Source organism: Ictalurus furcatus, chromosome 3, assembly GCF_023375685.1.
Source record: "Ictalurus furcatus strain D&B chromosome 3, Billie_1.0, whole genome shotgun sequence".
NCBI lineage: Eukaryota > Metazoa > Chordata > Actinopteri > Siluriformes > Ictaluridae > Ictalurus > Ictalurus furcatus.
This window is the reverse complement of record NC_071257.1, coordinates 13,608,941-13,753,119: the sequence shown is the minus strand read 5'-3', so window position 1 is coordinate 13,753,119 and position 144,179 is coordinate 13,608,941. Positions and strand designations below refer to the sequence as shown.

General features: G+C 41.4%; 5 protein-coding genes and 2 long non-coding RNA genes across 25 annotated transcripts in view; 2 read left to right on the top strand and 5 right to left on the bottom strand.

Annotated features, from left to right (window-relative positions):
- Window positions 1-15,134: 15,134 nt before the first annotated feature.
- LOC128605055 (uncharacterized) lies at window positions 15,135-19,790 on the bottom strand. Its single transcript, XM_053620165.1, has 5 exons — window positions 19,780-19,790; window positions 17,594-19,684; window positions 16,752-16,864; window positions 15,543-15,638; window positions 15,135-15,181 (listed from the first exon to the last, which is right to left on the bottom strand). The coding sequence occupies exons 2-5, from the start codon at window positions 18,787-18,789 to the stop codon at window positions 15,135-15,137; spliced, it is 1,452 nt and encodes a 483-aa protein (XP_053476140.1). The 5' UTR covers window positions 18,790-19,684; window positions 19,780-19,790.
- Window positions 19,791-51,284: 31,494 nt separating this feature from the next.
- On the bottom strand, window positions 51,285-55,851 carry LOC128605433 (uncharacterized). Its single transcript, XR_008385554.1, has 5 exons — window positions 55,367-55,851; window positions 53,951-54,086; window positions 53,775-53,857; window positions 53,185-53,385; window positions 51,285-52,174 (listed from the first exon to the last, which is right to left on the bottom strand). It is a non-coding gene; the product is annotated as an uncharacterized LOC128605433 (long non-coding RNA).
- A 132-nt stretch (window positions 55,852-55,983) lies between these two features.
- cep170aa (centrosomal protein 170Aa) lies at window positions 55,984-114,427 on the top strand. Of its 11 annotated transcripts, none has more exons than XM_053620841.1 (19): window positions 55,984-56,109; window positions 71,029-71,171; window positions 73,581-73,670; window positions 74,732-74,813; window positions 74,990-75,045; window positions 75,241-75,412; window positions 81,861-81,998; window positions 90,113-90,577; window positions 94,590-95,080; window positions 96,980-97,069; window positions 98,870-99,005; window positions 101,130-102,596; window positions 106,802-107,042; window positions 109,051-109,231; window positions 109,515-109,691; window positions 110,804-110,892; window positions 110,994-111,087; window positions 111,232-111,283; window positions 113,173-114,427. In XM_053620841.1, exons 2-19 carry the CDS (start codon window positions 71,067-71,069, stop codon window positions 113,373-113,375), a joined length of 4,329 nt encoding a protein of 1,442 aa, XP_053476816.1. In that variant the 5' UTR covers window positions 55,984-56,109; window positions 71,029-71,066; the 3' UTR covers window positions 113,376-114,427. The 11 variants fall into 11 exon arrangements, with proteins under 11 accessions (XP_053476816.1, XP_053476823.1, XP_053476822.1 ...); XM_053620848.1 differs by having other exon boundaries at window positions 101,127-102,596; window positions 109,072-109,180; window positions 109,515-109,682; XM_053620847.1 differs by having other exon boundaries at window positions 101,127-102,596; window positions 109,072-109,180.
- Window positions 110,433-112,103, bottom strand: LOC128605434 (uncharacterized). Its single transcript, XR_008385555.1, has 3 exons — window positions 111,869-112,103; window positions 111,632-111,692; window positions 110,433-110,864 (listed from the first exon to the last, which is right to left on the bottom strand). It is a non-coding gene; the product is annotated as an uncharacterized LOC128605434 (long non-coding RNA).
- Window positions 114,428-114,522: 95 nt separating the features above from the next.
- On the bottom strand, window positions 114,523-124,032 carry dync2li1 (dynein, cytoplasmic 2, light intermediate chain 1). Of its 9 annotated transcripts, XR_008385551.1 has the most exons (15): window positions 123,896-124,032; window positions 122,549-122,696; window positions 120,591-120,625; window positions 120,445-120,514; window positions 120,264-120,352; window positions 119,816-120,008; window positions 119,667-119,735; window positions 119,420-119,497; window positions 118,810-118,889; window positions 118,593-118,663; window positions 118,319-118,407; window positions 118,127-118,218; window positions 117,130-117,299; window positions 116,936-117,035; window positions 114,523-114,685 (listed from the first exon to the last, which is right to left on the bottom strand). XR_008385551.1 is itself a non-coding variant. In XM_053620855.1 (14 exons), the coding sequence occupies exons 1-13, from the start codon at window positions 123,907-123,909 to the stop codon at window positions 116,973-116,975; spliced, it is 1,092 nt and encodes a 363-aa protein (XP_053476830.1). In that variant the 5' UTR covers window positions 123,910-124,032; the 3' UTR covers window positions 114,523-114,685; window positions 116,936-116,972. The 9 variants fall into 9 exon arrangements, 6 of the variants coding, with proteins under 6 accessions (XP_053476830.1, XP_053476828.1, XP_053476827.1 ...); XM_053620855.1 differs by lacking the exon at window positions 117,130-117,299 and having other exon boundaries at window positions 118,126-118,218; XR_008385553.1 differs by lacking the exon at window positions 114,523-114,685 and having other exon boundaries at window positions 115,753-117,035; window positions 117,125-117,264; window positions 118,126-118,218.
- Window positions 124,033-125,779: 1,747 nt separating this feature from the next.
- Window positions 125,780-142,279, bottom strand: abcg5 (ATP-binding cassette, sub-family G (WHITE), member 5). The gene is made up of 13 exons (XM_053620839.1): window positions 141,830-142,279; window positions 140,811-140,932; window positions 138,532-138,668; window positions 135,459-135,557; window positions 135,228-135,360; window positions 134,579-134,718; window positions 134,237-134,366; window positions 128,710-128,923; window positions 128,406-128,611; window positions 127,726-127,864; window positions 126,684-126,869; window positions 126,432-126,544; window positions 125,780-126,257 (listed from the first exon to the last, which is right to left on the bottom strand). The coding sequence occupies exons 1-13, from the start codon at window positions 141,991-141,993 to the stop codon at window positions 126,073-126,075; spliced, it is 1,968 nt and encodes a 655-aa protein (XP_053476814.1). The 5' UTR covers window positions 141,994-142,279; the 3' UTR covers window positions 125,780-126,072.
- abcg8 (ATP-binding cassette, sub-family G (WHITE), member 8) overlaps window positions 142,184-144,179 on the top strand; it is a 10,518-nt gene continuing 8,522 nt past the window's right edge. The window contains exons 1-3 of the mRNA XM_053620837.1: window positions 142,184-142,380; window positions 142,910-143,014; window positions 143,122-143,269. Coding sequence (XP_053476812.1) covers window positions 142,312-142,380; window positions 142,910-143,014; window positions 143,122-143,269 — 322 coding nt within the window. The 5' untranslated portion in view covers window positions 142,184-142,311. The remainder of the gene's footprint in view (window positions 142,381-142,909; window positions 143,015-143,121; window positions 143,270-144,179) is intronic.

Here is a 144,179-nt window from a genome sequence, read left to right as displayed (position 1 = left end):
CAGACAGTTATATTGTTTCTGAGTTTAATAATAAGATTAATGTTTAGACTTTTTTTTTTTGATGCTGAAGAAGCAAAAATCTAAGTAACCCTTAACCTTCAGACTGATGATTTGCAATGTCTGAACACGATGCTTGAAAAGAAAAATGTATAACGAACTTGAAAAGGTGGAAAGGGGTTCTATGAATTAGTAAATGGGTATCTCTCTCTCTTTATATCGCCATTACAGCAGTGTTTAAACAGATACATAGCAGACAAATATACATATAGACAGTTTTATTTTGTACACGCATACCAACTTAATCTTCACCTATCATCGTTCCCTGTTAATGAAATCTGTCAATACCTAATAAAACAGTTTAAGTCACTAACCAAAGTAAGTATACAAACTGAAACTATGATAAAAGAACAAAAACAATGAACCTTTCTCAAAGAAATTCCTAAATCCTCTGACCAAGTATATGGCTGTACCATCTGTCTATTAAATAAATGCCAGTCCTTCATGCTGAAAAAGAAGGATCCAAATATAATACCAGTAGTTTGGCACTGTGACTCAAAAAGTTGTTTTATATCTGACATCTGAAACTGCTGTACAATACTGATAATGCTCTTACAGTTAAGAGGGCTGAATGGCAGACCTTGTTAAATAATATTTTATGTTTCTTCCTCATAATGTGTTATATTTTATAAATATATTCTTATATATCTTATATTACTTTTTGCCTTTTCTTATACGTTGAAATGGGAGAAGAGGGATCGATGCTGGTGCGAAGGTGATCCTGCACAAGGACATGTCTTTGTAACCGTAAGTGACGAGTCAACTTAATCCTTCACATGGTATTCATAAGGTGCCATAAGTTTCTGCTTCTCTATGGGTCATGCTGAAGTTTGAACAAAATGGTTTGACTTAATACCCGCAGCAGTAGTGTACAAGTCATTTCTTCCTAATTTGTTTATTAACTTTTATTGTATGCCTAAATGCAATAAAAGTTATTTGCCAGATTCAGATACTCCTAAACAAATTATTATAAAGTATGAGTTGGTAACTGATCAACAAAGACTGTACTGTCATTTCTAATATAATGCATTAAATATGGACCACTATTTTCACTGAAATATTTCAGAGATTTTTTTTTTTTTTTTTTTACACTAGTTTACACTAAATGTCTAGTAGAACCTTTTAAAATAACTCGACTGCTTCTATAACTTTGGCTTGTAGTGTATATGACTGCTCCCGGTCATAAATCCCTACAAGGAAATAAACGTTAATTATTTTGACTGCAGATCAGGAGTGGGTAAAGACAGACTGGTGATCTGATCTATATTATATATATATATATATATATATATATATATATATATATATATATATATATACGTGTACCTTAGATAATACCTCTCTGAACGCCATGGTGGCACGTTCCCGAGTTGACGTACTGTACAAGTCCTAAGCATTAGATCACCCCAATTACTCTTGTATACTCTTTTCATACCATCGTGATCTTTGCCTGACGAAACCATACACAAAACATATTTGACATTTGGGGCCTCATTCTAAAATCACCAGACACCAAATGCACAACCGTTTTGTCTTACTGCCATCACAAAATTAAAATGTTTAAACCTTAAGTAACGTAGTCACGGAGGGTGTATATATTTTTCACACTACATGAAGTTTGGGGATCCTTATAGACTGTGGAACAGAAATGTACTCAGTGTGTCTCTGCCGTTTTATTTTATATTGGAGTACAACCATTTTTCTTTTTTACCATTAAGGATGAAACACTTGTTTCTTTTAAAACATCATCTTTAAATGTTTTTCTACCTCCTAACTAATCCCTCGGACTTAAGACACGATCTTTGGAGTTGTTGACGCCCTGCTCAGGGTTAAACAACAACGTCTTTACATTACCTTCATTAATAAATTGTCAAACTAACCTCTTGGTTTTTTTATTTTTTTTTGGAGCAAAAGTCAGGTCCTCTCTCATTTCAACAGGTCCTCTTGTTGGTGAATACACAGCAATCATCTAAGGGTATTAGGATTTCTCGGAGCAGACATTGTAACAGATAGTTGCAGAGTTTCTTCTGTGTTTTAACTACGACATCTTAACCATTATTTTAACACTGAGACACACGACTCCCTTTAATTCGTTAACAAACACATTTGTAAGAATTCTGGTCAGCAAAACCCCCAAAAGAACACCTGTGTCTCTCTCTCTCACACACACACACACCCCCGCACACCCACATGGTCATCAGAGGTCATAAATGTACTGCTGGGACATGGGATGTCAAAGCATAGACAAAAGCTTATGTATTTAGCGATAGTTCTGTGTAAGTATCCTCATTGGCGAACCATTTTCTGAAATCTTGTTTATAGTTTAAACAAAATGCACGACTCTTTTAAAACACCGTCTTTAAAAAGGTTTTTTCACCCTTAAAATAACCTGGTTAGAAGGTAGGATATGTAATACATATTTTCATTTTCTTCAGACATATTGTCACTTCAGTCTCCACAACGAATAACACCGATGGTTTTGACCTTTCTTTCAGTAAAAGAGAACAACGACATCATACAGCCTTGAAGGACTGTAGAAATGTTTTACACATCACAATGTTTTTCTCAACAACGTAGCCAATAAATAGTTCAATTATTTCACAGACCTCAGTCTGTTCATTTCTTGACAGAAGGATTACACATAGATCATACACATAGGGAGCTACACATGCATAACATGTCCAAAATTCTAATACATCTACCACATTCAGTCACCAGGTCTAGTATTTTCTGATAGATTAGTTACACAAACTGATAATTACCACAGAAGTAATTTCAGAAACAAAGATTCACTTAAACCACAAATGTACACATTGGTAGGGATCGTAAAACCCTGAAACACACGACTCGTCCCTTAATTCATTAACATAAACACACTGTAAGCATTCTGGTCAGCAAACCCCCAAGAAACACATGACTCTCTCTCTCTCTCTCTCCCTCTCTCTAACACACCCACACACACGCACGCACACCCACACACCCACATACACACACACTTCAGACACTGTCACCAGAGCTCATAAATGTAAAATTTACACTATCTACAGAACTGTCACCCCGGGAAAACACATGTAGGACAGTGTGTATACGCCTACAAGACATCGCCCGGAAAATGTGTCTTCTAGTTTAAACAAAACTCTCGATTCTTTTAAGCAGCACTTTAAACATTTTACATCCTAAAGGGTTAGGTTTAGAAGGCACGTAATACGCGCGTTTCTTATAAAACACCGTCTTTAAAACTTTTACCTCCTATTTAGAAGGTATGTAAAAACTTTTTTTTTTTTTTACATTTCTTCAGGTATATCAATGTTTTAGAGTATTTATTTCAGTAAATTTTTATTCAAAGTCATGCCATTTTCTCAAAAGTGCAATCAATAAAGTTTAATTTATTTCACAAGCTTACATTCTGCTCATTTATGTTCACATTCAACCATCATGTATTTTCTAACAGCGGAGCTATACAAAACAAACCCCCACAATCTAAATTTAATGTGTGGTTGCAAGATAAAAATTCTAATTTATTGAATTAATTAAATATTTAAAGTTGTACACATTATTTTGATGAGTTGTGTTGACATAATAATGTTGATAATTACATCAACTTAATATTGTGTGTAATTTCTGCATTAATTGATTCAAAACAAAATTTACGTTGTAGTACATTTACATTTATTCATTTAACAGAGTGTTAGAGATCCTGTAGACTGAACAAATACTAAGGACATTACAATGTGAGTATCATTTCACTTACAATTAAATTCTACTAAAGCAATGAATTTGGGGCATGTTCTCAATAGTGATATGACCAATAGTGGACTCGTGTATTGGCTACACCTGCTAATACATTTGATGGACTATTTTGCACTACTACACGTAGCTAATGCTAGTCATATTTAGCAGTGTAATTAGAATATCTACTCTTTAGTTTACCATAGCAGTGGATAAGAAGGAAAAAGTTTCATTTGACAAATCTGCTCATCTAGAGAGGGCTTTTCATTTGTGCTATAGGAAAGATAAGCATGATTACATTTCTGCTTATTCATGTAAACCTCAACTACATTGTGTAATCTAATTTCATGTATTGATACATTTTTTATTTTATTTTTTAAAATCTTTTGTCATTCGCACACGTAGCCTTCTAGCTCCACAGCCTTTGGACTGTGGATAGTTCTATGAGAGAGATAAAAGTAGTAGACACAGAGTGTTTCTTTTTTGTCTATATTGCTCATTTCATTCAGTGCTTTAACGTCTATAAATCCTGCAGAGATGTTACGTATGAGATTTGTAATGTAAATCACACTGGATTTTACTTACTATTGTTATAAAACTTAAAGGCAGTCATTTTTCCTGGTTTAAAAGACTGCATTCTACTGCAGACAATCTAAATGGAGAAACGTAATTTTAAAAATGATTGTCAACTTAACAACTTGTGTTCATAATTATGGTAATTTAGTACATAACACTTAAATTCCTTTTAAATAATGTGAAAATAAAGTGCGTTTGTGTGTGTCATATTTTTGTTTGGATGTGGGATACACATGGCCGTACCAGGTATGGTCACGATTTGGATGTGAACCAGATTTAACAAAACTATATATATTCTTATGACCTACCACAGAGAGCTTCATATTCTATGTGAAGAGGAAAATCATGAGTATGCAATTTGTGTCTGTGTGGGGTGGGGTGCAGTGGGGTGGGGTGGGGTGGGGGGAACAAATGGTCGTACCAGGTATGGTCACGATTTGGATGTGAACCAGATTTAACAAAACTATATATATTCTTATGACCTACCACAGAGAGCTTCATATTCTATGTGAAGAGGAAAAACATGAGTATGCAACTTGTGTCTGTGTGGGGTGGGGTGGGGGGGGGGGAACCCATGGTCGATGACCTACCACAGAGAGCTTCATATTCTATGTGAAGAGGAAAAACATGAGTATGCAACTTGTGTCTGTGTGTGGGGGGGGGGGGGGGGGGGGGAACAAATGGTCGTACCAGATATGGTCACGATTTGGATGTGAACCAGATTTAACAAAACTATATATATTTTTATGTCCTACCACAGAGAGTTTCATATTCTATGTGAAAAGATGTACCAGGTGTGCGCAACGTGTGGGGCGGAAAAACACACATGGCAGCACCATATATGGTCACGAATGGATGTGATCCAGATTTAACATAACTATTCATATTTTTATGATCATGACCTTTGATCTAGATATAGAGAGTTAGAATGTGTATCTTTTTGACCTTTGACCTATACCTGTCAAAACTACGGTTACAATATATACAAACTATCTCTCTCTTCCATGTAATGCCACTATGTAAATTAATGTGTTCTGAAGCCAAACGTTATGTAAGAAATTGACCAATATTTAAAACTTTACTATAATCTGGACACACATTTCCACATCGCTCCTCATTTACAATCAGAACGCATGGTACTGAAAAACGATACAATTCACCGTCAATGTTTCTAATGAATCCTGTGACGTCCCATGCTTCCTCAACAAATGATCTGTTATTATGCATTGATTTGATGCATTATATGAGCAAAGCTTGCATGGCCATTTCATTGAAACTGCCACAATCCAATACAGGAGGAGAGACGCAAGACAATTTCTTTTAGGAGCACTTGTGCTCCTAATTACAAAACTTAGGACCACAGTTGAAGTTTATGTTTGTTAGTTTTTTTTTTTAAATTAGTTTTTTTAGAGATGGTAACGTTAATGTGCCACAATAGTAGTTATATCATACACTTTCTGTCAAACTGTCAATCAAAGTGTTGTGTGTGATAATTTATGACCCTCTGTGCTTCCCTGACTGGCAGGTCTGTAGGGGTGGTGAGGGGGGTAACCCTATGGAGTTTATCAGCTGGTCAATCTGGCTCCTTTGTGTCTGGGGGTGTTGTGGAGAGGTGTGTGTTGGGGGGAATAGCCCCCCTCCCAACAAAAGGTGTTTATGTTAATGAGTTTGGTTTTGGTGGGGTGAAATACGTCTGAAAAAAAATAATGTTTTTAATATGGGGCTGTGTTTGTGTTACTTTGTGGCGTTATTTCGTTTGTGTAAACACATTGTTAGAAAAGCATGATGTTTGAATGTGTACATATATGAGTAGAATATTTGTTTTGTGAAATAAATGAAAACAATTGTTGATTATGTTTTTTAGGGATTCCCGGTTTACCTTTGAATAAAAAGTTTAGGAGTTAAAGCGTCTTTTTAAAAAAAGAATCTGTTTAAAAAAGAATCTGTTTAAAATAATCGTTTGTATTACATACATTCTAAACACAAACCTTTAGGATGTAAAAAATGATCAAAAGAGCTGTTTAAAAAGAATCCGTATTACTAGGTTCCAAAAAAAAAAAACACATAAAAACTTTAGGAGGTAAAAATGGTTAAAAGAGCTGTTTAAAAACAATAGCACCTATTACACGGCTTCTAAACAAAGATCCTTACGAGGTAAAAATGTTAAAGTGCTGGCTAAAAGAATCTCCGTAATGTTTAAACTAGGAGAGAAGTATTTTCCAGAGATGTCTTCCAGTCGCTGTGTTAAGCAGTAATGAAGTTAAACGGAGACGCCTCACTCTCGCTAAACCCCGCCCACACATACGCGTTTTCAGACACGCCTCTCTCTCTCTCTAAACACACCCATTCACATGTTTTCATCGTAGCCAGTACGTTCTGTCAAAATGTCAATCACGGCGGTAGAACTAGAGGGCTAATTTATGGCCTCGTCCTTGACAGGCCTGCGTTTCTCTAGGAGTGCTTAATTTATGGCTCTTTGTTTCTTCCTGACCAAAGAGTTTTTTATGACTAGGGGGGTCGTGGTGTGATCCTACAGATTGTTTATGATAATGAGTGTCTGCGGGGGTGTTAATGGGTTTTAAATAGCTTGTTAAGACATTATGGTTAAACACAGAAGACAGTCTGTAACTAACTGCTACAATGGCTACACCGAGAACTCCTAATATCTCTAGAAGACGGTTCTGCATCACGCCTATAAGAGACTCTGAGGAAAAGACTGAGGAGCTAACTTTCGCTCCGAGAAAAAAACAACAATGTATTAGTTTGTCAAAAAATCTTCGTGTGGGCGATGAGGTTGTAAAGGAGCTGTCGTTTAACCCCGAGCAGGGCGTTACCAACTCCGGAGATCCTCTCTTAAGACCGCCCTCATGCTGTGATGATTAAAACGGGGTGGCATGTGTCACAGTTAAACACATATTACGAAGATGTCTCAAGATTCTACATACGCCTGCTACAGCAACACCCCGGAGACAGCGCCGGCTCTGCCCGACGACAACGCGACAACGCTAGAATCCACTCCGCAAACATACGACAACAAGTGGTTGGATAATTTCTGCAAGGAATTAGGATATCACAACCTAAGTTTCCTCACAACTCCGTACGGAATCAGCGGCTCTTTAACTGGCGCCTCGGCCTACATCGGTGTTGATGACACAGACGGCTGTATTCGATCTGACGCGTTCAAGATTATAAAAGCGACAGTCGTGGTCCTTCTGGAGCATGTTATCAATAAAAACTGAAAGATCTCTGTTTGGGGTGCGAAGTGGATCATCCGAGTCAGCTTAGACACTCTTGTCTCTTCGAACCTGACGCGTATTTCTTTGACAAATACTTTGAGGAACTATCGCGTGATCTGCTCAAACCTGGGCTTAAACATTTCATCGCTCAAGCCTTGGGTCGGTTTGGTTTGAGGGTTAAGCCTCAGAGAATTCAAGGATCGGTGGATGCCGTTCTACACGAGCTGTGGGACGAAGTGTACATCGTGCAAAGGCTTAACGAGGTCAGAGAGAAACTTGTGGATGTCAGCAGCGAGCAGATCGTCTACGACGCCGTGGACAGCTGGAAGGGAGTCACACCAACCGTTTGAGATGGGGAATGTGTGCAGCGCTACAGGATTAGCAAAGAGTCTGCTTAAACGCCGTATTAGGTGCGAGATGTCCGGTCTGTTGTACAAATGCCTTACGGACCGTGTTGGTGTATCCGTAGTTGTAAACGGATGCGATGTTGACCCGAGACGTCTAACAAATCTCGTGAATCAGATGTGTCTTGTGCGAGGTACGGTGTGTGATTGGACTGCTTTGGTACATATGTGTATTAACGCATGCGAACCGATTTTGGTTTCTATCACAAAAATACTAGATATTGTGACTGAATGTGGCAGACGTATTAGAATTGCAGACATTTATGTATGTGTACGTATGTCTATGATGTGTGTGAAATTCTGCTGTCGAGAAATGACCAGACAGATGTCTGTGAAATAATAGACGCATTTATAGCGTATGTGGTTGACAAAAACATTGTGATGTGTATAAAATTCCTACACTCCCTCAATGATGTTGTATGATAACGTTTATGATCTTTTACTGAAATAAATACCAAGACGTTTAAGACCATCTGTGTTATTCTTTTGTACTTGTTAAAGTGTCGACATGTCAGGAGACATGACAGCAGACCTGAAAAAGTCTATTACACACCTTCAAATGCGGGGTCTTTTGGTGGTAAAAAACGTTTAAAAGACGGTGTTTTAAAGGAAACAGGGGTTCGTTTAACAGATAAACAAGTTTCGGATTGGCTCGCCGGCGAGGATGCTTACACGTTACACAGAACTGCACCGCTAAAATACAAAAGAAATCGTGTTTTTGTTTATGGTATTGATATGCAGTTTCAGGCAGATCTGGTCGATATGTCTGCATACGCCAAGGAAAACGACAACGTTCATTTTCTGTTGACGTGCATATACATGTTTAGTAAATATGCGTGGACTCGGGTTTTAAAAAACAAATCCGGTGTCGAGGTGTCTAAAGCTTTCCAATCTATACTGGATGAGGGCAGGGTGCCCCGTAAACTACAGACAGATAATGGGAAAGAATTTTTTAATAAACATTTTCCAAAGCATGACAAAAAAGTACAACATACAACATTTTGCAACAGCCACCGATTTAAAAAGCGTGCATCGTCGAGCGGTTTAATAGAACCTTAAAAGGGCGGATGTGGAGATATTTAACTGCTACAAACTCCAAACGCTATATCGATATTCTACAAGACATCACGGACGGATACAAGACAGCTATCACAGGAGCATTAAGATGAGACCTATTGGATGTGTCCAAAGAAAATGAATCTGCCGTGTATAAAAACCTATATGGATCTAAAGACGGCCCCGGCGTAACCCTAAATTTAAATATAAAGTTGGCGACATTGTTAGAATTTCTAAAGTAAGAGGGCCGTTCACAAAAGGTTATAAAGAAAACTACACGCACGAGTTTCTTCACTATAACAGAATGCATATCACGCGAACGTTCCCCGTCTATAGGTTGTGTGATTATGACGGCGATGTCATCGATGGTGTTTTTTATGAAGAGGAATTACAAAAAATATTTGTGAACAAAAACAAAACATTTAAAGTGGAAAAAATTTTAGACAAGAAGAAACAAGGTCGAAAAACAATGGTTTTGGTTAGATGGCTCGGATGGCCCTCAAAATTCGCATCGTGGATCGACCAGAAAGAATTGGTCGATGTACAGAACCCATAAAAACAGACGAAACCTCGTAGATGGCACACATTCATGTAAAAACCAACCATGACTGCTGGTGGTTTTTATGTAACGCTTCCCTGTAATGCCTCAAGGACCGTTATTCCGGAAAATAGTATCTCGTGTTATACAACTCGATTATCAAAAACTATCATCTAAAAGGAGAATGGCAAGTCGGGTTAATCGAATTTGAATATCCGCTGTCGTGGTACACATTTAATGAGGAAGATGCTACGTTCATTTTCAACTATGGTGAAAACAACGAAGACTGAGAATCGGGTCACCGAATATAATATTGAAGGCAATATAATCAAACGCAATCTTAACAGGTTAAAGACTGGATATTATGACTGACGTCGTTTTTTTTGATCAGGGAGATCAACGCGACTCTCACACAACGTGCGAGTCTCGGCTATGACCATGTTAAAAATAAAATTTTTCTCAAAGGCCCCCGAAGACATCGCTGACATTTATGGAAAGGTGGCCAACATTTAGGATTAAAACCGCGGAGTTGCTATTGAAACTACGGACCATCGCTGTTGAAAGATCTGGCATGACATATGCACCTTTCAGGCTGATATTAACTGCGGGGTTTTACAGTATGTATATTTATACCGATATCATAGAATACCAGAACGTGGGGGATTTCTATCGTGCCGCTACTGAGATGTGTACATATAGAGGGGAGAACCACAAGAATGGTTAGTGTTAGATACGACACCCCCACTACGTATCGGTTAATAAATCGTCCGTCAGTGAGATAACCATACAGGTGAAAGACGATCAAAATCGAGACGTGCGCTTCAGTTTACGGGAAGGTGTGTTGCCAAGCTGCATTTTAGGCCTGTGAAACAATTTGTTAAAAAATAATCATAATGGCATATTTCAACAATCACCAACACAGACCCTTTGCGTTATGTCCAATATTACCAGAATCAAGCGGGGAATGGGCTCCCCGGTTATGCAGGGGGCGGAGTTATGTACGGAGCCGGGTTAGGGGGTGTGTTTAGAGGTCTCTTTAGAATGGCCATTCCTTTGCTAAAACGCGGTTTTAGCATAGCCAAACCACATCTTAAATCAGCAGCAAAAAACATACTAAGCGATGTTGTTAGCAATACATTATCGCATACGTTTAATAATAATAACAACAACAATAATAACACTCAAGATGGATCCGGACTAATGGTGATGGCTCGCAGTAGAACATCTAAACCGCCAGGGACTCGGAGGAGTGGCCAAACGACGAAGAAAAGAAAACATAACACCAAGAAATCGTCAGTTGTAAAACGCAAGCACAAGAAGACGCCAACCAGCTCTGCAGCAAAAAGACCAAAGACCTGGGTTAAAACAATATTTTAGACCATGTCTTTACTACACAATATGTCAGAAGAATGTTTAAAAACCGAGCTGGACCTATTCACAGTACCATTAACACAGACCGTTATTGAAAAAAATACATATATAGAAGTACCACCGTTGTCAGCAATATCAGAAACATCGCCTCTGGAGTTTTTTATAGCGGGGACTGGAGAGGATTATGTGGACCTAAACAACACCCTGGTTTTTTTGCGTCTCAAAATCACTAACGCAGACGGCACAGACATAGCAGACGGAGCCCCCGTGGGGCTTATTAACTATGCCGGATCTACGATATTTTCACAAGTGGACGTGTCGCTTGGAGACCGTCTCATATCACAAAGTTCCAACACATATCCTTATCGATGCATAATAGAGTGTCTCACCAATTATGGAAAAGACGCTCTTGAAACGCTGTTCTCAGCGGGGCTCTTTTACAAAGACACGGCCGGTCACATGGACGTAACGGACCCCGCTGGTGGTAATAGAGGTTTGACCAAACGAGCTGCATTTACCAACGCCAGCAACGTTGTTGAACTACTGGCCCCCATTCACAGTGACATATTCTTTCAAGAAAAACTAATGCTTAACGGCGTGGACATTAAAATTCGCATGACGAGGGCGAAAGATGAATTCTGTTTGATGAGGAACGACGCTGTGGCCTATAAACTAAACATCGTGTCAGCTTCACTGTTTGTGAAAAAAGTGTCGGTATCACCAGGTGTGAGATTGGGGCACGCGCAAGCATTGCTCTCGACGCCAGCCAAATACCCCATCGACAGGGTGTGTGTGAAAAACTTCTCAATCCCTGTAGGCTCACGTGTTTGTAATCAAGAAAACTTGTTCTTAGGAACTCTACCAAAATCCGTTGTTCTGGCTATGGTTGATAATGATGCGTTTACAGGCTCGTATGATAAAAATCCGTTCGCCTTTAAAAACTATGACCTAGAATTTTTGGCAGTTTATCTGGACGGCCAACAGCACCCCGCTAAACCTCTGCAGCCTGAATATGGAAGTGGCTCTGCGGTACGCGAATTTTACCAGTTAGCGCTGGCTTCTGGAAAGCATCTTAAAAATCAACCTCTAGCTATTGATAGGGAGGATTTTCTGCATGGGTATACCCTTTATGCGTTTAATCTCACGCCGGACGAAGACTGCAGTCAACACGTGTCGCTTATCAAGTCTGGGAACATTAGGCTAGAAGCACGTTTTAGACAACCTCTACCCCGAACGATCAACTTAATCGTTTATGCCATATTTGACAGCATCATCGAGGTGTCAAATCGCAGACAGATCCTGGTTGATTACTATTAATAGGCAGAATGGACACCATCCAGCTTACGGCAATAATGGATAAGATCTCGTGTAACACCCATTTTCTCGGCGTACTACCGTGTGACCACCTACCAAAAGCCCCCTTGAGAAAATTACCATCCATGGTGATAATCAACACGCATCCTTCAGGACTCCCGGGTGAACACTGGCTAGCCATCTACATAAACGAGGTCGGCGTGGGTTGTTTTTTCGACAGCTTTGGTAATAAACCAGATGACAATCGTTTTCCACAGAATATCAAAAACTTTTTAAACCGAAATTCTAGAGTGATTCAACATTCAGCAGTACAAGTCCAAGATTTTTCATCAGAGACCTGCGGGCAGCATTGTGTGTTTTTTCTCTATCACATGGTGAAGGGACATGATTATGACCGAGTGCTGAAGATGTATACCGGCGATTTTATTAAAAACGACAAGATGGTGTCAGCATTTATGAAAAAACTAAAACTAAAAAAAGGTCTTTGTAATGAAAATGTTTTCAAATGTGTTTGTTGTGTTCAGACAGGTGAAATGTTTATGTCTAACACTAGATATTTTCAATAAAAACAAAGAAAAGAGATTTCTTCTTCTTTTTTGACTCTTTATTATTATTATTATTAACATCATTATTATTGTTATACAAACACCACATACAGCAATACAGATAATAACAAGATCATAAACAAAAGAAAACTCATGGTTTAAAAACGTAGCCACTGACTCGTGTCAAGAGTGGGTGATTTGAATACAGGGCCATCTGAATAATTTGATTTTGCTGATGGTGTGCTCGGAAGTATTTTCTGCTTTTTACGCCTCTTAGACGAATTGGTTATAGGCGAAGTCGATTTGGTTTTGAAAGATTTAATTGCGTGTCTGACATAATGGTTTGGCACCGTTGAGTATGGTATGTTTAAAGTAGCAAAAGCCTCCAGAAATTCGAGCCAGCCGACAAGTCTTCGGGCATCGGAAATCTTTTGCGGAGCCGTGATGCCTTTAACTAAATCGAGCATATGTGAGCCGGGAATAGTTCTACCCTTAAACACAAACTCCCCCGAATCGTCCCAAGATGTGACATCTTTCATTTTAGACATCTTATCTAAAATGTAGCGAGCGTTTTTTACACTCCTCTGTGGAATATTCTTCAAAATATCCGCCGCTACGTTATCTAAACCGTCCTGGTGGTTTACGCCGGGTGGCGCAGACGGCTTTTCTTGTTCAGGATGCTCAGTCTGCATAGTCGTCAATGTTAATGTGCTGATTTCACGGTCGCCTTGTCTAGCGACTGTTAAAAAGCGCTGTAAAACGTTTGTGTACAGCTTCGCTTTTTCATAACTGTCCAAGTCAGAGCGGTGCAAGATATTTCTTATAGCAATGTCCAAATGATTCTCCACGATTTGTTGAATAGATTCGCGTGCTGTCCCGGTCTTTAGTTTGTCCAACTGGTGCTGCGGGACTAAAAACATTTTCTCTGCGTGCTCCATTCCCTCTGTTATCTAGATGCAATCAGGCTGGAGATGAAAGGGATAGCCACGCTTAAGAGCGGTAGAAGAAAGCCCCCCTGTTGATTTATTACACGTCTCTTTCTTTTAACACCAACAGTCTTATCCGCTACAAATTTGATCACGCTTTTCCTTTTTCTGAGCTTCTGGTATTGTTGAGATGTGAGAGGTATATTGCCGTAGAGAACGTTAAGAGCTACTTCACACAATGTCGCAATGAGCTCGTCTGTGGCAGTTTGTAAAATAATCCGTCTTTGTTTGGGTGATGCTTTTAATAATATTTTTAAAAGCGGCAGGTTTCTACAAAGTCTGGCAGACATATCGCTATCTTCTTTTCTGGAGATATACCACAGGGTGTGGCGCAAGTAAATCTGTTCTGAGCCGATAGTGTTCGGGAGTTTTTGTTTATAATCAATCAGCAGATACCCGAAAGGCTTGCTGGTTGCGTCTCGATAACATTCCATAAAAAATTTTGTGTTGCCGGGATACATTTGTCTTCCTAGAACACTGACTTGATTAGCATCTCGGGGATTTTTAAACAACATTAGATAATTTGTGTTTAAACTGATGGTCCTACTGGATTTCCCTTGGCAAAATAAATTCTGCACAATATAAATAGCGCTAAGATTTCTATGATGTACATATTGGGTAAAGACCTTCTCCACTTCGTTGCTCCCGCTGGCCTCTTTCATCAGATCATCGAGGATTAACAAATTAACCGCGTTGGCCGGAAACAGTGCATCATCATTCAGAGTCTGTGGTAATCCTTCAACAAATTTTATTTTGTACATTTTCAACAATTCATCATACAACGGTTGCCAACAATCATAAATATACACAATATTTTCAATTTTTTCAGAAATCAAATGTACAGCATTTTGCAACAACATTTTTACAAAATATGACTTCCCCGAGTTTGAAGGACCGCTTATCACACACGAGAAAGGGTGATGTAATCGGAAATCAAACCCCTCTGTGTCTCGCACACCCCTATGTCCAAAGAGATTGTCAGAAGCCATATGGGATCGTTGTGAAATCTGGGAGCAGTACGCGTTTGTTGTACCCAACCTTAAACTTTTTAACAACTGACCTGTTGTGTAGTGTGAATTGTTTTTTATTACGTACAATGGTATCTGTGTATGCCAGTATATGACGACTATTATCCTCCCCCACGACGTAGTGATCGACAAGTCCAATCAGGGTGTCTAATCTAATGGCTTTTGAATTTACTGCGTTGAGCGTGACACCTTTGGCTTTCATGCAAACCTTACCCTTCGCAGTGCGGTAGCCGTATGTTTTCGGGCCGCCTGAACAAAATTCTACAATATGATCACCAGCTCCAACCTCGTCAGTTAAATTACCGAGATAGGGGCCCAACGGAGGTTCCCAGTCGCCCTCTCTAGATGTAAAGATCACACTGTCTGTGTCACTGTACAACAGCCTGTCACCCAATTTGTCCATTAATTTGTAAAGTTCTAGACGGGCATGAGCTGTTGTGAAAGCCCCAAGAAAGATGTTGATGTCGCTAGTCTGCCCCCCTTTCCCATCCGCATAACACCACTGAATTAGAGCCACGCTGTCTGAAACGAAGGAAAAGTGTTTAACATCAAACCCGTCACCGAATATGTGCTGTGTAAATTGTTCCGGATCCGAAATTAACTCTGTACACGGCAAGTTTTCACGCATGGAGAAACGACCCCAAAGTGAGTTCAGCAGAAGTTTGTTAATAGAACGCCGTGCTGGATTGCGACTTATCTTACCGGCGTCCATCTTAATCCCCTCTTTCTCAAAGTAGTCTGAGATGTAGGATTCCTTGTCTGCGTCTGTCATAACGTGTGCTGGGAAACCGCTGGCCTCTTGTTTATATTGTAAAAATGTTTTAACATAATCACAAAACAAAGTTTCTGACCGTTGTGGAAAATGCCACACCTCGTCCACGTTCGTTACAATATAACCCTTTTCCACACCTTTCAACAGCTCTATGCTGACCCAACACCCTGAAATAGCTCTTTCCTCATCAGTATGACCACACGGGTCTGTCTGATTCTGATGTTCGGCGCATGTACGACAAAGTGGAAACATAAGCTTACCACCGGTCCTATAGGGAAGGACGGGGTGAAGCAGTTTTCGCGGTGGCAGTACTGTAGCCTTGACAAACCCATAATAATTTTCAAGAGGTTCAAAATCCTTGAAAATTATTTGTGGATGTCCTATGGGGTAACATTTTTTGGCCTGGCAAAAGGGGTACAAACTTGTAAAGTCGACATATCGTATTTTTTCACTATTGTGGGCTTTGTGATACAATTTGTACGCGTTAGTACGACCACCGAATAGCGCGTTGCGTGGTTTCAATCGTTCAGGATGTATGTAAGTGGACATAAACGCCATTACAGCGACATCGTTCTGTTTAGCGTTATTCCAATCACATTCCCACATCACCTCAACATCGAGACCATACGCCTTTTCCAAAATTTCGACCTTATCATCAAACTGTCTTCTGAGCAAACCGTAGGGCACTTTTGATAACGGATGTAAATGGTTTGGGTTATAACGACATTCATGCCCGTGAAACATGCATCCGTTGAATTCTAAACCATATCTGACACCATCCTTTTCATAATAACCATCGAGATGATATTTTCCAATCACCATCTCTCCATGATTTAAAGCGTGCTGAATGTTCACGCCTCGTGTTGTTTTGACATATTCAAGCCATTCAATGGAAACGGCTGAATATGTCTTGTTCTGATTTGTGTATGCATTGTTATGGGTCAGAGCTAGTGTGTCTTTTGGTAGGTAGTGGGTTTTATACACGGCCATGCAGCACGCTGCTAAAGTGGTGTATCTGAATGGGTCGAGTTTGGTACATTGTATGAATTCGTCACGGTACTTCATGCATGCCTCACGGAGCAAAACGACATCGTTCTTGCCGTACATGGCGAGCTCTTTTTTTAAATCAAAAACCTTACCCGACACCGTAACATACCACTCATCAAACAGAGCCCTCTCTTTGTCAGACATTGTCTCATAGCCGTAGAAATGCTTATCAGGGTATGGGCCTACGTAGTCTTCATTTTCGGTTCTATTGAACAGATGTGGAAAATGACCTTTCTCAGCACAGGTTAGATTTAACGCGGCGGATGTCATGGACAGACGCATAGGGATGAAAGAGTAGCTATCGATGAAACGTTGCTTGAATGTCTTATCATACATTAAGATGATCCGACAGCCTTGCATAGTAATTTGGAGTGTTAGCCCTGCTTTTGCAAAATATTCCAATAGTATAAAATTGTCAAACCCTGAAGCGTTGTGTGCAACCCATGTGTAATTCTGATAATGAGGCTGTCTAAACTTTTTAACAAGTTGATCTATACAGTCTATACCAGCGGCTGTGAACTCTTCCCCTTTAAATGTAATGGCGCATACGAAATTTGCCACGTGTTTACCGTCCGTGTGTTGTGTCTCAAAATCATAATAAATGTATTTGTCGCTAGGTGGTTCCATTTTTATCGGCTGTATGAAACATTGGTGTACTCCGTCATTAACCAACTCAGCTTTACAATGGATACAGTGTTCTGCAGGGCACACATGTTTTTTTGGTACTGCTCCGTTGACGTGATATCGCCTATTACATTTCTGACAGTATTTAGTGACATCACACTGAGCGTACTGTTGTCCTGTTTGCGTTTGTTTATGCGCGTTGTAACAGTAGGTTGATCTGCAGTACCGCAAACAATCGTGACATTGCCTCGTTTTGCCAGCGTATTTATGACAATCAGGTGCATTACATACATCGCAAACGTATTTACACCTGTGGTCTCTGCGGCTAGTAAAACCACGATAGCAGTGTTCGCACACGTATGGTGTACCGATGAATGCTTTTAGGTTCTTAATCAAGAAATAATGTTCGTTGTGTAAATACAAGAACACGGTCTTATTATGAGGCTCGTCATTGTTCGTAAAGTGTTCCAACAGACCAGAACATGTCCTATGGAACACCACTATTTTAACATGTAACAACCGTTCAAATCGTGTGATGTCATTAAACCCTATCTTTTGTTGTACCGAATACCCTGCAGTTTTCTGTAGAGACGCGGCTAACGACTCGAGTTCACCACATGACGCATGCGGTTGTAGAAAATGGGACAGACAGATCGCAAAACACAGATTGTTAGATATGTTGTTGGGACAGAACAGATTCATTCTGTTTCTGGCAATCACCTCGTTATGAGCTAAATCACGTATCTTTCGATAAGCGCCACCGTGTTTACCGCGAGCTATAGACACGTACAGATCTAGACATTCATCAGCCCGTACGTCAGAATTACTCTGCATAATGTTCTCTAGTTGTTGTGTGAATATGTGCAAATCGTAATCGTTATCAGGTGACAAGACAGCGTTAACGTCAGAGGGTAGACTAGGGCCTCTCAAGGTAATGTTGATTAAGCCCCCATCGCCGGCCAGCAGTCTGGAAAACGACACTATTTCAGACATGATATCATGCAGAAATATAGCGTACGCTGCCAGGTCTGGAGCGGTTATCACACGCATGTTTATACGACGCCGTATCTCCAAACCATTAAATCTGCGTCTCGGTACCACCGTATAATCACCAACAGACCCACCCTCTCTTACGATAGACTCAATAGCGGCTTCGGATAACCCAAAATTTGGTTCCGAAGGATTAAACGATTGACCGTCCGACCCGCACCCCACCTGCTGTGAATTTGAATCGCTGTCTAACAACGAATTTGAACCGATGTCTAACAACGAATTAGGCAGCGGCTCTGTTTGAACCTCAGCCATTGATCTAACAATGTTTAATAAGTCCAACAAAGTATCGGTGGTAGACTGCTGTCTATTCAGATCCTCCATTGTCCGAATTAAACCCTGTAACGTCTCTGTATTGCAACGCTGTTCAAAAGTACACAGACCATCGTCGTCGCATCTTCTAAATTTAATTGCAGTTCCCAGATTACACGAGTTTTCACCACACCGCTTTGACATTTTTATTATTGAAACAAAAACTAGTAAAAATCACACACAGTAAACCAGATACACACCAGCAAATAAACGCACCACACACACACACACACACACACACACACACACACACACAGGGGTATAAAATACTTATTGTACAACTCACCCGAGTTTCTTGTTTTTAACTAACTGTACAAACTGTTTTAACAATTCCGCCTTCAGGTGTTGATTGTGATCAACGCGACGAATCTCCCCAAAAAGACGCCTCTGGTTTGCTATGATTTCTTTATGTGTGATGGTATGTTTTTGTAAAGTTTCCACAAGACTTTGATTATAAAGACGCTGATTCTTCTCTATAATGTCCAGACGCTCGGTGACGCAGGCAAAAGTCTTTTCAAAACCAGCAATACGGTCCTCGATGGCCTTGAACCCGGTTCGTATCACCTCCGCCGAGTCTCTGTTATTGTCTATAACATCAGTAGCATCGCGACCAAATGCTTCTTGGTTTGAAGGCAGATCGTCTCCGGGAACCGGGGTAAATACACATGGGTCCCACGAATCTAACAGCTCCTGATTCCAGTTCAAACAAGAGTCTATAGTGCTCGGTTCATTCACAGCTGACTCTGTTTGGGGAAAAAAACACAAAACATTGCTTAGGATACCGGCACTAATTAGGATGATGAAACACTCTTTAAAAAAATAAAATAAAAAAATAAAAATACATGCTACACACCGTCTGTTGATCGTGGGGGAGATCTTGATCGTTTACGTTTAGACGTAGCGACACCCGCGCTGTGGACCTGCGCGACTGTTTTACGCTTGGCTTTTCCAGAGCTCGTTGGTATACCGCGTTCAGTGGAAACCGCAGCACTATTTTTGAACTCGGGTGCAGCGATCTTGTCTACAAGATTTGACAAGTCTTGAACAGTAAACAAACGAACACAATACGTAAGAAAACATCTTAAACCACTTTTTAAACATATCAGATAAATATCTCGTTATTACAGATCTTACCCAGCACGGGGTTTTCAAACCTGACTCGCGGGACTTCTGTGTTCGACCCTTTGTGAAAAAAAGAAGTAAAAGCATTAAACACATACACATCATACATAGGATCGAACAATTATAAAGAATAACAACGCACGTACCGCTTGCCTTGTTCAGAAACCTGATTTCGTCTACGATGTCCGGGATAGACACAATATCATAATCACCTGTAGCGTTAGATACCTGTTTTATTCACCACAATAAACCCATAAATTCGTTTATAAATAAAAACATTCTTAACTATGTGTAATAATAACAATAATAATAATAATAATAATAATAATAATAATAATAATAATAAAAACAAAACACTTACTGTTACGACAGACAGCCATCTCCTCTTTGAAGTATTCTCAAAAATAAAATATAAAGCTTTAAAGGTGAGTTAAAACGAGAATCGACGATTCGCCTAAAATTACACAGCGCTCTGATACACAGCCGCGATCTTAGAGACTTCTGCGTAACTGACCCTACTTTTAAACATAAAGCATACCTATTGTAGGGTGTGTCATAAAGCAATTAACACCCCCGCAGACACTCATTATCATAAACAATCTGTAGGATCACACCACGACCCCCCTAGTCATAAAAAACTCTTTGGTCAGGAAGAAACAAAGAGCCATAAATTAAGCACTCCTAGAGAAACGCAGGCCTGTCAAGGACGAGGCCATAAATTAGCCCTCTAGTTCTACCGCCGTGATTGACATTTTGACAGAACGTACTGGCTACGATGAAAACATGTGAATGGGTGTGTTTAGAGAGAGAGAGAGGCGTGTCTGAAAACGCGTATGTGTGGGCGGGGTTTAGCGAGAGTGAGGCGTCTCCGTTTAACTTCATTACTGCTTAACACAGCGACTGGAAGACATCTCTGGAAAATACTTCTCTCCTAGTTTAAACATTACGGAGATTCTTTTAGCCAGCACTTTAACATTTTTACCTCGTAAGGATCTGTGTTTAGAAGCCGTGTAATAGGTGCTATTCTTTTTAAACAGCTCTTTTAACCATTTTTACCTCCTAAAGTTTTTATGTGTTTTTTTTTTTGGAAACCTAGTAATACGGATTCTTTTTAAACAGCTCTTTTGATCATTTTTTACATCCTAAAGGTTTGTGTTTAGAATGTATGTAATACAAACGATTATTTTAAACAGATTCTTTTTTAAACAGATTCTTTTTTTAAAAAAGACGCTTTAACTCCTAAACTTTTTATTCAAAGGTAAACCGGGAATCCCTAAAAAAACATAATCAACAATTGTTTTCATTTATTTCACAAAACAAATATTCTACTCATATATGTACACATTCAAACATCATGCTTTTCTAACAATGTGTTTACACAAACGAAATAACGCCACAAAGTAACACAAACACAGCCCCATATTAAAAACATTATTTCTTTTCAGACGTATTTCACCCCAGCAAAAACCAAACTCATTAACATAAACACCTTTTGTTGGGAGGGGGGCTATTCCCCCCAACACACACCTCTCCACAACACCCCCAGACACAAAGGAGCCAGATTGACCAGCTGATAAACTCCATAGGGTTACCCCCCTCACCACCCCTACAGACCTGCCAGTCAGGGAAGCACAGAGGGTCATAAATTATCACACACAACACTTTGATTGACAGTTTGACAGAAAGTGTATGATATAACTACTCACAATATAAGTAAATATAAGTAGGCATGAGAAAACTTGAGCTGGACAATTATGACAGAATTTAGGAACATAGTGTAAGCCATGACAAATTAATTTACCTTCTGATAAACTAAATTTAATATTTTCAGTTAATTTTACAGACTGTATGCAAAAAACAACCGTTAACCTGTTCCACCTTGTAAACAAATACAATAAACATCAATGTTCAGTGTTGGAAGTCTGCTCCTCTTAAATATATTTAAAGCTACACTATTAGACATTTTCCACCGTCATGGTTCTGGGCTGGAGTCAGTTCTCGAACCGCTCTGTGTATATTGTGTATATATCTGAATAATCTCATATAGGATGTGATTGGGCGAGTTCATTTACCTGCCAGATGCAAAGCGCTTTAATTTAATGGTGTTCATTAGTGATGCTCCGATCAGGATTTTTACAGCCGATACAATCCAGATACCAATTTTTTTGTTGTTTAAACTTTAATCAGGAATCTGTCATAAACAGTTAAATGTAAGCTCTCTGCTCATGGTCACTGTTAATTGAATTAAAATAATAGCAATGAGAAATACTGTTGGTTAATTGATAAATAAACAAGCATATAATATTTATTTTTAAATATCTAAAACAATAAAGAGTCCTAATTAAAAGCAAACTAACACAAGCATGATCCATATTAGGAAAAAGGCTAATAGCTTCCTAAGGAAATAGCAAACTAAGATTAATGTCAAATTGATATTAAATGCAACCCATAGTAATTAAACATTATTTAATTTTATTTATATTTTATGAAGTTATTATAATACCTATTTTTTAAATATAAAATTATTTATTTATAACTAAGCACATTTTCTGTCTTTACATTTTAGTAGTTTTATTTTTGTTTGTTTATCAGTTTTAGATTTGTTCTCCCAGTACCGTGTCCATGTCTGCTGATAATATTGTGTTTTGGGGGGATTAAATCAAAACATGGAAACTGGAGCCACTTTTCTAGTGATATCTGGCAACCGTGAGTTTAAATGGAGTGAATTAGAGTTAGTGAATGAGAGCGGCAGTGTACTGTATTTTTACAAACGGAACAGTTGCTATCTTGATTATGATTGGTGATTAATTATTTAATAAAGAAGTTTGAATTAAACCCACCTTGTAGCGTTATTATTAATTTACTCCGCGCCAAGCCGCTGTGTCTACACGAGCAGGTGAAAGTTCAGGTCATTTTGCGGGATCAATAAAAGATGGCGGTTGTGAGCTCAGCAGTTGATGTACAGAGTTACTCTCTTCATCATAATAGCTTCTCTGCAGTATTTCCACACTTGTTCGGTTGACTGAGGAGATGAAAAGCAGTGTGAAAGTAACTGTAGATGCATTTTGGACTTCCTGTAGTTTTTATTCCGATTGTATTATACAACTCCGAACAGGTCACTCGCACCGGTGCAAATAAATATTTATTCACAGTCGCACAAAATACTTTTCAGTCATAAATGCGAGTGAAATGGTGGCACAGTAGAGCCCTGAGTTTATCTGCAAAGTTTTTTCCTGTTCGGCGTGATGACGTTTAATGTCCCCGACAACCTCTGTAGTGCCATTTAGCAACATGTTAGTGTCATAATTTCCGAAGCGAAGCTAGCAGCTTGATCGCTAAAATGTTAATCCGTTTCCGGATTTTGGCACTACAAAATGACGTCATCCCTGCGCCGCTCTATGCTGATTGGCTGTAGTGTAGGAAGCGCTTGATTTGATCTGCAGCCGAGTATTCTATGAGCGGAGGACGAACTTTAAACGTCAATATCGCAGTTGATCATGTTCGTGTAATAGTGGGCAGTCAAAATCGTAATCGATATTCGATTAAATGTGCAGCCCTAGTGCTGGGTCATATTTTCCTGCCGGTTCTGAAGGGGAGTTATCTCGGTTTTGTAAAATTTAGTCGATTCTTCTAGTGATCACATGACGTTCCCGTGCAGGGAACATGAGTCCTGTTATATTGAACACCTATGGGCCTATAACCTGTGTTTAGGTAATGTATCTGTTAAAATGATAACAGATTTTAACGACACACTTAGCCTTTATGCTTATAGAATAGAAGGCCAGTTGCTGTTGAGGCCAAAGCGATTTCTACCATTACATTAAGGTACAATTTTCTCTGCTTTCTCACAGACATTTCGGAACTGCCGAAGGCTCTTTTGAAGGTACACAGATCTGAGAGTGATAACAGCTCAGCTGCAACTTCAGACACAGAAATACTCCCTCATGCCCTGGCTGACATGTTCCCAGTTCCTCTATATTCTTACAATGTTGAGTACAGTCTTGAAGCTGGAAATGCAGTTTATGCAAATAATGGACAATCCCTAAAAATAAGTAAATACCAAAAACATGACATTCTTGAAAATATGGCTAAAAAGATGCACAGTTTTAAGTCTTACCCTACTGACAAAGAGGTCCCCAAAGCAGCTGAGGCACTTATCACTAAACAGAACCAGGAAATCGGTGTGGATGCTATGGCCGGAAGATGCGCTTAAAGTTCAAAATGGGTAACTATTGCACTGAACTTAGTCGATCTGGAGAGTCTTCCCGCTCTGACGTCACAAGAGCCCCCTGAGCTGAGGTGAACTTCCTACCAAACTTTCCAAAAGGAGAGGATGCTATGGAAGTGTCTAAAACAGAAAGAAAACTTGTGCTGATAGAGAGGCTCATGCAAACTACCTTTGCATTGTGTCGCAAGCAGATCATTTCTGGAGTCTCAGGTAATTTTCACAGTTTCCATCTCTTAAATTGCATTTGTTTAGTTTTTTTTATGTCTTTCACATTCATTCACTTATTTAACATTTCTTATGTTAGTGGTTTATTTGCTTGCTTGCAAACTTGTGCAGAATTCCACAAGATTACAAATATCAACCTCAAGAACAGGTTCTGTGCAAAGCTGGACAAACGTACTCCTCAACTGTTGGTCATCTACAGGCAGAAGGCTGCTCGCACTGGGAGGACAGCGGAACCTATGATCTTCTGGTAAAGTTGATTTAATCATAATTCCATCAAGTGTTAATTAATTCATGTGCACAAGGATCACTACATAGAGAGAGATTGCTATCTATTAAGTATTTAAACCTGACTTTGTATTCTTTCTAGTACAGTCAATCGCAATTAATTGCACCCAACATTAACATTTGCAGTCATAAATACTGTATTTACACACTGAATCTCCACATGAATGTAGAATCAAGATAAAGACAGTAGATTTAAAAAATTGTTTCTTTTTAATAAGTACTAAGAAGACCACTTTCGTCAATATCCGAACTGATCCTGATACCTGCTGAAATGTTTTACATGATATAGGCATGTATGCATAGAGACCGATAAGGGTGCATGCAGACCATCCTCAGTCAGTGTTCTTTCTCGCTTTATATATTGTGAAGAATTAGCCCGGGGAAGGGCGGCGTACAGACCCACAGGAGGCAGAAGAACGTTCACAAACGGTGGTTTATTGGTGCAAGGGTGAAGTGAGTGGGTTGTGAGGGGATGAGTGCGGGGCTTGTGGAGGCGTGACTGCCAGAGTAGCCTACTCGTGGCGGAGGCGGGATTCCCGAGACGGGGGCGAGGGTTTTCCCGGGCCGGCGTCCTCCGTAGGTGGGACTCTCACCACCCGGCGATCTCGTCCGCGCTTGCACCTTTTGTGGGGAGAGAGAGAGAGAGAGAGAGAGAGATTAGCGTGGGGCGTGAGGTTACCGTCGTGCTCGGTGATTGCGAGTCGCTATGTCGCTGGAAAACACGCACGGAGTCCGTCTTGTCGCTACGGTATTCTCTCCTCTCGTACGGCCGGAAGCGCGCCCTTTTATCCTCCTCCGCCGTCGCCTGAGTGGTGGAATTTCTCCGTTGGGTCCGCCAATCGCTGGCCGGTGTCGCGTCAGTCCCATCCCGCCGCGGCGGTCCTTCCGGCTGGCGGAATGTTCGGCACGAAGCTGCCCACGTCGTGCCGGTGCGGCAGTTGGAGACGGAGCGATTTCCTTCTTGTGTGCGCCGGCTCTCTGCCCGTCGTGACAGTACCCCCCCCTCAGCTCCGAGCCTACTGCCGCTCGGTGGTGGGCCCAGAGGGTGTCTCGTCGTGAGAGCCCATCCGCGTTACCATGCTGGGCCCCCGCCCAGTGCTTAACCTGAAAGGAGAAGTCTTGTAAGGCGAGGAACCAGCGGGTTACCCGGGCGTTGGTGTCCTTCGCCTTGGCCATCCACTGCAGGGGGGCGTGGTCCGTTATGAGGACGAAGTGCCTGCCTGCCAGGTAGTATCTCAGCTCCTCGATGGCCCATTTTATCGCCAGTGCCTCCCGCTCAACCGCCGCATACTTCCTCTCGGCCGGGGACAGCTTCCGGCTGATGTAGAGGACCGGGTGTTCTTCCCCGTCGAAGGTCTGGGAGAGGACGGCGCCCAGCCCGGTCTCGGATGCATCAGTATGTACGGTGAACGGGAGGTCAAAGTCCGGGTTGCGGAGTACCGGCGCGCTGGTGAGGGCCCCTTTTAGGGCCTGGAAGGCCCTTTCTGCGTCGGCTGTCCACCTGACCTGGTCTGGCTGGCCCTTCTTTGTAAGGTCTGAGAGGGGAGAGGCTACAGCAGAAAAATTAGGCACGAACCTGCGGTAGTAGCCCGCCAATCCCAAGAAGGCACGTACCTGCTTTTTCGATGTCGGACGCGGGTAGCCCTTCACAGCCTCGATCTTCTTTAGTTGGGGCTTCAGCATTCCCCGTCCGATGCGGTATCCCAGGTACTGGGCTTCCGTCAGCCCTAGGTGGCACTTCTTTGGGTTGGCGGTCAGGCCGGCCCCCCGGAGTGCTTTCAGGACCTCCCTGAGGTGGAACAAGTGGTCGGCCCAGGTGGAGGAGTGGATGACCACGTCATCCAGGTAGGCCGCTGCAAACTGCCGGTGGGGCCGCAGGAGGATGTCCATTAGCCGCTGGAACGTGGCGGGCGCCCCGTGCAGCCCAAAGGGGAGAACCCGATACTGCCAGTGGCCGGTGGCCGTGCTAAAGGCCGTCTTGGGCCTTGCCTCCGGTGCGAGCGCCACTTGCCATTAGCCTTTGGTGAGGTCCAGGGTCGATATGAATCGGGCTCTCCCCAGCCTCTCGACCAGGTCGTCCACTCTGGGGAGGGGGTAGCTGTTGAACACTGACACCTGGTTCAGCCTCCGGAAGTCGTTGCATAGCCTCATGCTCCCATCCGGCTTCGGCACGACGACGATGGGGCTGGACCAGGGGCTGCTGGACTCCTCGATGACGTGGTCCTGCAGCATGCGACTGACTTCCTCCTCGATGGCCTGGCGCCGAGCCTTGGGGACACGGTAGGGCCTTTGTCTCACCACTATACCGGGAGGAGTCTTGATTTCATGCTGGACCAGCTGGGTCATCCCCGGGGTAGCCGAAAACACATCTGCGAACTGGTCGATCAGCTCGGTAAGCTCCTGTCTTTGGGCGGGGGTGTGGTCCTCCCCTAAGCCGACCAAGGTACCCTTGCCCCGGTTCGAGTCCTGAGCTGTGAACGCCGACACCACCGGGGCTGGTTCCACCCACTTTTTCAGCAGGTTTACATGGTATAGCTTCTCGTCCGTCCGCTTACCGGGCTGCTGCAGGCGGTAGTTGACTGGGCCCCGGCACTTTAGGACGGTATATGGACCTTGCCACCGGGCGAGGAACTTGCAGGCGCTGCTGGGCACTAACAGGAGGACCCGGTCCCCCGGCTGGAATTCCCGGGGCTGTGCGGGGCGGTTGTATACCTTCTTCTGCTCCTCCTGCGCCGCGTGCATGTGCTCCCGGACGATGGGGCCCACCCTGTCATTCCTTGCTTGCATGTCCTGCACGTACTCGACGACGGAGCGGAAGGGGGATGGTTGCTCCTCCCAGGCTTTGCGGGCCACGTCCAACAATCCCCGCAGGCGCCGCCCGAACAGGAGCTCGAAGGGCGTGAAGCCCGTGGACGCCTGGGGGCACTCCCGAACGGCGAAAAGTACGTAGGGGAGGAGGAGGTCCCAGTTCCTCCCCTCCTCGTCCACCACCCGGTGCAGCATCTGCTTGAGGGTCTGATTGAACCTCTCGACCAGCCCGTTGGTTTGGGGGTGGTAGACCGACGTCCGGAGGTGCTTCACCTGCAACAGACGACACAAATCCGCCATTAGCTTTGAGACAAAAGGCGTACCTTGGTCGGTCAGAACGTCCTTGGGGATACCCACTGGACTGAAGAGGAGTACCAGCTCCCTGGTGATGTTTTGCGAGGTGGCCTTGCGGAGCGGCACCGCCTCGGGGTACCGCGTGGCGTAGTCGACGAGGACCAGGATGTATTCGTGGACCCGGGCAGACTTGGGTAGGGGCCCCACGAGATCCATGCCCACTCGCTCAAACGGGACGCCGATAATGGGCAGGGGGATCAGGGGCGCCGGCTGGGGCCTCCGCGGGGCCGTGCGCTGGCACTGCGGGCACTGTTGGCAAAAGGCCCGGACCTCCGCGTCCATCCCGGGCCACACGAAGCGGTCCCGCAGCTTCTCCAGGGTATTTCGGGCCCCCAGGTGGCCGCCGAGTGGATAGGTGTGGGCTAGGTGCAATAAGATGGCCGTCTTGGGTCGGGGCACCACCAGTAAGTCCACCTGCTCCCCGCGGCGGCAGGCCCGTTGGTAGAGGAGCCCCCCTCGGACAAGGAAGTACGATGTGGGGAGCCTCAGGTCTGGACTCTGGTCGACCCCCTCTATCACCCGTACCTGAGCCCAGCAGTGCTTCAGCCGGTCATCCTCCTTCTGCTCCCGGCCGAACTTCCCCTCTCGGTTCACCTGGGGAAAGACAGATGACAGAGGGTTAGTAGCTTGGGGGGTCTTACCTTCTGTGGTGGCCTCTCCGTCGTCCTGGGCCAGGTAGGCCGGCCGGGCCGGGGTCCCCTTCGTACGTAGCCGCAATCTCCGGGGCTCGGCTCTCGGTACCACCAGGAATCCTGGCCAGTCTCGTCCCAGGAGGAGGGGCACGGGGAGTTCGGGGATGATTCCGACCTGGAGGGGCCAGGTGCCGGCTTCGCCCCGGATCTGGACCTCGGCTGAGGGGACTTCCCGGGTGTCCCCATGGACGCAGGTCACGGTGAGCGTCCCCCTTGGGCGGCGCTCCTCAGGCAGGATGGAGGGCCGGGCGAAGGTCACCGTGCTCCCGGTGTCCAGCAGGGCGGTTACCGGTCTCCCTTCGACCCACACCGTCAAGGAGGGCACCTCTGGCGGTTGCTGTTGATGGAGGGCGCAGCCTGCCAGCCATGGTTTTGTAAGCAGCCGGGCGGCTTCCCTCTCCGGCTCTGTAGGCATGGGCTCGTCTCGGGGGTGTTCACAAGTGGGCGCCCTCTGGGGGTTCCTCCACGTGCGGGGCCGGGTCTGGCGGTCGGACCGGGGGCCCAGGGCACCGGGGGGCCGATCGAGGTGCTGCAGCTCCCCGGGGTCGAGCTCCAGGGTGGCCAAGGTTCGCTCCAGGACAGTTAGGAGTTCCTGGGGTGTAGTTGGGGCGTGTGCCCCCACGGCCTGTCTTTCTGCCCGGGGTAGCGCCCTCAGGAAACGGTCGACCGCCACTTTCTCCGAACACCAGGGCGTTCATCTGGCAACGTGGTCGGGCCCCTGGTCGATAAACCCAGCGATGGAATTCAGTAGCAGCCTGGCCAGGGGTTCGGCCACACCATGCCAGGACTCCCTCCTTCATCGCCAGGTAGTCCACGGCCTCCTCCGGCTCGAGGGCATAGTAGGCTGTTCGGGCCTCTCCCGTGAGCAGTGGACCAAGGGCGCGTGGCCAGTCGTCACGGTCCCACCCCTCCCGGCGGGCGATACTCTCGAAGGCTTCAAAGTACACCTCGAGGTCCTCTTCGGGGCCGAGGGGGGGTAGTAGGCGGCGGGTCTCGCTACTTGCATCGGGGAGAGGCACGGAGGCGGCGGGGGTCTCAGTCCTCATGGCGATCAGTGTCTGTGTGGCGACCTGAAGGCTTTCGGCGAGCTGCTGCGTCACAGCGTGCTGCTGGAGGCTTGTCTCCAGCAGGTGTCGCAGGGTGTGGTCCATTTTGTGGGGGGGTTTTTTTTTTTTTTTTTTTTTTTTCCTCTCTCTCTCGTTTTTTTTTTTTTTTTTTGTGGTAGGCGAGTCTGTACTATGCCTGCATCCTCCACCAGTGTGAGGAATTAGCCCGGGGAAGGGCGGCGTACAGACCCACAGGAGGCAGAAGAACGTTCACAAACGGTGGTTTATTGGTGCAAGGGTGAAGTGAGTGGGTTGTGAGGGGATGAGTGCGGGGCTTGTGGAGGCGTGACTGCCGATGTAGCCTACTCGTGGCGGAGGCGGGATTCCCGAGACGGGGGCGAGGGATTTCCCGGGCCGGCGTCCTCCGTAGGTGGGACTCTCACCACCCGGCGATCTCGTCCGCGCTTGCACCTTTTGTGGGGAGAGAGAGAGAGAGAGAGAGAGAGATTAGCGTGGGGCGTGAGGTTACCGTCGTGCTCGGTGATTGCGAGTCGCTATGTCGCTGGAAAACATGCACGGAGTCCGTCTTGTCGCTACGGTATTCTCTCCTCTCGTACGGCCGGAAGCGCACCCTTTTATCCTCCTCCGCCGTCGCCTGAGTGGTGGAATTTCTCCGTTGGGTCCGCCAATCGCTGGCCGGTGTCGCGTCAGTCCCGCCCAGGCGGGAAGACATTTTCACTTAGGGGTGTACTCACTTTTCTTGCCAGCGGTTTAGACATTAATGGCTGTGTGTTGAGTTATTTTGAGGGGACAGCAAATTTACACTGTTACACAAGCTGTACACTCACTACTTTACATTGTAGCAAAGTGTCATTTCTTCAGTATTGTCACATGAAAAGATAATCAAATATTTACAAAAATGTGAGGGGTGTACTCACTTTTGTGAGATACTGTATGTTGTATACACTTACATACAGTATATTTTAGAAACTATAAACTGTAAATCCATCCATCCATCTATCTTCAACCGCTTACTCCTTTCTCAGGGTCGCGGGGAACCTGGAGCCTATCCCAGGGAGCATCGGGCACAAGGTGGGGTACACCCTGGACAGGGTGCCAGTCCATCGCAGAGCACAATCACATACACACTCACACACCAATTCATTTAATTCCGGACAAATGATTATTGTTGTTATACTTAGTACCGTATTTAAACTGTTGCGTTTATAATGTGATTTGCACTGTAAATACGTTCCACTTTTATGTGCTGCATATATAAATACTCTTGTAAGAAATTTACATCGACATAAGACAGACATCGAGTCAACGAAAATGTCAAATCTCAAAGTATAGAATTCCGCCACCACCTCCAATGGGCGACATACAGTGCTATGCCTGGAATCTGGGATTTGCACAAGCCAGAAAAAAAGATAAAACTAAAAGAAAATAAAGTAGTAAAACCATGTAAAAGGTGGAGATAATCTAATAAGGAAAACACTAGACCAATGTCCTTTTTGTAAGCAAGAAGATTGAAGAATTTGGAACTGGATTTGGAGCATGTAATCTTGATTATTTACTTAGGTTACCTGATAGAATTTGTCATTTGGCTCATAGCTTGATATTTTAATGTATATATAGCGTTACGATCCAGTCTAGGTTAGGCTGCACAGAGTAAACCAGCTCCGGATGCAAAGGAAATGAGATCTTTATAAGGGAAGCCGGGAACGACGCCAAGGATTCCAACAAAGGTGGTGGTATATTGTAAAAGTAGGCAAGTGCATACACAATTGTACATGGAAATAAAAAAGAACGAAGCATGACTTCAGAGTGGGCCAATTCCAAAATAATAAACAAAAGAATATAAACAAAAGAATTCTTCTTTTTGGAGCTTCCTTACCTGAATGAATACAATTCACTTCCCTAACTCATTAACGCAAAAACAGAGACCAAAATGAACAAGCTCCCAAAAGATATCATAGCCACACCCCTACTCCTGGTGAAGTGATACAATATATAAAGTAATATAAAAATAAATCATATGATATTAGAATTCATGTTAAGTACATTTTAAAGACAAATAAACCATACACTGTAGAAAATTGTGTGCTGTAGGCTATATCTGACCACTACTCACTCTCTCTCTCATCAGAGCTAAAAATGCTGAAAGAACAGTACTCGACTGAACAAGGCGACACGGCGCTCGTGTTGCTTTTAATGTTAGTGACAACAGCACCGCTTGCTCCATACTTTTAACCAGCTGGTCCCAAAGTCGTTTATAGTGGGTGTCTGTAGTCAATTACCTTCAACTGTTACTTGCTCTTGCTCCATACTCACTAGTGTGAACGTAGGGTTGATCCATAGTTAATATGATGACCTACACCATGTGATTACTCTCATAGATGCACCTGTATGAAATTGAAGGTAATTGACTACATACACCCACTGTAAATTACGTTGGGACCAGCTGGTTAAAAGTAATTGCAAAAATGGCTAAGAAGATGGAGGAAAAGAAAAGGTCTTCGCTCGTTTTCAGAAAAGGTCTAGCATCGTCTGTCTTGACAAAGAAGGCTATTACGTTTACCGGATCACCAAAAGACTAATTCTTTCTTCCCCTACAGTTTTTGGGAGGAATAAACCTCAAAACATACTTGTGAGTGGAAACAGACAACATGCAGGGTAAATCCATGAAAACTGCAGCCAAACTGTGACACGAGGGTAAAATTCCAGAAGAAGGATATGGGTCAAATGCATGGAACAAGGACACAAAAATAACAATGAATTTATCAAAAAAAAAAAGTATTCCAAAAAATAGGACAATGTGATAAGTCGGTAAATAACATTAACAGACATTTAAAAATAAACAACAATTTGGAACGATCTCGAGATCTGTTAATTTGAGTATTTCAATAACGCTTTAGTCTATTTCTGATCCTATCAAAAAGAAGGATTCAGAAGTCGAGATTTTCTTGGAAACAGAATTGTAAGAAATTACAGACTGCCTCTCAGTAGATTCCACCCCGAAGTGTGTTAGGATAAACTTGTTCCCCAAAAAGGCAGAATTATGAAAGGGACAATTTATCTGGGTCTCAGCAATATGTGTATAATATCAACTAAAGTGACATTCACATAGTTATAGCATGGGAGCGGCAGTGGGACATCAAGAAGCATCCCTGAACAAAGGGCTACGTGACAGTATTTAGCATTCAGAAAGACATTTGTCTCGATAATCCCATCACCTCACCATTTGGGGTCACACCTGTAACATCCGTACTGTGAGAACTGAAAGTGATTGCATCAAATACTATCCTTAATTTACATTTAGAATGAAACGTCATTTACATTACATACAGAAAACCTGGTTTGAAACAGTATAAAAAGTCTGTGTTGATATTATTCGGGGTTCACTTTGACTCCGACAAACCCACCGCAGATAGCAAAATTTGTCTGGCCCACTTGTGGGCCACATACTTGTATTTAGTTCTGGCTCAGTATACGCCTGGGTCCCCGGCCCAAAACTGGCCCACACACTGGAAACCGACACATACAATTTCCTCCGGTCCAGACTTGGCCCAGACACTGTAAAGTGAGTTATATTGTTTTATGTGGTCCAGACACTGTAAAGTGACGTTTTATGTGGCCTGGGTATGACCCAGACAGTGTAAAGTGACTTATAATTTTTTTATGTGGTCCAGACACTGTAAAGTGACATATTGTGTTATGAGGCCCGGGTATGACCCAGACACTGTAAAGTGAGTTATATTGTTTTATGTGGTCCAGACACTTTAAAGTGACTTATATTGTTTTATGTGGCCCGGGTCTGGCCCAGACACTGTAAAACAGATCTGGCTGAGAGTTGACTTGGTTCCTGGGCCAGATGTGGCCCAGAATGTCACGAATCGTGACGGAGCAGAGATAGGACGGATGCAGGTGCCGGATGAACAGTTCTTTATTAGAAAGAGAGACAGGCAGACAAATCCAAAACGTGATCCAAAACGTAATCCACAAACATGCAAGAGGTCAGGCGATTGGCAAACAGGCATACACGGGGCAAGGCAGGAATCTAGGTCGATAAACAAAACAAGAAATGAACTATGACGAGGGACTGGAAGCGGATAATCCAGCGCGAACTAACTCTAAACATGGACCGTGACTATGACTATGATCCAAACTAAACTAACTCCAAACATGGACCGTGACTATGAATACGCTACGAACTTAACTAACTCTAAAGTATTAATCTTCTGCCCTGTGTGCTGGGAGGCGTGCGGTATATATGCGGACATAATCAGCGTCTAAACTGCTAGCAGCTGAGAGCAATACAGACCCACGTGAAATCCCAGCCAATGACAGAACAGGGAGGAGACATGACAGAAACATAAACAAAACACACGTGTCCAGATGTCATTACGGTCAACAACGGAAAAGCAGGTGCTCGCACATTCGCGCTTAGAGCACGCTGCTTAAAGGGGGAATCGTGACAGAACCCCCCCCAAAGGCACTCCTCCCGGAGTGCCATGAGTCATCCCATTTAATTGGCGGACCCGGCCCCCTGGACTGAATGTCCCAGGCAGAGCCAGGAAACTGCACGGTGTTCTTGGCAGCGCAGGGAAGCGGAGCGACGTCCTCGGCATAGCAGGGAAGCAGAGCGACGTCCACAGCCGGGCAGGCAGGCTGAGCGAAGTCCTCGGTGGAGCATGAAGGCAGAGCGACGACCACAGCAGGGCAGGCAGACTGAGCGAAGTCCTCGGCGGAGCATGAAGGCAGAGCGACATCCACAGCCGGGCAGGCAGGCTGAGCGAAGTCCTTGGCGGAGCATGAAAGCGGAGCAACGACCCCAGCTGAACTGGAAGGCAGAGCGAAGTCCCCTGTAAGGCCAGGGAGAGGAGCGTGGGTCTCCATGCGGCCAGGGAGAGGAGCGTGGGTCTCCTCGAAGCAGTAGGGGGGAACGACGTTTGCCATGGAGCCGGAAGGCTGAGCGACGACCTCAGCTGAACAGGGGGGCTGAGCGACGACCACAGCTGAACAGGGAGGCTGAGCGACGACCTCAGCTGAACAGGCGGGGTCAGCGACGACCTCAGCTGAACAGGCGGGCTGAGCGACGACCTCAGCTGAACAGGCGGGCTGATCGACGACCTCAGCAGAACAGGCGGGCTGAGCGACGACCTCAGCAGAACAGGGAGGCTGAGCGACGTCCACAGCTGAACAGGGAGGCTGAGCGACGTCCACAGCTGAACAGGGAGGCTGAGCGACGTCCACAGCTGAACAGGGAGGCTGAGCGACATCCACAGCTGAACAGGGAGGCTGAGCGACGTCCACAGCTGAACAGGGAGGCTGAGGCTCTGAGGTCACCAGGTGAACCTTGGGCATGGGCGGAGCTTGGCTGGCTGTGTCAGCAGACTCGGGCGCAGGCGGAGCTTGGCTGGCCGTGTCAGCAGACTCGGGCGCGGGCGGAGCTTGGCTGGCCGTGTCAGCAGACTCGGGCGCGGGCGGAGCTTGGCTGTGTGTGTCAGCAGACTGGGGCGCGAGCAGAACTTGGCTGTGCGTGTCAGCAGACTGGGGCGCGAGCAGAACTTGGCTGTGCGTGTCAGCAGACTGGGGCGCGAGCAGAACTTGGCTGTGCGTGTCAGCAGACTGGGGCACGAGCAGAACTTGGCTGTGCGTGTCAGTAGTCTTGGGCGGGGGCTGAACTTGGGCGACCGGGTCGGTAGACTTGGGCATGAGCAGCATTTGGTCATTAGGCTGAGATATTAGCAGAGCTTGGTCAACTGGATCAGCAGGCTTGAACGTGAGCTCAGGGACGTGAGACTTGACTTGGACCTCAGGGACGTGAGACTTGACTTGGACCTCAGGGACGTGAGACTTGACTTGGACCTCAGGGACGTGAGGCTTGACTTGGACCTCAGGGACGTGAGGCTTGACCTGGATCTCAGGGACTGGAGGCTTGACTTGGATCTCAGGGACTGGAGGCTTGACTTGGATCTCAGGGACTGGAAGCTTGACTTGGATCTCAGGGACTGGAGGCTTGACTTGGATCTCAGGGACTGGAGGCTTGACTTGGATCTCAGGGACTTGAGACTTGACTTGGATTTCAGAGTTGAGCTCTGCATGAAGTTGCCTGTAGTAGTAGGTAAACGGCAGGGCAGGTTCGCCTGCCAGACTTACCCCCCTGAGAAGTTGTTCTAGCTCGTCCTTCGCCTCCGGACTCCCGAATCGCACCATGAATTCCCCCACAAACTGTTCTACACCGTCCAGGTTCCTACAGTGCTTATCCAGTTTGAGCTGCACCCATTGACAGGCCGGTCCAAAGAACCGGGACCACATGAATCGGAGCCATTGCTTCTCCTCTGGCTTAGGGTCTAACAGGCTGGCGAAATAGTATTGACAGTCTACCAGAAAATATTCAGGGGCACCGAAAAATCCGTCAAATGGATCAGGAAGCTCCATAAATGTCCATTGTGGGAAGTGGACAGAGTCCATAGCGGGGACGGTTGGCGTCGACTTCCGGGTTCTGCGTCTCCTCCGTTCTCCTGCTGCATCCATGTTTTGGCGGAAGATTCTGTCACGAATCGTGACGGAGCAGAGATAGGACGGATGCAAGTGCCGGATGAACAGTTCTTTATTAGAAAGAGAGACAGGCAGACAAATCCAAAACGTGATCCAAAACGTAATCCACAAACATGCAAGAGGTCAGGCGATTGGCAAACAGGCATACACGGGGCAAGGCAGGAATCTAGGTCGATAAACAAAACAAGAAACGAACTATGACGAGGGATTGGAAGCAGATAATCCAGCGCGAACTAACTCTAAACATGGACCGTGACTATGACTATGATCCAAACTAAACTAACTCTAAACATGGACCGTGACTATGAATACGCTACGAACTTAACTAACTCTAAAGTATTAATCTTCTGCCCTGTGTGCTGGGAGGCGTGCGGTATATATGCGGACATAATCAGCATCTAAACTGCTAGCAGCTGAGAGCAATACAGACCCACGTGAAATCCCAGCCAATGACAGAACAGGGAGGAGACATGACAGAAACATAAACAAAACACACGTGTCCAGATGTCATTACGGTCAACAACGGAAAAGCAGGTGCTCGCGCATTCGCGCTTAGAGCACGCTGCTTAAAGGGGGAATCGTGACACAGAAACAGCTAAACGTACTTCATTTTAGCAGAGAAACACAAATTCAACCATTTAATAAGATTAAGGGCTTTTATTAAACATTAACAAATACAATATGAACAATATGAACATTTATTAACAACACACTTTTAAAAACAACAAAATAACAAGTAAATATATTTGCAGTATAATTAAAGACAAAAAATTCTCTCTTACACACACACCCAGACCGAGCTACTAACACACACACATAATTTCAACCACTTAAAAACATCAAGGACTTTTATAAACAATTAAAAAATATAATATGAACAATATGACTATAATATGAATATTTATTAACAAAGACCAAAATAAGTGAAACAAACATATTTACATTTTGTAAAGAAAATACATACAGAGAACATACAGTTGCAGTCAGAAGTTTGCATACCCCTTGCAGAATCTGCAAAATCTTAATACTTTTAACAAAATAAGATTGATCATAAAAATCCCATGTTGTTTATTTAGTTCTGTCATGAATGAGCTATTTCACATAAAAGCTGTTAACATATGGTCCACAAGACAATATAATAGCTGAATTTATTTTAAAAAATTACCCCGATCAAGAGTTTACTGTGCCTACCCTTTATTCTTAATACTGTGTGTCATTACCTGGATGATCCCCGACTGTGTTTATGTTTTAAGATAAGACTCATTCATACCCTGCATGAAATGGACAGATTACATTATCCAATAGTTGCAAAAGAACACAATAGGCCAAATCATTTTAAATACTTTTTGGGTTTAAAAATATATATATTTTAAACCAGTTGCTTAACACCAGCATATTTGCTATTTCAATGGAGTGTGTGACAATAGTCAGGAGGTCAACAACATTTAACAGCGTCTACTGGGAAGGTATATCATAGATGGTCGTAACCCAGCTAGTCTTTCTATTTGGCAGCGGAACATTGGATGGCAAACATGAAACACTAGTCCTTTTAATAAACACGGAACACTTCTAAATGATAACGTTTCAAAAACTTAAATTTATCCTATATGTCCTTCTTCCAAAATCAAATTTCAAGGCACCAAGCCAACTTCTCTTCCTGATCTTACTAGGCCCATCAATGGGAATTTAGTTGACTTCCCATAAACCGAGATGCACGTGCAGGAAAAGAACAAACAGATTAGCCAAATTGTCCTTTTAAGGACTGGGACAAGTGTCGTGCTTGTATGTGTAATGACCAATCATGTGATCAATGAAGAACTTTCTTTAGCCCTCTCTATGTTGTGTGAATTTGTTTAAACTCATCGGCACCAAACTGGTGAAGGAACTTGAAAACCATGTTCTCTGCTTCCACACTTTCTGCCTTTCCAACATATTGATGGCATATTTCAGAGTAATACGCTGCATAATACTTCTGGGTGTGATTGTCTTGTCCTCCTGAATCTTGTCCTGAAACAACAAAAGTAAGAAATTCCACAGTTCGTTCAGTATCAAATTGGGCAAATGCTTCCTATTTTTTCTTTAGCTGCAATTACATGTCCCATTACATGTCCCTCGGGTCTGTAGAAGTTCAGTACCATAATTATTTGTGGTGCCCCTGAATAAATTTCGTGAATCTGCATGAAATGACCAACAAAGTAATACTAACTTGACTGGAATTTGTACTTTTTGGGTTTCTATCGATTGAGCAGAGTATAGATATAAATTTCCTCAAAGAGGAAATTTATATCAAAGAAATTTATATCAAATTTCCTCAAAGAGGAAATTTGTTTCCACCATAGGTGCATAGTAAAGAAACACAACAACACCATAATAAATGGTTCAGAAGATAGAAGTGGAAGCCTTTATTTGTCAAATATACATTACAGTACAGTGAAATTCTCTTCTACGCATATCCCAGCTTGTTAGGAAGTTGGGGTCAGAGCACAGGGTCAGCCATGATTAGGTGATCCTGGAGCAGAGAGGGTTAAGGGCCTTGCTCAAGGCCTCAACAGTGGCAGTTCTGGGGCTTGAACCATCGACCTTCTGATTAGTAATCCAGAGCCTTGACCGTTGAGCGCCCACTGCCCACCGTGTATTATTTTTTATGTCAAAATAATACAATAAACAGTAATAACGCTGAGGAGCTCTGTCTGTGTAAAATACCCCAAAGCTACCTTCTGTTTTAGGCAGCGTTGTGTGTTGTGCTGGATGGATCATGACTGCCCTCCTATGGCCAAACTCGGGAACGACAATTTCCCAGAAGCGGTATTCTGTTGTTAAACTTGTAATAATGGTGTTTATATGTTTGTATTATTTAGCCAAGAGTGGGGTAAGAAATATTAGATTATATTAATCTTAATATCTCTCTTCTTTTCAACATTTGATGATAATAATTGTTATATATATTCATTCTTCCCTATTTGTGGATATTATTGAGTGAAATAGATGAGGCCACTTATGGAACACATTAAGTTACATAGGAGCAGTGACGAGAATGAACATGAACATGAAGTTTCGTTATGACCCCACTACATTAGAGAAGGAAAATATTAAATTTGAAGTTTAGATACTGACCCTAAACAAGATAAACATGTTTTGTTTCCTCCACGTACTCCGTTTTTCTCCCCAGTCCAAAGACATGTGTTGTGGGCTGGTTGTCATCTCTATATTGTCCATAGTGTGAGATTGCGCACTGGAATTGGTTGGCACCATGTCCAGGGTGTCTCCAGCCTCATGCCTGAATCCCCTGGGATAGGCTCCAGGCTCCCCGTGACCTGTGTATGATAAGCAGTACAGAGAATGGATGGATATTTCATCAATTGCTCTGGATGGATCTTGACTGCCATCATGTGGCCCAGTTTAGGAAGTGCATGTCCCCCAAACCATAATTGTTTAGAGCAGCGTTTTCCAACCTTTTTTCAGTTACGGCGCCCTTTGAATATTTTCTCAAATTTGTTCACCCTACACAAACACTAATGCTAGATATTGAAAATATTTATGAAGTGTAATCAATATGTATAACTAACATTTTTGTATATGTTAATGAATTGTATTCAATATGTGTAACTAACATTTGGATATGTTAGTGAAGTGTATTCATTATGTATAACCAGCATTTAGAATTATTACTTAAGCATAATCGAATAATCAATATTGGTTGAAAAGCATAATCTATATGTATAATCAATATTTAGAAGCATAATCTAAATCCATAGAACAATGTTTGATCCACTATATTCTGAGTGTGGATTGAGTTGGATGAACTCTGTCTTACTGTACAATAATTGTACCAGCCTCTATCTTCCTCCATGGAAGCAGATAACTTTGTGGACTGAGTAACGAGCTAGGATGAGACTTAAAAAAGGCAAGTGTGGATCATAAAACAACTAACAGTGCATGCTCCACAAATTGAAGATAACACATAGACATGAATATTTAATTGTGGCAAAGAAAATTGGTCTGTTTTTAATGAGGAAAGGCAAAACCCTGCCTAAGATGGATACACTGTGGAGGAAGGTAAATAAAGTGCTGTGTGTGTTTGCATAATTTGGACTTTCTGCAGACTGTCTCACTTTACTGGTTTATTTACTTTTTGACATCTACTAAACTCTCTGTCTCTGAATTTTTTGACTTAGGCTAAAAAGGTTGATTTATCCACGACATAATTGGTGTTCCCCGACCGTGATCTGTCTAGGAGCAAATTGGGAAACTCGAGCAGGCGAGGCTGACCCTAGAGAAGCCCTGCAAGCGTAGCCACTCATATTAAGGTAAGCAGTCTTCTGCTTTTTTGGATAAATACTTGCATGGTTTTCCTACGGGTCATCCTGAGATGGTGTTTTTTCCCCTCACAAAAGCTCCTTCAAATTATGAACTAAATTAAGAAAAAAGGGTTTTTAGATCTCAAAAAAATTTAAACTGCATGCAGAATATATGTGTATATTGTAGTGTGTTTTGTCTTGAGCAGTGGGTTTGCAAGCCTGCAGTGTCTAGTCAGAGTGAAGCGGTTGACACTGTACCGGGAGTTTTTAAGAAGTGTGTTATGTATTATGAGTTTTTTTTTATATTGAAAAGTGCTGAGCTGATGTGACATTCTAGGGAGAACTAAGTGTTACGAGTTCTAGGGAGAACTAAGTGATAAGACGTTCAAGAGAGAGTGAACGCATTGGGCCCAATAAATCCTAAGTGGGGTCACGCAAGAGGCGTGTTGAAGTTTTAAGTAACTTGGGGTGTAAGTCTTGTATGTCTATGTTATTTGTGCTGAATGCTTGCTGTATCTGTTGTTTGCTGATTATGAGTGCTGAATGCTGTTTTAATGTGCTGATTGATGTTTGAGAGTTTTATATGTGCTGAATGTTGGTTTAAATATTTTTTCTTTTTTGTGGAGTCAACTCTTGTTTTATTTATTTTTTTATTATTATTTGATTTTTTACATATTATTTTTGAGTGATTGATCCTAGTTTGGGGGCTGTACGGTCGTTGTCTTCTTTTCTTGAGTGAGTTTCTGGCCGGCTGGCCATGTGACTCTGATCCATCCATGGCTCTCTGTGGGCGTGATCTGTATCAATTGCCACTGACCTGTGGTATCGTAAACTCCACATTCATCCGAGCAGGAAAACGCTCCAAATCTGTTGAGTCAGCATGTCTGATTTCTTCATTTTTGAGTGACGTTCTCCTATGGTAAGGATTGCGGTGTCGTGGGGTTCGATGCTGCGGTACAGTTGTTAGACTCTCCCCGGAGTCTAACAGTTGTTAGACTCTCCACGGTGAGTGAGTGCTAGAAATGAGTTGAGGGTGTCCATGCCAAGCGAGATTCCACTTAGGTGATGGGCAGTGCTCTGGGAGCCTTACATTAGGAAAATATCACTCTGTTATTATATGTGACTGAATGAAAACTAGAATAAGGTGTGTATATGAACTCCATACATAAGGAGACAGGTGTGATTGATAAGCTCTGAAAATTATGTGAATGTGAATGTTGTATAACCAATGTATGTGTAAGTACTCCATAAATAAGGAGAATATGTGTGTTTGATAAGCTCTGAAAATGAGTTTTTGGAGACAAGTATGAGTGAAGTCCTCAGTGTGTGTTCTTATCTGCATGGACAGGCCTGCATCTGTGTGAAAGAAAGAGGAAAAAAAAGACACTGTGTGTGTGTGATCTTCAGCTTGAGCTGGGTAACAGAACTTTGTGAGATATTTCTGCTTTTTCATTGAATGTTTGAATGTGGTTTGAGTGATTACATCATTTGTACAGACTGTGGGGTGTGAGTCCGGTGGGACTGTTTGTATTATAATAATTACTTTGGTATCAATAACTGTTGAGTGTTTTAAAAATTGTGGAGTGTCACGTCATGGCGAGTTCGCGACTACAGTTCCCAGAGGGTAGTGCTGACTACAAACATGGCCGATGTGAACTACACTTCCCGACCGTGCACACACTCATGTTCACCGGAATACTGAGTGAGAACACCTGTGTAGCACCATAGGTTATATAAGAACTCATTAACTTACGCGCTTCGCGAAGTAAATGCTCAGCAACCCTTTTCCTGACGTTCAACAAGCCTTTGTTCACAATTTGGATTTCTACGGTTTTTGGAGTTTTCGCCTGTTCTTGGATTATGGTTCCCAGCATAGCCAGTTGGTATTGTTCACCCGATCGCCTGACTTCCTGCTATCTTCCACATTCCGTCTTTCGCCTGACCCCAGTACCCTGGTCCTGTTCGTCCGCGCTTGTCTCCAACAAGGTAACATAACAGATTACTTCACCTCACTATGGAGGCAGCAAACGCCTCAGTGGCTACGCCACATCTTGGAGCAAAACCGAGCGATAGCTGTACAGCGGAACCAGATATCACTTTTAAATGAACAAGTGTCACGCCTGTGCGCCTCCACACTTATGACTGCGACACCGCCTGCTAGATCCACGTGCACTCTGCCACTAACCCCAGCGTATGTCCAACCAGCGCCGGCTGCGCACATTCCAGCCACACCACCTGCGCACCATCCGCCTCTGCCTACACCGGAGAGATACGCTGGTGATCCAGAATGATGCAAGGGTTTCCAGCTACAGTGCTCGTTGTTTTTTGAGAGCCACCCTGACATGCCGGAGGTCCGTAAAGTCACACACTTCATAGAGCTACTAACCAGTCCATACTGGTTACAAATCCAGTCCATAGACAGGTCCCCCATAGGAGGGGGAGTCATATCCCACTGCACGCTGCCACTAAAACTACAAATTAGTGCCCTCCACCACGAAACCAGCGTCCTGTACATCACGGTCTCTGCCATTCTCGGCCTTCCTTGGCTGGAGCTTCACAACCCCCAGGTCTCCTGGACGGACAAGCAGGTTACCCAATGTTCCCCGTACTGCCTGAGCAACTGCCTAAATGGCCCCACAGTCCCTGTGGCCACCACGTCAGTGGAGAGCCCCATGTCTCATGTTCTAGTCACGGTCCCTCCCAAATATCGTGACCTCAGCGAGGGGTTCAGCAAGGAGAGAGCAGGCGGTTTACACCACACCGACCCTACGACTGCGCCATAGACCTCCTACCCGGAGCCACTCCACCTCGGGGTTGTGTATACCCTCTCTCCCAAGCTGAACACCGAGCCATGGAAGAATACATTCAGGAGGCCCTCCAACAGGGGTACATTCAACCCTCCACGTCCCCTGCATCCGCCAGGTTCTTCTTTGTGGAAAAGAAAGGAGGGAGCCTATGACCATGTATCGACTACCGGGGCCTCAACCAGGTAACAGTCAAGTACTGGTATCCCCTGCCACTATTTCCTGCAGTCCTTGAAAAGCTAAGATCCGCAACCATTTTCACGAAGCTAGACCTTCACAACCTGGTCTGCATCCGGAAGGGGGATGAGTGGAAGATGGCTTTTAGTACCACCTCCGGGCATTACGAGTACTCGGTCATGCAGTATGGGCTCGCTAACGCTCCCTCGGTATTCCAGAATTTAATCAATGATGTCCTAAGGGACATGCCGGGGAGGAGTGTCATCGCATACATTGATGACATCCTGGTGTATTTGGCATCCCTGGAAGAGCACATCGATCATGTCTGGCACGTGTTGCGCCGCCTGCTGCAACATCAGCTTTATGTAAAGGCCGAGAAGTGTGAGTTCCACCAGCGCACAATCTCATTCCTGGGGTACATCATTAGCCAGAAGGGGGGTCACCATGGACCAACGCAAGATCCAAGTGGTGGTGGAATGGCCCACTCCCCGAACCATCAGGGAGTTGCAATGGTTCCTTGGCTTCGTGAACTTTTACTGACGGTTCATTCGAGACTTCAGAGAAATAGCACAACCCCTGACATCCCTCCTGCGTGGCAAGTGCAGGTGGCTCCTTTGGACCCCAACTGCCCAGGAGGCACTGGACAAGCTTAAGCGGGCCTTCACCACGGCCCCCATCCTTAGACATCCGGATCCAGCCAGACCGTTCGTCATGGAGGTTGATGCCTCTGAGGCAGGGGTAGGGACCATTCTCTTTCAGAGGTTCGGAGACAAACCCAAGCTGCATCCCATAGCGTTCTTCTCCCAAAAGTTGTCGCCAGCTGAACGCAATTATGACATGGGGAACCGTGAACTCCTGGCAGTTAAACTGGCTCTGGAGGAGTGGAGACACTGGTTGGAGGGTGCCATCCACCTGTTCATCATCTACACAGACCATAAAAACCTAGAGTACCTGAGGACGGCCAAACGTCTCACGCCCCACCAGGCTCGCTGGTCCCTGTTCTTCTCCAGGTTCCAGTTTATGCTGTCATATAGGCAAGGAACAAAGAACACTAAGGCCGATGCTCTGTCACATGTCCATTGCCCTGAGAGCCGAGTGGACCACAGAGATTATATCTTGCCCCCCACCTGTATTGTTAGCGCCATAGAGTGGACTCTGGATCAGGCCTAAGCACGCTTCCCCAGGTCACGAATCCCGGCCGCATGTCCTCCTGGCAAGCACTTTGTCCCAAAGTGATACCGTCTGGAGATCATCTCTTGGGACCACACGACACTAGCGATGGGCCATCTGGGAGTACATCGTACTTACCAACTACTGGCCGAGAAATACTGGTGACCCCACATGCCTAGGGAAGTACAGCATGTCGTATCCTCGTGCTCCACTTGCGCTCAGGCTAAGGTACCATGTACTCAACCAGCCAGTAAACCGGTGCCCCTACCTACCCCTGTATGGACCCACTTGGCGCTAGAATTCATCACGGACTTGCCGGAGTCACAAGCTAACACCGCAATACTAGTGATCGTCGATCATTTTTCAAAGTCCATGCACCCTATTCCACTACCTGCCATCCTGTCTGCCTTTGCCACAGCCGAGCTGCTGTTCCAACACGTGTTCCGATACTTCAGTATCCCAGAAGAGATCATGAGTGACAGGGGCCCGCAATTCACATCTCGAGTCTGGGCCAGCTTCATGGAGACGATGGGTGTCACCGTTAATCTCACTTCTGGGTACCACCCCCAGGCCAACAGACAGGCAGAACGGGCTAACCAAGAAGTCGTTAGATTCCTCCGAACCTTTTGTGCCACCCATCCGGAGGACTGGGGCCAATTCCTCCCGTGGGCGGAGTATGCACAGAACTCCCTACGACACTCCGCCACCCAACTCACCCCCTTCCAGTGTGTCTTGGGCTACCCGCCGCCTTTATTTCCCTGGAACGCCACCCCCACTGCCTCGGCAGCGGTGGATGAGTGGATCCACCAGAATGAGCAGGTCTGGGAATGCGCACATCAGCATTTAGTGCAGGCCTCCTGTACCACCAAACGAAAGGCGGACCATTGCCAGAGGGACCATCCCAACTATCAACCTGAGGAGAGGGTGTGGCTTTCCACGAGAGACTTAAAGCAGCTCGGGAAAGGGAACTTTGGGGTCCCCTGCTGGAGCTGCTGCCCCGGCGACCCGATAACGGATAAGCGGTTGAGGATGGATGGATGGACTTAAAGCAGCCACTCCCGGGCAGGAAACTTAACCCCGGGTATATCGACCCCTTTCAAATCCTGAAACAAATTAGACTTGCCCAAGCACAGCTGCATTGTCCTGTCATTCCATGTCTCTCTCCTTAAGCCAGTGATACCTGGTCCCTTGGCCACGGTGGTGCCGGGTGACTCCCCACCGGAACCGCTAGAGATTGAAGTCTGCTCAGCATACTGCGTCCACAACATCCTTAACTCCAGACGTAGGAGATATAAACTCGAGTATCTGGTGGACTGGGAGGGATATGGCCCATGGGAGCAGTGCTGGATCCCGTCCCAGGACATTCTGGACCCAAACCTGCACAGGGACTTCCATGCCGCTCACCCAGCTAGACTGAGACCACGGAGGAGAGGAAGGCCTCAGAAGGATGCGGCTCCCGGAGTGAACACTTTTGGGGGGGGTGCTCTGTTACGTCACGGCGAGTTCACGACTACAGTTCCCAGAGGGCAGTGCTGACTACAAACATGGCCGATGTGAACTATACTTCCCGACCATGCACACGCTCACGTTCAACGGAATACTGTGTGAGAACACCTGTGTAGCACCGTAGATTATATAAGGGCTCATTAACTTACGCACTTCATGAAGTAAACGCTCAGCAACCCTTTTCCTGACGTTCACCAAGCCTTTGTTCACGATTTGGATTTCTACGGTTGTTGGAGTTTTCGCCTGTTCTTGGATTACGGTTCCCAGCATAGCCCAGTTGGTATTGTTCGCCCGATCGCCTGACTTCCTGCTATCTTCCGCATTGTTGGCCTTGTAAATATTTTGGACATCTGCCAGATTGCCCTTTGTGTAAATCACTTAAAACTTCTAGACCTGTAATATATAAAAAAATATTCCCAGATTGTGTGATCCAGGAAAAAGAAGACTAACGGCGGAAAAGTTTCTCCAGTTACTTAGAATCTCGATAGTTGGACTTGGAAAATGATTCATTATCATAAAGAATTGTGAAAACTCATGCTTGTCAAGCATAGCTTTGGCTAATTTTTATTTTAATTGTGGAGATGGATTTTTCTGTTTTCAATCCCATATTTAGCCTTTCGTGTGCTTGTTCATTTAAAATACTAAAAATAAATAAATAAATAAATAAATAATAGAAATTTGCACTTTGAAAACTGTTTTGAAAAGTTTGCATTTTCAGGCCCCAAAATGCAGTTGGTGTGTAAAAGGCTCCTAAGCCTTTGTTGAGAAATGAATGAGTCAGATGCTCAGAATGTGGAGGAGAGACTCCATTTGGAACTTTCAATTATATTCCATAAATTGTGATAATAAAGGGCTTCTCTTTTTATGCCTCGTGAGCAGAGAGATAAAAAAAGGAATATTTTTCTGTAGGCCTAAAAGGAGGTCTTATCCCAGATTATAGAATACATGGCCAAGTTGTGTTGGTGATGTGTCGTTTGTGAATGAGTCGGCTCTATGAGTCTTCTTCTGTTTTAGTTTTTTTTGTGAATTAAAACGAGACAGAATACTAGGATGATCTTTTAGCCACACTTCACAGACACGCGCACTTCATGCACTAGCTGAATGTTGAGTTGATTTATATGTGCGTGTGACAAATCGTGTATTAACATTCTCCATTTTAATACATTTAATACATATATTTTTTATAACAGACAAAATAAAGGCAAAATGTAGAATCTGTATGGTAAAAATATCATATGGAGCAGGGTCTACACTATAAAAAGTAATTCAGGGGATCTATTACAACTTAATTAAATGTGTGGTTGCAAGATAAAAAAACTAATTTACTGATCCCATTAAATATTTAAAGCTGTAAACATTATTTTGATGAGTTTAATAATTACATCAACTTAATATTCTGTGTAATGTAAACTGAAATTTCTCCATTAACTGATTTACAACTAAATTTAAGTTGGAGTAACTTAATGAAATTGGCTTGATAACTTCAAGTCCCCTCCCCTACCCATTTAACATGCCTGTACAAATTATTAATTAAATATTTAAGCCGTGAAAAACGCTGAAAAATTAAATCTCCACAGCGATTGTGTTCCTCTAATGTGTCCTGATCTAGCCAAGGTAGTCTTTTCGAGGTGAAATTCTTGGACTGGCGCAAGATGGACGAAAGTGAAAGCATTTGCCAAGAATGTTTTCATTAATCAAGAACGAATGTCGGAGGTTTGAAGACGATCAGATACCGTCGTAGTTCCGACCGTAAATTATGTCGACCCACGATCCAGCGGCGTTATTCCCATGACCCGCTGGGCAGCACGCGGGAAACCATGAGTCTTTGGGTTCCGGGGGGAGTATGGTTGCAAAGCTGAAACTTAAAGGAAATGACGGAAGGGCACCACCAGGAGTGGAGCCTGCGGCTTAATTTTACTCAACACGGGAAACCTCACCCAGTCCGGACACGGAAAGGATTAACAGATTGATAGCTCTTTCTAGATTCTGTGGGTGGTGGTGCATCGCCGTTCTTAGTTGGTGGAGCAATTTGTCTGGTTAATTCTGATAATGAACGAGACTCCTCCATGCTAAATAGTTACGCGGCCCCTTGCGGTTGGATTTCAACTTCTTAGAGGGACAAGTGGCGTTCAGCCACACGAGATGGGAGCAATAACAGGTCTGTGATGCCCTTAGATGTCCGGGGCTGCACGCGCACCACAATGCTTGGATCAGCGTGTGCCTACCCTACGCCGAGAGGAGCGGGTAATCCGCTGAACCCCATTCGTGATGGGGACTGGGGATTGCAATTATTCCCCATGAACGAGGAATTCCCAATAAGCGCAGGTCATAAGCTCATGTTGATTAAGTCCCTGCCCTTTGTACACACCGCCCATCGCTACTACCAATCGGATGGTTTAGTGAGGTTCTCGGATCGGCCCCGCCGGGGCTCCTCGCGTGCCTTGGCAGAGCACCGAGAAGTTGATCAAACTTGACTATTTAGAGGAAGTAAAAGTTGTAACCTCCCTCCATCCGAGCCGAGGCCAAAGTCGGTCGGGGCAGCGCAGGGGTGCACCTCACTCCATCCGTCAAGCCGACGCCAGAGGCCTGAGCTCTAAATCGGTCGGGGAAGCGCAGGGGCGACCAGCTGAATTTAAGCATATTACTAAGCGGAGGAAAAGAAACTAACCAGGATTCCCTCAGTAGCGGCGAGCGAAGAGGGATGAGACCAGCGCCGAATCCCCCGTCTCCTCGCGGGCCTGGGGAAATGTGGCGTATGGAAGTCTGCATCGCCTGGCGTGGGCCGGGGGCCTGAGTCCTTCTGATGGAGGCTCAGCCCGTGGGCAGTGTGAGGACGGTAACGGCCCCGGCACCCGCCCTGCCGGAATGCGGGCTTCCCTGAGTCAGGTTGCTTGGGAATGCAGCCCAAAGCAGGTGGTAAACTCCATCTAAGGCTAAATACCAGGACGAGATAGTGAACAAGTACGGTAAGGGAAAGTTGAAAAGAACTTTGAGAGAGTTCAACAGAGAGAGAGTTCAACAGGGCGTGAAACTGTTAAGAGGTAAACGGTTGGGTTCCTCACAGTCCACCTGGGGATTCAACCCGATGGTCTGGCCATCCCTGCCGGCAGCACGTGCCCCCTCCACCCTCCCCGGGTCCCCCGCGATGTTGGTGAGGACTGGGGCCGCCCGCCGGCTGGTGTCCCACAGCCGCCATCGGGCGCGTTTCCTCCGCGGTGGTGCGCCGCGACTGGCTCCGGTTTGGCTTGGAAGGGTCCGGGGGTGAAGGTGGCTCGTGGCTCTGGCCTCGAGCTTTACAGCACCTCCCTGCCTCCCTGACTTTGCCGCTTACCCCGGGCCTGCGGGCGAGTGACATCCTTGCCTTTCCTGACCCCTCGGGGCCGGGATGGGGCCCTCCTCCTCCAACGTGGCTGTCAACCGGGTGGTGCGCCGCCTGGGCGGGGACTGGCCCACAACACCAAGGGTGCTCGGGGTCCGCGGCGATGCCAGCCACCCAACCGGCCTGTCTTGAAACAGGAACCAAGGAGTCTAACGCACGCGCAAGTCAGAGGGCCCAGACAGAATCCCCACGGCGCAATGAAGTGGAGGCCGGCGCATGCCGACCTAGGTGGGATCCACACGCCCCAGCTTGCGGCGCACCACTGGCCCGCCTCTACCGCCCCGTTGGTGAGGTGAAGCCAGAGTGCGCGTGATGATACCCGAAAGATGGTGAACTATGCCCGGGCAGGGCAAAGCCAGAGGAAACTCTGGTGGAGGCCCGCAGCGGTCCTGACCTGCAAATTGGTCATCTGAACTGGGTATATGGGCGAAAGACTATTTTAACCATCTAGTAACTGGTTCCCTCTGGAGTTTCCCTCAGGATAGTTGGCACTCAGACCTCAGTTTTATCTTGTAAAGCTAATGACTAGAGGCATTTGCCTGAAACGATCTAAACCTATTCTAAAACTTTAAATGGGTAAGAAGCCCGGCTCGCTGGCTTGGAGCCGGGCATGAAATGAGAGTGCTCAGTGGGCCACTTTTGGTAAGCAGAACTGGTGCTGCGGGATGAACCGAAAGCCGGGGTTAAGGCACCCGATGCCAACGCTCATCAGACCTCATAAAAGGTGTTGGTAGATATAGACAGGAGGACAGTGGCCATGGAAGTCGGAACCCACTAAGGAGTGTGTAACAACCCACCTGCCGCATCAACTAGCCCTGAAAATGGATAGCGCTGGAGCGTTGGGCCCATACCCGGCCGTCGCGAGCTACACACGAAAGGCCTAAGCCGCAACGAGTAGGAGGGCCACTGTGGTGGCGCGGAAGCATTGGGCGTGGGCCTGTGTGGAGCCGCCGCAGGTGCAGATCTTGGTGGTAGTAGCAAATATTCAAACAAGAGCTTTGAAGGCATAAGTGGAGAAGGGTTCCATGTGAACAGCAGTTGAACACGGGTCAGTCGGTCAGTCAGATCCCCGAACCTGGAGTGGCGGAGATAGGTGCCGTGAGGCACCCAGTGCGGTAACGCAAACGAACCCGGAGACAACGATGGGGGCCGCAGGAAGAGTGCTCTTTTCTTTGTGAAGGGCCAGGCTCCCTGGACTTTTTTCCTGACTGAAGTGCATGATTTTTGGGTAAAATGAGCAAGTTCCAAACAGATCTCCCCGGAGATGAGCTCCCAGCAGCTTTCCTTGCTGTGTTTCCCCGACAAAAGTGCATGATTTTTCGGGCAAAATGAGCGAGTTCTATACGGATCTCCCTGGAGATGAGCCCCAGGCAGCTTTCCTTGCTGTGTTTCCCCGATTGAAGTGCATGATTTTTGGGCAAAATGAGCGAGTTCCAAACAGATCTCCCTGGGACCGAGCACCAGGTAGCCCTGGTGGTTTCTTTAGAGCACCTTTGGAAGTGTCCAAAAGTATTTGGACATCCCTCATAGCAGGTATTGGGGGACATGCCTCACAGCTGAAACATGGTGTTATCTTTTATTATGGTGTAAAGAACACCCTAGTAGTTTTTTAGAGCACATGTGGAAGTGTCCAGGACCACACAGCTGAAACATGGTGTTATCTTTTATTACAGTGTATAATACACCCAAGTAGTTTTTAGAGCACATGTGGAAGTGTCCAAAAGTATTGGAACATCCCTCATAGCATGCATTGGGAGAGCCCTCATTGCAGTAACACACAGCTTAAACGTGGTGTTATCTTTTATTATGGTATATAGTACACCCTAGTAGTTTTTTTTAAGAGCACATGTGAAGGTGGCCAAAAGTACTGGAACATCCCTTATAGAGCAGGACCACACAGTTTAAACATGGTATTATCTTTTATTATGGTATATAGTACACCCTAGTAGTTTTTTAAGAGCACATGTGGAGGTGTCCAAAAGTACTGGAACATCCCTTATAGAGCAGGACCACACAGCTTAAACATGGTGTTATCTTTTATTATGGTATATAGTACACCCTAATAGTTTTTTAGAGCACATGTGGAGGTATCCAAAAGTCCACCTTTATAAAATCATAAAATAAATAATTTAAATAAAAAAATATATGTAAACACTTTTATAATAATATAATAATTCCAATTACATTACATATAGTAAATATATATTAACATTTATAATGTAGATTCCACAATTGTCCACAGGATGGCAGTCCAGTCTGCAGGCCTTTAGGTTTTAACTTAAGCTGGGGAGCACATCATTGCTGATAAGCTTTCTCCACTTTGGATGGGCATAGAGACACCATTCAAAAAGTTCCTGAAACTAGAGAAAATGGGCTTTCCAACCACCTCAGACATGTCCAGTTTATCACATGAAATGCATTTAAAATGCAGGCGTCATATGGCCTCTATGCTCTTTGCTGGCTCTTAGCTGAGATTTTCACACTAAGCAGACCTATCATCCCCCAGCACAGGGGCTAAATATATTGTTCTCCTTAATGGCTTTCTTTTGCTGACTGCTTCAAAATGTGAAATAGTAAATCCATCCATCTTCTACCACTTACTCCTTTTCAGGGTCACAGGGAACCTGGAGCCTATCCCAGGGAGCATCGGGCACGAGGTGGGGTACACCCTGGACAGGGTGCCAGTCCATCGCAGGGCACACTCACATACACATTCACAAACCCATTCATACACTATGGACAATTTAGACACACCAATCAGCCTACCATGCATGTCTTTGGACTGGGGGAGGAAACTGGAGTACCCGCCGCACGGGGAGAACATGCAAACTCCGCACACACATGGCCCCGGCAGGACTCGAACCCTGGACCCTGGAGGTGTGAGACAAACATAAATAGTAAATCAACAATATTATAATAACTTAATAATATAGACATTGTGTGTCACTATATATAGTCACTGTTAATTTTAAACACGTTTACAGTGTTTAGATACATTTACATCCACTGCTAATAATCTGTTCATCTGTACTTAGGATTTAAAGAGGTAAAAGATTCCTGAAACTAGAGAAAATCCAACCATCCCAGACATGTCTAGTTTATCACATGAATTGCATTTAAAATGTAGGTGTCATTTGGCCTCTATGCTCTTTGCTGGCTCTTAGCTAAGATTTTCACACTACCCAGACCCATCCCCCAGCACATGGGCTAAATCCATTGTCCTCTTTAATGGCTGAATGAAGAAAAAAAACTCCAACAAAACAAAGACAACGCTTAAACATCTAAAGAAATCAAAGGGAAAAGCGATCCCTTTCTTGGTTACTTTATGTATGTTTAATTTCGTGACCAATGATTTTTTGTTAAGACCATCAAAAGCTTAACATTTTGCCATTTTGTGGCCCGAATAAACAGAAACTTAACACAAATATAAAGTCACGACATTTACCGTCAACTACAGACACTGCATCCATTGATTCCACCATGTTTTCTTACTGACACGCCCCCAACTTGGACCCTCAGACCTGAATTTTCCGTCATAAATACGACTTTATGGTGGTGTTCATGTGGTTTCAACTCATAAATATGATCTTTAAATATGTAAATATACGTAAATATGAACGCGCCATTAGCCCGGGAGGGAGGGTAAGCTAAACGCTATTGACTATTTTAAAAAGTTGGACTTATTATGGTTTTTCAAATATGACCTTTTATGTTGTGTGTTATAGAGCTGTTTGTGAAAGTAAAATGTCGGCAAAGCGCACGACAAACGGAGTTATTGACTTCCAAAAAAGGAACCGATTCTGAACAGCTGAAACGAGTCGTTAGTGATTCCAGACTTACTTCCTGTACTAACCTACATAGGTTTGTAACAAAAAACCCACCTCTGGTCTTCATTAGCTGCTCGCTGAAAGACAGCTGAAACTTGTTATGATAGTAGGCGTTTCCTTTTCAACATGCTGACTGCGGTAGACCAGTCACAAAAGACAGGGGCATCTGACCAATCAGAGCAGAGTATGCTCTCAGAAAGGAGGAGTTTAGAATGAATCCTTTAGAACGGATCATTGAACGAGTCGTTTGTGACACTGGGGGAAAAAACGTTATGCTGCAAGTTAAATTAAGAGCACATTAAAGTGTTTTTTGACCTTGGATTCATGTAAATCTATTGTATGAGACCTTTTAAACAAAATTAGGCACGTTTCAAAACCGTAATAGGTGTGTTTTAAAAACTTTGTATATACATAAACACAATTATTATTATTACTTTATCGTTAGCTGTGCAGAATATTTTCTGATAAATGTAAGCCATCTAAAAGTCAAATCAGTACAAAATGATGTGTAATAATGAATTATCATATTGTTCTGATACATCCCTGTCATTTTAGACAAAACCATATGGATTCTAATTCCAGCGGTCGGGTTTAATCTTCCTCTCATGTTTGTTAACAACCCATATACACCTCATACACCTTACCTTTGGAACAGGTTTCCTTTTTGAAGGTGAAGGAGAGTTGACTTCTTTCGGTTGTTTCTGAAGCAATTAACGCAGCTGACTGACTGAAAAATTAAAAGCACAAACGATAAGTGCACTCTCCTTCCTCTTTATAGTAGGTCGGCACTGACCAAAATGTAAATTGTGCAGATTTGTACCTGCTTTCATCTGCTGTGTTAGTTGTCTCGAGCTCTCTGGTGGGCTGTGCTGACTGCTCGATTGCTCCAGTGCCTCAGCATTGGAGCTCTGGTTCACCAGCACGCTGCTTAGCTGCTGAATACTGCGGTTGGCCCGCTGAAACAATTTCATAATTAAAGTCTAAAAACCGACTAAACAGACTAAACTGATGTAGGTGGTATGGTGAATCTTGATACTTTCCAGATAAACACTTCATTCACTTCAATCCTCATCCACCTTGGATCAGTTTTTTTTTTGTTTTGTTTTGTTTTAAACATATTGGCTCCTCTCTTCCCATAAGTTTTAGCAATGTCGTGACTTTATATTTGTTTTAAGTTTCTGTTTATTCGGGCTAGACATACGATATACACTACAAAATGGCAAAATGTTAAGCTTTTAATGGTCTTAACAAAAAATCATTGGTCAGGAAATTAAACAAACATTAAGTAACCGAGAAATGGATCGCTTTTCCCTTTGATTTCTTTAGATGTTTAGGCCATGCCTTTGTTTTGTTGGATTTTTATTTTGTACGCGCAGACATGTGTTTGACTTCTACACCAAACATTTTAATCACCATCATGATTTTACCTTTGTGTACAAGAAGACTATTGTCACGTATCGAGGTTGAGGCAGAAGCAAGTGCAGATAATGAAATTTATTTAAACAAACGTACTATGAAACTAAGACAACTTGATATAACACTGTGGCATGAAACAAAAAACCGAGACATAAACGACAAGAGTCTAGGACAACGAAAGACCCGCAAACAGTGCAGACAATGACTATATATACAGGAGTGCTCATTAACAAAACGTGAATCAGGTGCAGGTGGTCATGTGACAGCTAGTGCAGTGCAGTGGCTGATGGGAACTGGAGTCCAGAGTTTCTTGATACATGACTATGGAACTATGGAAGTAAACCCCCCCCCCCCCCCCAATTTTCCATTTTGGGCTCATCCCATTGTTTTTGTTTTTTGCCAGGGGTGTAGATATTGCTATATAATAGCATCATGATACACTTTTTAAAGTAAGTAATTTTCGGCCGAATAATTTCGGTTGCCGAACATTCGGTGCATCCCTACAAATAATATTGGTTTTTGTTTGCAGAATAATATATATGCAGTGGTGAAGATGTATTTAAAGTATTGTGATATGATTGTTTTTGTTTGTTTGTTTAGCCATAACTAATCTGTCTCTGCCTAAGTAATGAACTAGCTGGAGATTTCAATAGCTTTGGGTATGATTGCACAGTTTGTGTTATGCTGTAAGTCACGTGATGAATTAAAACGATGGAAACAAAATATTATTTTTTAAAAATAATTTTTATACTAATACTAATGATAACACATCCGCAGAGATGCTGCAGTGATTATGGCTAGCTAACAAATCACTCATCACCTCTCAATTTCTCCTGATAAGTTCCTATCTCTTCATCTTCGTCGGAGTATAGCGAAGGCTTCATTTCAGCATTTATTTCAAGAGACAGTACGGTATTCTTTCCCTGTAGCCGTTTCAGTTTTCTAACACAGTCGATATGTTGATAACGAGCACAGCCGGTAACGGTTGAACCTGAAGAGCTCACTTCCGTAAACGTCGTGGTTGCAGCTGGGATATGTAGTCCTTTGTAGAAAGCGTCCTCGTGTTCACTAAACCGCGGTGGACAGAGTAAAAACTACAACATGGTGGAAATTTCAAGAGAGGTAGACTAATGTAAAAGTAAAAAAAAAAAATCTTATAGGCTGAACACTATACATATTATAAACACATTAAACGTATTCTTAATTACGGTAGGTAACTAATAATAATAATAATAATAATAATAATAATAATAATAATAATAAATTACTAGGACGTTGCCTAGCGTGCGTATGTGCTTCCGGGAGTTGGTAAGCCCCGCCCCCTGGTTACGCTGGCAGTGCGGACGCTGGCGCTGCGGATGATCTCCGCCCTCTCTCTCTCTCTCTCTCTCTCTCTCTCTCTCTCTGTGTCTCTCAGCCCGCCGTGTGTCGCCGCTGTTTGTTAGGAATAGCGTTATTCCTGAGCAACCAGAGACGCAGGAGCCACGCATTGGGCAGGGCACTGAAAAACCGTTTAACTGCTACACGTTAAAAAAAACCCCGCCTGTGCAGAATAGAAAAGGGGTAAGTTATATGTAACTAATATGTTCTATCGAAATTTATACAAATATATTATTTGTGGTGTTATTCAGCGATGCATTAGTAGCTGGGAGATATTTGCAGACCGCGAGCCTAGCTTATTGTTGGCATCTACATTATTCTTCTGGTTGTTTACACGGTGACCCGGGGCCGCGGTGTGAGCTTTCCTCTTCAGCGAGTCCTTTATCAGGCAAAGCTGACAGCTCAAATTGTCTTTCTTGACAGAACTGATGGTCGTAAAAACATGTTTCCACCGGCGTCTACTGCAAGTAGCATCCCAGCGTGTGTGTGTGTGTGTGTGTGTGCACTCAGCTATCCTGATGTTTTTTTTTAACGCATCAATAGCTTTCTAACATCATGAATCGATCGACAGTGTTGTTTTTTTGTTTGTTTGTTTTTTAAAGTGCACACATCTGAGCGATTATTTAAAGATCTCTGCAGACGCAGGCCTGACATATGCTTGGTCAGTTGAGAGGATTTCCGTTATTTCTTTCGGAGAAGGACGTTCATGATAAAGCATTAGAATCAGCGTCCCTTCATCTAATCCAGCTCCTCTTCCTAACATACACTCTCCTTTATTCTTCAGTAAGACTGGGTCTGCTTTATTTCTCTTTGCCTGGCTTTACAGAAATACAACTGAGCAGGTCTGAGGACTGAGTGATAGCGAGCATCTCATCTCTTTGTTTTGATTCTGTGCACACATCTGGTTCCCCACTGGGAAGCAGAGACACCTAACACAGGCCCAGTGCTCATTATCACGTCATTACGCATTATTACGTGTTAGTTACAGTCACATCTGTGTGCTGATCTGATAACAAAGCAAGCAGGCCATGATTTTACCCCAATTCCACCCCCCACGCACCCTCCTCAATATTGTTTCACTTCCACAAGGCTGGCTGTGGTATGTGATAACGGGGAATTCCAGGAGAACTGCATGGACCTTGGTGGGCTGTTCTAGGAAAATAATCAACCTTGGGGTGGTGTTAGACATTAAAGTATAAACACATGAAATCAAAATGGAAGTTTTGTGACTTTTAGTTCATCTTTATGTTAGCCTTAAGGTTATCTATAAGCTAGTGCGCGCCAAAACAATGACAAAATTCGCATTTAGAAGAGATATGCAGGGCGCATGGTGGCTTAGTGGTTAGCACGTTCGCCTACCACCTCCAGGGTTTCATAACGGTATTTAATCCTGGACGTCCACTTGTGAAACGAATTCCACTCAAATCAGGTTTCTGAAGACGATTTGCCGCACCGTCTTCATCAGTTCACGAGAACAAGTGGAACGTCAGCAGTATCTGAATAAACCTGGACGGGGTTTGTTGGTTGAAAGACAGCTGTGGGCGTGTGTCCTGCGAAGAGTGATCATTAAACACAGTCTTTTAAAGCACTTCACACATATCAAATTCCCGTTAAAATGAAGCACTTCTAGTGTCAAATGCATTACTTAATACTTAATAGCACTACATTCACAGGTTTCAGAAGGGGGCCGTGTAAAGAGTCATATTATGAATACCTTACACATTTTAATTTTGTGACAGGTTCTGCTAAGGCAGTTGACGCAAGGGGCTGATGCGTGATATTTTCAGGTGCCCGAAATTCCAACCGGCGCCTCTGACTGCATTTAACACAGTTAAAGTGTCCAGAACAGACAAAGAGCACACACAAAAAACACCTCTGCAGGTGGTTGCCTTATCTTTATAGGAAGCATCCACTTAGCATGTTAGCACAATTAGGGTATCTTATATTGTCGATTATGTGCACTGCTCTCTGTGCCCACTGTAATGGCCTTGGAGAATGCTAATTGGTTTTATTTGTACATGGCTAGAAAGACAACACAAACTCTTTAACTCTTAACTCTTTTGTAAAGTCTTTTATGATCTTATTGTCATACGATACAAAGTGCTGTTGGCCCGCAATGGGCTGCCCAATTTGCTCCATGCACCCATTTCGGGTTAAAATCAAATCAACTTTATTGAATTATCTCCTATATTGGTTATCAAATAAAATACTGTTTTGTTGGTTTATCCTCCAGGCCAAGAACAGACCAGCTGTGAAACAGTGACACGGCCTGAATGATGCAAAAATAATAGACCATGGGTGCGTCTGATTTCTGTCCCGTCCCATCTGGTCTGGGTGTTGCAGCTATTAGCGTGAATGTTTCCTCTGGTGTATTTGCAGTGGATTATTCCACCACACTCTGTTTAACAAAGCAGGATATAAAAAGACGGCTTTGCTCTTATAGAAAACAGCTTCTTATTTTATCACTAAAGTGATTCACTGAAAAGCATTTAAAGTAAGTCTAATGATATACAAAGTTCCCACAGTGATAATGTTGCTTACTATATAACAGATCCAGTCAGAGTTTGATTTTAATAACGTTGATTTTGAAAATGCAATCCTGCATCCAGAGCTGCAGTTTTTCCATTTTTACTGACAGAGCGCTCAGCCCTCAGCTTTTTATAAAGCAGCACGTATCCTCTCTGACCATTGAGCCCTATGTGATTCATAATTATGGAGGAGCATCACTTCCTCTACAGCATGATGACATGTGCATCTGTGCATTTCCTGGTGGTTTTATTCTTCTTCATCTAAAACTATATTCTTCAGTAACTACTATGAATTACAGTGGAGTGCAAAAGTCTGAGGCCACACTGAAAATCTGGGATTTTAAATTTTATTTCATTTAAAATTTCATTTAAATTTGAAAATATTTTTAAAAAGTAAATAAATGTTCATATTTAATATTCAAGATTCTGCACCATTTCTAGCAAATGTGTGATGTTGATCATGTTAACTGCTTTGAACAAAAGGTCAGATTTTCCTCATGTCTAATCTCTTCTATTGAAGCATGTGTCCAGACGACACTCTGATGTATTTGATCTAAAACGGATCTTAAGGTTTTGCACAAACGTGTGGAGTCCATGCTAGCTTGAGTGCATGCTGTCATTAAAGCAAAAAGGGGGCGTACCAAATACTAAGAAATTCATGTAAATATTTCAAAGATTCTATTTTCACTCATGCTGTTGTCAAGTTGTTTCACAAAAGTTTGTGGACAACTGACCATCACACTCATGTTTGCTTATTGAACATCCCATTCCAGATGTAGCCCCCCCCCCCACTCCAGTCTTGGCAAACCATGCCTTCATTGAGCTTGCTTTGTGTACAGGGGCATTGCCATGCTGGAGTATACCCTACAGTATGCAAAGGATACAGTGGTACTTTGATGGTTATTTTACTGATCTGATTATTTTCTTATCGTGAAACAGTTTTTAACTGGTCCATTCAGACTGAAAACAGCTGAGTGTTGTTTTATGATGGTGGGATCATGGGGCGCAGGGTTTATAACAGTACAATTCCTATTCATATGTGGCAGATTATTTTAAACCAGTAAATGATGTTATTTAATTTATATTTAAATACAGTGTTTTAAAGGATGCATAAGTGGTGCTAGTGTGGTGTTACTCATCCTTAGTCGGAGAGCTGGCAGGTCGATAAATGTGCTGTGCTGTTCTCAGGGTTATGTGGTATTTCTGCTCCAAATTTGTTTTCTCAGCTTATTCTGCTGTAATGGATCATCTCGGGTTTGAGAATCGCTGAGATTGTTTGTGTTTATTTTGTAACAGATTTGTGTAGGAAAAAATCCAAAGATGTGCAATAAAGCGTGTGTAGATTTAGGTAACGTTGATCATGATGTGTTGAAGACTCTTCTGATAAACAAATCGGTACCTTGTTTCACGGTATGTGTCGTTAAAATGAATTCTCCAAGCCTTTGTGTACCGACAAAGGCAGAAATCCTTGAACAGGTCAGCCATTGTTAACTGGTGACACCCAGTTTCCCCCAACAGACTATAAGCACAAAATCAAAATGCTTTGAATATCAATACATTATTTACATTTGGAACAGGGATGGAGCAATCTAAAAACTTCAGTACGTGTCATGAGACAGACAGATGGACGCAAATGTAGGTTTTCTATTTTTAATTTTAAACAAACCAACAATGTAATAAGCAGACCAATGGGCTGGGCAAATGCTCAGAAATGAGAGGCAGACAAATAGTCAGGTGATCTGACTATTAGTAAGTAGGCATAAACTGGACAAGGCTAAATCAGTAAATAATGAAGCAGGTTGGGGTCAAAACACAAGGACAAGCCAGACAGTGGGTAGAGAACACAAGCTTGGACTCGACTCACAGTGTAACATTGACTGTAGCATGGGTCAGAGCACAGGTAGTCAGAATTAAACATACATAATCCATATCAACGACGAGTACATGAGCAACGGTGAACACCAGGAAATATTGAGGCTGAAAACAAGGCTTGGAAGTGCATGATGTTAGTTGAGGAGATTTCACAAATAGGAACAGAAACAACTGAGCATAAATAGCCAAACTAATCAACTGAACTCAGGAACCAAAACAAAGGCGCATGGCCAAACATAAACATAAGCGAGGGGAATACGTGACATGTAGTCAAGTATATATTATTGAATGGGCCTGTCAGGCACAGCCCAGAGGCACAGTGAGTCAGGGGGCCCCAAATCTAGAGCCTCTACATAAAGTCGCTCTTATTTGGGTGGAGGTGGGGGGATGCCCAGGGCCTATTGTCTCATAATCCGTCCCTGCATGTAGTCAGACATAGATGTGACAGTATAATAACCATACAGCCAATTATCCATCCATCCATTTTCTGTACCGCTTATCCTACACAGGGTCGCGGGGAGCCTGGAGCCTATCCCAGGTGACTCAGAGCATAAGGCAGGGGACACCCTGGATGGGGTGCCAGCCCAATATAGGGCACAATCACACACGCACTCATTCACACACTACAATTTTGAGATGCCAATCATCCTACAACACATGTCTTTGGATTGGGGTAGGAAACCGGAATACCCAGAGGAAATCCCCGAAGCACAAGGAGAACATGCAAACTCCGTGCATGTGGGACGGAGGCGGGAATCGAACCACCATCCCCAACAATTTTTTCAGTATATTATGGCAGCTCACTGTCTTTGCACTTTTGATTTTGATTTTTTAAATAAAAGTAGTCAGACCTGACTAAAACAGTTAGATATTATATATGACTAAAAGTTATTTTTAACTCCTTCAATTAGAACTTGTTCTCATTAGCTCATATTATAGCAAGTCAGCTCGTTCATCTGAAAAATTGGTGAGCTAGCTAGCCAGTTAAAAACTGTATTTAGTGAGACCTTTTGATGTCTCAGCACCAGCGTGTATCCTCACACTTGCCTGAATAATCAAGTTTCAGCTTCTAACAAATGCCCTGTACTGTACATACCAGAAATCCTGGTGACAACCTCAGGTTCTACGTGTCTTTGTGGTTATTTTGATTTACGGCAATAAAAGATTACTTTTTCTTAAGTCATATCAGTCGTTTTGCCTGTTGAACAATTAGAGAGCATTGTTGGTACACGCCTGCTTTCAAGCGCACTTACAGAATGCTGCAAATTCCAAAATCGACATAAATAAAACTGATTAAACGTAGTGGGTAATGTAGTAGTTTTAAGAATTTCTTTCTAAAAATCTATACATTTGGTTGTTAATTGAAGTCAAATATTACGTTCATTTTACAGTACATTGAATTCTGTTTCTGTAAACAGCATTAATAAATATTAAAACTTTGTGCTAAATAATCTGTGCAAAAGAGACAGTAAGCTGTTGTTTATATAGCACACTATATAGTAGTTACAGTAATGATTACAGTCAAGTGTACAGGTTTGTAAATATTTAAATCATTCTCCAGTGTTAAGCGTTTACCGTTCAGAAGTTTATTATAACCATATAGAAACAAAATCTAGATTTTCATCTGTTCTTTGAAATTTAGATTATCCTTTAAACATCTGTTAGAAGATTTCAAGTGTACACAAAATATGGGCATAATGATTTGTGTGACTATCCCTGTTAACAAGATTCCATGATCGTATTATATTGTATTTAATAGAGAGAGCTTTTCACATCAGTAATGAAGTTAGATAAGAGGAATAACTAACATCACTATCCCAAGCAGTTATTTTACACGTCCAATTACTTAGTGAAGTGAGTGACACATGGCTCGGTCTTTCATAGTAGTAAAGCTCCCGTTTTATCCTTTTATCTAGCTTTCAGCCTTTTAGTCAGACATCTACTTAGCGATTGGCTCAACCTCTCCTTTATACTGTATACCTTCAGCATTAGTATATAAGAGATGTAGTTAAAATAAGATAAAGATCGTGCTGTGAGAGAACAGGGTGGGAATCAGATACAGAGCCGGTCTGGGAGAGCAGGAGAGCGTTTCTAAAAGTCGTGCACGGGGTTTCCTGGTGTAATCATCTGGTAAACATGTGGTAATGACTTGTTTAGAGAGAAAAGTGAGTTTCACTTGGCATTACTGCAGAACAGTGTAATGTGTTAGATGAAGCACAAGCCAAATGGTTGTTTAGATTTTGCGAAGCTGCTTGGAGATTAAATCCTGCCTGAAAAGTGATTCTGACAGAAGGAGTGAAGATAATCTTTTTATTTTATTTTCGTAGCAAGTGCAATGTTGTTGTCATGTAATGGAAGCTGAGACGGAAGCAAATGCAAGTATTACAGCTTTAATGAGCTATAACAGTCCAAAGCTCAAAAACGAGGAGAGGCAAAGGTCAAACAATCAAGCAAACAGACTAGAGCAGGTAAGGTAGATAATCACATTCAAGGGCAAAACAGAATCAAAAGCAGTAATATCAACACAGTAGAAAGGCTTGGTATGGACAGAGACTAGGGCAACTGAGCGTTTACTTCACAAAGGTGGAATGTGTGAGCAGTCTCTTTTAAAGCATGGTGTGATTGGGAACAGGTGCAGATAATTAGTATTCTGGACAAGGTGAAGTGTCTGTGTGTGTGTTTGGGCGCTGTAGTCCTCGTCAGCCATGTATGTAGTCTGCAGGTGCATTCTGGGAAATGGAGTCGCTGGTATTGTGTCATATCACAATATGATAGTTCTCATGTTTTGTAATTGTATTATATGTTTGCTTGCTTTTGCTTTCTGTTCCTGTTCTGTTAATATTATGACTTGCATCATATTAATCTTGCAATTAACATATAGCTATAACAACTCAATGAGAGTTGTTGAACTTTTTAGTTTCATTTACATGTTGGTCTATTTTACATTGGTTAACAGTTTACTACAATTACCCTCAATGCCGTTCAACTACCTGCTGATATAAGCACCAGTAGGAAGTAATCCTTGTTTCATAGATGCATGAATGGATGGATGGATGGATGGATGGATGAATGGATAGTGTACTTTATAGATCCCTGAGGGAAATTGTTTTGTCAAAGCAGTACACAATTACAGACACCAAAAACTAGCAAGACACACTCATATATCTGTAAGTCAATAAGTAAAGTGGATGCACACAGTATCATGTGGAATAAAGTGTCCAAGTAATTTAAAGGACAGTATATTAATAAATATAAAAAGAGAACAATAAAGATAAAAGTAGACAATCTGATGCAATGTAAACGTAGACAAAGTATAAATGTATAAACCTAGACGATCATCTCTATCTAAAGAGAGTGATGCAGCATCACTTTAGTCCTATAGGGTGTCCAGCTTTCTCACCTCTTCATCTGTGCACTCTTCAAACAGGTACAGGTTCCAAAGCTTGGACGTCCATGCTATTACTGGTGTCAACACAATTGTGCTTATCATGTTGAAATTCACTAACTAGCTGAGCCAAGTTTCTGTCATAACTGCTATGCATTCTGGAACATTCATTCCAGTGTTTGCTGTCGCCACTATTTCTACACTGGATTTCTCATGAATGTAGCATTGAACATGGCTGGACATCACTGTACACTGTTTTTACGAGCTAACAGTGGAGCCTGACCGTGCTGCCATTCTGAGAATGTTCACAGAACATTGTCCCAAAAGGTTTGAGGATCATCAAGGTGTGTTCTGGCAAAATTCAGACGAGCCTTAATGTTCTTCTGGGTTAGCAGAGGTTTTCACCTCGCCATGAACAGTGACCTTTATTGATGAAGTGAGGCCTATAGTTCCTCTGATGTTGTCCTTGGCTCTTTTGTGACTTCCTGGATGGTTAGTTGCTGTGTTCTTGGACGAATTTTGGAAGTTCGGCAACTTCTGGGAAGATTCACTACTATGCAGAGTTTATCCATTTGGAGATAATGGCTCTCACTGTGGTTCTTTGGAGTCCCAGAGCCTTTGAAATAGCCTTGTAACCCTTCCCAAACTGATATATTTCAATCACCTTCTTCCTCATCATTTCTGGAATTTCTTTTAATTTTGGCACAGTGGGTAAGACCTTTTAACCTTAAACTTTATACTGTTGAAAAAGTTCTATTTAAGTGTTGATTTGATTGAACAGGGTTTGCAGTAATCAGGCCTGGTTGTGTCTAGTCCAGCTGAAGCCCATTTTGAATGCAGTTTTATAGATTTGAGGAATTAGTAACTAATACATTTTCACACAGGCCCAGTTGGTATTGGATAACCTTTTTTCCTGTATGTTTGAGTTTGTTGATTTTTTCTCCTATTAAACGGCATTGTAAGTACACTAACAATACAATGTCCCCCTGTGATGTCCGAGCAGCACTGTACATCCACCGACTTCTCACAGGAATAGCAAAAATGCAGCATGAACCTATTACCTATCACAACAATTGTAAAAGTACATCACTAATATTTACATATACACATGTTTTTTAACATGTGTGTATGATGCGCAATCATGCAGTTTTGTGTTTCCATCTTTAAAGGAATTGCCTATGTTGAGGGCAACAGAGGATGGAAAAGTCTTTTGCAAGCGTCCTGGGTGAATGTATGTTCAAAACCCTAGGATGTATTTCTGTGTATTTTTGTCATCTCTCCTTTTTTAATTTTTCAAGTTAAAAGCTTTTGGTTGTCCTGCAGAACGGTTGGTTTACTGTAACCTGATACATGTCTTGCCTCTGTGATATTGAGCTCAAATAATTTTAATGAATATTCTCAGTAACAGAAGGAAAAGTGTCTTCTGAGTAGAACCATCTGTAAAATTTACGTACGTTAGTCAGTTCTTTCTTGAAGATTTCATTCGGCTGCACGCGAGTCATTTATTATAACATGCATAACGTCTACCCTGAGCTATGTTGATCCTTTAAGGGAGTTTGCTGATACAGGCTGGTATTCAGGGGATGTTAGCTGATCTTTGTAGAGATGGATAGTTCTTGCATCACGGTATGAGGTCATGGGGATGTGGACAGTCCCACAGCTGTTACATCACCTGGAGTGATTTCAGTTATGTGGGACTTTCTGAGGTTTCCATGTAGGAACAATGTAATTATATTATAATATTAGATTTAGAGAAAAGTAATTTTGAAACTGAATATTATTCTGTTACTTACGTTTGGAGAAGTAATACATATATAGTTTATTCTAACGTCTATAAAAGTAATTACGGTCAATCAAACTCACAATTTCCGGTCATATCATTCCACAAGACAGGTGAGTCAGTGTTCTTTGAGAAGTCGATAGTGACCGAGAGAGGAATCAGAGCAGATGGAAGGAAGCCTTCACCACACTTCCTGTTCCCCACAGAGTGCACGCAGTCTAAAACAATCTGACTGTTCAGGCTGTGAGAGGGGGAGGATGCACTCAGAGCCAGCATGGACGAATCACCCTTTCACTCACTGACAAAGCATGTTGCTCCATTGGCACAAACATGAAGAGCCTGTGGAAAGCATAGAAAAAAGAGTGTCAGACTTCTCAGTCATCATGCGTCTTTAAACATCACACGTAAAACCATCAGGGTCGGCGCTCTCTAGTTAAAAACTAACTCCTAAATCAGGTTGTAGAATAATAGCAAATGATTTTCTGGATTAGATGGGTTGTTTCAGAAGTGCATGTCTGCTAGAGCAGAGCTAGTTCATTCCAACATTTCCAGTGCCTAAAGCACTTTCATGTGTGTTTAAGGGAATCCTTGGTGTGGTACAGTACCATGAGTTGTCTGCCACGTTGCGCTTGTTCCCAAACTCCTGCAGGCGTTTGCCGCCTCTAATGATTTCCCTGTGGTTAGGCAGCTGAATCCTGGGCTTGAGACCTAGTCTTCATTATGCAGCTATTTCTTGCTGGCTCCGTTCGAAATATACGGCAAGGGATATTAACAGCCATGTCCTGCCAAACTCACAGTCCTCAAATCCTCAGGCATCAGATTTCTGTTCATGTGGACATACAGAATACATTCTTCTAAGGTCAAGGGCTTTAGGAGTGATTGAATATTTTTCAAGGCGCTTATTATATTCCAAACTGTCCAATCTTATATAAGTAGGTATCTAGCTTGTGATCGTTTTTGTGTTGTTGTGGTTGTGGTTGTCTGCCTCCAGTGTGAAAAAGTATTTGCCCCATCCTGATTTCTTCTGTTTTTGTGTATATCTCATACTGTTTTTGATACTCAAAATATATATATATATATATATAACAAAACAAATGCAACCTGAGTAAACAAAAGTTATTGAAGCAAAAAAAATTTAAGAGGACTTACTACACATAATCAAGTTCTGGTGAATTTCAACTTAGAGCGAACATTCTCCTTTAGGATCCACAGAACATTCTCTCAAATGGTTTGAGGATCATCAAGGTGTGTTTTGGCAAAGTCCAGACGAGCCTTAATGTTCTTCTGGGTTAGCAGTGGTTTTCGCCTCGCCACTTTTCCATGGATGCCATTTTTTCCCAATGTCTTTCTGATAGTGGAGTCATGAACAGTGACCTTTATTGATGCAAGAGAGGTCTGTAGGTCCTTTGCTGAAATGCTGAATGAGGACTCCTCTTCCTACATCAGTGTCGGACCTCACTAATGCTCTTGTGGCTAAATGGGTACAAATCCCCACAACCAGGCTCCAAATTGTAGGGGAAAACCTTCCCAGAAGAGTGGAGGTTATTATAACAGCAGAGGGGGATGTTCAAAAAAACACGTATGGCTGTGATGGTCAGGTGACCACATACTTTTGGCCATATAATGTGTAACAATTCTGTCATGATTGCATTTGCAATCAGTGGTCTGCATCAACCTCCACCCATACATTTCTGTTCTTGGCTCCGAGGTATCATGGGTACCCAGATTCACTACAGCAACTTGACAATAGCATATTCTCATTGATTTGTCATTACCACACTGGAAAAGGACTTATCTTAAATTTATTACTGAAAGCTCCTATGCACTTGCCCAATCCCTTGTTATGCTTGGCAGAAGTCCTAGGCTAAAAAGCATCAATTAACATAATTTTACTCAACAGTATCGAGAGCTAATGATCCATGACTCTGCATTATTATATAGAAAATAACCGAGTACTTGAATCCTTGTCTTTATCCTCTCCTGATTACTCTCTGTTGATGAAGCATATCATGCTTGTGCCCTTGACAAAAAGGCAGAAAGTCTTTGCCGAACATTTAAGCTATGAACTGTGTTGTAAAGACATTATTTGAGTCTGGATACTCTGGTGACAGTTATATCAACAGCCTACTAAACCTGCTTGTCCGCTGGACAAACGTGAATGAAAAACAGATACGTAATTTGCTTGTCCCAGGTTGCTGGATCTAGTGATTTGTCCACCTCTGCACTATATGACTCACACTTACACTCAGACTTACATTCGTTAAAGTAGCAGCATAATTGGAGGTCGAGTTTTGCAGAGGCGCAGATGTGAGGCTCGTAAATCAAAACGGTGCTCACCATGGAGTCAGATGTTGTCATAGAAATCCTCCATTAAGCTTTTCAAAGATTACCAAATGTTAATCAGTCATGGCTCCTTCAAAGTGCTGCATTGTATTTAGTGTGTGAAGGAGGGTGGGTGTTGTGGGGGTGCTGATGATCCTGATCCTTTATGAACAGCCTTGGGGGAATGATACTGGGTATAGTGGTTTTAACGTGGATCACGCGTGCACCATTTTCTGCAGGAACCTTCTATCCAAGCCTTGCAAGCACTAGGTTATTTGTTGGGGTGTAAATAAACAACAAAATTCAAATTCCATAGAACGATGATACAGTGGTGTCTTGACATGATACCTTCTGATACAGCAAAACAGAATCTGTTCATTTAACATAGCTAATTAAACATTAGCTCTCTGGCCAAGAGAGATACAGTGCACTGGTGTTCAAGGCTGCCATGTCTCAGGAAAACCCTCTGTCAGATATTGCACAAAAATTGCACCAATAGTAGCCCCGAAAAATTTGCTCATCTTCCTTTGCATTGGGAACAAGTTCACAATGCTGCACACACATATCTAATTTGTTGTTAAAACGAACCAAATTTGGCGTAAAACCCACAACCCTGCTGGCTTGACTCACAAGGGGGCGTGTCTGAAGCACAGGGCACTTTATTTCACATTCTGCTTTTAGTTAGTTGTGCGGTGAAATTCATGCAACTCTTTGTGTCTCAAACATGTTTTTCAAATCCTGCATTCTCCACTTTCCAAATATGAATTTCCTATTCGTTTACGTTTACGGCATTTGGTACACGCCCTTTTCCAGAGCGACTTACATTAATCTCATTTATACAGCTAAGCAGTTGAGGGATAAAGTGCCTTGAAACGCATAGAATTATTCGATGTGTTGACGTAATTTCCACTGAAACAGGATGTCAGGGCGGGACATATCTAGTGGCTCCTCCCCCCTTTTAAATAGCCGATATCGTTTAGCTTACCTCACAGACAGGAAACTTGCAACTGTTGGGGGCGGGACACTTCAGATTCTAGAGAGCATTTGATTGGACAGAAAATCGGATGAGAAGCTGAAGCACATGATGTGAACGAGGTCATCGGAATTGTTGATCCGTATTGGTGGTAGAGAGAGACTGTGAATGTTGAATGCATATATTTTCTAAATGTGAATTTTGTCACTGACTATGTTTACATGGACAGCAATAATCTAATTATTGACCTTATTCTGAATAAAACAATATTGTGATTAAGGTGTTTACATGAGTTGCTTTTAGAATATTCCTTTCATGTTCCTGTTTTACATGTTATAGAACATAGATCGATTAACCACACACGTCATTACGTCCCCACGGCACGCCGTCCGACGTCCCTCCAGAATTTCACGTATCAACATACAGTTGGTCTTCCTTATGGTACCGTATACAGTTTTGGATGTTTAATTTTTACTTTTATGAAAGCTTCAAGTGCAGTTAATTATTTGTCATGCTGTATGTGTAAATAGACGACTGCTTGAAGCCATGGGCTGCGTCCCGTGCATGTACATACATGACTTTCGCCTACTATATAATAGGTAATTATGTGGTTTGCCCTCTTGTTTGCCGACAAACGGTTGAGCTCTGCCGTGTGTGTACGTGTCCTGTCGCAAAATGCGGTGAAAACTCTCACACGACGTTAATAGTGTGATTAAGGTGTGTACATGTCTGTAACGCACTTCGATAATGCGACTAAAATAGGAATACTCCACATGTCTTAATTTGAGTCATGTTTACTTCGAATATGACTTTAGCCAGATTAAGGTAATAAAAATTGCTGTTTACATGGTAGTTTCTTAATCAGAGTATTGTCTTAATCGGGTTAATATCGGAATTATTGACCATGTAAATGTATTGACTGTTCAGGAGCACACTAGCTTATAGATAACCTTAAGGCTAACACATAGTCACAAAACTTCAGTTTTGATTGCTTGGGCACTTTTAGGGCCTTGCTCAAGGGCCCAGCAGTGACAGCTCGGCAGTGCTGGCATTTGAACTCACGACCTTCCGATTAGTATTCGCCATACTATGTTACTATAGTGATTACTATACTCCAGATTGAATCAGCCAGGAAATGCTGTCTTAAAGCAGAGAGCGAGAGAGAGAGAGAGAGAGCGTGCTAAAGAGTGTGTGTGTGTATGTGGGTGGTTGGGCTTAATAATAATGGCTTGTTAAAAACAGGAGTTTAGCCTTTAGCCTGTCATGATTTGAAATAAAGTGGAAGCTACTTTTTCAGAGCTGAGTTGAAATGTTTATCACACCTCAGGTAATATTTTTACAGCCCTGTTTATTAGACGTTCTGAATGAAGAGAAGTTTATGAATACTGACTCATGCATACCCAGCATTAGTAATTACACACACATAATTCTGTATGGGCATCCTGCCTCTTGGTTAAACGTGTTTGTTATGTGTGTGAAATTGTAGCTGTCAGACATGATTTTAGTTTAATTGTAGTTTAGTAGTTTGCTCGAGGGAAGAGCCATGGAGGTAACGTGAGGTCGTTTAGCTGGACACATTTCAGCTTTTGGTCAAGAAGCTGTGCGTACATATTTTCCATTTCACAGCTGTAGGCTTAGGCAGTTCATTGTGAACTCTTTTTCAGAAAAAACAGGGATGCTGGGAGGGCAGACGAGAAGCGTACATCACTTCCGGCAGCATCTGCTAGTGATCAGAGCGGGAGTAAAAGAGGGTGCTCAACTCTCTCTCTCTCTCTCTCACTCTCTCTCTCTCTCGCTTGCTCTTGCTTTGCTGCTAGAGAAAACACAGGAATGCTATGAATCTAACCGATCTCCCTGTCTGCCCGCCCACTCGGATTGTTTGAAATTTCAAACTTAAACAAGATTCTCTAGCATGCCAGTGATGAGCTGCTAATACAGAACCGTCCTAATGGTATAAACTCTGTTCCCGCTAAAACGATAGAGATTAACCGGAGGCACTGGAGGATCATATTCTTTAAAATCCCTGTGCAATCAAAATTGAAGTCTCGTGGCTTTTAGTATGAATATGTAGTATATAATATGATAAGCGTTAAGAATATCTATAAGCAATTAATAATGTAAGCAATTACATAAGACAAATGAATAAATTCTATTTCTTGGATCTCCACTCCAGATCTCAGAACTTTTGTAACTAACTAACTAACTAACTCTCTCTCTCTCTCTCTTTCTCTCTCTCTCTCAGGATGACGTAGGGGCTCAGGTCAGAGACAGAGAGCAGAGATGAGCCTGACATCTTGGTTCCTGGTGAGCAGTGGGGGTACACGCCACCGACTGCCCCGTGAGATGATTTTTGTGGGGCGTGATGACTGCGAGCTCATGCTGCAGGTTAGCTGATGCCTTCTGCCTTTTATTATTGCTTGATGTCTGTTTGTAATTCATAACTCTTAGTTCATAAGAACACCATACTCCATTATATTTCCTTACTACTAAAAAGCACAAGTGACTGAATTCATCCATTACAGCAGCTAGGTCACCAGGCTCCTGTGGACCCCTGTGGTATTTTAGCGTTATTTTTATTTATCACAGTTGGAATGGAAAGAGATGTGTCCATGAGTTATTCCTGCTGAGTAACCTGACTGGATCAGCATGACAGAGCAGCAGTCAGAGCATGTGTGGTCGTCACAGTGCTGTATTAATAGAAAGTGGGACAAACAACTCATGGGTTACTTTTAGATACTTTTCGAGGCCCTCTAGTATGAGTGGGTAAACTGCGACACTGTCAAAACACAGCAGAGGTGCGTGCCAATACTGTCATGTGGTTGAAGCAATGAAATCCAAATTCACAATCTGACAGATGACACATCACAGCGCTTACAGAGTACACCGAAATAAACAAAACAGTACAGCAACGCATCCAAAAGCAGTGATATTAACAGTAGGGCTGCAACTAACAATTAATTTCATAATCGATTGGTTGGCCGTTTATTTTTCGATTAATCGGAACTGCCATTTTTTTTCGTTTATTTAAAATAAAATCCCCAAACTGAGTGTTACAAATATAAACTTCAGAGTAAAACTTTACACAACTGTTTGTCCAATTATATAAGACTGAAAAGAACCCAATACACACAGACACACACCTGAATATTATATAATTCATTTAGTTTTATGTAGTTAATTCTGTGCTTTTTGTGCATCCATAAAAATAATGCATAAATACTTATATATAATATAATTAATATATATGTTTATATTATATAATGGTATTTATGCATTACTTTATATAAAAGGTAACATTGACTCTGGGTATCTGCTAAAGCTAGCGGCGTCATATTACCTGCGTATGACGTTATGCGCCGTCAACCAGGAAGCGGCTTATACTTCCAGTTAGTAAAAAAAAAACGCTAGTGTTGATATTACCTTTCTAAAATTCATACACTAGATGGTAGAGTACACAGTGCATAGTGTAAGTGTACAGTACTGAACTTGGGACATGACTTTAGTGTTTACTCTACAAAGCGTGTTTTCGGAACAGAAGTAACATAATGAGTAAATGTACCGCACGCAGACCGACTAATCGATAATGGGATTCGTTGACAACGATTTCCATAATCGATTATCGATTTTATCGATGAGTTGTTGCAGTTCTAATTAACATATATAATGGTTCATTTGGATAATTTGCTTACAAATACTGAGTTATACATTTTTAAAAACATTTTCATGAATTGCACTATGCAGTAATGTATTCTTGCACAGTATTTTCTTTTATTAGGAGACGATCCTGGCCCACAGCGCTCAAAACTGGCATCTTGAATTTCATTTTCTAACAGGTGGAAGGCCATAAGCAACGCTTTGTTTTGGCGGAATGTTTCTTTCCTATCTTAATGGCCTGGGGATGTTGGGGGGGGGGGGCACACCAACTGCCCACTCGTGATTATTTTGACTAAACTCTTAATATACTTGTCACATGGTTTAACCAAGAATAGGCTGGTTATACAGTATGTTGCTATTACACATAATATATCAAATAAATGCAGAATTACTTTTGCAGTAAGAGTGTTATTGAAGACTTTTTTCCATGACAGGCACTTGATGAATGTAAATTATCTGTCCTTGAAACAAGGTCAGTTATTGAATGCTTTTGTCTTGACTTTATATTCAGTTTTGTTTCAAGCTTTTTGGCAAATTTGGTCATTTGCCAATTCCCACACACAAGCTACTTCTCCTAGATGCTTACGATTGGCAAGTGTTGCTCTGATTGACAGGGGAAAGAGTCACACCGTTCGTCCCAACCAGAGAGCATGGCCAATTTTGTTCTCTTGGACTTTCAATAATGGATGGCTGTGGCATCTTCAGGATTGGCATCTTCTCCATCAGTGAACAGCTGATAACTTCTACAAAATAGACTTCATGTGAAAACTAGAATGAATTTCCTGGTTTCACAATTGCACTTTTCGACCATGTACACACAGTTATAGAAGGGAGTGATTTATAATCGCACTATCCGCTGTCACAGAGATCAGGATGGGTTCCTTATTGAGTCTGGTTCCTCTCAATGTTTCTTCCTCACGTAGTCTCAGGCAGGTTTTCCTCGCCACCGTCGCCTCTGGCTTGCTCATTAGGGATACATTTATACAGGGATTAGAATTGAATTGAAGTGAATTGATTCCAACTCATGAGCTTGGACGATAGGACGAAATGTTTTTCAGGAGCTTTTTTTGGAACAATTTAAATGTCAGATAAAAGACTACTTTACCTAATGTGTTTTCTCATGTCTTTTAATGTTTGTAGTCTCGTAGTGTGGACAAGCAGCACGCTGTGATCAACTATGAGCCAGCAAGCGATGAACACAAAGTGAAGGACTTGGGGAGCCTTAATGGGGTGAGTAAGATGCCACTAGTCAGTGATAATGAGCCCTTATGTTTTTATTCTATTAAAGCTACTGATTCAAACCCAGCTAAATTTCACTACACTATATTGTATCTCATCCCACAAAAGTATTTCTGATTGATTATTTGTTTTTGGTTTTTTTATATAAATCTCCAAAATACTCGTCAGGGTCTGGGTGAGGATTTGTGCGGTATAGGTCATGCGTCATGTGTTATTGTAAGCGTGTCCGCCTCTGTCTGCGGTCAGTAGAAGCATTTTGGTGTGACACAGTTCCTCAAACAGGAAGTGTGACTCACTGCTCTGCTTTGGAATTCCTCTTCCTGTCCAGTGTTTGTGGCAGGAAACACTACCGGACAAACGAATTTATGACCCCATAACAACCTTCTTTAGATGTAGTTCTGGTTTATGCTCTCTCTAAGGGTTCTACCTGTGTATTTATGTGAGACGGTTATTTGTTGAGTGATTCAAGCTTCTTTCAGTGAAGTGCGTTCAGCAAAGAATTGTGGACTTTTGATGTGGAAACTTCTAACTCATGTTGTCAGTGAAATCAGCCCGACGCAGCAGGATATTTAGCGCGCACACAGACACACATGCACATGCGCACACACAGAAGGGCTAAAGATTTTTATGAGGTCAGGCTCAACATGATGCCATGTTTCAATTTGAGCATGGCATGTACAAGGAGCAGCAGTTTGTAGTTGATTTTAAGAACCGCATTTTAAATCTCAGCAAACTCATCTCAGCATTACTTCTGTGTGAAGTTCAATAGTGGATTTGGTTGAACCTCAGATTAAAAAGGCAAAAGATCCAGCTTAATTCAATAAACAACAGTAGCATAATCCCTTTGCCGTTTTGTAGGAGAGGAAAAGCTTTTTTATTGTGGAACCCACAGCATTTCTCGAGCCATGCCAAGCTTTATGAGACCTCAGTGAAAGATTCTTTCATCATGATCTAGTTTAGAGCTCGTGAGCAGTATGAGTTTCTACAGAAGGCTTCTCGGAACAGAAAAGCGACACAAAAATTCTAAAGAAAAAGCTGTCACCTCTTTTCAGACATTCGTGAACGATGTTCGAATCCAGGAGCAGATGTATATCACTTTGAAGATTGACGATAAGCTAAGGTTTGGATATGATATCCTTTTCAAAACACCTGCAGTCACTCCCTGTCTAAAATCTGAGTGTAATGTGCGTCACAGTCCTCTGTGGCTTTTGTTGTCTCTGTATCTATTGTTTGCGTTTGTATTCGCCTACAGTACCTACAGTACATCACTGAATAAAAAGCTCTTCTTCTTCCTTAACCTGTTGCACATACCAACTTGTTCACTGTGGTCAGAGGAGAGCTCCATGTCCCAGAAGAGGCTTTGAAGGTATCGTAACATACATTTACCCTTTTTAACCGTAAATATGATAACATCTTGGATGTATTATACAAAGTGGTCCTTCATAGTAAACTGACAGTCCTTTAATCCTAGGCATATACATACTGTAGTTAAGTGGGGACTAGAAATAATAGGTGATGTATACAATAATGTTTCTGTTTTTTTGGGCGGGGGGGGGTTTAGCATGAGAAGTTCACCAGTCAGCTTCAGCTGGGGAAGAAACCAGTCTGCACAGAGTCGCCCAAAACACCCAAGTCTCCTACAACCCAAGGCGCAGAGAGCAAAGCTGCCGAGCCCGTCACTGAACCTCCTGCCAAAGTGGTAGAAACCTGCAAGGCAGATGACAAAATGCCAGGTAGAGACATACTGATTGTTTTATTTAACTACAGGGTGTCCCAAAAGTCTCCTTACATAGAGGACTATGTTTGTCAGCATCACTTCGGTTGTGCTTTCATCAGTGGATGTTGGTGTATGTCCACTTCTCGGTCGGTCCTCAACACTTCCAGTCTTTTTGAATTTGTTAATAAGTTTGGCAGCAGTGTCGTGTGTGTGATGTACTTGCCATGTTTCCTGTTAAAGTCCATTGCAACCTCGGGACAGCTTCCTCATCCAGCCACGAGAATGATTTCAATGATTTCCTTTGTCAAAGGCGTTCTTAAAGACTATCTGAAAAAAATCTATAATATAAACTATATAAAAGTATGAAAAATTTCGGAAGAGATGTTGCTAAAAAGTTTTAATTTCCCCCGTGTATGGAGACTTTTGGGACATCCTGTATTATACAAGATAGATGATCATACTGCATCATTCTCTGTTTTGATTGGTCAGAATGTGTTGTTGAATTTTCTATAAAAGCAACACTGACAGTAATTCTGACTGTAAGACAAATCCAAGCTTTATATTAATGCGCTTGTACTAAAACACTATCATTTCTATAGTAACAGTTCATTCACAGGAACTTGTATGGTAGATGCTCCACAGAAACAAATTTTTAAAAATGTGTAATTGATGATATGGTGGAGTTTTCTGTGAAGAGACATTTAGTTAGCATTTTTTTTTTTTGGAAGGAGTCTCCAGTGTAACAGATAAAGCTGTAAAACATTTCAAATACAGTAAAGTTTTCATGACAGAGGACGTTGGTTCTTTGCTTTTGTTTCTTGATAACACGTTGCATTTTGATTATAGCTGTTATAATGTAAATGATAACAGGAACAAGCTTATTTTGGAGACATTCCACAACATTACACGTAGCTATAAATGGATATCAAGTACATCTCGTTCTTTAATCAATAAACTATTGCAACTGTTGGCAAATTGGTGTGGGACAAGAGGAATAAAACACTTTGGGACATGCTGTTATTCGATAATAATCAACTTCGAGGTAATAACCACATCCCTCCACCCTGTCGTTGAATTTTTTTCCTGTAACAGCACACCCTGTTGTGTTTTATTCCTTAAATTTATTCCTAAACTTTCAGTGAACATTTGAAAGCCATATCAGATTAACATGGGAGTAATATAGCTAGATCTTAATAATATACGTGCTGTATATTTTTCTGTGGAAAAGAACGTGATCTATAGAATAACCTTCCTCATGCTCTAGATTTACTTTAATCCTCCTTGTCTTTCTTTAGATGATTATATATATCGCATTTTCATATTTTCCAACAAAATCTTATAGTGCTAGTGAAACTGAGACATAATTAGAGCTACTGCATTTTATTCCTACAGTGTCATTACTGGTGATTTTTTTTTCCTCCTTAGCTGGTACTTCTATATTTATCAGATTTGACCACTAGCATCTATTAGAGACTCTTTGCTGTCTCACTCAGTGCCAGTCTGCTAGACAGAACTCAGACTGTATAAGCACACTCTTGTACTGAATTTTATGCACGTTACGACAGCATTTACATGATCATTAGGTAACTAAACTAGGCTTGTTTATAATGGACAGTTTCCTGATTTAAGTTTTTGCAGCATGTAATCACAAATTTGTTTTTTAAACAGAGCTTCCATCTTGTTATAAATGAAATTATTCCTTTAAATGACATCACTGCTTTTCCTACTTACAATTAAGCTATCTAATGAGCTGGTTATTATTATCATCCTCGTCATATCATAAGCAGTAGGCTGGTAAAGCTTAACTCTTATCTGCAGTGTTTTTGTTATATTTGTGTCCTTTCTTTCTTTCTCAGATTGTTGATTTGGTTGGATATAGTAGACTTGTGCTGTAACACGATGTAACAGAATCGAATAGAAAAGCGTGGCAATACAGTATTGTGTGTGAGTCAGTATAAAACAGACTTGAATGGTTCAAAATGGTTTCTTTTCCTCTCAGTGTTATGCTCAGAAGCATGCTTCAAAAATCAACTATAGCAATGTGTACTGTCGCAAGGGTTTGAGATTATTAATGTTGATATATGAGTTAATGTAAATAATGACTAGGGGTGTAAACCTACTGTATAATGACTGAACGAAGGGCTGTTTTAAGTGTCAAAGTTACTGGCATATCGCCTTATTAGCCTATTTACACATCAGTTTCAAAATATTAATGATCTTTTTTCAAAAATAATCCATTTATAATATACACTCGCCGGTCACTTTAATAGGAACACCTGTACACCTGCTCATTTAAGCAGCTATCCAATCAGCCAGTATTGTGGCAGCACAATGCATAAAATCATGCAAATGCAGGTCAAGAGCTTCAGTTAATGATCACATCAAACATGGGGGAAATGTGATCTCTGTGACTTTAACCATGGCATGGTTGTTTGTACCAGAAGAGCGGGTTTGAGTATTTCAGAAACTGCTGATTTCTCTAGAGTTACTCATTCTGTGAGTAGAGGGTCTGCAGGCTGAAAGTGCAGATGAGAGAGATCAGGGAAGAATGACCAGACTTGTCTGGTTCCTAGCAGCTCGAACCAATCAGGTCATTTTCTTCTGACCTCTCTTCTCAACAAGGCATTTTCCACCCCCAGAACTGTCACTTTTTTTTGTGTGAAATTCCCTAGAGATCAGTGAGCAGTTTCTGAAATACTCAAACCAGCCCATCTGGTACCAACATCCATGCCACAGTTAAAGTCATATAGATCAGACTTTTTCTTCATTCTGATGTTTGATGTGAACATTAACTGAAGCTCTTGACCTGTATCTGCATGATTTTATGCATTGTGCTGCTGCTACATGATCGGCTGATTAGATAGCTGCATAAATGTACAGGTGTACAGGTAAACAATCTTTATGTATTAATTCAGCAGATCCACTGTGATGTGGAGTATAATGTTTAAAACACCGTTTGGAACAGGATGTGGTTTAATTAGTCTGTTAAAAAAAAAGCTTGTATATAGTAGCTTGTCTCTCTCATATGCTATGACCTTTCCAGAACAGTGCCAGAAATATACAGCGATGACATTTGAATCTGTCTAGCGGCCGGTGTCGGCTCAAATGAAAAATAGGTTTAATATCAAATCAAGCTTGATTTAGGTCACACTGATTTAATAAAGGTTTGAGTGTATAAAAATATGCAAGCTGAATTATTTACAGGATAGAACAGACTACTGCCACTGAAACACCTCAAAAATCCCTACTACCCTAATATACAGTAGGCGAAAAGCAGCGCGCCAAAGGAGTAGTATGTCTAAATTCTCTGTATTGATAAAACAGTAGGCAAGAAATACCCGGATGACCTGCTGCTTCAGCCGAGATTCTACAGTGTGGAACACTATCCCATAATGCAACGGGACTGGCGCGGTCGCGCTGTCAGAATGGCGCCTTGGCTCTCTTGAAGTTGTAGGTCACATGACAAAGCCAACTTGGCAGATGTAGTACATCCGGATTGTATTTATGCTTTAACACAGTAGGAACTGAATCGACTACAGTGGGTACTGTCACAGCACGCAATTTCAGACGCAGAGAAAGCCATTTGAAAAGGTTTACCTTATTAACATAGTGCACACTCATGCGAAGTTCAGTTCAGCTGAATCTCACCATTCCCTCCTCGTCTAGTTCCATTAACTAACATTTTATATATAACTCTGGGTAATTATGGTACAAGGCTGCAGTAAAGTGCCGGTTGTGTAATTACAGGGCAGTGACAGACCCCTCACCCTTATACACTTTTTTTTTGTTTTGTTATTCAGAAAAAAAGGAGAGAGGTGGGTAGCGTTTTCCAGGTGTTTTTGCCAACTGGTTATTTATCACAGATAACTATCAGCATAGAGCACGAGACTCCTAATCTCAGGATCGTGGGTTTGAGCCCCACGCTGGGCACCAAATCAAGCCATGGGGGTTGTATAAGCTAGTATACTCTCAGTGCTGATCCCAAGCCTGGATAAAATGGGAGGGTTGTGTCAGGAAATGCATCCGGCGTGAAATCTGTGCCAAATCAAATGTGTAGTGCTCTACATATGCACACTGCACAAAACACAAGCTCAGTATATAGTGCTGTGAAAAAGTATTTGCCCCCATCCTGAGTTCTTCTGTTTTTGTGTTTATCTCATACTAAATAGATTTAGATATTCAAACAAAATACAACATAAAACAAAGGCAACCTGCGTAAACACGCAATACGTTTTTTTTTTTAATTGAAGCAAAAAAAAAGTTATCCAACACCTATCACCCATGTGAAAAACTAATTGCCCCTTAAACTTAAAATCTGGTTGTACCACCTTTAACAGCAATAACTGTAACCAAACGCTTCTGATAACTGGAAATTAGTATTTCACATACTTCTAGGACTAGGACTTACTCCTGTGCTGTGGATCATTGTCTTGCTGCATAATCCAGTTGTGCATGAGTTTCAATTTACGGACTGAAGACCAGATTTTCTGGTAGAGAGCAGAATTCATGTTTCCCTAAATTATTATTATTCAGTTGTCACAGGCCCTGAAGAAGCAAAGCATCCCCACACCATCACACTTCCACCACCATGGTTGACTGTAGGTATGATGTTCTTTTTGTGGAATTCTGTGTTTGGTTTACGCCAGATATAACGGGACCCCTGTATTCCAAACAGTTTCACTTTTTACTCGTCAGTCCACAGAACATTCTCCCAGAAGGTTTGAGTTTGAGGTGTGTTTTGGCAAAATTCATACGAGCCTTAATGTTCTTCTGGGTTAGCAGTGGTTTTCACCTCACCACTCTTCCATGGATCCCATTTTTGCCCGGTGTCTTTCTGATAGCGGAGTCATGACCTTTACATGAATGTGACCTTTATTGATGCAAGAGAGACCTGTAGTTCCTTGTTGTCCTTGGCTTTTATGTGACTTCCTGGATGAGTCGTTGCTGTGCTCTTAGAGGAATTTTGGAAGGTCGCCACTTCTGGGAAGGTTCACTGCTGTGCTGTTTTTTCCATTTGGAGACAATGGCTCTTGCTGTGGTTCTTTGGAGTCCCAGAGCCTTTGAAATAGCTTTTATAACTCTTCCCAGACTGATGTATTTCAATCACCTTCTTCCTCTTCATTTCTGGAATTTCTTTCAACTTTGGCATAGTGTGTTACTGGGTAAGACCTTTTAAACAACTTCATGCTGTTGAAAAAGTTCTATTTAAGTGTTGATTTGATTGAACAGGATTTGCAGTAATCGGGTCTGGTTACGTCTGGTCCAGCTGAACCTCATTATGAATGCAGTTTCATAGATTTGGGGAATTAGTAACTATGGGGGCAAATAAATTTTCACACAGGCGCAGTTGGTATTGGATAACTTTTTTGCTTAAAAAATAACATTTTCAATAACAGTATCTGAAAAATCTCCAATAGGAGATATTTTTTCTAATCACAAACTATTGTCACGGTTTGGAGGCGGAGATGGATGCAAGTGCAGATAAATAGTTTAATAACAATGAAAACAAACACAAAAGAAGCTTTGAACAAAACACTAAGACAAAGAAAAACCATGAACCCTATGACAAAAACAGCGGCAGAGAAAGACACATACATCCATCTTCAACCACTTACTCCTTTTCAGGGGGAACCTGGAGCATATCCCAGGAAGCATCAGGCACAAGGCAGGGTACACCCTGGACAGGGTGCCAGTCCATCACAATCACATACACACTCACACACCCATTCATACACTACGGACACTTTAGACACGCCAGTCAGCCTACCATGCACGTCTTTGGACTGGGGGAGGAAACCAGAGCACCCGGAGGAATGGGGAGAACATGCAAACTCCGCACACACATGGCCCCGGTGGGAATCAAACCCTGGAGGCATGAGGCGAATGTGCTAACCACTAAGCTACCGTGCGCCCCGCAAGACAACCCGTGTAGTGCAAACTCTGCCTATAAATAGTGCTTGTTAACAAGAATGAAGGTGCAGGTGATATGTGACATGATGGTGTGGTGCAGTGGCTGCTGGGAACTGTAGTCCGGATTTCCCTCTGGGATATCCATGACAACTATGCTTAAAAAGGTAGTATGATACAGTACAACAGTGTGGGGATGTTATCAATCTTCAATGATTGGACCTTTTCATTAGGTCTGATCTTGATGGTGTTGAAGGTTATAATGTCAGACACAGGAAGAGTGAATGGATTCTGCAAATTGTTGAACTTATTCTCACCATCTGCTACTGGCTCCATTCCATTTACATTAATAATCATGTTGACTGATGTTTTATGTAATTAACATTCACACTATAACATATGGCCTACTTTTCTCTGCCAAGTACAAAATATAGGTTAATCATGTTTTCAGCTAGCACAGAATAATAGCATGATACGTTTTAAATATGATGCTAATTAAAAATGATGGAGGGAACTTGTGTTGAATGAGTTGATACAGTGATGTTTTCTTGTTGTAGGTGATACTTCAGCACTGCACAGAGGAACACCTTTGTATGGACAGCCTTCTTGGTGGGGTGATGGCGATGCTGATGACGAGAACTCATTTAAACAGGAGAATAAAGCAGCAGGGAAAAAACAGGAGACTCCTGGGACAGGTGAGGCCTCAGTTCCAGTTTTCCCACATTGCATATAGAATACCAGTGCACAAAAAACATCAAATTGATAACTCATAAGTGCTCATTCTGCCTGTCATACATGAAGCTGTAGTGCAACTTGTTCATTGTATACAATTGCAGAATAATTGATTGCATATAGAAATATGATAGATGGTGTGGTACAGTGGCACAGCGAATAGCAATGCCACCTTACAGCTCCAGGGTTCTTTGTTTTGATCCTGGGCTCAGGGTACTGTCTGTGAGGAGTGCTGTGTGGGTGTGTGTTCTCCCTGTGTCCATGTGGGTTTCCTATGGGTTCTCCAGTTTCTCCCCCATTGGCTATTCCAGGCTGTGTGTATATATATATATATATATATATATATATATATATATATATATATATATACACACAGTGTCTTACAAAAGGGAGTACATCCCTCACATTTAAATATAATGTAAATATTTGATTATATCTTTTCATGTGACAACACTGAAGAAATGACACTTTGCTACAATGTGAAGTAGTGAGTGTACAGCTTGTGTAACAGTGTAAATTTGCTGTCCCCTCAAAATAACTCAACACACAGCCATTAATGTCTAAACCGCTTGGAACAAAAGTGAGTACACCCCTAAGTGAAAATGTCCAAATTGGGCCCAATTTGCCATTTTCCCTCCCCAGTGTCATGTGACTTGTTAGTGTTACGAGGTCTCAGGTGTGTTAAATTTGTTGTCATCGCTCTCACACTCCCTCATACTGGTCACTAGAAGTTCAACATGGCACCTCATGGCAAACAACTCTCTGAGGATCTGAAAAAATTATTTTTTGCTCTACATAAAGGTGTCCTAGGCTATAAGAAGATTGCCAAGACCCTGACCCTGTGCGATTATGCCCTGCAATGGGCTAGCCCCCCCCCCCCCCCCCCCCCAATCCAGGGTGTCCCCCGCCTCGTGCCTCGAGTTCTCTGGGATAGGCGTCAGGCTCCCCCCGCGACCCTGTGTAGTAAAAGCGGTACAGAAAATGGATGGATGGATGATATTTATTGTGATTTATCATAGCACTGTGGTAACAGTAGCACTAGCAACTATATCAATTCATGTAGGGAGAAGACACATTTAGAATAATGCTTGGTAGATGGTTGATATTGTATAGTGCTGGAACTCAATCGAGTTCTTATAGTTTTATAGATATTTTATGAATGTGTTATTTTTTAGAAGATAATCATGAATAAAATCTCAGTCATGATAGAATTTTTTAGATACTGTATTTTCCTTGAATGTTCCAGCCCTATGACCTGGACAAAGCAGCAAAGGTGTTTTCTATCTGGAATCTATGTTGAATAGTTGTTTTGGCACAGTGCTTTTTTTTTAACAGTAATATGAGGCGAATACATGTTACAGTACATATACTAAACAAGTAACAGTGAGTCATTATCACAAAAATAACTCTGGAAAGTAACTGCTTTATAGACTTCTACGCAGCGTATCATTATTGCCTCCCTAACTGGGCTTTGCCATGTCATTTGTGAGGATGGAAAAACTTTTCAAGTGTATGTTTAAAGCAGTGTTCCTGTACATATTTCAATGCTGAGTATTTTAATGTCGCTAGTTCGATCTAGCAAGGTTGCAGAAATGGCACACACAGACACTGAACAGCCTGGGTTTCCTGTGGTGTGTTTAGATTTGTTTTGGTCCTGGGGTCTATGATCCTATTAGCTTTTACCATCTAGGAGTGAAAGATTGGAGATTTCTGAGGCTTCGGCACAGCTGGATGTTCCACTGTGGGTGAGCTACACACTCAGAAGTGGAAGTGTGACTAATCACGAGTCTAATAATAGGGATGGAACTGTGTTGAGTCTTGCCGTTTTCTCAAGTAGTGAGATATTGAGAGTTTGTATATTATCTAAGGGAAAAACATGGCAGCGTTATTAATATGGAAAGATTGTTCCATGGTAGATAGCGCCTTGAAAGATTAGGCTAAATAACAAATGCGTGTCATCACCTCTTTTACCTGCTGTGTGACATCCACCTGAAATGCATGCGCGGGTCACATTTACCAATTTAATTGTACAGATTTCTCATCCCTCCGAAATGATTTCTACAATTTCTGGTTATGCCACTGCCAGGACATTACATAATGCTGTGTGTTTCAGTGTGTCTGACACTTTTTAGACCCAAATGTATCTTACATCAAGCGGAACGTACAGACATTTTATCCTACATTTCAGACCATCTGCAGTACAAACATATATGTTGGTTTACGGTAATTACGTTGTGCTGTTTAATTGTTTATAGTTACTACTGTGGAATGTCTGCGAGAGAAGTTACTTCCTGTCATCATATAGTCCACAAGACACAATAATAACTGAATTTACACAAATGAACCAATTCAAAAGTTTAGATTACTCTTGATTCTTAATACTGTGTGTCGTTACCTGGATAATCAGCGACTGAGTTTATGTTTTGTGATAGTTGTTCATGAGTCCCTTGTTTGTCCTGAGCAGTTAAACTGCCCACTGTTCTTCAGAAAAATCCTCCAGGTCCTGCACATTCTTTACTTTTCCAGCATATTCTGCATATTTGACCCCTTTCCAACAGCAGCTATATGATTTTGAGATCCATCTTTTCACACTTAGGACAACTGAGGGACTCGTACACTACTATTACAAAAGGTGCAAACATTCACTGATGCTCAAGAAGGTAACACGATACAATAAGAGCTGGGGGGGGGGCGTCTCTGAGGCGCATTCGACGCCCTTCACACTAGGGCTGCACAATTAATCGAATATCGATCTCGATTACGATTTTGACTGCCCACGATTACATGAATATGATCGACTGCGATATTGATGTTTAAAGTTTGTCCTCCACTCATAGAAAATTCCGTTGCAGATCAAATCAAGCGCTTCCTAAACTTACAGCCAGTTACCATAGAGTGGTGCAGGGATGACGTCATTTTGTAACGCCAAAACCCGGAAACGAGTTAGCATTTTCTCCTTTCGGTTCCATCGTCCCAAATCAATGGGTTTTTTGAATGGAATTTTGGTTAAAAGCCTGAAACAAGGTCTGTGGTGAACACAAGCTCAAAATATTTTTCACGTTTTATTCTACGACATAAAATACGCCAGTAAAACCCCACTCATAATTTTTTTAAAAGCTTTTACGTGTATTGAAAGAGGTGGTTACTAACTGTCATGTAATGAGGGTTTAGGACGGATGCAAGTGCAGATAAGAGCTTTATTGAAGAGAGGCAGACAAATCTAAATCATGAGACAATAGCATGGTCAAAAACAGGCAAAAAGTCAGGCAATTGACAAACGGGCATGCATAAGGCTAAACAAAATCAAACGAGGTCTAGAACAGGATCAAAACTATGAGCCGTCAAACTATGAACAAACGCTAGGTACACGGATAACTCACTAAATACTTCGCGTCAAACAACAAGACGCAAGGGGTTTAAATGACAAACGTAATTAAGGGTGAACACAAAACAGCTGAGACTAATGATGACACATAAGGGAACAACCAATGACAATACAGGGGCAGAAATACAGGGCCCCCCCAAAAAAAAAAAATTGGTAAAAGATTCATCCACAGAATGAATCAGTATTATGGAAAATGTTTTAAATCAAGTTTGGAAAAGTTGTCGGAAGCTTGGTGATGTTGAAGTCGAGCGACTGTGGTGTTTGTTTATAGCATACGGTTAGCTGTTTATTTCTGGCCATTGTATTTAGCCTTCAATCTTCATAAAAGTTGTGTTCATTTGTGAAAATTATCTTGATGGACAAAATGTGTCATTATTGTAAACTTTTGTTGATTATAGAGCTTATTTTTTGCAATAATCCAAAAGCCTGTCGGAAAATCCTATTGGGTTTTTGTCGAGGGAACCAGTGTAATGCTAACTTCTGGGTTCCGGTACAAAATGGCATGCACCACTCTATTGGGTGATTTGGCTGCGTACTCTCCTCCTGTAAACACTGTTGATGCCTTTTCTGCATAGGCCTGAACTGTTTTTCATTTGGTTGATGGCATTTTTATTTTATATATCTTATATCTTATATTTTGGTTACAATTTTATTTATGTTTTGCTTCTATGAGATGATGCACTTTAAGGATCAGGCTAATTTGATGCAAAGATTTGTACATTAGCAAGAATGTAGCACAACATGGAGATGAAAGCAACGGTCTGTTTATTTAAATGTGAAAGTGCAATAAAAATATGTTGTCCCTAAAATCAATGAATAATCGTGATAAATAATCATGATTATCATTTTAGCCATAATCGTGCAGCCCTACTTCAAACCTGTACTTAGCGGGGTCCACTTATGATCCGATGAGTACGCTTGTTAACGCCAGGTTTGAATGGGGCCAAAAAGAGAGTGAAGCTGCACTTTCTTAGCAGCATATTGAGAATTGCAATTCATGTCATACCTGAGTGTGTTTTCTGTGTGGGTTGATGCCGTTCTGTGGCAGGTGAATTAAAAAAATGCGGGCGTATTCTTGAGTGAATGCAGTTTTGACAGCATTCATGTTCTTGAGTGCCTCTTAACTAAATTCACCCTCAGACAGAAGCCTCTTTGTAAAAGAAAGCTGTATTGCTACACACAGCAATGATACTGTACTTTCTGAGGTAAAATAAATAAATAAATAAATCAGGCAAATGCACTTTTCAGGGACAACACTGGACACTGAATGGCATTGTTTAGCTACGTCTAACAATCCAAAGCAAACCAGAGCATCTTCTTTTTGTGCCTGAGGCAGAGCGAGAGATAGAAAACTCAAAGTGCCCTCTCCCACTCCTATTTTTAGGCTGTGGTGAAGGCTGTTCGTCCTCAGTGAAAGGTAGTGGAGTTAGAGCAGCTAGGAGGGGAAGAGCAGCAGCATGCAAAGGAACTGTGAATAGGCTTGTTTGTGGCCAAGCCCAGCCCCCAAGCTGGAGATTGTCACCGAAGGGTTTTTCACATGCATCTCTGTAACGCCACACCACTTTGCCTCTTACCACTGAAACCTCACATGCCTCATCCGTAAGTAATCCCTGTTTATCTGTTGTATAGTAGTATATAGTAGTAATGGAGATCATATTTGAACATATGATGTTATAAATTGGATTTCGATTTATGTTTCGATTTGGTTTATAAACTGGAAACTTGTGCACCTTGAGTGTGAGGAAATGAACATTTTTTTTATAACAGGAAGTTTCACCACCGAGCTGACTGGGTGTGAAATTATGGTGGATAGTTAAAGCTGTAGTACTTTTATATGATTGTACTTTTATAGATTTTTTTTGTGATTGCTGTTATGAGGATAAAAAGATGTTTTAATGGTCTCTTCCTCTGCACAGTACAGAAGAATAGTCTCATAAGATGAAAATCTTTGGGTTTTTCCTACTTCTCCTTTCCTTTTTTCGCATTGATGTCAGAGGCTGTGGTTTTGTAGAAACATCCACCTCTGCATGTGATAAATCAAGACTTTGGAAGGATGATCCACTTTAACTTCCTTGATAAAGTAATTTTACTGGAATAATATATGCTAATGTCAATTACTGTTGTTATTAAAATTGTGCAAATTCCTAGACCACGTGTTATTGTGTTATGTAAGGGATAATCCACAGCTAGGTGTGCATTACTCGATTTTAATGCACGACATGGAGGAAAACCCGACATGAATAGCATGGTCAATAGGGACTGGCGATATGGATTGAAAACTATATCACGATATTTTCTGGTATTTATTGCGATAACGCTATCAGTGATGATATAAATATAGTACCATGCACCACTGTTTTTGGCTACAAGTGATATTTGTGATCTTGAGAGCCTCAGAAACACAAACATTGATCTAAAAGTAAAACTGATTTTCTGTAACCAAAGCAGTTCCAGATTGTAGAGGTAGCTCCTCGTTTAGTGATAAACTCCTCCTCAGCTTCACGTCCGCCTTCCGCCATACTTGTTTTCACTCTGCACGTGAGCTGCGAATGGGTCGCACACAGAAATACGTCATCAACTAGGCTTTATCGTTATTATCACAGGAAAACTAATTCTTATTGTGGGGAGAATTTCTATCGGTATATCGCAAAGGATAAGATATCGCCCATCCCTAATAGTCACTTGATCTAGATCTAGAATTCTGCACGCTCTAAATCATACACAGACATAAATAGTGCGTTATAATAAATAACGAGTATAATGAGTTATAATAAATACAGTGGTGCTTGAAAGTTTGTGAATTTTCTACATTTCTGCATAAATATGACCTAAAACATTATCAGATTTTCACACAAGCTGTAAAAGTAGATAAAGAGAACCCAATTAAACAAATGAGATAAAAATATTATACTTGGTCATTTATTTATTGGGTAAAATTATCCAAAATTACATATCTGTGAGTGGCAAAAGTTTGTGAACCTTCGCTTTCAGTATCTGGTGTGACCCGCTTGTGCAGCAATAACTGTAACTAAATGTTTCCGGTAACTGTTGATCAGTCCTGTACATCGGCTTGGAGGAATTTTAGCCCATTCTTCAGTACAGATCAGCTTCAACTCTGGGATGTTGGTGGGTTTCCTCACATGAACTGCTTGCTTCAGGTCCTTCCACAACATTTCTATTGGATTAAGGTCAGGACTTTGACTTGGCCATTCCAAAACATTAATTTTATTCGTCTTTAAGCATTCTTTTGTAGAACGACTTGTGTGTTTAGGGTCATTGTCTTGCTGCATGACACATTTTCTCTTGAGATTCAGATCATGATCATATGTCCTGAGATTTTCTTGTAGAATTTGCTGGTATAATTCAGAATTCATTGTTCAAGCTGTCTTGGCCCAGATGCAGCAAAACAAGCCAAAATGTGATACTACCACCAGCATGTTTCACAGCTGGTATAAGGTTCTTATGCTGGAATGCATTGTTTTCCTTTCACCATCCATCCATCCATCCATCTTCTACCGCTTACTCCTTTTCAGGGTCACGGGGAACCTGGAGCCTATCCCAGGGAGCATCGTGCACTAGGCGGGGTACACCCTGGACAGGGTGCCAGTGTTTTCCTTTCACTTATTGTTTAAATTAAAAAGTTCTACTTAAGTCTCAAAATAAAAAACATTTTTCCAACAGCCTTCTGGCTTGTCCCCGTGGCCTTTAGTAAACTGCAGATGGGCAGCAATGTTCTTTTTGGAGAGCAGTGGCTTTCTCCCGTGCACACCATTGTTGTTCAATGTTCTCCTGATGGTGGACTCATGAACAGGAACATCAGCCAATGGGAGAGAGGCCTTTAGTTGCTAAACAGTTCCCCTGGATTCCTTTGTGACCTTGTGGACTATTACATGTCTTGCTCTTGGAGTGATTTTTGTTGGTTTAACACTCCCGTGGAGGGTAAGAATGGTCTTGAAATTCCTCAATTTGTACACAGTCTGTCTGACTGTGGATTTGAGTCCAAACTCTTTAGAGATGGTTTTGTAACCCTTTCTAACCTGATGAGCATCAACAACTCTTTTTCTGATGTCCTCAGAACTTTGTTCATGCCATCTTACACTTCCACAAACGTGCTGTGAAGATCAGACTTTCACAGATCCCTGTTCTTTAAATAAAACAGGATGCTCACTCACACCTGTTACTATGGTTACAGTCGTTTATAGGCAGTGTATTAATTTAGAACGGAGATTAAACTGATTGGAACTACCTGTGCATTCAACGGTTTTAACGCACACCTTCCAGCCAATCAGAATCAAGTATTCAGACAGACCATGGTATAAGTGTTATTATTAGTGAGTATCAAACTGTAAGGAGTGAATTTCGCATGAAGTACACAAGCCATTTGAATTGTATAATCAGTAAGTAAATGACTTGTCACATTTCCACAATTTGCTGCAAGGCAGTTATCAACAAATTAAGTTACATAATGATTAATACTAGCATTTCTAAACTGACTGTCATTCGCTGTGTCATGTCAAATGCACTAAATTGAATTATGACTGCACACTCACAGAATGGTTTTTGTTAAGCGTATCCCTCAGACACTTATCCAAATGAATGGTCCAGTGATTAAAGCTGACCTTGTTGATTTTTCTGCACGAGCTCATAACCCCTGACGCTAATCTCTAGTGTCCCCCTTTCTGTGCCTCACAGACACCAAGGAGACCAAGCGGACAGAGAAAGCTAAAGAGAATGGTGTAAGCGCCACAGGCCCTGAGCCCAGCTACTTTGAGATCCCAAGTAAAGACGGCCAGATGGCAGAGGACAGTATCCACGAGGTCCCAACCAAGGACACGGAGAGCAGCGCAGCAGCAGCAGCAGCAGCAGCAGCAGCAGCAGCAAAAGCTGCCCAAGCTAACACCTCCTTTACCATTGAGTTTGATAACACCTCTCCAGGCAAGGTGACCATTAAGGATCATGTGTCACGTCCAAGATCTAAAAAATCTCAGCCAGGGAGTAAAGAGCTCAGCAGCCTGCAGGCAGCCATAATGGCCTCAGAGAGCAAAGTGGCCGACTGGCTGGCACACAACAATCCTCCCATGGTGAGGCGTGAGTCCACAGAGGAAGATAGCAAAAGCATTAAGAGTGATGTACCTGTCCATCTCAAGAGGCTGAAAGGTGAGGAGCACCATATTTTTAAATATATTGATTTAATAATGAATGTTTTGTGTTTTTGTATTGATGTTCTGTTCAAGTCAAAGTGATGCATTTCAATTTCTACAGTCGGTGCCCACAAACCAATTTTTATATGTAAACATTTTCTGATGGAAAAATACATTTCTTTTACAAATCCATTTCAATCATGGCCATTTATTATAGGATCCTATATCCGATATGTTTTCTCCAACGTCCAATCCACTGGGTATCGGATCAGAGCCATCTCTAGTTGATACCCAATACTGATCTGACAAGTTATGTAAAGCAATAAAAGCATGACAGTGACAAGACGCTTGGTGTCCTATTTTCACATACAGGATCTAGATTGCATCGTCAACATGTTGATTCCCAGCATAAAATACATAAAGGGATTAGACTAGAAAATAGGTCCAATCTGATCTGATAACAATTTTAGTTCAGTCCAGAGTTGCATGAGGTATCAAAGGTTTGATCATTTTTTCAGTGAATAATTTGATTCCATGACTTTCAATGCTTTTGTGGCTGTATTTTAAATACCCCAGACTAATCTGACCATGTATTCGGTATCAAATCAAATTGAACATGCTTATTTAACTCGAATGGGCGAGACGATCAAGCGGCAGGTGCATTTCTACGGCAAAACAGTACACTTTCACAACTTGTGGAGTAGATGGAGTGAGAGCTGGGCATATTTTACCTCCCCTGCAAACGTGTTAAAAATAAAATACATGTGAATATTTTGTGTTGAGTCCAATGATGTCAAATGACGTGTCTCTAATGTTTTGCCATAGTGTTGTTATACAGTACAGAGACACACATGACACTGCACCTGAAATGTATATATGTAACTACAGTATACTTTGCTTGTACAGCTGATGGTGGATTTTTGTAAAAGTGTCATGTTTCTCTGGAAACATTCTGTACTACACTGTAGTGTGTAGTGTAACAACCTGGACATGAGTTTAATGGGGATTTATGTACAGTATAATCACCCATAAGCACCCATAATATTGGTATATTATATAAATAATATATAAATAGTGATTATTAGCTAATAAATTATACACAAAAAGCAGAGATTGCATAAGTGCTCACAAGTGTTGCTGTTAAACCCCTAAAATAGTTCATCTTCAATATCCTAGTCAGGGTTGTGAATTCTGAGCTCATCCCAGGAACACAGTGGAGAGAATAAATCCTGGATGGGATGCTAATCTGTTACAGCACACCATGCACACATACTAGGGGTGTAATAATACAAAATTCAAATTCAATACAATATGATATGCTGGTGTCTTGATATATATATATATATATATATATATATATATATATATATATATATATATATATATATATATATATATATATATAAAAATTGATACAGCTAAAATGAGCATTGTCTGGATATGTGTTTTAGGTTTCTTATTTTTAATTCATTCACCATTATTCGATAATTAAAAAATGCTGTGCATTAGACTGTAACTAAATTAAACATGACAAGTAAACATTAGTGCTCTGGCCAAGCTTTCACTGGTCTGATGTTCAGGGCTCTGTAGCCCTGTATGTTTTTGAACCCTGTGTTCGTCCCGGTGATTTCACAGAAGAGTGCTGGGTCGGACATGTTTGTGGTATTAGCAATGGTGTATTCTATGTATATTTGGTGGATTCAGCAAACTGTAAACTTGATTCCATTGTAATTTCCGATTTTTTAAATAAATAGCATGGATTAATATAGTTTTGCTATATTGATTAGTAAAGGACTGAAGGACAGACTTAAAAAGTGTTTACACTTTGTGCACCTTTACAGTTTTTCAACTTTACTTTTGCTATCTTATAGTTGATCGGTTACATCTGACCGAATCTGAACGCCAACCCCTTGCTGTCCTTGGAATAGAGACCTGCTTTATATGCTCACCATGTGCTGAAGTATTTGGGTTGTGATGTTTGGAATGGAGTGTGTTGCCTTGTTCTTGGAGCCTGTTTAACAAAGACAAGAAATATCACAAACAGAGAAGAGTGACTTGTGAAATTGTGCCGTGCTTTTATTTTAGCCTCAGTCAGACCCTTAAATTAAGCTCTTTTGTCAAATCAACACAATTCTGACAGTGTTTAACGTCTAAGTGAATATTCAGCACAGTGAAAGAATGCATTTTAATGTTGCACACATTTACTGGTGGGCGCACGGTGGTTTAGTGGTTCGCCTCACGCCTCCAGGGTTCAATATCCACCACTGCCGTGTGTGTGTGTGGACTTTGCATGTTCTCCCCGTGCTGTGGGGGTTTCCTCCGGGTACTCCGGTTTCCTCCCCCAGTCCAAAGACATGCATGGTAGGCCGATTGGCCTGTCCACAGTGTCCGTAGTGTATGAATGGGTGTGTGTGTGGTGATGGATTTTCACACCATCCAGGGTGTCACCTGCCTTGTGCCCCATGCTCCCTGGGATAAACTTCAGGTTCCCCCACGACCATGAAGGACAAGCGGTATAGAAGATGGATGGATGGATGGATGGATGGATGGTCATATCTACTGGTGTCTGTGTGACGTTTGTAGACTTCTGTCAATATTCCATTAAAAGAGTAAGCATACTTTGATTGGTGATTTATTGCTTAGTTTCCTGGATTGTGAAAAAATGAAAAATAAGATGTGTGATAAAGATGAGTAATGACTATGAGTGTGCTTGAGAGTTCTGCAATTGTTCCTGGAAAGATAAAATCATTATCACAGAATATATGACCCAGCACTTCTTAAACCAACTTCCCCTAACGCCTAGAGCTTAACACAGTCACTGACGCTTGCTTTAACCATGCATTTTCGTACCTTTCCTTACCACAGGCATTCAGTTTATACAGATCATCCACTTCTGTGCTGTGATTAGTGTTCAGTCCATGCAGCATGCAAATTAATACATAAGAAGGAGTTTGGTGGGGGGAAATGGAGGATCTTTCTCCATTAGGATTGCACTTTCTCCTCTCATTCTACTCAAATGCTGCAGCCTTGTAAAAAAAAAATATATATATATATATAAACACTCTTTCATTTCAGCACAGTTGACTTTCGTAATAAAATGGGTGCTAATTTATGATGACCGTGTGCTTTTGGGGCTTGTGAAGTGCTGACAGAACAGATGTGAACAGAGACACGTGAGCTATGGTGCGCAGGTGATTGATTATGCGTGTCGGTCTCTGCAGTCAATCCGCTACGAGGCGTGGCTCAGTATCTTGGATCTCTGAAGTGGACCTTTTTCTTGTTGCAGATGTAGTTCAGTCTATACAATGCTCTCGCTCAGAATTTTAGCCTTCCTAAGGAGGTTGTTGATTCTTTGGATATGATTATTGGAGTGCCTGTACGTGGGAATACACTAGTGCATGATGAGAATCCTCTGTGCGGGGAGCTAAGAAGATCGTAGAGGACGTCTGAGACGAAAGACAACGACGTTAAGGTTCATGATCTCAGGTGGGTGCTTAAATAAAGAGGGCCCTGAATGAGATTGATGATCTTAGATCAGTTTTAGTGCAATTCTGATTGTTGCTTTGTGTGTGATCACATTTAGTTTGAAACAATGACTCATTTGGAGCCTGTGTGGTAATCTCTGCTGATTTAAAAGGCAGGCTATGTGGAACAGAAGAGCTCCTTTGTCATTAGACTGCTGCATGAGAGACCAGTGTTTAATGTAGGATGGCTCTCTCTGCCCGTCGACTCTCACTGCATAGTATAACCTGAACTGCTCGAGCTAATAAAAAGTCATCCTTCTGCTCTCCTCCTCCTTTATGTCTTCACCCTGCTTTTCTAGCTGTCACACTACCCTATCTCCTAGAACCTGAGGTACCAGCCTCATCCCTCCCACAATCAGGGGTCATGTTGTAGCCACAAGTCACTGGTTCACATTCTACTAAAATTCTGTGGGTTACATGTCAACGTCAATGTCTTGTAAGTAAATGTAGGTTGATCGGTCTAACATACAATAACCATGCAGGATTGTCATTCTCCCTTCACAGGCAGCAAGCACGAGGACGGCACCCAAAGCGACTCAGAGAATGGCCTTGGTCTGCGTTTTGGCAGCCGACGCCACGCTGCTCTGGAGGAGCGCTTAAAGGCAGCTGGCCTCACACGTGCCAAAGTCACTGGGGCAGAGGGCTCGGGCTCCTCCAGCCGCACCGCCTTCACCATTGAGTTCTTCGACGAGGAGAACCCACGCAAACGCCGCTCCTACTCCTTCTCCCAGACTGCACCACTTCTGGGAGCTATGGCAGGAGAGGGACTGTGTCCGGCACCACCCTCCCATCCTAAGGGCACTTCATCAGCACTGGCGACGGTGGCACCTACAGCAGCACGGTTGCTGCAGAAGAAAAGGTCAGAGGACAAGACGTCAGTTCCCGGAGATGAGACACAGAAGCAGGATGACGAGCAGAGCGACAAAGGCACCTACACCATCGAGCTAGAGAACCACAACCCTGAGGAGGAGGAGGCACGCCGCATGATTGATAAAGTAATTATTGATTTTTCATTTTGATTCAACATTCTACCCACCCCCGCCCTGTGTGCTTCAGGGGGTTTCATATGGGTACTCTGGTTTCCTCCCCCAGTCCAAAGACACGCATTGTAGGCTGATTGGCATTTCCAAATTATCCGTAGTGTGTGAATGTGTGTGCGAATGTGTCCTGCGATGGCTGTCCAGGGTGCCCCCTGCCTTGTGCCCCGAGGGATAGGCTCCAGGTTTCCCTGTGACCCTGTGTAGGATAAGCAGTATATAAAATGGATGGATACAATCAACATTCTAGATTTTAAATATTCAGGATCAATCTACAACCTGCATATGTTCTTAGGTTTGTCCCTCTGGGGCAGGGATCATCAGTTGCTGGACCACGGTCAGGACCCTGATCCAGCATTAGTATTTCGGCAGAATGAACGGAGTACTAAATCAAATACTGCAACAGAGCCAATAAACAAATGGAAAAAAAAAAAAAGATCCACAGTTCGACTCTAGTTTTCTGAATTTGAACCATCACGGATTTTGCAACCGTTCCTATGTTTATCCAATTACATACATTACAATTTTATGTCAATTACTTAGCCAGAGATTATCTACTAATGTCTCTAACATTAGCTCTGAAAGATTTTCCCTCTCTGGTCTTATTAGCAAACCAAAAACATGACTTAATTACATATATTTTTTAATTGACAAAGATAACAATGTTTAAAGAAGTATGCGTTCATACAGTGTATGGCACAAGTCAAAAGTATTAACATGAAAAGTGCCAATGCGAAACAAAACATAACCATTTCAAAATGTCTGATTTATAGCCATACACTAATCGCTAATGTTTAAACATTAAAAAGTATCTGTTGTTGCTTTTCAGTCATGCTATTTACTCGTCCAGATCTTCATAAACAAGGAATTTTATGCAGTGTTGGATTTTTTGTTGAATATCCCTGCCCTGGGGGAATCCTTGAAGGGTCTATGAGAGTTTTCATATCTGTAATGTTTTATGTGTCTTTCTACAAATGGAAGGTGACAATGTGTAAACGCACATGTGGAGGTAGTCACTGTCACAACGCCTCTATTGAAAGTCACTTCTGAATCATTAAAAGCCAAATGAACCGATCTCTCACTGTGCCACAGTGCAGCCCTTGTACACTTGGTATACATTGTGATGATTGTGTAAAAGCTTTCAGGATGGGTTAATAGGCAATTCTCAGGCAGTTTATGAAGGTATGATGTTGATGAGAGTACAGCTCAAGAGATCAAGATCAAGGCAAGTTGCCCTTCTCTTCTTCCCATGATCCTTTACGATCTTACTGAAGTGCCATGTGTATTGTGTGTTGTCCCTGGAGCTCTGTTTGCACAGCAAGTGTTTCTGTGAATCTATATCTAATGTGTTAGTAATGCTTTTCTGTAGCTAACCGTGCAGTTCTTCCATTATTCGATTTACCTTAAGGGAGCTATTAAGCCCTCGACTTGACTGCAGTAACTACATGCTATTCTTATAGTGGCAAATTTAATTTATAACAGAAAAAAAAACCTCAGCACAATACTCAAATCAAGAAGTTAAATTGTCCCTTCAGGGCTTTCCCTGTTGAAAAATAAAAAATGTGTAAATGAATGGTTTTAAATAAATTGTATATAAATGTTGTTAACGTTATCAAGAGTCTTTTATTCGGTTTTTGAGGTGAGCAATTTTACTAATTAACACCCACTTTTTCTTACCTCAGATGTTTCGGGACTTTTTATCACACTGTTGCTATGGAATCAAGGCTTCGGGACATGCGCTGTGCAGTCGCTCTGTTTTGAACCATATGTTTCCCCACTCAGGTGTCAGTGTCTCATGGCTTTGTACAGAGTGAAGGAGCCCTTGTTCCTCATGCTCTTCTGTCCTCTATTGTGTAGGTGTTCGGGGTGGAGAACCCTAAGGATCCTGGTTGCCCAGTGCAACAGAAAACTAAGGACAGTAAGAAGGCCAGCAGCACTAAAGCTGAGGTAATTCTCAAATCCTGGGTGTGACACACTAATTATTTATAGTGTGGCTGTGCACCACACGCTCACTTGGCCTGTTGTTTTTTTGGGTTGTTTTTTTTCTTCAGTTGGGTGTTTAGAGCAGGGCTGCATTGATTAGTATAAACAGCGATTATAATTTTTTATTATTATTATTATTTATTCTCAGTAATAACATTTTGTTAAACTGCACTTCTCAAACAAAATCTGTTTCTCAAACAAGTTTATGCAAACCCATGTTCTGCACAAGTTTGAATTGCCATTACCATTAGAAGATCTTCATCATATAATCTGACATGGAGAACGTTACACACGGTCTGTTATAGAATTCAGACAAGATTTTATTGGGATCGTTATTTTTTGCACAGTGCAAAAATGTAATAAAATTATTAATCGAGTGGAGATTAGATCTTAAGGGTTTAACACAGTAAAGTGACATTTAAGAGACAATTTTCAACCTATGTGTGTTTGTACTACAAATTGGGAGGGGGGGGGGGGTTGGACACCATTCAGCTAACATTAATGATATGATTGATGTATTAACCTCCTCAAAACAGTGAACTGTATAGTCAAAAGTTTTAACAAGCGAATCTGTCTGTGTATTGATTAAAACTAGTATATACTGTACAGGATAACTCAATTAAAAGTAAGTACACTCTACTTTGCTTACTGTTGGTGCTATGAGCAGCTTTGTTGATTTGATATCACATGTTGAACTCGGGGTTGAGTAGGAATTCCTAGTTGAGAGGGTTTTCTTTGGCCAAGTTATGTGCCTTAGTTGAGTGCCACAAACAGGGTATTGATATTATTTAGCATACTTTATATGTTTGTTTGTTTTTTATATCTAATTTCCTGCATGCTAAAAGATCTCTGGACCCTATTGTATGTGCAGGGTTCTGTTAAAATTTATTATCATTTTAAATTCAGTGAAGAAACCATAGTGAATAATTAATATGGTTCTTAGAGGAAAGCTAGGCTGTTTCAAATTAGCTAGGCATACTACAGTGCCTTTATTCTATGTCAAACAATCCCGTATTCAACCATTTTTTGGTTAAACAGAGTAGGCCGCTCACTCACTGACCCAGTTAAGAGGAAAAAGCAGGAACACTGCTCCCTTCCCCTCAAGGCACATACACATGGCCAAGAATAATGGAGCCATGCAGTCAACATACCCCACCATTCTAGTGGCATTGTGTTTAAAGACAATAGACACTAGATCACAGCACCTAATCCCAGTTCTAGAGAGCCAGAGTTCAACACAGTTTGATGAATTCCCTGCTCTAAAACTCATAATTAACTTGTTAGTTGAATCACCAAACTGTGCAGGACTGAACCACGCAGGGTCTGAGTTGAATGATGATTGAAAATGTACTCTTACATGCTTACCAATAAGTATTTTAGCTTAAAAATATATACAGAGGCCACACAAAATTAGATACGAGTTTAAAATTTGAAATGTTCTGAATTGGTCTGAAATGGAGGTGGATTACCATGCGATACAGAATAAATAATGGAAAGAGGCTAACTAATGTTAGAGGGATCGTCCATTAAGCCTCTTGCCATAATATTCAAATATTAACTTATAGCTAATTAATAAATCATCAAGTAGAGTTTATTGTAATATCGTCCATGTACATGTATACACTGGAACATTTTAGTACACAGGAGAGTACTCTGGACACTGCACTACACAGGACACATCAAGAGGAATAACATGTTTTGGGCTTTTGATGTGAATCAATAGCAGGGATGTACTGATTGAATACACATGTACTTTATTTTTAGGGCCTTTTGGAGGAATCAGTTGCGGTTGGCAGTCCACACTGGGTTTCCCAGTGGGCCACTTTAGCTGCTAATCACACAAGAACTGATCCTGAAGGATCCGGAGCAGAACCCACACACTTTGTCCATCAAGAGCGAGGTATATGTCTCTATCTCACTAGATACACAACAATGTCCTGATGTATTTTGAATTATTGGTCAATTCCATATTATTAATAGAAACACAGGCACCAGCAGTCAAGGCTCGAAACAGAATTTTATATATTATATTATATTATATTATATATTATAATTATATATATATTTACTTTTTTTTTTGATGAAGAGAACCAGAGATGCCAAGATCTATAGTTTAGCCATAGCAGTTTAGATTTGTGTTACAGTGATACAAGAGCTACCAAAAAAACTATGGTTTTGTCCTTTCTCAGCTAAAGCAATGGTCAGACCAAACACAAATAAAATAAAACCCAGCAAACAAAAAAAGCCAGTTCACTGAAGGGGAAAAGGCATATGGACGTGAAAGATGCACATTTGCTTCTGGTAGTGGTTTCTTGTGCTTAGTGCCTACTTTATACACAGTGGTGCTTGCAAGTTTGTGAGCCTTTTAGAATTTTCTAGATATCTGCATAAATATGACCTAAAACATCATCATATTTTCACACAAGTACTAAAAGTAGACAAAGAGAACCCAATTAAACAAAGAGACAAAAACATTATATGATCCAATGATCCAATATTACATATCTGTGAGTGTCAAAAGTATGTGAACCTCTGGGATTAGCAGGTAATTTGAAGGTGATTTAGGTCAATGGGATGACAATCAGGTGCAAGTGAGCATCCTATTGTATTTAAAGAACAGGGATCTGTCAAAGTTTGATCAAAGTCTTAACACATGTTTGTGGAAATGTATCATGGTACGAACAAAGTAGATTTCTGAGGACCCCACAAAAGAGTTGTTGATGCTCATGAGGCTGGAAAAGTTTACAAAACCATCTCTTAAAGGGTTTGGACTCCAATCCACAGTCAGACAGATTGTGTACAAATGGAGGAAATTCAAGACCGTTGTTTCTCTCCCCAGAAGTGGTCGACCAACAAAGATCACTCGAGAGCAAGACATATAATAGTCCCCAAGGTAACAAAGGAATCCAGGGTAACTTCTAAGCAACTAAAGGCCTCTCTAACATTGGCTAATGTTAATGTTCATGACTCCACCATCAGGAGAACACTGAGCCACAATGGTGTTCATGGCAGGGTTGCAAGGAGAAAGCCACTGCTCTCCAAAAAGAACATTGCTGCCCTTCTGCAATTTGCTAAAGATCATGTGGACAAGCGAGAATTTTATTGGAAAAATATTTTGTGGATTGATGAGAGCAAAATTGAATTTTTGGTTTAAATGAAAAGAGTTGTGTTTGGAGAAAGGAAAACACTGCATTCCAGCATAAGAATCTTATACCATCTGTGAAACATGGTGGTAGTACAGTAGTATCATGGATTGGGCTTGTTTTGCTGCATCTAGGCCAGGACGGCTTGAACAATGAATGCTGAATTATGCCAGTGAATTCTAAAGGAAAATGTCAGGATATCTGTCCGTGAACTGAATCTCAAGAGAAAGTGGGTCATGCAGCAAGACAACGACCCTTAACACACAAGTCGTTCTACCAAAGAATGGTTAAAGAAGAATAAAGTTAATGTTTTGGAATGTTCAAGTCAAAGTCCTGACCTTAATCCAAAAGAAATGTTGTGGAAGGACCTGAAGCAAGCAGTTCATATGAGGAAACCCACCAACATCCCAGAGTTGAAGTTGTTCTGTACTGAGGAATGGGCTAAAATTCCTCCAAGCCAATATGCAGGACTGATCAACAGTTACCGGAAATGTTCACTATCAGATTCAGACACTGATGCATGCACAGATAAAGAGGTATTTCTCTGTGATAGAGAAACGCACCTGCACAGGTAGTCAGAACAGCCTAAAACATTTTTTTCATGTTATTGGAGCCATAGATCAGACATTATTTGTGCCATTTTTGTGAGATTTTAACAGACATTTCAAATCTGTGGGGGAACAAATTTGCTAGCTAGCAACCATTATCAAATGCAATAAAAGTCAAATTTCTGCCATATTTAGACAGGCTAATGTTGTGGTACATAAACACAGCACCTCCCTGTTGGGAAAGTGTAATAATTTCCTGATGACTCAGCAATATTAATGTATCACTACCATCTTCAAATCCATAAGCATGTCATAATATTTGTTTTTCAGAAGCTGATGCATTTGAGTCAGGTGTGTCTTTGAGGAGCACCGGCTCTGCAACCTCCAGCCAGGCAGAACGGAAGAGGAGGACACTGCCACAGCTCCCCACTGAGGAGAAGAGCAGGTTGGGGAAGTCCATCTCCACCACAGGACTACGCTCTGAGATTGGCGAGAAACAGGACACCGAACTCCAAGAAAAACAGCACAAAGGAGATGGTGAATGTGTTTCCACTCTCAACAAGAAGGACACTACATGTGCGAAGACTAACCAAGTACAGACAGCCTCTTCCAAGCCTCCTGTACCTCCTGTTGGAGGTGTAGAGAAGCAGGGTGAGGAATCTCGCAGGAGGCGTGCTGAGGACAGGAGCAAAGGGAGTGATAGCGAGCGGAGCGGGAAGCCCCTAGTGCGTCAAGGCAGCTTTACTATCGACAAGCCAAGTGCCAATGTTCCACTTGAGCTTATCCCACGCATCAACCAACGGCAGTCTGGGGGCCGAGAGCGCAGTGACTCAGCTGGCAGCATGGACACGGCCACCCTACTCAAGGACACCGAGGCTGTTATGGCCTTTCTAGAGGCCAAGCTGCGGGATGAGAAAAAGCTGGACCCATCGCCACTCCCTGGCTACCCTCCAGGACGCTGTTTTTCCCCAGAGTTGGATGCTGACACAATTAAAGCAGCAGGCCGCACTGAAGTGCCACAGAAGCGCCGTTCTCTCAGCAGTCTGCACAGAGAGAAAAGCAACATGAGCTCAGCTGGAAAGAGCACTAATGCACGGGAGCGACTGGAGAGGAAAGCCAAGCCCAAGGCCTCAGATGGGCGCCTGGATACTCGTCACTCTGCCCATACAAGTCAGAGGGCCCGCCAGCCCTCCATGGACCTGACAGATGATGAGCAGACATCCTCGTTGCCCATTTCTGACATACTCTCTGATGACCAGGAGAATGGGCGTAACCCTTTCACCTTCACTGATGACTTGCTGCACTCCAAACTGGATTCATCTAAAGTTGCTAGAGCCGGTAAATCCAGCAGGACACCCCAGGCCAGCACTGCCACTATGGGCAAGCCTCAGTTGCCTCAGCCTCGGCCCACAAGAGCATCTCTTCTGAGACGTGCTCGACTTGGAGACACATCTGACACAGACCTGGCAGATGCGGACCGGGTGTCAGTTGCATCCGAAGTGTCCACAACCAGTTCCACATCTAGGCCACCATCAGGCAGGAAAGCACCATCTCGCATCGACATGCTGGCGCAGCCCCGACGCACCAGGCTTGGGTCCATGTCAGCGCGCAGCGACTCTGAAGCCACAGTGTCCCGCAGCACTACATCAAGGATATCATCTGAGACAGCTCTGAGATTGGGATTGCGCCCCACCAACCCAGCAGACAGCAAGCTGAACCCACGCCTTCGGGCAAACAGCGTCTCCAAGCTGACAGACACTAAATCCAAGACCGCATCATCCATCTCCAGTGCTCCAGCAGGTGAGTTCACATTACTCCTTACCTTACATGGTATGGAATTAACTATTTTCACAATGGAAATGAATTATGTATAACCACACTATCCTAATTGGCCATAAAAGCATAAAAAGGACTACAAGAATGATACAAGATTAACTTAGAATAAAAGAATTTGAGAACAAGCTTCTTGATACTTAATACTTGATATAACATCAAGCAATTTCTTCATTCCTTGCTTCTTCTGCTTGGCTCAGTACAATGAATTTTGCTTAACAGTCCACAGCTAAAATGTACAACCTAGTCACCAACTAGTTACATAGCTGTGGTGTTTAGCTTTTCTCTTCACCATAGTTACCTCCAAACCACTTCACTTCAGTAACTTTGGTTACCTCCAAACACTAGCATAAGTGGCAAAAATTACTCCAATTATGATTGGCCTTCCCAGGTTTAAATTACGAATATCTAGTCCTGTTATATTAAGTGTTGTAAACCTTCAGGTTATTGTAAAATGTACCAAAGTGGCCACTGGATACATGTACAGACAGCCACTCAACCACAACAGGAGTCAGTGGAGCATATCAAGAGATTGAGCATTTAGGTTTTTGTGTCAAGACTGTCACTAGTGTTTTAAACGCCATTCATGTATACAGAGTTACCCCTGTATTCGACTTTATTTAGACCTTATGTCAAGAGAGATTAGACATGTTTTCATTTGCCTGGCCCATTTCCCTAGGAGAAGCATTTCCTTCAGGTGGTGTCTCAGGTTTCTGGGCTTAATGGCATCAACTACTGACTTTGGTTGCCTTCTCTCAGTCTCACCCAGTCACAACGAACCACATGTGTGCTGGCAGTAAACATGCAGCTTTTCTGAAACAGGGTGTTCCATTGGAATGATCAGATGCGTATCTCAAGGGCAGATCAGTAAACAGGGTGTAGAGCTCGTGTCTGTGCTCAACCCAGATAAACGACCTTCCTTTCTGGTCAGACAGTTCTACAATTCCTTGCTTGAACTCCAAGGGATGGATATCTTCACCTCGACACATACATTGAAATCGCCAGGAAGCAGGTCTGACAAATTAAAATAAGGGCTTGTGAGGTCTACACAAGGGATGTACCCATACTGACACCCTACACACGTTACCTAGCAGTTTTCTTTCCCACAGACACTGACATTTCTTTCTCTGTAGGCCTGATTGTTGTTGTCTGTCCTCTGTTGTTGTCCCTGCATGCATATGTTATTCATAAAGAGCACGTTCACGCAGCGACGTCTCAACCAGATCTGGAGGATGACCTAGCAGACGAGGAGCCCATGGGTACTGTACCACCTCTGGGCTGCGTGTGCTTTTCATTTGTTGTGTGTGTGTGTGTGTGTGTGTGTGTGTGTGTGTGTGCGCGCTTTTGTGTATTTGTGCCAGCGTCTGTGCATGTCAGACCTTGGTCAAATATAAATCTAATGCAGTAATGAAAACATGCAAATACTTACAGTGCTCTTTTCCTTGCAAAAAAGGAAAAAAGGAAAAAAGCCTTGCAGTCTGTGGGTGTGGTTTACATAACTCCACAATAAAATCATATATTCCCATATTTAGAAATTCATGTGCATATTTAAGCTGCATATTTTCAATACACCCAAGTGAGATGGTCATGTTGGATGACTGGCCCACTTATATGTAGTTCTAGTGAACCAGCATCAGTGTAGTTGTAGAATCATTTGTCTTTCGTTTAAAAAAATAAAAAATCCAACATTTTTTATTTATTTATGCATTTTTATCATGATAAATAACAGAAATAATGCAAAATGAATCTTTAAAAGGTTGAAAGATTGATACAGTACATTGAGAAGAATGTACTGTATCAAACCCACACTCTCAAGGTGATGATTTAAACATAGTGTCAAAAGACAAGCTGGACTTTAACAAATTATATTAATGTAAATTTAAAAATCAGATTTTCCTGTACTTTTTGTTTGTTTGTTTGTTTCAGAACAGATAACCCCTGGATAGCAGGGTTTGAGTGTACTTTTTAGGCAATGATGTGAAAACATATGCCACATGTCCCATTAAGAAAAGTCAGCAGACTCTGCTGATGCAAGCTTTGAGCAAGGGGAATTAAAGGCTTCAAGTACAGCTTGTGGTGGATAGGCTCCCCCTGGTGGCAATCATTCATAACGACAGGCTGCTCAGGCATATGATGAGCAAGCACAATATAAAAGCCTATATATTTTTTTTTATAGTTAATGATGATGTAACATAGAGAAGATAATAGAGTATGAACTTGTCATCACTTAGTAGCGATAGATAGCTTAAATCTTACTGTGGCAATGGTTGTAATATTAACCAGATGGGTTTTTATGGGTTTTTTTTTTTTTTTTGCTGGGGAACGCTATAGATTGTGACGCGCACATGTCACACAAGATTATTCTCCCCGAGCGGGCGGAAGAGCGGCCTCTTATACTCTCCCCTCGTCTGCTGGATGGTGGATTTTTCCCGATTGGTGCACCAATCACAGGGGGTGTGTCGGCGGCTCCGCCGTACCGCTACGTGCTTCCGCGCCAGCACGGTAGTCGGGGAAGGATTTAATACCTTGTGCGCCAGCTGTCGATCCGTTGCGACAATATATATATATGTATATATATATGTGTGTGTGGGTGGGTGTGGGTGTGGGTGTGTGTGTGTGTGCTAGGAATGCACTGAATGTTTGGCAACCGAAATTATTAGCCGAAAATAGCAAAAAAAAAGCATTTTCGGTGTTCGGCCGAATAAGTGAAAAGGCCGAATAAATTTGACTGAACAATGACGTGTTTGATGACGCGACCAAATAGCCTAGCAACCAGAGTGAGACGCGTGAATGTCACGACCTCGATGAGGGGGCGCGCACATGCACAAGCTACATGCTCTTCAAATGTTTACTGTGGACACGTGCACGTTTGTTTTGTTTCTGTCACGTTGCGAGATGTAAGGGAGTAGAGTACGGAAGCAGGTAAAGACGTATTTATTTAAGAGCAGGCAGACAAATCCTATATCTACTATAGTACTCCATGAGGTGTACAGGGACCCGAGCAGTATATATCCGCAATATAATCAGCCGTATAGAACCGAATAGAACCATTTTTTGCACTCTTGTCAATGCACTTTTTAATGCACTTTTTTGTTGTAGGCTACAGAGTGTTACATTCTTTCAGCAGTCAGTTATAGGCCTAACATAGGCTATTCAAGGGGGCTCAAAGATGACCACATCAAAATATTTTTATTTTACTCATTTATTTATTTAAAGTTATATTGTGCCTTGTCGGTAGCCTATGCCTGCTGGAATGAAAAAAAAAATGTTCAGTGTTAAATAAATATTTTGAAATTGTAGTTTTTGTAATTGATTTTTTCTTTGAAAAGCAAGACAAAATAGTAAAAAGCACATTTTGACTATTTAATTTATGCAGTGGTGAAAAAAATGGCAAAATAAATGGGAAAAACAGGAAAAAACGTGTTCGGTATTCGGCTTTCGGCTTTCATCCAAGTTTTTCATTATATTCGGCTTCGGCCAAGAATTTTCATTTCGGTGCATCCCTTATATATATATATATATATATATATATATATATATATATATATATATATATATATATATATACACACACACATACATACATACATATATAAACTCTAATCCTGAATGAAACAAGGTTTGCAGGACTAATGTAATGCATTTTATATTAATGGATTGCACACATATAATATTATTATAATAATATCATGACGGTGGGTATTAGTGATTATTCCATTCTTTCTAATATTAAGATTAAGTTTATTATAAAGATTACATTAATAAGCCAACAAATCATCTGTGGCCATATCAGCAAAATAAATGGTCGTGTGATTAAACCTTGTATCAGTCGGAATGGAGATGATACATTTGAACCATTTGTGCCTTTGGTGTTCTTCTCATCTTCTAACAACACAGGTCTCACTGCTGCTGTGTATAATACTGACAAGAATCTTGATCTCAAATAATGACAAGAAATTTTTTAACTCTCTCTCTCTCACACACATGCTTTCATTAGAACCTTGTTTATTTTGTAGTCTATCGCATGTTCAGTATGCAGTATGCTAATATTTCACTCAGCTTCTCGCAATAGATCAACTATGATTTGCTGGTGCTGTAGCATATTTAGAAGTCTAGCCAGCTGGTATAGCCTCTGGTCCACACAATAACCACAAGTTCCTGTGTGTCTGCAGCCAGCAGCAGGTGGCGGCGACTTAATACAGAATATGGCTCCACCTCTGAGGATGAGTTTGGCTCGACCAGGAACTCCCCCAAAGCCGGGCGTCTGAGGCCAGGCGCTGCTTTGCGTACCAGTAGACTGAGCAACGCGGGCACAGTGACAACAAGCCCGGGCAGCATCACCGTCAAACACAGGATGAGGGAGCAGGAGGAGTACATCAGAGACTGGACAGCCCACAGCGAAGAGATTGCCAGGTACTGATCAACTCCTTGTTCCTCAGACTCACTAACACACTCATACAAGGACACTCCATAACTGTCTACAAAGAAATACACCTTTTCTTATTAAAGGAGTAAAGATTACACACTATACTGAGTGGACCATCATAGTCATTGTGAATTAGGCAGGTTTTAATGTGACCGCTTCACGTCAATAACTCAAGTGTAAACTTTCACTTTAAAATAATACTTAGCTGTCTAGTCACAGATGTCTTTGTCCAGTCCATTCTGACACTGCTTAGAGGTTGGAGGAGTCGGAGAGGACTTTAACACAGAGACACAATGACTTGTTGTACAATGTGACCACAGAGCAGTCTGTGTGTTTATTCTCTCCACTCAGTCTCTCTTACACACCATTCGTTTCCTCTTGCTCTCTTTCTCAAACAGTGTTATGCCTGCAGCTATAACTTACTGCTAATCACATGTAAACTCAGTAGACAGCCAAGCACTCTGACTTCACTACAACGCTCCTGTGTAGGAAATCAACAAAATAGTGATTACACTGCAGGATTCAGCCAGATGTTCTTCCTATGCTTAGAGTAGCAGCCACTTAGATTTTCTAGCTGTCAAATCTCGCTGCCGCAGGGGAATTTCATTGTAACCCTTAGGATGATCTTTAATCTAGTGTAAGTTTGCTGAATCTGTCAAAACAAAAATATGTCATTCTCCTGTTACCCCACATCTACAGTGCCCTCCACTAATATTGGCACCCTTGGTAAATATTTTTTGTTCAAAAAATTCACAAAAATATTCTGATCTCATGGATATCAAATAATTGCAAACACAACACAGGTTTATCCAAAAAAGAATAATCTTTGTTAAATATAGGTGTGCAACAATTATTGGCACCCTTTTAGTCAATACTTTGTGCTAGCTCCCTTTTCCAAGATAACAGCTCTGAGTCTCCTCCTATAAAGTTGGAGAATACATGGCAAGGAATCTGAGACCATTCCTCCATACAGAATCTCTACAGAGCCTCCAGATCTGACCATAGAACCCGATCCCATTTGAAGTTCCAGTAGTGTCTGGCAAACTGAAGATTGTTTTTGGATGAGAGTAGACGCTTTTTTCTTGAAAGCCTTCCAAACAACTTGTGGTGATGTAGGTGACTTCGGATTGTAGTTTTGGAGACTTTCTGACCCCAAGACACAACTACCTTCTGCAGTTCTCCAGCTGTGATCCTTGGAGATATTTTGGCCACTCGAACCATCCTCTTCACAGTGTGTTGAGATAATATAGACGCGTCCAATTCCAGGTTGATTCATAACAATTCCGGTTGACTGGAACTTCTTAATTATTGCCCTGATGGTGGAAATGGGCATTTTCAGTGCTTGTGCTGTTTTCTTATAGACACTTCCCATTTTGTGAAGCTCAACAACCTTTTGCTGAACACCACAGCTATATTCCTTGGTCTTACCCAATGTCATGAAGGACTAAGGGAATTTGGAGTATGTGTTACCTCATATTTATACCCCTGTGAAACAGGAAGTCATGGTTGAACAATTTCCTGTTCCTAATCACCCAGATGTACTAAAGAAAAGTACAAATATCAATGGGAACATACTTGAAATATATTTTTCTCATATGAATTCATAGGGGTACCAATAATTGTTGCACACCTATATTTAACAAAGAGATTTTTTTTATAAACCTGTGTGTTTGCAATTGTTTGATATCCATGAGAGCAGAGTATTTTTGTGAATTTGTAATGTGAAGTTTTATTTGTTCTCATTATGTCAAAAACTCGGTAGGTCGGTGTGACCGTTACTTGAGTGAACTGCATACGGAGTTTGAGAATAAAGTGTATATAATGCATGTCTAATGATGTACAATTATATTGATTTGTATCGTTGGCTTTATGTGTTTTGGTTTTCCACTGGTTTTGTGAGCATGCTGTGCAGGGCCCACCTTGTGTGAGTTTTGTGCCTTGTTTTGCATGTTTATGACCTCCCCTAGTTTTGAGCACCCCTCTGATGGTTAACAGGTTATTCCCCTGTGTGCGCAGGATCAGCCAGGACCTGGCCAAGGATCTGGCCATTCTGGCTCGGGAGATCCATGACGTGGCCGGCGAGATCGACTCGGTCAGCTCCTCCGGCACAGCACCAAGCACCACGGTGAGCACGGCGGCCACAACGCCCGGCTCTGCCATCGACACCAGGGAGGAGGTACAGCCCACTTCCTTAGAGAACTTACACCGCACCACCAGGTTAAAGACTAAAATAAGGGGTTTTCTATGGGCTTTCCATTAAATGTTGTGGTAATGCTCATAAAAGCCTGTAAACATGTAGCTTTCATTCCCTGTTAGCCACAGAGACTTCCCACTCTATCCCACCCACCGTCAGGATAGCAATCAGGAGCGTTTTATATTATATAACATTACAGAGCAGAGCAGCAGTAACACTGACCTCCATTCTTCATCACTTCACCCTCTCATTTCATTACTTGTAGTTGGTAGACCGAGTTTTTGATGAAAGTTTGAACTTTCGGAAGATCCCCCCTGTGGTGCAGACCAAGACTCCAGAGATGAACGGCCGGCCGGTGGAGCTGCGACCTCGAGCCCCGGACAGTCTGGATCCCCAGAACGCATTGCGCAGACGCACGTGGAACCGAGATGAGGTCAGACCGGTATGAACCTAATAACCTGCACCACTGCACCATATGCTTGCTGAAATTTACGCTCGTACATGTTCAATGTGTGTGAAGATAGATGAACTGCTGTAAGTATAATAATAATATTCGCTTCACATATGCAGCATTTAGCGGGGTGGCTTAGTGGTTAGCACGTTTGCCTCGCACCTCCGGGGTTGGGGATTCTATTCTCACCTTCGCCCTGTGTGTGCACAGAGTTTACATGTTCTCCCTGTGCTTCGGGGGTATCTTCCAGGTACTCCGGTTTCCTCCCCCAGTCCAAAGACATGCATTGTAGGCTGATTGGCATGTCTAAATTGTCTGTAGTGTGTGACTGCCCTGCGATGGGTTGGCCCACTGTCCAGGGTGTCCCCCACCTTGTGCCCCGAGTCCCCCCTGGGTTCCCCACGACTCTGTGTAGGGTAAGCGGTACAGAAAATGGATGGATAGATGGATGCAGTCCATTTGAATCGAGATCTAGTGCCTCTAGCAGTTCATTTAGACAGGGAGAGTGAAAATGCAGCAATCACACTCGTGTTCGGACCAAAACAACATGTCCAAGATTGTCTGAGTGAGGTAGTCTGAGTCTGATTCCAATCAGACTCAGTTCAATTACACTGAGAAAACGATTTAACCCTGAATCGACCCAACTGCAGGAAGTGAACCAGATATGCTGTATATTTTGGGTTGTGGTATGATTTTTTGTTGTTGTCGGGTTTTTTTGCGGTGCAATCTGGGCTAAAGGACAGAGCTAAGAGCTACAGGAAATGCCATGTGTTTTGGATATATGGACTGATTTTTTTTAAAAAAAAAAAGAGAGAGAGAAAATAAATGGTGGATACAATATACAAATATTTTTGATTATTTACTAACCATTTACTCATTTATTTATTAGCTCAGACTCTGTGTACCATATTTTCACATTACAAATGCTAGACCCATCCACACAGTGTGTAAATGATAGTCATTTTAAATATGATTTAAAGTAATCTTTTAATGTGTAGCTTGCGTGCGGACATACACGTACTTCCTCAAACTAATCTACACGCTGGAGTGTAGTTGCGTTTTTATGTTTGAGATGCTTACAGTCCTGTCGTCTGATCTCGTAGGCCGTGCTAGACAGCTTGCTGCTGACATCAGTCTCTCAGCTGTCCTCCAAAATCCGCCAGTCTGTGGACAAAACAGCAGGCAAAATCAAGTCAGTACTAAAAGCATTCACACTCGTCATTACCAAGTACAAAACACAGAAATATGTCAGTTATTTTACTGAAGAATAATATTTGTGTTCCCATCATCAAGGATTTTGTTCAAGGACAAGGACAGGAACTGGGACGACATTGAGAGCAAACTGAGCTCAGAGAGTGATATACCACTTCTCAAAACCACTAACAAGGTGTGTTCAATAACATAATCAGTATACTCATCCTCTATAAGCACGTCAAAGCACAAGTCTGAGATATTTGATCAGATCTCCAGAATATCATTTAATACTTTGTAATATTATTATAAATACTAATAATGCTGTTATTTTTCATAGGAAATCTCAACAATTCTAACAGAGCTGAAGAGGGTGGAAAAGCAAATCCAAGGTGAGGTTGAAAGCAGTGCTGTTTTGAAACGTTTGACCTACTTCATCCTTCTCTGTTGAGATATTTGCTTGAACCTTACAAGCATCATGTATATACCATATTATGTATGACAACATGATATCCATTAAAGAGTGAATCTAAAGTGTCACTGACGCCCTCTAGTGGCCAGCTACAGTACCATTTATAACCCCACCCAGACCTATATAAATGAATATAAATGAATATTAGATCCTAGTCATTTCAAGTAACATGTTTTTTTTTTATTATTATTGGTTCAAGAAAGACAGTGGATTTATGTCAGTGTCTTTTCCACTAAATTTCTCAATGATATGTGTTTTATGGCCTCACAGCTTCAGGGTCCTCAGTTTGATCTTGAGCTCTCTGTGCACGTTCTCTCGGTGTCCCACCTCTGAAAAAACATGCCAGTAGGTGAACTAGTGACTCTAAATTGCCCCCAGGCATGAATGAGTGAGAGAGAGAGAGAGAGAGAGTGAGTGTGTGTGTGTGTGTGTGTGTGTGTGTGTGTGTGTGTGTGTGTGTGTGTGTGTGTGTGTGCATGGTGTTCTGCGCTCTGCAATGGATTACCCTGTCATCCAGAGTGTATTCCCGCCTCACGCCCAGTGTTGCCAAGTTAGGCCCCAGATCAGCTGTGACCCTGACCGGGATAAGTGGTTCCTGTAAATGTATATATTATAGAAGTTGGGTGTTTTGATCAGGCATAGGTTTAGTTGACAGAGCACAGCCAGCAGCTCTATTATTTGGTAGGTGGTGTTGGTATATTCATTGCATGTGAATAGTTTCAAAATGGAGCCTGAAAGTGCAGGCTATAGTGTTAATGTGGGCGTGGCTAATCCTCTCTTACCAGCTAGATGACACTTCTGTTGTTGTTTTTTTTTATGGCTGTTATTCTGTAGTATTTATATGTACAGTTGAGGTCATAAGTTTACATAGGAAACCTGGATGATCAAAGACTTGGAGGATTTTTCTGAAGAACAGTGGGCAGTTTAACCGCTCAGAACAAACAAGAGACTCACGAACAACTCTCACAAAACATAAACACAGTCATCTGTAAGCTTTTGAACGGGTTCAGTTGTGTAAATTCAGGTATTGTTGTGTCTTGTGGACTAGGTGTAAACATATGCTTATTCAGGGCAGCACTAAATAAAAAAAAAAATTAAAAAATGCAATTTTTATGATCCCTCTTTTTTAAATTCTTAACATTTTTCAGATTCTGCAAGAGGTATATGACTTATAAAGTATATAACTTGTGACCTCAACTGTATAATATTACACACACATATATATGTCTATATATATGTGTGTGTGTATATATATATTTATATATATATATTTATACACACACACACACACACACACACACACACACACATATATATATATATATATATATATATATATATATATATATATATATATAAAATGGTTAATGGTTTCACCACTAGCCTCATTAGACTGTCTTTTTGCTCGACCTATCAGAGAAAAGTATCTGTCGTCCATCTCAAAGCTCTGTAATTGCTGTAAACAGTATAATTTGCTGCAGGTTGAAGAATAATCACCGTTTCATTAGGTATTCAATTTATTCTGAAAGATGACCCACTGCATACTTACACACAAAGAATTTCTTTTTATCAGTTAGTGTAACTTTATTCTGTAAACATATCCACAATAAGTATGGATGAGACTCTACAGAGACACACACTCCTCCGCTGCATAAGCTCTGGTTCCAGTTTGTACTGTGAACCTGATTAACTTCTGGCTTCACAGCAGCACACTGGGAATGAGCTTTAATGTAGTATTGGTATTTAATATAAGTATGTTTATGTATTTGGGGTATATATTTGAGACTACTCTTTCTGTCTGTTCTGTAGCCATAAATATCATGGTAGACCCGGATGGAACCCTCGATGCTCTTACCAGTCTAGCCCTGGCGAGTCCGATCAAATCCAAACCCAAGGCCAGCAATGGAGCCTCCAAACCCTCCTCCACCATCTCCCCTAACCGAGAGCTCCCCAGCTCTGGACTGAGCCGTCCGCAAGCCAGTGGAGAGGCGAGCGCCATTACTAACAAGTGATAGACAGGAACCCTCAGAATTGAGCAAACTGGACCTCTAATACTTAAATCTCTCTGAACTGATAGACCTTTACCTGTACATACTGTCTGTACCCCTCCCTTCCTGCACTCCATTGGAATGTCCATCTTTCTCCACGTGAAGTTGCTGAACGTCACACCTGCGGATTTGGACAGTGATCTACAGCGCAACTCCACAAGCACACACAGCTGCTGGTGAAGAAGAGGTGAAAGGCCGTCAATCGAAGGCTTGTTATTGCTGGACTTCTTCCTCATGTCTGTGTGTCTGATGTTAGAACCAACTGCTTGTGTGTGCTGCACTCCCATCCAAGCATGAAGCAAGTGTACTTCTGTGATTCAACTTCGACAAAAACATTGCAGAGTGCCCGTCTTCTCTCCTCTGTAAGCATTCTCTTCAGCGAATACCAGCTTCTTACAAAGCGACTTTTGTGTCAGAAATGAGATTGTGTTGGTTTAAAAGATAACTTTTCAAGAAGTGTTAAAGATTATGAAGTTAAACACGAACCAGCTTACCAAAGTAAGTCCAATTCTACACGTGTACTCAACAACTGTAAATTCCATCCAGTTTATTCAACTGAAGAAATCTGATTTCTTGATTACCCAAAGTGCATTTACGCCATTAAAATTAGCATAGGTCAGCTCAGTGATTTTGGCTCCAGTATACGGAACATTTACTGAATTACTCAATTTTCATGCACTGATTTATTATTATTTTTGGTAACCTTTTAGACTAAAGGATAAGTAGTAAACCTGGTAGAAGGTTCAAAATATAAATAAAATTTTAAAAAATCGGCAAACGTCTGATATTTAGCCATCGTTTTATTTTCGCTCACATTGGAAAGAGGCTTTTGGAAAATATGCAGTATTACACAACGTATTAGTGAAATGCAACGTGGTTATGTGTTGCACATCTCTCATTCGCTAAGATCTCTGTGCTTTGTGCTACTGTGACCTGAGCCTTAGATCAAACAGCCTTTAACGCAAGGCTCACTCACATTCCGGATACATTACGGTCAGTCGAACGTGTTACGTTTTTTAATCTCAATACACTAACGTTCTCTAATCAGAGTATGTAATTACAGGGGATTAGATACGCAACAGTGAGTGTTGGGCAGATTGTCAGCATTTTCAAAAATCTCCAAATGCTCATTGGTCATGTTTTCCATGAAGGTATCCCAGCATATGGTGTATGTACTGTATTGTCTTACTCTCCTGTCATCGCTTGCTGCTCGGCTGTATTTCTGTTCCTGAGGAAGGGTGGGAGATGAGCTAACTCAGCCTTTCATTGTGAATCTGTGTGTCGTAGAGAGAGAGCGAGAGTAGTGAGACTGTCATTAGGAACTGAAACAATAGTGAAGATAGGTACAGGACTTTTTTTTTTCTTCTTTTGTTGTTGATAAATGTATCAGCGAAGTGCCCACTGTGGAAAATCTAGTGCATGGGCAGTTTTAGGAATGAAAATCATAATGTAGCGTACACAAGTGTTATTTTAAGGTTCCTGGACTCCTGTAAGTTAATGTTATGTGTGTTAAAGGCCATACAGGGCATAAAAGGACATCATAATCATATCTGTACATCATACTGCTCTCATAACAGGTTGTATTTTCAGTGGGATGATCCTCCCACCCCCTAAAACTATATCTTTCTTTCTTTTTTCTTTTTTTTAAATAGTAGTATCATTTATAATACTATAAATAGTACATTTTACATGACGGGGAACAGAAAACATGCTTGGTACAGTTTTGTTTGTTTCATTTTTGTTTCAGTTTACATTCATCTGTAAAATACACTTTTTGTTCTTTTTCCTTGTTTTTGATAAATGTGTTTATTTATTTTTGTTTACATTTTTTTGTTTAATGCCTTGAATGTTTTGCAGCACAATTTTTTTGCTGGTGTTTCAGTTTTGTTTTTATTTTTTTGTTGTTTTTTTTTATGGAATCTTTTCAGTGCTCTCAATAAAGGAGAAAAAATTCCTGGACCCTAATTAAGCATAATTGTCTGCGTATATATCCTGCATTTCAATAAAGTCCTTGATCTAAATCATGACTGAAACTTTTTCACAAGAAAGACTTTCATAAGCATTTGACATCTGTTTGCCAAAATCATTCTTTTCATTCAAGGAAATGGTTCCTTTTGGGTTTTATTAATTTTTTTATTGATCGTTTCTTGGTGGAACTTTGGTGGACACTACTGACCCCCTAAAATATTTCAGAACATGCAAACCTCCTAAAAAAACATCTATTTTCTAAAATAAATTGCTCCCAGTGTCTAGAAACTGTTAATTTTGACAAATATGAGGCTGCACAGATAAAATTCCCTCATCATCCATCACCATGTAGAAAACCAGAGTGCTTCCAACACAAGAGAAAGAAAATTTTTAATCTTTAAAAGTCCGGTAATGTTTATAAAAAGTACATTATAAGATAAAAAAAAAGAATTAAGCACAATCAGGTCATAATACAATCCATACAGGATTTTGCAGAGTTGCTTGAATTTACACCGATCATCCTGTTCAAAAGTTTACATCCCCCTGGCTCTTAATGTATCGTGTTACCTTCTTGAGCATCAGTGAATGTTTGCACTTTTTGTAATAGTTGTGTACGAGTCCCTCGGTTGTCCTCAGTGTGAAAAGATGGATCTCAAAATCATATAGCCGCAGCTGGAAAGGGGTCAAATATGCAGAAGATGCTAGAAAAGTAAAGAATGTTCAGGACCTGGAGGATTTTTCTGAAGAACAGTGGGCAATTTAACTGCTCAGGACAAACAATGGACTCATGAATAACTATCAGAAAACATAAAACGGTATTAACACGGTATTAAGAATCAAGCGTATGTAAACTTTTGAACCGGTTCAGTTATTATCTTGGAGACTATATGTAAACATCTGTTATGTAAAAAAGTTTATTCAGGGTAGTACAAAATAAAAAACAAAATGCAATTTTAATGATTCCTCTTTTTATTATTATTATTATTATTATTATTATTATTATTATTATTATTAACACTTTGCAGATTCTGCAAGGGGTGTGTATATTTATGAGCACAACTGTATTTTCTCCAGGACAGGTTTTACCAAAATGAACTGTGGGGGTGTCAATCATTTTTAAAACTGCTCTGCAACAAAATGCATTACTCCATAAAAGGTTTTATGTTTGAAAATATAATGTGCTAAAATTAAACCTATACAGCTTCCCCATATGATCAAACTAAAAAATATTCCCTATTGTGCATCACTGATCTTATATATTAATTTCCGCTCATTTTGATGAAGGGTGCCAATAGTACTGGAGATTTCATGAATTCTGTAATTCACTAAATAGTAAGACATTAGAATAAGATTTTATACAATTACTAGCTGCATATTTACACGTGCAATTATTAAATTACTACATCTTTCAGAAAATAATATAAAAACACGGTATTACAAACCGTCCAAGCACTGTCTCTGGATTCTGCTTCAGCTACTCACTACATGTGAATATGGAACAGTGTCAAAAATTATTTTTCTGGGGGAAAAAAGAGAGAACTGTAGAAATAGCATACATTAATGCTGAGGTTTTTAGGATGTGTATCTGTAGCTCTAGGACTCCAGAGTCAAGCCTTTCCATGACTTTGCCAGTTCTCGCTTATACTGCTCCAGCTCCTTCAAAGACAATGCAAAGGGGAAAATGCTTTATATGCAACATACAACAAACATTCTTCACTATGTTTCTCTTTCTTTCTTTTCCTTACCTTACCTTCTCACATTTTTGAGGATTAATCAACTCATGAAAGGGTTTCAAACAAAAACTCCATAAATAGGATCTGACTGGAACACTTCATGAAACACACATGCAGTGCACTTTGACACACTGCTCCACTGCTCCCTGTGACTGTTATTTGCACTAAGTATTCCAGGTACTCAGCCATTAGAAAACCAAGTGAAAACAAATCAGGCAATGGGGTAAATTCTGAAAGGTTACATAGCTATCACACAATTAAGTCATTATAAATATATATATATACATTGATTCTACAGGAGTAATGAGAAAACTATAAATTGGCTGTTCTAAATGGAAGAACTGCATTTAGTTAACAAATCCCATCTACATAATCAGAATCAACCACTTAATAACACAAATCTGAGTTCGGTGGTACCCTTAGACCATGGTACAAATTATGTTATATGGACAAAGGTTTTTGTGGACACCTGACCATCACAACCTTGTTGAGCATCCCATTCTAAAACCTTAGACATTAATACTGAGTTGCTCCCGCTTTGCTCTTATAATAACCTCCATTCTTCTGGGAAGGATTTCCACTAGATTTTGGGGTGTGGCCATGGGGATTTGTGCCCATATGGTCATAAGAGCCTTCGTTAGGTCAAACGCTCAAAGGTGTTCAGTGGGGACTGAGGTTTAGGGCTCTGTACAGGTCACTCAAGCTCTTCCACTAACCTTGGCAAACCATGTCCTCATGGAACAGGGGCATTGTCATGCTGGAACAAGTTTGGGCCCCTTAGTTCCAGGGAAAGGAAAACTTAAAACTACAGCAAACAAAAAGATCCAATTGTGCACTTCCAACTTTGTGGCAGCAGTTTGGGGAAAGACCTACTTATAGGTGTGATGGTCAGGTGTCCACAATCTTTTGGCGGCATAGTGTATTAAAAGCTATGCAAATGCTACCATGATCATACTGGAATCGTAAAATATTTTGAAAGCATGATTATTTAAGTGCGTTTGGATTCCCAGTACCTGGTCTTTCTGTGCTCTCATGGCATCTATAAGTAGTTCACTGTACTGGGGGTCTTTGGCGGGATCTTTCACTTCCTTGCGTTCATTAGTGCTCTGAAGAAAAACAAGTGAGAATCATGAGTTTTTAATGCCTCGTGTCAAGTGTATGTCAGTTCTTTATTTGCTTACAGTTGTGAGAAGTGTGCTGTGGTACCTCTGGAGGAAAAAACCTTTCAAAAACTTTTTTCCACAGGTCCAGTGGAGTTTTAGCGTGCAGTGTTCCAAGATCAACGGCAACAGATCCTGAGTCAGAAAAATGACTTATAATGCCACTGTGCTACTGTTACTAAACATTCAAAAGATGTCGAATACAGTTATGTGCCTGACATAAATGTTTACACTGCAGGTTAAACCTTGGATTCTTATAATATCACTAATACAATGATCACTGGCTGCAGTAAACAGCAGGTGGTGCTATAAGCACTCACCTATCTGACTGAGAGAGTCTAAGCCTGCTGGAATTACGAGAGGCTTGCTGGGGTCTGTAGAGAAATACTTCCTAAGAAAAAGAAATAAATCTGCATATGGTTATTATTATCTCACCAGGATTGATCACTAGCTATAAATCTTCAGTAGATATACATCCTCATAACAAAATAGCTGGTTTACTTTTAATAATCACTCTAGGACCATACAGCTACTTACCCTCTCTCAGTCCCAAAGGCTAGATGATTGAAGAAGTTCTTGACTTTAGACACTGTTGTCTCTGATTTACTGCTAGTGAACTATGAAAAACACAAAACAACGTGTGTTCAGACGGCACTCCGATGGATTTGATCTAAAACAGATCATAAGTTTTTGCACAGACTTGTGGAGTTCAGCTTGAGTGCACAACTGTCATTAAAGCAAAAAGGGGACATACTAAATACTAAGAAACTCTAAAACTTGTGAATATTTAAGTATTTAAGATAAGATTAAACTTTTCACTTAAGTTGCTGTCAGTAAGATCATTTATAATGAAAACTGTTGTGTACAATTAGAAAAAGCATGCAAAATAGAAGCATTTTCACTAGTGCTCACAGACTTTTGGACCACCTCTGTGTGTGTGTCCTTGCATTATATGGTACGCAGTTTGACACCCTTTGTCTAACGGGACATTAACACACAAAGAAACAGATAAGCCATAGTACAGCTGTGCTGAGAATGGAGCACCACCCAAACAACATCTGGTCAAAGGCGGTGCCTTTCTATTGACTGACGAATGCTGTAAACGGTTGTGTCTTTAGGAGCTCAAGAACAATTGAACAAAACTTACTATCAGGGATGCACCATAGTAATGCGCCAGAAAACGCAGGGTCTTACAAATCACCTTCCTCTTCTCTGACTCAAAGTCCTGCACGCAGAGAGTTAAATCATTAATGAAGATGATGCCCAGCCCCACAACTGCTTTTGATTTTAAAGTGTGCTGTGAAGAGCTCCATTCATGCAGAACTATGAATTTGCAAAAGAAATAAGCAAATATGCCATGAAGTACATTAATAACTATGCAATGAGATTCTTACCTGAAAGATGTCAAACTTGCTACCAATCATAAGAAGAGGCACAGGGAAGGGGCTGATGAGCTCTCTGTCCTATTGCGGACACCCAGAGTTATGTTAGAGTTATAAAATAAAACACTTATTATTAATAACAACGGAAACTGATTTCTCACTGGGTGGTCTTTGGGGAGGATACGCAACGCTCTGCTTTGGCTTAACTGTTTGCTGGGTCTGGCCTCTCCTGGCCTTGTGGTTATGGCAAATGCCTTTTCCACTTGGTTTAGAGCTGCCTGAAGGAGTTTCTCCATGGTGGTCCAGAGTGCATTGGGCTTAGACAGGTCCAATACCAACACCAGAGACAACATGCTGCATGAAGAGATATAATCCTCTCAAAATGACTTGTGGAAAAGTATCAAATGATCAAGTTCTTTGCAATAACTTCACGAACAATAACAATAAACTAATATTACTTTTTAAAAAAAAAAAAAAAAAAAAAAAAAAACCCTCCCCTTTACATAAAGCAAGTTAGTTTCCGGGTAATTTCTTTTATATTTATGAAATCACCTAGGATAATAAAGTCATTTCAGTAACAATACATGCACACAAACAACCGAGACAGACCTGAGGTTCTGAGATGTGATGGGTATCTGCACAAGATCTGATAAAGATGTGCCTCCTCCCAGTTCCCACAGGTGAGCTATATCTTTGAGCTAAGGATAAAAAAAACATCCTAAATTAATAAAAAAGTATTCAGAAAACTTGCCTGGCTTTTTAAAGAATTTTAAGAGTGATTTGTACTTACTGTGCTGTGTGCTCTTGCTCGCCTACCGAACGTGTACTCCAAAGCCAGGGTTGGTTTGGGGGTTTCATCTCTGAATTGAGACATGAAATACATAAGCATTGAGCATTCTTAAATAACGTCAAAATAATGACTCAGTGCTCTCTTACCTGTCAATACACCTGAATAGTATTGTTGTTTTACCCTGAAATGATAAAAAATAATAAATAAATGAAAACCATAAATGAGATATATAACATAAATATAGATCAATGCTGCAAGGAGCAGTTTTGGGGGCCAAGCACCCAGACTCGGTGAACCACACATTCACAGATGTGCTACAATTGTTGCCCAAGCACAAGAAAGCACAGCCATAACTTTAGGCAAAGAGTGATTTGGTGGTAGAAAAAATGGCAGTTAAATGTGAGCATTTTTGGCATGCTATTGTTACCTTTGACCAGTAGGTGGTGCTGGCAGAAATTTGTTACATAGCCTCAGGTCATGGCTCTGAAGGTGCCTACCAAGTTTTGTGTCAGTGCACAAAGTGGTTGCTGAGATACAGCCTCACATCCTGTTTGGCTTCGCTGTCAGATCCGTTGGCCGTTACGGACAAACTGTTTGGAATATTCAAAGTTCTTTTGTGAGGCTTACTCGAAGACGATGTGTGCCAAATTCCGTGATGATTGGATAAAATTTTTAGGAGGATTTGCAAAAAAAAAAAAAACAGTTTTTGACAAAATCCAAGATGGCGGAAAATCTAATTAGGCAGAAACTGAAGGCACAGAGTGTACTGAACTCATCTTGACACAGAGAGTCCATGGATGCCTAGTTTTTACATTTTTGGCATGGTTCAAATGTTATGACCAGAAACGTACTTTGATCGGCCCAACTTTGACCCAATGTTAGCGCTAGACCAGAGCTTCTCAACCTTTTGTAACTAAAGCCCCCCCAAGCCTCCCCCATTGGACGAGACCAGGTATAATGATTATCTATATTGTATATAAAATCTATCTATATATAACCTAATCTATAAAATGTTTTTGATAGATAGATTTTTTTCTTTGCTTTTGTACTTTTCTTTAATTACTTTTCATAACTTTTATGATTTTTTATAACTTTTATAAAACTCTATAATGGACAGGTATGGAATATGAATTATCAAAAATGTTTTTGAACACTATAACTACTTTGAACAAGAGAACTAGGCTGTAATAACATGGACTATTTTACATGTAAAACATGTTGCGTTACATTCACCTTGCATTCTAAAAACATTCACATACGAATTATGCAAATTGGAACAAAGGGCGTGTCTCGTTATCCATGACATTGTTACATCAATCAGTGGGACACCTGCGCTTGCTTATTTATATTCACGTCTGTCAGCTGCTGTGCGATCACCAGGATGTGCTGCTCCGGTTCTCAGCCACTCACTGAACAGAGCAGACGCACAGAGGTGTGAGTGCAGTGGGAAAACAAGACCTTGCGCTTGCAGGACAGTACTGGCCACATTTGGAAAGTTGCTAAAGTTTGTCCAAAAAGTTGCTAGATTTGTCATTAGGCACTTTTTTTTGCAAAAAAAAAGTCACTAAAGGAGTCTGAAAAGTGTCTAAGTTGGCAGCACTGCTCTGCACTGACAGCTAGATAAAAGGCAGGCTAAGCTCCGCCTCTCCCCAGCAAAAAGAAGAGAGAGCGGGAACGTGGGGTTTTTCATTTATGCACATTCTATTTGAAAAGCAATAAAATACACAGAGTAACCAAATGAGTACCCTGTCTGTTTTTTTTTTCCTTGAAAACAATTTGTGCCCCCTTCTGTTCTCTCGCCCCCTGAGTTGAGAACCACTGCGCTAGAGCATTGGCATCACTTGGCCAGAATGTTACTTATACCCTCCCCAGTCAGTGTGCCAAATTTCACAACTTTTTACCAGATGGTTCATTGGGCTGCCACAGAGAACCTAGCCAGAAGAAGAAGAAGAGGAATTAAAGCAATAATAATAATAGGGTGCTTATGCACTTTTGGTGCTTGGCCCCTAAATATAAAAATCCAAACTCTTACACCTATCCAGAGTTGTTAACGACCTCTATAAGAGTGCTTAGAATTGTTTATATGATCGTGCTCGTCTTTTACCCCAGTTTTACTGCCCATAAAGAAAACAGTCCTCTCGCAGGGCGCATGGCCATCCTCCTCATTCTCATCATCATCATCCTGATCTTGTCTACTTCTTCTCTCTCTGGCCCGGACCTCATCTGCAGCCAAATCCCACAGGGTGTCAGTACTACAAAACAAAACAAAACGACTCTGCTCACAACAGCCTCTAGTAGTTTTTGTCTTACTGTCACAGTAGGTGCAGGGGATTCATAAGGAATCATATCAAGCTAAAGTCATTATGCAGCAGTTTGTTTAACACTAAAGAAAGGATCAGAATATTTACAATGCAACCTTGTTCTTTTTTATTCTTCATCTCCTGTCTATGTCTACACCAGTGCATATGTGTCATACTATGTCTTTTGTTTTGTTGTTATTTTAACCCTTTCATGCACAGAGTCCACACTTACGGACAGTCAATGTACTGTTGTTTTTTATAACAACAGTCAATGTACTGTTGTTATAAATTTCCTCCAAATTACTTGTGATCGTTACTGAAATTGAACGCAAGTCATGATGCTGATTTTGCCTGCTCTATTCTTCTCTAGACACTGCTGTTCTCGGTGTCTCATGTCTATCTTTACAAATATTTCATCATAAATGTTTCATATAAAATCCCAAATTCAATTTAAGACAAATGTACATTTGTGCCAGACTCCAGTGCTTTACCTTTCAAATCAGCTGTATCACACTTCAGTCCTAAACTGTGTGAATTGTGTACAACACTCTACTGAATGAGAAGAATATTCCTATATTTTGTTACAAAAATTATATTTTATGTTAATTTCTTCACATACAATTCGTGAAATTCTTGTTTTATGTGAAACCCACATTATCCTTAAAAAACAACAAAACACTTTACTCTGGCTGTTACACCTCTACTCTGCACACTTTTCTTCTCTAGAACTCAATTATAGATCTTGTATGGTAGCACTACTTGTATTGTTCTCTGCTTGATATATCACTTTGCTTGTATTTCCTCATTTGTAAGTCGCTTTGGTTAAATCATCTGCTAAATGAATAAATGTAAATGAAATATTTTAGTCCTAACACACTGGAATGTTCTCTTTTTTTCAGGTATAATATTTTCTTCTTTTTTGCTCATGGTGTTCCTACACATTGACAATACATGTACTGTTTTTAATTTTTAAGTAATCAAAAAATAAAACTGTTTTTAAAATATTTTATGAAAATAAGGGTTTTAGCGTTCGATAACGGCATGCAGCTACCTAGCTAGCTAGCTACAATAGCAGGAAAATAAGCTAACTATGTGGAAAAACTTGACAGAAAAAAACGCACAGCTTTTCCGCTCCTCTGTATTCTACTCACCTTATTTTACGCATTATTTCCTGTTGTTATCTTTACTTTTTCGTAGCTACTTTTCTGTAATTCAGTCGATGTTTACCATCATGAGACCAGCTTGCTTGATAGTCAGCGTTTTCTCCACAGACTGTTGCGAGGGGCAACAGCGCAATTTGATGACGTTTGAACCAAGTGCCTTATGGGATATGTTGTTTCTTGGTTTGTTGTCATTGGTGGGGTGCACGGTGGCTTAGTGTTTAGCACATTCACCTCACACCTCCAAGGTTGGGGGTACAATTAGGGTGTGTCCAAAAGACATGCACGGTAGGCTGATTGGCATGTCCAAAGTGTCCATAGTGTCTGAATGAGTGTGTGAATATGTATGGGTATGTGATTGTGCCCTGCGATAGATTGGCACCCTGTCCAGGGTCCCCCCCCCCCCCGCCTTGTGTCCCATTCTCCATGGGATAGGCACCAGGTTCCCCATGACCCTGTACAATAAGCGGTATAGAAAATGGATGGATGGATGGTGAGGTATCTGGCAGTTGTTGTTTTTTAAATAACTAAACAGCAAAATGTTAAAGAAGAAGCAGTATATAGCAGTAGTCTGTTTGGTCGGCTTGAGGTGCAAGATATAAACTGGCCAAAAATGAACCACATGTAGTCTTGTATAGGTTGTGTATGTACTTGTTCAAAAAAATAAATAATTACTGATAGAGATCAATAGTGAAGCATATAGAAGTTAGGTATAATGATATTTAATTTATATATATATATATATATATATATCTTTTTCTTTTTTTCCTCTTTCTGTCTTTTCTAGGTATGTATCTATGGCAGATTAGATCTCACAACCTTCTGGTTACTAACAGAACTTTAATCAGTGAGCTCCACTGTATTTGGGCAGATAGAACTAATAGTAATAATGCAATACTATCATGCAAAATAGTGCTGCATTTGCACCAGTACAGCGAATGTCAATCAAGTTAGTAATTACTCCAAAGTAATACGTGTGCATGTGAGTGGCTCTAATTAGTGGGACAGTGATTACAGTTTCTGATTAAAATCCTTAATCTGCACTGCTATTGCTGTTAGTGTTGTTTAGTAGCATCTTACCACAGTCATAGTGCAACAACTAAAACTGAGCCTGCTCACTAAATAAATATGGAATAAAACATAACAGGGTATACTGTTATAGGAAAATAATCAACAGCGAAGCAGAGTTACTGTTTCCACACCAAAGGAGATTCTTTTCCAACAACAGCATGCTCCCAAAATGCTTTAATCCTCATATACCATAGCCATTTATATTTATTACAGAATGATATGTCATACTTACCTATTTATAGTTACTTTTAATGTTGAGGACTTTATAGAGAAACCACAAAGACCTCCGTTCTAATGGTTTTCATGTTGGAGCACATAAAGAAACAGCTTGACCTCTGAGTGTTACAGGATGCTGATACTGGAGACTCCTTCCATTAAATAAACATCTCCTTACAGAAACCATACCATATCGACCATATTCACCATATCAACAATTACATACATTTAAAAAAATATATTTATGCGGAGCGTCTGCCATAAAATATCCCTATGTAAGTGCATTGTTAATATAAACTTGGGATTTGAATTACAGCTGCCACTCCACTACTATCAGAACCATGCTGTTATTAAAAATGTATTAATAAATTAAACATCTGCTGACAGATTCTAAAGCTCAAAAGTACTGTTGTATCAGTCATCCTAATATATGGAATTAAAATACATAAGTGTTGAAAACAACCAAGTAGCTCTGTACTTTTTTTATGCTTATAGTAGGTTTGACAAGACCACCTGTGAAAGTTTAACACAGACTGAATAAAGTTTTCACAGGCTTAGATATTCAGTTATGATATTCAAATGGCCCAATAAGGATGTTAAAACACTTTATGTTTACTTTTTGTTACACATTGATTATGAACATACAATAGCAACATTTACACTTGGAATCATCATTTAATATTTTATCTATTAACAGTAACAACAAAGTTTACCCAACAAGCTACACAGAGAAAGGTGAATGACCTCCAGACCATTAAAGCGGTGTCTTGTTGTTGTGAGTACAGAGATAACATTTTACTGGTTCTTGGATCTGACAAAAGCACACTATGTACAAACAGGTTATCGCAGAGGATATAACTTTCTTTAACACACATAGCACCTCAGCGTCTCATGAGGCGATCTCGGATCTTGAAGCTGATGACCCCGAGCAGTACGAGGGCAGGCAGGAAGGCGTACAGCATAAGAAAGTCCAGGGTGTAGCGTGAGGGGCCTCCTGGGTAAAGCTGGTCTATAATAATATTGCCATCTTTTATCAAGCATCCTTCTGGGAAATCCAACGATGAATCTGAAGAAGAGGATATGAGTATCAAGAGGTGGAATTTTACAATTCTTCATTTAACTGGTTCTTCAACAAGGTGACTTACAATTAAGAAAGCATTACCAATACTTTAATCACTGAGCCACCACTGTTTAACCTGTAGTAATTATGGAATGTGTTTGATCTAAGAACACTTCTTACTGCATGTGAAGTTCAAGCCATAGAACTCAGTGACGATGAGAAGCTCACAGCCATATTTCTGGAAGGTGAGGTAACTTAGCCACTGGAATACCACAGGCATCTGCTGAGTGCCCCTGCAGAGAAACAGGAATCAGTGTATCAGTGCTAGCCCATTAATCACCAACCCAAACTGGTGCTAGCTTTAGTAAATGATCTAGAGGAGGTTTTTTAAAAAAAGAAAGAAATAGAGCTTAATCTTAACAAAGGTGTTACCTGAGGAACCCAGAGCCCACCATGATCCCAGCTATATTGAGCAACGCCATTCCGCTGTTAACCATGTTGGGATCTTGAACCACTCCAAGCAGCACCAGAGTCAGAAGCTCCCCTGTGATGTGGGGCACCATGATCACAGCTGTAAAACACATGAAGCGCCAAGGATCTGGGTGCATCCCTACAGCCCTGAGATGCACATATAAAAACATACCTGTTAAATTTCCAGTAATTTACTGGCAGCATAATAACATATCTAGATAACATTATACACACATACGCACACTACATGGACACAATCTGTAAGTACTTATTAGCCTATTGTAGCATAGGCTACAATGCTACAATGCAAGCAAATGCACCCATCAGCCATAACAATAGAACCACTGACAGGTGAAATGAATATCATTGATTATCCGTTGATTATACAGTGGCACTTGTCATGGGGTGGGATATATTAGGCAGCAAGTGAATAGTCAGTTCTCAAGGTTGATGTGTTGGAAGCAGGAAAAATGGGCAAGCGTAGATATCTGAGCGACTTTGACAAGGGTCATACAGTGATGGCTAGATGACCCAGTCCAAACCTTGTGGGGTGTTCCCGGTGTTCCCTACTCACTTATTCCTTAAGGATTTGGATAGTTAAATATTCCAAGCTTCCTAAAGGAGCTTGAATTCAAACAAAGGGAAATCCTTGGATGTAAGGTTCTACATAGAGGTTTTAAGGGTTAAGAGTTCCTTTAGGGACAAGCTGAAGAGCCCTAATGGTGCTAGATTTAGATTGTTTTTTCTAAGAGTGTGGTTATCTTGCTGTGCCTGCTTTGAAAAAAACAAAAAAAACAAAACAAAACAGGACATGTTTTACTGTCTTTACAAAAATGCCTTGTAGTTACCTGTCTTTTAGTCACCCCACCTTTGCTATCACGCCATCCAGCCTCACTTTCCTTTTCCTTATCAAAACTTATCAGACTACAGTTTAACCCCACCTCAACTGGGTCATGTTCACCTGTAAACATAACACACACAGAGAAAAGGAATACATACTCACCAGTAAAGGAAAGAGGTGAAAATAAATACACTGATGATACTGAAGGGGAAGATGTGAACGATGTAGGCCAGGAACATCTGCCATTTCTGGTACAATCCATCTTTACTCTCCTGATCAGCTACAGCTCTCATAGCAGGGACTGCATGGAGCACAGCATATATGTCAAACATTAAAACAAATTCTAAAAACATATCAACAGTCACAAGAGAACCTGGACTATTGATAGGTTGGGTACTGGATTGGATTTTATGTCCCTCCTTAGATGTCAGCTCTAAGGTTTGGGTTCCAATATGTCTAATGAAAGGAAGCATAGAGACCAAGGAGCAGACAAACCCCTGGCCTATTAACTTCTGGCCCTCATTACCCCCCCCCCCTCCCTTTCTTTGCTAGGGTGTATGTACCAGAAGCAAATGTACTGTATTTTGACCAATGGTAGTAATGGTGTATGATAATGAAAAATTGGAGAGCACAGTTTAAGTTGGATGAGGATCATCTGAGAATGTTTTCTTCATTAGTACCTGGAGATCTAATTATTTTATCTGCTTCATAGAACTACTTAGGAGCGCAAGTCATTCTGTCATTGATCTGCTTTGACCTACATATATCTAAAACATATATAACCAAGGATTCAAATGTACTTTGATTATTTTGGTGATGCACAGAGTGAAGGAGCAACTCACACAGGGCCACAGCATTCAGCATGCCTGTGTATGGTGAAGCACCCATGGCTTGGTAGATAATACCAATCCGGTCCTGCACTGCACCCTTGTTGACATCATTATCAAGATTCATGACAAAGAAGGCCACAAACAGGCCATAGATGAGATTTTGAGAGAGACGCATGATGACACCCATCCTGTCCCGAGACAAATTCCGTACCGTCCTCCTGTAGTGAGATAATGTGAATAAAAAGAAGTTAATTTTGTCCACATTAAATGCCATTGATCAAATGCCCAGTATTGCATAATGATATAACCTTCTCACCTAAAGAGGACACCTAATTTGGACATGCAGCTAGGGGACTCTTTGCTCTTGAAGGGGATCATGGGTTTATTAGCACGCTGACAACTTTGCCGAATCTTCCATGTCATTCTCTGGTAGATCTCTGATCTCCGGTATGCTGAGGTTATGTCATGCATGCGTCTGTAGGTGGCAGCTTCTCTCTCACTGGAACGTGTATCCACCGAGGTCAGGTCCACTGGCAGTGGAAAGGAATGCCTTAGTTAGTCTGTAACAGTAATCGATTACTTCTCCAGGCTGAGCAGAGTTCATCAAACAAGTCTCCTCTATTCTGATTATAATAATTAGGATCCTGTATGCTACCATTTTGAAAACATTACTACATAACAGTTAATAATTTTAACATAATAATCTATTAAGATATTAACTTTACACATTTTAAAATTATCTTTAACTGTTAATGTGCATGTATTTGTTAATCTATCTAGGTATGTAACTGTAAGGCCACATTCAGAGACCCACTCATCCCACCACCAGAGGAAGCCCTCTCCCTAATATTGACTCCACTCCACTTCCTCCACAGCCACTTCCGGTGTGTAGGTTTATAAACCATGTGCATTGTGAGACTCACTGCGAAGTATTGCCAGTTCACCTGTCCTACTGAGTGTTGTTTCTAACTGCCTGTTGGACTGTTTTCCCATTACTGAACCCTGCTTGCTTTCTTAACCACGAGTGAGCCTTGTGTTTTTGGATTTATTGAATAAACACTTCTGCAATATGGATTCTAACCCATCTCCCAATGTCAGTCTGTTACTGAATACTTTGCCAACCCCAAATCCAACGATAAGTATCACAGATTCAGGCTGCCTATAACTACCAGACCGAAATCCTGCAAGGATTCCAACTCGTCAACCTATGCGCCGCAAACGACCATCTGACTCACTACATTCAGTCCGTTCTGCCTACCGGAACTAACCCGGTCCAATTTGCTATGCTACATAAATTCGATGGGTCTGCAGAAAAATATAAGGGGTTTCTACGCCAATGCCAGATATATTTTTCAATCAGCCCGAGGTGTTGCCCCAAGATATGACCAAGTATTCACTGATGATGACGCTACTCATGGGAAAAGCTCATGGGACACAGACACTCAGGTACAGACCTCGTTTGAGTATTTCTTAAAACAAATCAGAGAAGTGTTCCAATATCCCGCAGGGTGAATGGATGTTTCCGTGCAGACACTTCACCTACACCAGGAAAAACAATCCACTGCCGAATATGCTGTTCCACACTTCTGCACACTAGCTGCCCAAAGCAGATGTGATGATTGTGCTTTGAAAACAGTCTTCCAGGAAGGACTAAATCACAACTTACATGCGGAACTAGCATGCAGAGACAAGACTACAACCTTATCAGAATATAACAGTATGGCTGTGAAAGTGGACAACCTGATTCATAACAATCCCCGATTCAACCTATCTCAAACCTCTTCATCGCCCAGCACGTCATTCAGTTATTCAGTTCCTGAGCCCATGCAAATAGGATATACCAGAGTATCTTCAGATGAGCACCATTGACGTCAATGCTTCTACTGTGGACAATCGGGTTTCCAATGTACGGTGTGCTTAAATAAATCCAAGACTTCCAGCCAAAAAGTGAGTAAGAGCATTTCTCCCTTATCAATCAGGCAAAGTTTCCATCTACCCTTCGTCACTGATTTTAATGGAAGTTCTACCCATATTTCAGTGCTTGTGGATTCCGGGGCAGCTGTGATTCTAATCATAACCTCGTCACTGAACTCAAGATACCTTCCTCACCATGCACCCCATCCATCAACATTACAGCCATCAACATTGAGCCCATAGGAACAGACATCACCCAACAAACCACACCACTCACAATCCTTATTGGTCTTTTTCACACTGAAATGATGTCGCTGTATGTCATATCTGCACCAAAGAATCCTATCGTCCTGGGACACCCTTGGTTAATCACACATGATCCCAATATCTCCTGGGCCCAAGGTGAACTCCTTCATTGGTCAAGCTACTGTCAGCAAAGATGCTTCCAATCCACGATCACTCTATCATGTCTTTCCACCAGCATCGAAAGTCCCAACATTCAAGCTCTCATCCAGGTTCCTGAGGAATATGCTGTATTCACCAAATAAAGCCAAAAGCCAAAGCAACTCCTCACCATCCTTAGTATTGTGCCCCTCAAGCTCCTGCCCAATACGGCTCCTCCTAAAAGCAGGGTATACCCTTTATCACTTCTTGAGATTCAGGCTATGGAGACGTATGTCGAGGAGGTGTTAGCCTCAGGCTTCATACGCCCTTCCACATCCCCTGCTGCAGCAAGATTCTTCTTTGTGGAAAAAAGGACGGTGGCCTCAGACCCTGCATTGACTACTGCGGCCTTTTCTTCGTAACAGTCAAGTATAGATATCCACTGCCATTAGTCCCCTCAGCCCTAGAACAACTACAAGAGGCCTAAATTTTCAGCAAGCTAGACCTCAGAAGCATGTACAACCTCATCCAAATCCAAGAAGGAGATGAGTGGAAAACGCCTTTCTCACCACTAGGGGGAAGGATGAATACCAGGTAATGCCATACGGCATTGCAAATTCACCTGCAGTCTTCCAGTCATTCATAAACGAAATTTTCTGTGACCTCCTAAACCAGTTTGTCATCACCTACATAGACGACACCCTCATTTACTCCAACCACAATTACAACCGTAGCACAACACATTCAGCATGTGAAAACAGTTCTGACTCGACTAATCGAAAACCACCTGTATGTAAAAATGGAGAAGTGTGAGTTTCACACCACCTACACCATATACAATATCAGTATATTACAATATCAGTCAATATCAGCTACAATATCAGTCCCCTAGGAGTAGAAATGGACCTGACAAAAATCAAGGCAGTCACAGAATGGCCACACCCAACCACCATCAAAGAACTGCAAAGATTCCTAGGCTTTGCCAACTTTTACCGTCAGTTCATCAGAACTGACTTCCCCCCTAAAAGGAAAACCCAAGAAATTACACTGGACTGACTCGGCACAAGCTGCATTCGACATGCTCAAAATCAAGTTCACTACATCCCTATCCTGAAACTCCCTGACCCAAACCTTATAGAAGTTGACGCCTCGGACTGTGAGATAGGAGCCGTGCTCTCCCAAAGGCATGGCACACCCGGCAAAATATATCCGTGCACCTTCTCCAGTAAGCTGTCCCCTGCAGAGAGGAACTATGATGTGGGCAACAAGGCCGGATTCGAAGAGTGGAGACTCTGGCTGTAAGGGGCAGCTCACACATTCCAGGTAATCATGGACCATAAAACCCTCAACTACATTAAGAGTGCAAAACGTCTGAACTCAAGGCAAGCACGATGGTCATTATTCTTTACCAGAGTCCAGTTCACAGTGACATATCATGCCGGCAGTAAAAACAGCAAAACCGACACTCTCTCCAGGAGATATTTCCCTGCATACACTCCAAATCAACCCGAGCTCCATAAAATCCAATCAAATTTTATTTGTCACATACGTAAACATACATAGTATGACATGCAGTGAAATGCTTTTTACGACCACACCGATATGTGAAAGAGAATAAGCAAAGATAAAATACAGAAAAGATAAAAATATAATAAGAAATAAATACGAATATAATATATGGAGAATAAAACTAGAACATATTAATAGAATTTAGAATTTAGAATATAATACAAAAATTACAATTATATATAGGAAAATAGTAAACTTACAAAACTGAAAAGGAAAAATTTACAAGTATAATATATTAAATGGAGTAGAAAAACTGAAAATGAGGTGTGCAAATTGTAGGGAGTGCAAAATATGATGTGAGTGAATATAGATGTAAAAAATGTAATAACAGGCAGGACTAGGTAGTGGATGTTGTATATGTGAGTCCAGTTCTAGTCCTTGGTGTTCCCCTGGTTGAGGGCCCAAATCACCTGCAGGAAAAAGATCCTCCTCATTCTCTCTGTGTTGGCCTTCAGGGAGTGGAAACGCTTCCCTGACCGTAACAAAGAGAACAGTCCATTGTTGGGATGGCTGAAGTCCTTCATTATCTTCATGGCCTTGGTCGAGCACAGCTTGTTGTAGATGGACTGCAGGTCAGGGAGCTGATGGGACATCATTATCATGTCCGATGGGACATCATGGAGGAACTGCAGTAGGAACAACAAACTGATCCTCCTCCACCAACATGTCCTCGTACTAAACAATATATCCCACACTCATTCAGACAACGCATCACCCAGGGAGTGCACACTTCTCTCAGCACTGGACACCCAGGTGTCCAACGCACCTTACTATTGTTATGTAACTCATTCTGGTGGCCAAATATTACTCAAGATGTTACTAAGTTTGTCAAGTCCTACCCCATTTGTGCATAGTCAAAAACCCTCAGAGAACTCCCACTAGTCTCCTTTAACCACTATGCATTCCGCAGAGACCCTGGTCCCATCTATCAGTGGATTTTGTCACATATGTCTCTCTAACTCATACGGATTCACCACTGTGTCATCGACAGGTTCTCCAAGTCATGTCATCTGGTTCCACTTAAAGGTCTCCCCAGAGCCATGCCCTGTTCCACCACGTTTTCAGAATCTACGGAATCCCAGGGGACATTGTGTCTGACCGAGGTCCCCAGTTTACTTCCCGAGTATGGCAGGGTTTCTGCAGACAGCTTGATATCAGCATCAGCCTCACCATCCACAGACCAATGGACAAGTGGAACAACTCAATCAAGAGATCAGATGTTGTCTGAGATCATACTGCAGCCAAGAACAGGAGAAATGGAGTGACTTCCTCCCATGGGCTGAATATGCACAGAATTCCCTCACACACTCCTCCACAGGTCTCTCTCCTGTGAGTCCTCAGTAACCTTTAACTCAGTAACCTTTTACTGTGCTGTCAATAATATCCATTCATGTCCCTGATTATGCTTGTTGCTTGTAGTAATTGTTTCTACTTTTTACACTCTATAATGATAAAAAAAATGTTTCATTTATCACCATAAATATGTCTTGTTTTTCATGTTGAGGGTTCAGTTTGTTCTGTTGAGTGGACTCTTGATCCATGTAAAATGATCAGTGTAAAAAAAAATATTACAACAGTCTTTCAGAAAAGGTTCCAAGGAAAACCTTTTTAGAAAGCTAGAACTACTAGCCATCCAAAGAACCCTGAAGGAACCCTTTCTTCTAAGAGCATATTGCAATTGAGCCTTCTTTAATGGCTAAGATTGTAATCACAGTAGTATTTTATGTAGCAATTCTGAGTACTACAAGGTTCAATATAGCAAGCGTAAGGGTTCACCCACAAAGGGTTTATCTCAATATTCACTACGTGAACGTGTTCAGAGAAAAATACTTTTAGGAAGCTAAGAAGGAACATGTAAATAACCATTGAAGGTGTTTATTTCCCTACAACTGGTCTCTGCTTCACTTTGGATGGAAGGGAAGAAATTGTAGATAGATGCATAGAGTGTGTGATGGCTTACAATAGAAATATATTACCATAGATGTCAAACGGGTTGCAATACTCGGGACACTCGAAGCCACAGCTGCTGAAGAAATCCACCATCTCGCCAGGATCTCCACAAAACACTAACTCTCCACAACTCATGATCGCTATCCTGCTGAAGACCTGCAGACAGAGACATACACCCACAGTTCTGCTAATCACCACATCATGATTTTTGTGAGTTCATTACAAAGTCGTATAAATTAGTTAAATATTAACATTCATGACCATCACTTATGGTAATCTAATATAATGATATGAAAGATTATCACCATGCTAATAAAAGCTAACGAGTCGTTTTTGACAGGAGTGATACGGAAGGTCTTTGCACTTACTCGGAAGAGCTCTGAGCGGGGCTGATGGATGGTCACTATGACTATACGGTCCCTCCTGGCCAACTCTGCCAGCAGCACTACAATCTGATTGGCTGTCATGCTGTCCAGGCCTGTGGTTGGTTCATCCAGAAGGATCACCTCTGTAATGAAGGTCATAAAGTCAGAAAAAAAAACCCATAAGGAACTTTTGAGAAGTCTACTTTGTTTCTTTGTTGAGAAACTTTAAGTTTAGTCTCACCTGACTCATTAGTTCATCCAATTTGCTTAAAGTTGGAGCCTAATTAATTGCATGATTAATCCATTTCCTGCTTGATTGAAGAATGCAGCAGACAGAAATCCTTTCTAATTAAACATGGATGGCTAATACTTGGGGAAGAGTCCCAGGATACCTCTCAGGTCTGAAGAGCTAGATAAAATGCCCCTGAGGAACCCTCATGGACCACAGCTTAATTCCATATATGCTGTATGATAACCCTGCTTTTCACTCTTTTAATATTCTCTTTCCCGCTGTCTGACACTTAGTTATAGGGGATCAGAGCTTGAGTATTTTCTTACTTACTGTATTTTGGTCTCACTTATTAATGATTCACTTTGGTACGTGTCAATTGTATATTTAAGACTGTAGGCAGGTAAACAGATGCATACTCACTGGGATCTTGGAGCAACTGGCTAGCAATGGACACCCTCCTCCTCTCTCCTCCTGAAATACCTGGAAAGACTCGGCCTCCGATCACAGTGTTAGCCACATGGCTTAGACTCAGTTCAGCCATAACAGCAGCCACCTTGCGTAGAGATCAAAAGATTGAAATTCATGCTCTGCTAAGTCTGTAAATATATTATAGGACTCCCAGTCTTTATAGTGTGACAGGTAGGAAATCACCTTCTTGCGGATGGCACTGGCTGAGTGCTGCCTCAGAGCTAGCTGAGCCGTGAATGTGAGTGTCTCCTCTACTGTCAGATAGCTCAGGAGATTGTCACTCTGAGAAGCAGCGAGAAAGGGATAGTGCCCATTAGAGAAGAATGGCAAGGAAATGCTTTGACACAAACACCTGAGAATATAGTGCACCATAACAGCCTGATTCATTTAACAGCATAGTGAAGGGCTTTAGAAAGCCATTTCCATGTCTATCATTCGCATACCCAGCAATTTTAACATGAAACCTTTTCAATATCTTATTTGACATGTATTATGATACGATACAATAAGCAGCGTTTCCGAGCCAAATGGTTACAGACATTAGAAGCCAAAATAATCCTTCAAAGCCTTAACCTGTACTTGTATCTGCCTCTCAACTGATTATACTTACACTACCGGTTAAAAGTTTGGAGACATTTGATTGAAATGTTTCTCATGATCTTAAAAACCTTTTGATCTGAAGGTGTATGGTTAAACGTTTGAAATTGGTGTTGTAGACAAAAATATCATTGTGCCAACATATTCATTTCTTTCATTAGAAAACTAATATTTTATTTAACAAAAAATATTTTTTAAACGGATGATTTGGAGTGAAATATTCCGAAAAGCAGCCAATAAGTGTGCAGCGTAGGTGTGAACTCCTTTAATACTGTTTAAAAAGCGTGTCAGGGAAATTCCTCAAGAAATCGGTTGAGAAAATGCCAAGAATACATTTCTGGAAATTCTAGGCAAAAAGGGCGTCTACATTGACGATGCTAAAATGCTAAATTATTTTTGATTTATTTTGGATTTTTTTTATCACAACATAATTCTCATAGTTCCATTTGTGTTATTCCAGAGTTTTGATGACTTTATTATTATTCTAAAATGTGGAAAGTAAAAGTAAAGAATGAGTGTGTCTGAACTTTTGACCGGTAGTGTACCTCGAGTAGTTAGCAAGATAGCACTTACAATCACTCTCTACTTTAATAGGATCACCTATACACATGCGCATTTATGCAGCTATCTAATCATCTAATCATGTGGCAGCAGGACAATTTATATAGTAATGCAGATACAGGTCAAGAGCTTCAGTTAATATTCACATCAAACATCAGAATGAAGAAAAAGTCTGATCTCTTTGACTTTGATTGTGGCATGGATGTTGGTACAATATGCATATAGCTGAGTATTTGGTTTGAGCATTTCAGAAACTGCTCATCTTCTGGGATCACACATAACAGTCTCTAGAGTTTACACAGAATGGTGCAAAAAACATCCAGTGAGTGACAGTTCTTCGTACGGAAACGCCTTGTTGACAATAGAGATCAGAGGAAAATGACCAGATTAGTTCAAGCTGCCACAAAGGATATAGTAAATCAAATAATTACTGTTTACAACTGTAGTGAGCAGAAAAGCATCCCAGCATGCACAAAACATCAAACCTTGAGGTAGATAAGCTACAACAGAAGAAGACCACATTGGGTTCCACTCCTCTCAGCCAAGAACAGGAATCTGAGGCTACCATGGGTACAGACTCAATGAAACTGGACGGTGAGTGTATATACCACTAATTCAACTACAACTTTAATAATACTCTAAAACTGTTCGAGAATTGTATTGACCCTTACCAATAAATAAAAAGAAATATTTAGATTTTCTGTGTTGCTTATTATAATGTAGAGTGTGCTACAATTTACAAATGTGGTTCCTTACTGATTATAGACAGTTACGTATTTTGTCAGGCACTAGACACTTTCTAACTATCTAACACCTATAAAGCTACACATTCAAGAATACTGTTCACAATTAAGTCTTCCTTGTTATTTTGTCAATTTAATATAAATGCTAAATGTTGTTGTTGTTGTTATTATTATTATTATTATTATTATTATTATTATTATTTCTTTAATAGCTTTAGAATTTTAGTATTGGTTAAAATAGTCAAAGCAAAAAAGGTTGAGGAATATTAATTAGGGAAGCCTAACTGAAAAAAAGTTATTATTAGAGGAGAAATGAGCCCATGGGTCACTTCCAGGATTTTTCATATAGTGAAATTCTATGACTCAGTGTTGTAATCCCTGACAATGGTGTTATGTATCAGCTATTTGAATTTGCAAAAATTATATGAAAACTAATGGAAAGCTTTTTGAATATTTTAGTAGCCATTCAGCTTTGAACACTAACTCATTTACTACAATGGATATTATTCATGTACCCTCCCCCCATCATATATCACCATAAATCATAAATATCAAGATGCTTTTGACATCAATATGTACTGTGGTTCTGATTACATTCTTATAATATTTTCTCTCTCTCTCTCTCTCTCTCTCTCTCTCTCTCTCTCTCTCTCTCTCTCTCTCGTGCTCTATTTCACCTAAGAGTAGCTAGTACCAAGAAATGGTGACCATTCACTAAAGAGATTTAGCTTAAATAACTAACTAACTTCCTTCCTTCCTTCCTTCAAATACCCTTAGTAATAAAAGCCTGAGTAAATGAGCATTCATCATTGATGCTATGCATCTGAGCAGTTCTTAATTAATTCTTCGGTTCAAATATACATCCAAAAAGTCAGTTTTACTCTAATCACATATTCCCTGGTTTTTATTCATAAGTTTGATAGGCCACTTCAGTTTCTTTGTGTTATTAATGACTGCATGCTCTTATATCACCAGCTACGTACGTTCAAGAGAATTAATTTAATGATTGGCTTAGTTTACAGCACCCAAGAGTCCTGAGAATTTTATCTGCAATAATGTAAGATTAAATAACAGCTGTCTCGTCATTATTATTTAATTTCACAGTGGATACACATGAATAGGTGAGAGGAAGATAATTTCAGTGTTCTTAAGTGCACTCAACCTCAACCTTTTGGTATGTATAAACATTTACTGGTCTGCTTTGCAGACGTAACCTCTAGTAACCCAGACCGATACTTCTCACCTACTTAATTTGATTGCTGTATGTTCAAAGGTGAGGCCATGATTAATCAGCAATCTATACAAATTATATAACATACATGCACATAAATTCTAACCCAAACACACATACTAACCTGAAGCACATAGGAGAAACATTCCTGAAACAGTGCTCGCTTCACTTTTCTTCCGTTCACAAACACTTCCCCAATGAGGGTGCCAGTATTTCCAATACGACCTGCAATACTGTCTAATAATGTGGTCTTCCCAGAGCCTGAAAACAAACACTTGTAATTGGAATCTTAACAGGTTTGTTAAGTACTGTGATTATTATAATCATGTTAATATTTTAATTATTTAGTTAGAAATGTTGTGTAGCTGAACAGACACTGATCAGCCATAACATTAAAACCACTTACGGGTGAAGTGAATAATATTGGTTATCTCGTTACCATGGTACCTGTCAAAGGTTGGGATATATATATATATATATATATATATATATATATATATATTGGCACTCTTGGTAAATATGAGTAAAGAAGGCTGAGAAAAATTGTCTTTATTGTTTATCTGTTTGATCTTTTGTTAAAAAAATTCACAAAAATACTCTGCTCTCATGGATATCAAACAAAACACAGGTTTATCTAAAAAAAAATATTCTTTGTTAAATATAACAAATATTATGCAACAAATATTGGAACCCTTTTAGTCAATACTTTGTGCTACCTCCCTTTGCCAAGATAACAGCTCTGAGTCTTCTCCTATAATGCCTGATGAGGTTGGAGAATACATGGCAAGGGATCTGAGACCATTCCTCCATACAGAATCTCTCCAGATCCTTCAAATTTCAAGGTCCATGCTGGTGGACTCTCCTCTTCAGTTCACCCCACAGGTTTTCTATGGGGTTTCAAGTCAGGGGACTGGGATGGCCATGGCAGGACCTTGATGTTGTGGTCAGTAAACCATTTTTGTGTTGATTTTAGATGTATGTTTTGGATCATTGTCCTGCTGGAAGATCCAACCACAGCCCATTTGAAGCTTTCTGGCAGAGGCAGTCAGGTTTTCATTTAATATCTGTTGATATTTGATAAGTCCATGATGCCATGTTTCCTAACAAAATGTCCAGGTCCTCTGGCAGAAAAACAGCCCCAAAACATCAAAGAGCCACCATCATATTTAACCGTGGGCGTGAGGTACTTTTTCGTATGGCTACCTCTCTGTGTGTGCCAAAACCACTTCTGGTGTTTATTGCCAAAAAGCTTTGTTTTGGTTTCATCTGACCATAGAACCCTATCCCATTTGAAGTTCCAGTAGTGTCTGGCAAACTGAAGACGCTTGAGTTTGTTTTTGGATGAGAGTAGAGGCTTCTTTGAAACCCCTCCAAACAACTTGTGGTGATGTAGGTGACTTTTGATTGTAGTGGACCCCTATCCATTACCAAAAGCACCTACAATGGGAACCTGAGCATCAAAATTGGACAATGGAGCAATGGAAGAATGTGGCCTGGTCGGATGAATCACGTTTACTTTTACATCATGTGGACATCTGGGTGCATGTGTGTCGCTTATATGGGGAGGAAATGGCACCAGGATGCATTATGGGAAGAAGGCAAGCCGGTGGAGGAAGTGTGATGCTCTGGGCAATGTTTTGATGGGAAACCTTGGGTCCTAGCATTCATGTGGATGTTACTTTTACACGTACCACCTACCTAAACATTGTTGCAGACCAAGTACACCCCTTCATGGCAACAGTATTCCCTAATGGCAGTGTCCTCTTTCAGCCGGATAATGCGCTCTGATACACTGTAAAAAATTGTTCAGGAATGACTTGAGGAACATTATAAAGAGTTCAAGCTGTTGATTTGGCCTCCAAATTCTGAAGATCTCAATCAAATTGAGCATCGGTGGGATCTGCTGGACAAACAAGTCCAATCCATGGAGGCCCCACCTCGCAACTTAAAGGACTTAAAGCATCTGCTGCCTACGTCTTGGTGCCAGATACCACAGCACACCTTCAGAGGTCTTGTGGAATCCATGCCTCGATGGCTCAGAGCTGTTTTGGCAGCACAAGGGGAACCTACACTATATTAGGCAGGTGGTTTTAATGTTATGTCTGATCTGTGTACACGTCATTTTAAAAAGTAATCACATTAGAACAAGTATTTATAATGCATAGCTACAGGACAGTAATTATAAAACATTATCTAGTGACAATTTTTTATATATTGATTTGACTATATTTTCTTGGTGAACACAGTGTGTACATGCAGGAGGACACTACACGTGACTTGTAAGACAGGTGCCAGTTGGAAAGTACGTCGTTGTCATTCCTCACTGAGAACGGGTTAATGGGTTATTAATCTTAAAATCCACAGCTTTGTATATAGAAGCTACACACATGCCATAAACCTCACCTGAGTTCCCCAGGATGCCCATTATCTGACCACTGTCCACGTGAAACGACACATCATTCAGGATCTGCCGAGTCCATTTCTTTCTATAGGATGGGAGATCCCACCAGGGCCCTACACGCTCACTAACACACAAGCATTTTCCTCAAATCAATGTTTCATGCAAATGAATGTATAGTTTACATTCATTTAATTCAGTTAATTTAATTCAGTTCTCTAAACCCAAATTTAGATGGCACTGATCATTTAAACCACACATAATTCCTTAGCAAATACACTAGGAAATTTTTATGAATACTTTAGATTAATCTATAAGAGCATGAATGGTTCTTCTTACTGAATAAATGATCATTCATTACCACAGTAAACAGTAAACAAATATCTTATTCTGACAATTATTATTTCAAAGTAACTCTAAACTGAATATACATACTATTCAGTAGAATATCAAACAAATTATTAAGCAGCAAAATACTTTTTTTTTTTTACATTAACACTTGTTCCGGTTCTGACAAAAGAAAGCATCATGCAAAATCAATGATTTTTTGGTAAAAAAAAAAAAAAAAAAAGGATTCATTTTAACAATGATTTTTATCATAAGAATTATTAAATTATTAAATTGTTAAACATATTAAATCCCAGTAATAAATGTAGTCTATGTGATGTTTCTTTTAAAAGCTGGTTAAAATTATTATTATTGGGAAGGAAACTTTCAAACTGCTCTGGCGAACTTATTACTATTTCCCTATGATCTTTATTTGTTAAATTCTTGGGCATAAATAATACAGTCATGTTGCAGATCTACCATGAATTTAATACAAGCCAATCCATTGCAGTATCGCTTAAAATAACTATAATGTTTACGTATGCTCTTTTAGACAAGTAGGAACTTTTTGTATTTCTAATGACACAGAAACGATTCTGGCATGTGCTGCAAGTGCATTGTTTTAACAACAACTACAAAAAAAGTAGAGAAATTTGACATGATCCTATCATTGTTATTTGTCTTGTTTCTTTCTTACCTGACTGTATAGGACACGTTGCTCACACTGAGACAACAGGACGGTTGTTTTTGGTTCGAGGCCGCTGGGCTCTGTATGTCTGTCCTCTTCTCCGGAACAAACTTGAAAGATTCATTCGAGCCATTTGTCTGGCCATTGGCCTGCATGGAGTATGAGTTCTTCATGCTAGCTCATGTAATTTCTCATGGATATTAAACCTTCCTGATCCGTCAGGTCCACTTTTGTTACTGCGTGAAGCTTCAAGTCCACTGTCAGGGCATTCCAGTGTACATTACACCAGTGAAGCTGGCACCCTAAAAAGAAGTGCTTATCAGTGGACCTTTGCTCAGTGCTGTATATAGAGAGAGCTATGAGAGTGCCTCCTCTTTACAACACACTCTCCCAGCGAAGAGACAAGCAGCCACTTCTTCAGGTTTTCAACCCGGACCAAGGGGTCTCTGACTCCAATTCATCAACTCTTCTGCTCCTACTAGTTAGACGCCATGACCGATGACACTGTGTTTGATTTGGAAAGCAGCTTCAGCTTCCCAGCACTGGCTGCAAACAATGAGGTGAGTGACAACCAGAAAGGAGAAAACAGGCAAGTAAGCAGACTGAACAAGGATACTTACACATCAGAGCAGTGAGGACATTCATTCATACTGGCTGTCTTCATGTCCCATGTCTTATATTTTCCTCACTTCCTCACTTACAAGAGGAAGCAGTATTAAAACTCTGTATTATGCAATGAGAATGCGTGCCATTATTGAAATGGACTCTGAACCAGGCAAAAATTCAACACTGTCTGTCCAAATATCTACTAGCACAGGACAAATCTGATTAAAAGGATAAGATGTTCGTCTGTTTTATAATCTACTCAGAATGACAGTGACAATTCTTCACAACTACTACTTCCTCTGAAATACAGTATTTTTTGTCAAGGTACTCACATTCATGGCTTGAAACAAAGCAACGAAATGTTCCTTAGTGCACTTGCTTTAGAAAATTTTTAGCACGAATACAATACATTGCTGCCTGATGCAAGCTGAATGTGTGGTATTTGAACATAGGTGTTTATTAACTCCTTGTTCCTGCACACAGGGAAGAGATATCAGATTGTTTTCCTCAGGAGATGAGGACAGCAGTCTGTATTTTACCTACAGTGGGGGTTGCAACGAACTGGAGGTCAGAAATCTGCACTATCAGGTATTTAGTTTTGAGACATCAACAAACTCTTCTATAATGGTTATCTGAGAGGAAAAACGACAATGGATATAACAATGTATTGGTCATTTTCCTGGCACTGGCACTAGGTGGACACAGCAGCACAGATCCCCTGGTATGAAAGACTGTCAGAGCTTAAGATGCCCTGGGAGATGCGGGGCAACAAGCAGACTGCTATCAAAGACCTGAACCTGAGAGTGCACAGTGGCCAGATGCTGGCTATTATCGGCAGCTCAGGTAGGAATGAGTCTCAGACAAACCGGGAAAATGATTCAATTAAAAAAGTTAAATAGGGCTACTAATAACAACGTATGAGTACCTTAAAAGTGCAGCAGGCTCTAGAGTGTTCCAAAGTCTTAGGCACATTTTGTGTATTTAAAAAGTAGATGTTTATTTGATGTCTTCATTACTACATCAGGAAAAAAGAAAAGAAAAAAGAACAATTTTTAGATTGACAGTGCATCTGGAAAGTATTCACAGCGCTTCACTTTTTCCACATTTTGTTATGTTACAGCCTTATTCCAAATGGATTAAATTCATTATTTTCCTCAAAATTCTACAAACAATACCCCATAATGACAACATGAAAGAAGTTTGTTTGAAATCTTTGCAAATTTATTAAAAATAAAAAACAAAAAAAAGCACATGTACATAAGTATTCACAGCCTTTGCTCAATACTTTGTTGAAGCACCTTTCGCACCAATTACAGCCTCAAGTCTTTTTGAGTATGATGCTACAAGCTTGGCACACCTATTTCTGGGCAGTTTCTCCCATTCTTCTTTGCAGCATCGGTGCACAGCTATTTTCAGATCTCTCCAGAGATGTTCAATCGGGTTCAAGTCTGGGCTCTGGCTGGGCCACTCAAGGACCTTCACAGAGTTGTCCTGTAGCCACTCCTTTGTTATTTTGGCTGTGTGCTTAGGGTCACTGTCCTGTTGGAAAATGAACCTTCGCCCCAGTCTGAGGTCCAGAGCGCTCTGGAGCAGGTTTTCATCAAGGATGTCTCTGTACATTGCTGCATTCATCTTTCCCTCGATCCTGACTAGTCTCCCAGTTCCTGCTGCTGAAAAACATCCCCACAGCATGATGCTGCCACCACCATGCTTCACGGTAGGGATGGTGTTGCCCAGGTGATGAGTGTTGCCT

Bases quoted from the DNA above. Each gene is read 5' to 3' on its own strand.
- abcg5 (XM_053620839.1), bottom strand. From the start codon at position 141,993: ATGAAGAACTCATACTCCATGCAGGCCAATGGCCAGACAAATGGCTCG. The intron at 128,924-134,236 runs GTAATATATTTC...TTCCACTGCCAG, and splicing joins CAACCCGTTTGACATCTATG to TGGACCTGACCTCGGTGGAT. The intron at 128,612-128,709 runs GTGAGAAGGTTA...ATCTCACTACAG, and splicing joins AAATTAGGTGTCCTCTTTAG to GAGGACGGTACGGAATTTGT.
- cep170aa (XM_053620840.1), top strand. From the start codon at position 71,067: ATGAGCCTGACATCTTGGTTCCTGGTGAGCAGTGGGGGTACACGCCAC. The intron at 109,232-109,514 runs GTACAGCCCACT...CATTACTTGTAG, and splicing joins CCATCGACACCAGGGAGGAG to TTGGTAGACCGAGTTTTTGA. The intron at 109,692-110,803 runs GTATGAACCTAA...CTGATCTCGTAG, and splicing joins ACCGAGATGAGGTCAGACCG to GCCGTGCTAGACAGCTTGCT.
- dync2li1 (XM_053620852.1), bottom strand. The intron at 120,626-122,548 runs GTAAAAGACGAG...TTATCATTTCAG, and splicing joins TTATGGGCAGTAAAACTGGG to GGTAAAACAACAATACTATT. The intron at 119,736-119,815 runs GTGAGAAATCAG...TGTCCGCAATAG, and splicing joins TCCTCCCCAAAGACCACCCA to GACAGAGAGCTCATCAGCCC.
- LOC128605055 (XM_053620165.1), bottom strand. From the start codon at position 18,789: ATGTCAAAGCGGTGTGGTGAAAACTCGTGTAATCTGGGAACTGCAATT. The intron at 16,865-17,593 runs GTGTAAATACGT...TCTGTTCAATAG, and splicing joins ACTAGCCGCAGAGACCACAG to AACCGAAAATGAAGACTACG. The intron at 15,182-15,542 runs GTAAGATAAGTC...CTTTACATCTAG, and splicing joins GGGGATTAAGATGGACGCCG to AGAGGGCGACTGGGAACCTC.